General features: G+C 45.0%; 3 protein-coding genes across 10 annotated transcripts; 1 reads left to right on the top strand and 2 right to left on the bottom strand.

Annotated features, from left to right (window-relative positions):
- Positions 1 to 23,484: 23,484 nt before the first annotated feature.
- PASD1 (PAS domain containing repressor 1) lies at positions 23,485 to 74,990 on the top strand. Of its 5 annotated transcripts, XM_050974299.1 has the most exons (22): positions 23,485 to 23,621; positions 28,900 to 28,990; positions 46,530 to 46,621; positions 47,990 to 48,046; positions 49,339 to 49,493; positions 50,223 to 50,314; positions 52,113 to 52,202; positions 53,265 to 53,385; positions 54,714 to 54,827; positions 55,459 to 55,577; positions 56,929 to 57,011; positions 60,542 to 60,648; positions 63,282 to 63,429; positions 65,517 to 65,598; positions 66,990 to 67,113; positions 67,897 to 68,006; positions 69,505 to 69,663; positions 70,165 to 70,371; positions 71,168 to 71,373; positions 71,893 to 71,985; positions 72,451 to 72,658; positions 73,883 to 74,990. In XM_050974299.1, exons 4-22 carry the CDS (start codon positions 48,015 to 48,017, stop codon positions 74,051 to 74,053), a joined length of 2,421 nt encoding a protein of 806 aa, XP_050830256.1. In that variant the 5' UTR covers positions 23,485 to 23,621; positions 28,900 to 28,990; positions 46,530 to 46,621; positions 47,990 to 48,014; the 3' UTR covers positions 74,054 to 74,990. The 5 variants fall into 5 exon arrangements, with proteins under 5 accessions (XP_050830256.1, XP_050830258.1, XP_050830255.1 ...); XM_050974301.1 differs by lacking the exon at positions 28,900 to 28,990 and having other exon boundaries at positions 54,717 to 54,827; XM_050974298.1 differs by lacking the exon at positions 28,900 to 28,990.
- A 7,173-nt stretch (positions 74,991 to 82,163) lies between these two features.
- Positions 82,164 to 107,206, bottom strand: TBC1D8B (TBC1 domain family member 8B). 4 transcript variants are annotated; one of them, XM_009090328.4, is made up of 21 exons: positions 107,002 to 107,206; positions 101,445 to 101,555; positions 99,291 to 99,409; positions 98,461 to 98,686; positions 97,306 to 97,546; positions 96,053 to 96,260; positions 94,287 to 94,454; positions 93,591 to 93,740; positions 92,316 to 92,466; positions 91,870 to 92,084; positions 91,301 to 91,418; positions 90,302 to 90,587; positions 88,891 to 89,020; positions 86,921 to 87,019; positions 85,730 to 85,798; positions 85,286 to 85,526; positions 84,553 to 84,618; positions 84,354 to 84,437; positions 83,444 to 83,500; positions 83,036 to 83,133; positions 82,164 to 82,715 (listed from the first exon to the last, which is right to left on the bottom strand). In XM_009090328.4, exons 1-21 carry the CDS (start codon positions 107,129 to 107,131, stop codon positions 82,305 to 82,307), a joined length of 3,378 nt encoding a protein of 1,125 aa, XP_009088576.2. In that variant the 5' UTR covers positions 107,132 to 107,206; the 3' UTR covers positions 82,164 to 82,304. The 4 variants fall into 4 exon arrangements, 1 of the variants encoding a protein (XP_009088576.2); XR_001990524.3 differs by lacking the exons at positions 82,164 to 82,715; positions 83,036 to 83,133; positions 83,444 to 83,500; ... (2 more) ...; positions 85,286 to 85,526; positions 85,730 to 85,798 and having other exon boundaries at positions 88,891 to 88,976; XR_007777555.1 differs by lacking the exons at positions 82,164 to 82,715; positions 83,036 to 83,133; positions 83,444 to 83,500; ... (3 more) ...; positions 85,730 to 85,798; positions 86,921 to 87,019 and having other exon boundaries at positions 90,302 to 90,457.
- A 4,741-nt stretch (positions 107,207 to 111,947) lies between these two features.
- Positions 111,948 to 135,412, bottom strand: RNF128 (ring finger protein 128). The gene is made up of 7 exons (XM_030228892.2): positions 134,974 to 135,412; positions 123,171 to 123,418; positions 119,125 to 119,196; positions 118,462 to 118,544; positions 115,817 to 115,913; positions 114,838 to 115,015; positions 111,948 to 113,377 (listed from the first exon to the last, which is right to left on the bottom strand). The coding sequence occupies exons 1-7, from the start codon at positions 135,410 to 135,412 to the stop codon at positions 113,241 to 113,243; spliced, it is 1,254 nt and encodes a 417-aa protein (XP_030084752.2). The 3' UTR covers positions 111,948 to 113,240.
- Between the last annotated feature and the right edge of the window lie 7,153 nt (positions 135,413 to 142,565).

Here is a 142,565-nt window from a genome sequence, read left to right as displayed (position 1 = left end):
GCAAAAGAGGAGACAACCCATCCACTTACACCTTCCCACTGAGGGATGGATTGTCTCCTCCATTTCAAACCCAAGGCATGGCCTGGCCACATGCTGCTCACCAGCTGGACAGTCTCAGAGACAGACCCAGGTTTGGGAATGCTGCTGGAACCCATTGAGAGAACTTACAGAACAGAGTTTAAACTTCCTCAGGCACTTTATCACTTTATCACTGCAGGTTTCTCCCTGTGGTGGATGAGGCAGGTGCTGTGGCAGTGATGTTCTTGCAGGGGGCAGCTGCTCAGGGCTGTTCTTTGCAGTGCTCTGGTGTGGTACCCTCCCAGCCCTGCTTACTGAGCTGCCATTGGCAATTGGGACTGCTCCATTCTATTTTAAAAAGCTGGTTAGAGGCCTGATTTATAAAACACAAATCTGTCACACTGACAATGTCGATTTTTAATATGCTCAAGCTTTGACTTTTTCCAAAGTTTTCTTTTTGGCAGCTCAATTGCAGTGCTCCCTACTGGGGCTGACTTATGGAGAATTAAGGGCATAATGTACTCACAAGTGTAAATGGTGTATGTTTATTCCCCTGAATAGAATAAGTGGCAAACCCAGAGGCTGAATAAGATAAGTTCATCAGCTATGTACTTGTAACCTTCTTTACACCAATTATGATGAAGTTTTGTACTTTTGTGTCAGTTTTGACATAACAGTGGGTAGTCATGTAGCTTTTATACTAACTGCAGAGAGTGGGGGCACTTATCCCAGCTCTGAAATGCAGAGCTCATTTAAATGGAACTGAAGGCATTTAATATCAATTGTTGTATTTTCCATTTGTATTCAAAATGGCCAGCTTCGTTATATGGGAAAAATTCAAAATAGTTCTGCTGAAGTCACAAAGCCCAAATTTACACCCTCAGAAACACAAAATCAGTCTCTCCTAAGTGTTCTTGGGAAACTTGAGTTTCTTGTTTCTAGATGAGGTTATTTATACTATTTCAGAGGAAATTTTTTACCAATACAGAAAAAGAGAGAGAGGGAAGGAGAGTTCCTCTTTCCTACCTCATAAGCCCAAGAGACTGAGCAGGTGGGGGCCCAGGGTTGGACACAGCCCAGAGTACGTGGGATGGGTCAGGATGCAGAGAGATTTGGGGACTGGACACTGGCATGGCCCAAGGTCCCAGTGCTGGCTTGATCAGTCCCTCTGTGCTGCTCACCCATCCATCCAAGCCAGCACAGTGTCCTGCCCACTGCTGCCATCTCCAGCTCTGCAGAGAGGTTTCATGAGAAACCAGCTGTGGTTTAGCCACTGCAGGGCTGCTCTGCCTCCATCCCATCTTCCATTCATCCTGGTGCTCATCTCATTGTGGCAGAGTCTCTGTCAGCTGGAACTCTGCTTGTAGCCTTTCCCTTTTGAGCTTAGAGATCCATGTTTTGGCACGTCCTCTTGAACAGCTTTGACCAAGCATGAAGGGAGGCAGACCTTTAGAGGGAAGAATTAAGATATTACCAGTGTACTCATTTCTTGTCTCAATGACAGTGAGTACCTGGGCTATGCTGAAGCCCACACACTGCTTAATTCTTTTACCTACCTGCCTGAAGACCTGTCTCCACTCTGAAAAGACAGCCCAGAAGAGGGACACAAATTGTCCTTCTGCCACTGAAGCCCAGCAACAGTCTTATCCTCTTTGTACCTTTGAGAGGTACAAAGGTCTGCATGCAAACTCCTTTGAAATTACTGGGCTTAAAAGCTCATGAACAGGAATTCAGTTCTTTCCTCACTTTTTTATTTATATTTTCCTCACTTCATAATTTATGTTATGTGAACATAGAGAATTGTGGTTTAGAACATATCTCAAACATCAAAAATCAAATAAATGTAACCCAAGAAGGAAAGACCACAGCATTCAGCTGGGGCTGAATCATGTCCCCTTTCCTTTTCCCAGTTGCATTTTTAAGTCACCAACAAAATACTAGGCTATTCATTAGTCAGATGGCTTCTCTTTTTCTAGGAAGGCAATGCAGGAAAATAAGATGTTTCTTCCTTTTCCAAATTACAGAAGAAAAAGATGCTGTCTTTACACAAGCTGACTAGTAAAGTTTTGCAAGGCTGCTACTGCTCAAAAAGGGTACTCCCAGCTTTGGGAGTACCCCTGATATATATATATATATATATATATAAAATATGTATATAGATGTATAATGTATATATGTGTGTGTATATATATACACACACACATATATATAATATATATGTTTTATGTTCATTACCATTTAAACACACAAGTGCAACACGCATTTCAAAATAAAATCCATGGCCAAAGAACAATTTCCTGCCCATTGTGGAGGGTCTGTGAAGATAATGAAATAAACCCACTTGCAATTGTTGTTTTGCAGCAAGTGCTGGTACATTTTTTAAGCTACTGACAAGCCTGTTAAATAACTGGCCATCTTTTAAGCTCAGGCACCCTGGAGTGTAGGAGGCGAATAATTCTCAGGGGGGATTTAACACAGTTATGTAAAATAATCTGAAGCCATCCTGGTTGCTCCAGAAAGATTATAATTAAGCATGGGGTTGTTTTTTAAATGTCTGCTATCATCAGTTGATTCTCCTTTGCAACAAAGCAAAACAAAAGTCCTTTTCTCATTTGTTTGAGAAGCGGTTTCTGTTCCTCTCCTGAAGAGGAAAATGATTCGGACATGTTGCTGAATGTTCTGCTGTCAGTCTGGGTATTTATGTCACAGAATATCTTTTGAATAGTAATTTTTAACATCTGATTAATCTTCCATTCTGTTTGAGCAGAGAACACCATCATGCTGGGCTAGATGCAGAAGGCTTTCAGCTCTCACTAACCAGTGTTGTCCTCTGTAAGGGCTTGCAAGCAAAATCCCAGGGGTTGTGTTCAGCCTTGCCAGTCAGGAGCCTGGCAGCTGCTTAGCTTAAAGTTGGGGAAACAGATTTTTTTCCATAGGAGCCTATGGAAAGTAGATTTTACAGCAATCCTCTGGTATCCTAACATGTAGCTAAAATACACACAGAGAACAACTCGTGTACCCTCACGTGCTGTGTCCCTGAGCGGGGTGAGGAGGGGACCCCTGGACCAAGCTGTACCTTGTGCAGTTTGTTACCTTCTGCTTTAACCCATTTCTCTCCTGAGTCCCCTCACTATGTGTCTTCTGCTTCCTTGCCCTCCACATTACATGTTTCCTTACATCCTGGATAAAATAGCTTTTGAATTAGCCTGGACATGTAATGATTTAAAGAGAAAATCCAAAAATCCATCTCCATGCCAGCTGGTTGGGCTGGGGGTTTGGCTGTCCGTGCCATTGCATCAGCTGCCACCTGTGCCACACATCTGAGAAGGAAACCCTCAGCTTGTGTTTGATAAGCTCCTAGCCAAGGCAGATAAGCCACTGTGCTGCTGACAGTCTCCCCCAGCTGCATGGTTTAACCACAGTGGGCAGAGTGGAGGGAGAATTGTGGAAGTTATTAACTGGTACCCACTTTTTTAATGATGCTGTCATTTTTTAATTTCACTATAACTAAGGCAGAACTTCTCATAGATGACTGTGTTTAGGGTCATGTGGATGCCCTGCAATATGTTCACATATTTTCCACTGCTGAATGAAAAGGAGAAAATGAATGTGATGCTTGTTGTGGGTGTCTGTCTTGCTCAGAGATTTCTGCACAGCTCCTTTTCTGTTACATGGGGCTTTCAGATTCCACTATTGATTAGAGTGGTTGCTTTCCTAATTAAAAGAATTCCCAAGTCTAGCTATCGACTTGGACAGTAAATGTGCCGGGTTATTAAAGATAAGAGGCTTTAGTCAGAAAATATCATACCTTCTCTCACAAAAGAGGTCAGTGTAACTCGAGCAAAAGAGTGTCCTAAAAATCAGAAAACAAGCAAAGGAAAGGAGAAAGTAGGAGCCAGGCAAATGCTGCTTATGTAATCACAGCAAAGCAAGTAGGACAGAGGAGAGAGCAGGCAGCCAAGCTCAGCCTTCTCCTGCCTGCTGCTCAGGGCAAGGCACCCCTGCATGTGTGGCTGCTGTTCCTTCTGCAGGGGGCTGCTCTCACCCAGACAGCCTGCATGGCCAGAGAGTGGATGGACTTGCCCCAGGTGAAGGGACAGTGAGGGGAAATTGTCTCTTTTTGGGATGAGTTTTCACAGGCCCTCCGTGTACAGCTGCTTGTGGTAGGTTCAAGGGGTTTTGAAGGTACATTTTAACCCCTTCTGTAAAATATTCCTTCTCAGCTGTTGACACACCTCCCCAAAATATTGCAACAGCACAACCATTTCCAGAAAAGAGAATTTCCTGCAATGAGGTTGAAGTCACTGGGCAGCCTCCCACACCTTACCCAACAAACTGCAATGGCAAGAGAAGTGCATGCAATGCTCGTGCCTCTGAGTCAAAGCCTTTGAAGGAACCTTTCTCCCTCCACTGTTTCTAGAAACAAGTCAGCACAATTACCTGGGAGTAAGCATTGAGTTCAGTTTGGTTGAGATGAATCCTGCCCTGGGGAGCCTGAATTCCTTGAGGTAATGCCTGATTACCCTTGCTGGAAGTTATTCACACCTCTGGGCATAGGTCTCTGTGTGGCTCTCAGAGTGTTGGGACAGTCACAGGACTTGGAGCATTTTATTTGGATGCTCACATCCATCACCTGGGGACGTGAAATTCCTGCTTGTAAGGGTCAACAGACAGATGTTTGCTGGTGGGCAAGCAGAAATGTGTGCAGGCAGCAGTGATGATTCCAAGACCCAGCCTTGGCACTGGGGGTGTCATTTCTGCTTGGTCTCAGGCTCATGGAGAGCCTGGGTCCTTTTGGTGCTGAGCAAAGAGAAGAGAGCAGCACTCAGGACCCACAGCAGTGTGGAGTGCAGGGTGGTGCTGGGGCAGTGGTGCAGCCAGCCAGCAATGGGAGGTGGGCAGGGTGACCAGGAGGTGTTGCCAGGGAGGCTCTGAAGGCTGTCTGGGATTTTGTGATGCAGCTGCTTCTGAAATACTCTTTCACAGTAAGGTTTTAGTAAATACACACCCATACACCTAAGAACCAAACGTGGTCCTGCTCTCTTCACATTGTTAACTGGTCTTTCTTTCCATTTTCTACTTCAAATTATTCAATTTTCCTATGCTTTTAGAGAGCTTTACCTTACATCAGATGATTTTTCCCACTTTCTTGTATAAATTTTACCCTTGTCTCCAGTCCTGAAGTATTTATAGCTCAATGGCACACATAACCATTTGGTATACAGTAATTTCTCTTTGAATACTTTCCATATTTCTCCTGTGTGCTTTTCCACCCACACGTGTTCCATTGCCTCATCCCAAAGGATGTCTTTATTCCTCCTTTATGCTTCTGCTATCTATTGTTTTTTTCATGTCTTTCTTCTTGATGGGTTGAGTGTTTTTGCACATCACACAGTTTGAAAAAAAATTTCCCTTCAGACTCTTTCATTGAACCAAATCTTACTCATCTGATATGCACACAGACTGAAATTCAACCCTGAGTAAAAGAGCAACCTAGCTGCTGCTGAGAACCTGTTTTTGAAGAATTTTTGTGACAAAGGCCTCAGATTGGCCTCTGCACAGGGAGTAACTTCACCCACAAGAGTCCCACTGGCCATAGTACTGTTGTGACCTTGAGGGTGGTAATTGTACCTCAATTTTCTTGTTGGCATTTTCTTTCCTATGGTATTTTTGCACCAAAGCAGAAAAATTATATGTATTTTTTTAATGTTGACAACTTTTTTTTCTGGTGGGAAGGCAAGTGTGTAATGGTGATTCAAATTGTGCAGTTATTTTTTCCTGCTTTTATTTAGCACTGTAAGGTAATACATAGGGAATATACAGGGAATTACATAGGTAATACATAGGGAATAGCTGCCTGTGGCATGGGTGAGGGCTGATAGAGAATCAGGCATCAAAACACACAGATGGGAAGGGACACTCACAGGACTGAAAGTAATGACTCTGGATGAGACTTTAGGAGTCACAGTTAAATAGTCACAGTGCATTAGTTAGAGGACTGCAGGCAGGGATATTAAGTGATATTTCTTCTGTTCACACAAGCCTTTAGTTCAAGAAGGATGGTGAAAGTCTGCAGAGGAGCAAGAGTGACAGAGGGATTGGAAAATGCACAGGTTGGTAAAGTGTCCACAACTTCCAGCAGCTGTGCTTGCCAAAGAAGAGGGTTAGGGCTGATCTGACTGCAGAAAGGGCTGACAGTCCCTGCAAGGAACATTTCTGAGTAGGGACTCCTCCTTTAGCACATAAAGGCATTATGAGAGTCAGTGTCCAGAAGCTGGAGTTCCCAATTCACTTTGCACAGATCTTTGTGGCTCCTCAGAGATCAGATCCTCCTGTGCAGGGCAGTTCCAAGTGCAGACAGACTTTTCAATGTGCTGTGGCCAGCCCAAGTGTGCCCCAGCCAGAGACACTGGCAGCCCCTGCTCAGGTAAAGGACACTGGAGTGGCCAGCAGTCACAGGGCACACAGGCTGTGCTCCAGGCTCTGGCTGTGCTCCAGGCTCAGGGGGAGTTACTGCAGACTCTGGGTGTGCTGCATCAATGCCCAGAGCCCTGATGAGATGGCCAAGGCACATTTAGCTTGCCAGGGCAATAGTCTCTTCATAAAGAAATGCTGCTAGAAATATACCACTCCTTGGCCTTGCTTTTCAAAGATGAAGAGTGCCAAGAAGGAGTTGAAATTTCCTTAGCATTTCTGAAAATCAAGACATAGCTAATTAACCCCTGCACACCATTTGGGCTTAATTATTTTTTCCACTTGATTTAAAAGAGGAAAAGAGAAACTTTGGACTACCCAAAACTTTGCAGCAAGTTTGTGATAGATCCTGAATTACCACCCCATCACTAATTTTTTTCCCCCTTTCTATTTGAATGAGCTTTTACCATCACCAGTGCAACCTATTGTATAGCATAGACCATGCAAGCTACAGGGCAAACTCCAGGAATACCCCTGACTGCATTCCCATTCAGAGCTGGGATATGCCAGCCAGGAGCACATCCTGCCTTTAATTACACTGAAGAAGTCTTGGTGATTTGGTGTCCTACATCAGTATTAGGAAGCTTGGGCATTGAATTGCTATAAATCAGGAGCTTTGCTGCTCTCACAACAAGCCCAGTGGGAGCCTGACTTTCTCAAAGAGCTTAATTAAAGAGTGCTTATTGTCAGCTCACCCCTGCAGCCCATTAGAGCTCCACAGAGATTTCTGGTCTCCAACATCATTGTGAAAAGTGGGACAGTCCTTGCTTCTGAGGAAGCTCTGTGTTCATAATCACTTCCTAACATGTCAATACAGTCCTGGTGATCTTATAGTCATGCTGCAATTAGTTGGTGAGAGTTGTGAACAGGGCAGATCTGAATAACTGTTTGTGGAGGTCCTATTGGCCAGAAGTTATCCAACAGAGTCATAATTTTCCTTCTAGCTAGTACTTTCTCTGGCTGAATCTCAGTGTGCTTGAAAAGTGAAAGTAATGTGTGACATTTCCAAAAACCAACAATTTTCTTCCTTCAGAAGCACATACAACCCTGCCCTCTGAAGGATGCAGCCCCTTGTGATTTAGAGAGAGCCCAAGCTCCCCTGTCATTAAGGCCCTTCAAAACATTACTTACTTTTGGCTTGAAATCCATGTCAAGGTAGAGTTGCACTGTAGTCACATGAATTATTCAGTCTGTAACCTCTGCTGCTTGGTAGAACCAGCTTTATTTTTTTCTGTGTATAGGGCTAGAGTACTTGGGCCCCCATTAGTCCCACCCACCTTCAGCAGGCTACTTGCATGTGCTTTATTATTGAAGAACCAGCTGCTCTCAGACACCAGGGTGCACAGCTGCACGGAAGGGCTGAGGAGAGAGGGGTGCTCTTACCCCACCCATGCTGCCAGGCCTCCTGTGGGCCAGTTCCTTCCTGGGCTTCTCCCACAAACTCCTCCCAGGCTGAAACCATCAGGCAGAGTCATCACCATGTGTGTCCCAGGAGTGCTGAGAAAGAGTTTTTAGATTTGATTCAGAGTGGACACTTCCCCCCCATGACAGAGGCACAAACAGCCACCTCCCTGCATGCTGGACTGGGCAGTGCTGCAGCCAGGCAATCCAGGGATTGTGCAACTTCTGCCTCTGCTGGCTCACCCATCCCGAAGGAGCTGAGAGGACACATTGATTCAGGTTTGTCCATTACTAGGTATGATTTCCCAATGCATTTATGGAGCCTTCCTACCTTCAAATTTCAGCCTGGAGAGGTCAGAGATATTTGAAGGCTCCAAAAGTAATTTTGGACAGCAAAAAATGAGAGGAAATCTCATGGATCTAGACTTTGCAAGTTCTTCTTAGAACTTTCACATCCTTCATGATTGCAGCTATAAATAGATCTACTATTAATCAAAACCTAGCAAATATATGTGCCAGTAAGATTAAGGGGCAAAGTGTAGGCTGTCATCCTGCCAGTGGCCATTCCCAGTGCAAAACTGGCTTTAACAGAGCCATCTGAGAGATGGGAAGCTTTTATGCAGTGATACCACAAGGAAAAGGCTCCTCTGACTTGTGTTCTTTGTTATTACAGCAGTGTTTCAAACTTGCTGAGTTCTTGTGTCGTTCCCTCTATAAGCCATCCCTAAATTGTTTTCATTATATTGTGTCATCGTTGTCTTCCTGATGTTCTGCTTCCCCACCCAGGAAGTGTTTACAGAATCCTTATGGAGAACAGGAGTTCATCCTAGAGAATAAATAAGTGGCCCTGAGAGGGAAGCTTTGCCTGTCAGTAAGTGATATACTGTAATATGTAAAGCTGGCAGCCACTTGCTTATGGCTCATGGCTCGTGTTGTGGTTTATCCACAGTCCCTCACCCTCTGTTTCATCATGAATTCATCTGTGCAGATATAGATCTGTCCAAACACAAACTCTGCAACTGCCTTGTGGCACAGTGAAGCACTGCAAACCCACCTGCACACCATGCCTCAAATGCCTGTAAAAACAAGTGGCTTTCTGGCAGGAAGCAAACCCTTTCCCTCCTTGGCACTCTGCACGCAGCAGATGCTGTGCCACAGGCTTCAGGGGGCAGCTGCAGAGAGCCAGGTTTGGGAACCAGCCCAGGGTATGGAGCAAGGGAAGTGCTGCCCCTGTGGCAGAGGCAGGGCCTGAGCAGGGATAGCCAGGGAGGCAGGATTTTCCCATGCAGCATGATCATTTTCCTCAGTGGAACTGGGGAGCAGGTTTGACTCATCAGGCACAGGGAGATGGAGACCCCCAGAGTCCTGGAAAGGAGGAAGGAAATGCAGCTCCAGTCCTCCTGGCATGAAAGTGGTCTGGTTTTGCAGGTGGGCTCCTGGCTTTGGAGAAGGGATGTTTAGCAGCAGAAGGTCCTGAGCCCTCTAAAGCCTCTAAAATTTTGTGTATCAACTTCCACTGAAAATTAGCACCTGACAATTTTCACTGAAAATTCTGCCTGATTAATTAACTGAAGAAGTTTCAAACTCCTGGAGTTTAGCAGTTCCTTTCCCCCAGAAAGGATTAACACTGAAAGCTCTATTCATTTGATTAACCATAGAACCAGGAATTAAGATCTGAAAGTCAGAGCCCACTGCATGTCACAGGAGTTCCTATGAATGCACACTCAAAGCTACACCTCCATCCCCACTTTAAACAGATTATCTTCAACAGTAAGTAGGATAATATTTTCTTCCTTATTTACTAAAATAACACTGCCAAGGAAAATGTATTTTGCATGATCACTTCTCAGTCTGAAACACTTCTAGGCTAAATATATTCATCTAAGATTTGTGCTTTGGGCATCTGTTTTCAAGCTGCATTCTCCCTGCAAGCAGCACAGAAGATGCTGTTCTTTGCCATCACTGTGTGCAGCATGGGGAGATGTAAGAAGAGAATTCTGCCTGAAGGTTTCTGTTATCTTTTTGTTCAGGCAGAGGATATAGCTCTGCTTACTCCTCTTTTAAATTGCACATAAGATGCAGTCATACACTTACCTGGATGAAAACCTTGGTGATACCTTCCAAGTTAATCTTAAAATACAGCTCAGGACCTGCAGTCCCAAAAAATAAAATTCAGTGCTCCAACATGCAGGGGAGCCTGAGAGAGAGACTGTCCTTCACAGCACACAGTTATCTCTCCCAGAAGAGAATTGATAGTCACAAATGCTTATTTCCCTTTAAAATTTTGTCCATTATATGTTTTATGAGGACACAGAAGCAAAGGTCCCTCCTATTACCATTCTGAGAGGATTTTAAGAAAATGTGATTAAGTTCTCTCCCCACCAGACTTCATGAGTGAAGAGACACCTCACCCTCTGGGAAGTGTAAGCAATACAATTTTTTGCAATAAAAAATACTGCCTGCTTGTTCAGCCTTATTTTTACCAGTGTCAGACTTAGGCAAAGTTCATCTTTACTGGGCCACAGTACATATTACTCCAAAACACTCTCCAAGGCAGCTCTTTTCAGCTTTAGAGGTCGTGTTGAAACGAGCCACCATGACGAGGCTGAGTCCCACCCTGGCAGATTTGTTCTGTGAAAAATTCCACATTTGTTTCTAGCATTTGTGTCTGGGCTCTTGTTTGTTAGGTCGAGCAAAAGGCTCACTTGCTTACACTTGTCTGAGTGAGGAAAGGTCACAATGCAGAGACATTCAGTCACAGGATCATTGAATCATGGAATGGTTTGGGTTGGAGGAGACTTTTAAAGGTCATCTGGCCCAAGTCCCCTGTACTGAGCAGGGACATCTCCAACTGGATCAGTTTGCTCAGAGCCCAACTTGGTCTTGAATGTTCCTGGGGGCAGGGCATCCAGCATCTCTCTGGGAAACCTGTCAGTGTTTCACCCCCCTTTTGGTAAAAAAATTGTGGTCTAAATCAACATTTTTTTCATTTAAAGCCCTTATGCCTTGTTCCATCACAAGAGGCCCTGCTAAAAGGGCCATCCCTTTGTAGCTGTGAACAGCAGAAAAGCTTCATAAAGGAGGAAATTATTCTTCCAAGGATGACAAATAAGCACTATCTGGGATGCCTTGGCTCTGCCAGCCAGTCTCAGGATGAAGAATCTGTCCTGTGGATTTCCACAGGACAGATTTCCACATTTCCAGCACTCCACTGCCCACTTTACATCTCCTTTCCATTTACTGTGCAGGGTGTGATGCTGCAGCCACCGTGGGCAGGGGAAGCTGCACACCAAGCCCTGCTTGGCTCTGGGCAGAGGAAAGCTTGCATGGCTCCTGGTGAAAGGGGCAGCTTTTGAAATCCACTCTCTAGATGACTTGGAAAGACCCATGTTTGAAAGAATGGGCTCCACCTTCTGGTCCAGAAAAGCAGCCCAGCAAGAAGCAAACAGACCATCTTTCATTCTTAGCATTAATTGATGGGCAGAAGGCAGCACACGAAGGTCTCTGGGCGTGGAAATCTGAGCAACAGAAGGAAAGCTATTGCCATAGAGAGCAGTTCTCCCAGCTCCCTCTCTTCCCCAGCCTGTCAGCACAACCTTAGACTTATCTGGGCTGGGTCACAGCCAGCTTGCCCTCATTCAGGCCCTGATCCTGGCAAGACAGTGGGTAAGCTGATCAACTGCTCCAGCCAGCTCCAGCTGCTGAGACCTGAAATAGAAACACTCAGCTGAATGTTGGCCATGCACAGGGACACCTCCAGGCCTCCATGGAGGGAGGAGGAGGAGGAGATGTTCCTCAGAGATCATTTCACTGCTCCCTGGCCCCTGTGTGTTTTGACCAGTGATAGCAAAGCACCTGATGTTCGTGTGGGCAATGGGTTTTGCCTGTGACTAGCCAGAAATTGCAAAGTCAATTGGTTCAGCACCTCAAAATGCAAGTCCTTCTCTTAGAGGAAACCTGTTGAAAAGTTGAGGTTTGCCCATCTTCACCAGCAGCTGTAACTCTAACCTGTACTGAGTATGAAGATTTAAAAACCCATCTGAAGCTGTAGTCTCACAGTGACTAATCTGTGATGAAAGCTGCTTTTCAAAAAGGGCTGATCTGACTTCTGTGAGATGAAGAAATGCTCTCCCAGCTCTTAGGGGCTGTGATGAAACCCTGAGCTGTGTGCTGAGAAGTTCAGGAGCTGCATGAGACCATGTTCTGCATCTTCCCACCAGGAGGGCAGGACCTGCAGGCCTGGGTGAATCAGGAGAGCTTTTGCTCCTGTCCTGGCAGCAGCACTGAGTGCCAGGCATACACAGGCAGGAACTAAAAAGCTTGGGCTTAATCATGGCTGTGAAAAACTCCTTGTTCCCTCCTAACACAAAGGTCATGTTTTTAATCTCTCTTCTGCTTTGGTCCCATCCTTGAGGCCCCTGAGCTCTCAGCACCATCCATGCATTGAGCAGCTCCTGCAGTGCCCATGGAGCACCCACCTGGGAGCACCCAGAATCAGCAGGGTGGTGAGACACACAGAGTGTGCTTGCTGAGGGCTTTTGAAAGGCACATGCAGCAGGAACAGCCTTCTCCTTTCTCACCTTTATAGATGAAAGTGTAATCTGCCCCCGCCCCCCAGAATGAAATACTGATTTTTAGTGAAAATAATCTTAGGGGCTTTTTAGCACTTCAAGTATTTCAACTTGTCTGCAGCTTTTTTTGTACTAGTTCTCATACCTCAACCATTCTTAAGAGGCTTCTTCAATCTGCGAAGACTTTGTTCACAAGAAGCTACATATTTATTTACTGAGGAGAAGACAGCCAGAAGGGTTTCTGAGCAGATAGAAATGCATGAACAGTTAGGCAGGGGCTCTGAGAACAGCTTGTGTGACAGCATGACTGATGGACAGGTAACATTGTCAGCCACCTGCCTGGGGAGTTGGGATGGAGTTGGGGAGTTCACCCAGCACTTTCTGAGGCACGGAAATCACACAGGCTGCTCCTGCCAGGGTTTATGGGTGCCCAAAAGTACTTCTGTCATCTTTACTCTTTAGTGCAAAGCTGGTCTGTCCAGGGAATACAAGCTGAAGAAAATACACAGAGCTGGTGGCTGCCATTATGTCAAAGTGCTCCTCGTGGAGATGGAAAAAGCCCTGCCCTTCAATCTGAGCAAAGGCCTGAAGCCACTGTTAGTTCTTTGCAAAATCTTCCTCCCATGTGAGCAGGGAGGATTAAAGTCACCAATCAGGCAAAACTTTCTTGGCCATCAAGGCCACCACAACCAACTGAAATATCCAGGTGATTTATATGGTCCTGTTACTCATTCAGGGCTGCACATGAGCAGTGTTGCCTAAGATGCCATTAAAGGATATGTTGGTTCCTTGCAGGATGTATTGGAGTCCATATTTTAAGAAATAATTTCAAGTAAAATACAAAAAAATATTGGAAAGGAAACTATTGCCTCCATATGGGAATGGAAATTAATTTAATTATGAAACACAACTTCTATGTGGCACTGCCAAATGGGCAAACAACTGAGAACTTAACTAAAAGGAGAAAATTGACAGTCTTTCAGCACATAACCATTTTGATCTGAACAGCAATAATTATGAAAATGGGCAGAAGACTGTTTGACTGATGATAAATCTGCAACATGCCAAGCAATATTTGAAGATTCATATTTAATTACTGTGACTACACAAATTAAACGGTGGAAAAAAGTTGTCAGGGCTGTTTTTTAAAGCAGGCAAATGGATCCAAAGCCAAAAGCAACATCGTTAACGTCGGTAACTCAAAGAGAGAGAGTTTCCCTCTAGGCTAAATCTTGTGATAAAGGAGAGATGTCACTTGTTATGCACTTTTGAACATGTCTGGCAAGGTTAAGAGGTAAATAGCCAGAATAATTATTGTCTGGGTTGGTAATAGTTTTCTCAGTCACATATTTACTCCAAGCACATTCTTGGTGTTCCAGGTTACTCATAACTCTTGATCATAATTTGTTGTTTTCTCTTTTTATTTTTTTTTTCCATCCAGAAATTACTTTAAGGCAAATAATTTTAGAAAACTCCATGCTCCACTGGTGAACCAGGCATGGCAGGGCTTCAGTGAGCTCTCAGGACAGAGCAAGTGCAGCCTGGCCACCCAAGCTGGTGGCGTTTGCTCGCCACGTGTCACTGGCTGTGCCTGTTGGGGAGCAGCACGAGGTCTGGCATGAAGGGAATACAAGTCCCTTCTACCAAAGGGCAGTGCAGGTTTGCAGGGTGCTTGGAGCTGCAGGTTGGTCAGGATGAACTCAGCAAAGACAGTGTGTGCTTTGTTTTAGTGTGCACACCTGGGACCTGTGCAGCAGCACGCACAGCTCCGCTGTGTGGATGGGGAAAGATGTTTTCAGATGTTTGCATCTTCAGGGAGCACAGTCCTTTCTCTGCAGTGCTCTGGCAGGCACAGGGAGTGCCCTCCGTGCCCAAACTGCCCACAGTGTCCAGCAGTCATGCAGCCACCCAGGTGCACCCCAAACCAGGGCTCAAGGACATCTCTGTGGCATGTAGGTCCTGTCTGATCAGAGGCACAGATGCCCTGAAGTTTTCCCCAGCAGCTGTTCTGCCCTGATGGAGCAGATTTTGGCTGCAGAGTTCATCCACCTTTTTGCAATGCTCCTGTCCTTGGCCCAAGTGATGTGGATACAAATACCAGTCCTGATCCTGCTGTTCTGTGGGGACTCAAGTGATTTTTTTTTTTTTTTTGCCTGAATTGCTCATCTGCAAGATAAACAGAGAAGTTTTTGTAGAGATTACCTTTGCTTTCAGATGCATTACTGAAAGGGATATGTAAGAGCCAAGTAATAAATGGTATTAGACACAAGGAAATATGCCAGATTAACCACTGTGCCTGAAAAACACACACTGAATTGCTCTCAAGGTTGCAGAATTTTGTAGGATGTATGAATGGGAGCGGTTGCTTTGGAAGATGCTCTGTGTGAAGTGGATTATGTGCCACATTCTGCTGCAGTTGTCATGGCAAGTATTCCTATTTCCCATGGCAACAGAACCATCAACTTTTTATGCAGTAAATAACTGCATAAAAAGCTGCATTTAGTGACCAGGGCACAAGTGAATTCTCTCAGCAGCTTCCTTAACGTCAGCCCTTGTATGGAGATGAAACACTCCACTGAAATCAAGTGTTTCCTTCAGTTTGTGACAGGTTTCCTCTTCATAGTTTCATTATGATTCAGCCACCAGTTGCTGTGCTAGTGACACTATCTCTGCTGGGTATGTGGTGCTGCATGGTGTCTGAATTCACTGAAGGAGATGATGACAAGGCAGCAAACCCACAGGGAGTGCTGCTTTTGTAGTGCTCTGTGCCAGAGCTGTCTAATGCAGGTCACCCAAAGTGCTGCCACTGAAAGGACTGAAGCTCCAGAAGAAACAATGCACTTTTAAACATTTATTTTTGGAGTCTCTTGCTTGTGTTTTAACTCAGCTGAAATTATTTATTCTGCAAACTAGAACTACCACCAGGGTTAAGGGCAGGCATATGTGGTAAATGGACATGGGAAGGATGAAAACTCAGAGAAACTAGATGTGACAATGACAGCAATGATGGTCCTAAGAAGGACAGCCTTTTGCTTTATTGAAACAAAGTTTGTTGTAAGCTAGCATTTTCCTAAAAGTGGTTTCCAGTGCTCTGAGAACCCTCGGGCTGTGTTCTGCAGAACTGTATTGTTTGCATACTGTGCTGAAATTTAAAAAAGCCAAACCCTCCCAACCCCCACCCCCCCAAAAAACTAACCAACAAACAAACAAAAAACAACAAAAAAAAACCCACAACCGAAAAACACTAAACCCAAAATCTGAAAAAAAAAAAAACCAGATCCACACCACAAACCTCATCAGGCTCATCTGGCTGCCTGCAAATGTGCTGGGAAGGTGCCAGACAAGGAACACCAGGAGATGTGTTCATTTCCTCTTATTAGGAGATGCTCTCCTGGAATAAGAAGTGAGAGGGGGTTTCTTAATGAGGAGAGAACCTGAAGCTGTTTCTAAGACAGTCAGGGGTGCAGTGAAGGTTTGGGGTCAGGGTGAGAAGTGTGGCAGTACATAACTGCCCTCATGATCACCTCCATATCTGGGCCAAGTAAAGAGCCAAGTCCAAAGACCAAAAATGCAATCCAATTTTCACAGGTCTTACTTCTGCAAAACACTTCCTGACTTTCATGGAAACATGCTCACTAGGTAGCTCCCCTCTCCAATCACAAGCCCTGACCAAAATTGATCTTGATATTCCCATTTAGATGAGGAAATTCCAACTGTCTCATATACTCATTTTCTATAGACACACAAAAATGCCATTACTTAGAGCTGTATAATGAACCTGATTTCCCCAGGGAAAATCAGAGCCAGAGGTTCATTTCCTCTTATTAGGGATGACTTTTTGCAATGCTGCTTGTAGACAAAATCTGTCACATAATACTAGTTTCCAGTACCATAATCAATTCACTGATGATGTTCAGCACCTCCCCTGTGCCCAGAAAAACCATGTGCTTTTCTGTGAGTAGAGAGTGCAGTAACATCCCACGCAGTTCTGAATATTTTTTGGCACATTTCAGTATCGTTTTGTGGTAAAACAGTGATAAAATCTCATAGACTTGCAATTTAACTTGCTTTTGTTTAGGTATAAGCAGAGTGGCACAGCCTCAGTAACACATGAGGCTTTCAGCCCATCCTGCTCTCTGGGCAAAATCTCTGTTGAATATCAGTCCACCTGTTTTATGCATTCAGGAAATTATTTAGAAAGTTTCAGTGTTTTTAAAGAAAGGCAGAAGGAAAACAGTGGAAATTACCCAAGAATCCTGTTGACTTTGGTGCAGGGATGAACTACACTTTATTTTTCTTTTTCTGTGTATCCTAAAAGAGCAGTAAGGAAGGTTTGTGGGGAGCTCTGCCCTGGGGCTTGTGCTGGAAAGGACAGGCTTTTGTCCTTTCCAGTGTCTGGGTTGTGTTGTCAGGGGTCCCTTGAGACCCTCAGGCTGCTTAGTTCTCCTAAAGAACCACTGGCACAGTTTATGCCTAAAAAGCCCCTACTTGGCATTTATAATCTGACTGTCAGACTATGCCTGGCCTTTCCACAGTGGTTGTTTGAGGTGAGTGAGTTTGAATGGTATCAGGTGCATACACAGATATATTTGTAGTGTTTTTTCAGTGTTTTCCAATCAGGGTGTGGTAGAAGTGTCAACCCCACTGTCTTCTTGACACAAAAGCCCTGTCTGCTTTCTGCTGCATCCTTATCCATCTTAAATAATCTTGATTTTATTGTCTTCTTGTAGAGAGCTGGGAAAGGGCCACACAGGTCATTTGGTTATGAAAAGGAAGATTTTGCTATCGTTACCAAGTGAAATCAGCGGCAGCTTCTCTCAGCACCCCACTGCAGGTGGGTCTGCAGAGGGAGGGTTTTCCCAGCAGCAAGGCTGCAAAGGGGGCAAGCAGGGCCTCTGGAACTGCCTGCAAGGCACAGCCAGCCTAGTGCCACTTTCTGACCCACTTACCCAGTTTTGGGAGGAGATTAGGATGTAGCTGGGAGCCCTCTGGCCATAGCCCAGTCCAGACACAACAGAGGAGGAGAATGACAGTAGCTGTGAGAAGGATGGGGAGGTATGCACAGAGCAGCTCCTGTACAGGAGAGCCTTCCCAACAAGGGTGTCCTTTGTCACCCACAGGGACAACCTGGGTTGGAGTAGGAAGTCCAGGTGACATGGGGAACTTTCCATCTGGCACGTTTGGCCAGAAGCCCATTGGGTTTTATCTTGGAGTCAGCAGTTGCTGCTCTAATCCAATATGTTGAAAACTGTAAGATTATAATGTTACCTTTGCATGTGCCCTGAGTTAAGGCCCAAGAGGGAAAGTGGAAACCTTCAGTGCAAGGAATACTTGACCTACACAATTCCCAACTGCTGTGAATGGGATCAAGTAACTAAGAATGGACAAGTACCTGAGAGAAGCTTTAAAGTGTTACCACCTCGTATGAATAAATTTCAGCTTAACTATTAATAGGAAATATCAATGTTTATTCAAATATCAATGTGCTAAGTTGTAACCACTGATTTATTAGGAAGGATGCACTTTCAGATGATGGACAGTAATTCTGCCCTGACTTGTCTGTTCTTCCTCTGTGCTCCATCCAAGGACAATACTGCAGCTGCTGCTGTTGCCTCGTGCTCCCTCTGCTCATTTGTCCTCTGCCTGCTGAATTCAGTGGGATTTGTGCCTTTAACATAATTATTATTAAGTTTCTATTTTATGTCCCTGTTCAAGAGGCTCCTTGGTAGCTGATTATACTAATCAGAGGTGACTTAACCCATATTTAAATGCAGCAGTCTGAATTTGTCTTCAGCACAGTCTCCAGAATATATGAACCAAGCATCAAAGAAAATTAATTCATAGGTACATTATCCTGTGGGATCAAGCTAAAATGTGGTCAAAGAGCTTTAGCTTTAGCTTGTATGCTCTCATGTAAGAATATGGGCAGGAGAAGGCAGACATGCTCTTGTTTGTGCAAGTTTCCCCCCTCCCTTCTTTGAGTTAGGCAGAATAACAGATCACAAGAATACTTATCAGAGAATATTTTACTGCAGTTAAGTCAGAACACTTTATTCCTTTACAAAAATAATAATTATTTTTGGAAGTACAATCAGCCACATGAAAAGTATTCTTTAATCTTTTTCTGGGCCAAAAATATGACTTGGGCACTTCTCAGCTTTTCATATAAATACATTCATTTATCTGGCCAAGGTATTACTCCAGCACGAGGCAATACAGGGCCTTAAATACACATAAAATTTGGGTACTTCTGTTGTCTCTTTAAGAACCATCTTAAACCATTTTCTACAAAATAAGGTCCTGGATGATGGAAATGAAAATATTCCAGTTGGTTCTCCAAAGCTTAGGTGGAATTTTGTCCTAAATGGTGATTACCTTATTCATGTGTGTTCATCATCCTTTTAAGCAGTTGCATAATATTCCAAGTGGCCCTTGAAGATGCTGGGTAGGACAGTGAGTAGCTCATTTCAGCCCACAGGAATGCAAGGTCTTTGCTAGGGGGGAAATACTGTTCACACTGGAGTAAATGTGTTTTTGGTTCTGCCTTTAATGGTGTTTCTGTTCCTTTTTCTGAACTTAATTGAGAATGGGATTTTACCCATCTCCTCACATGATTCTGGCTCAAACCTGAACTCTACCTTTGAGCCTTTTTAAACGGGGACAATTAAGGTGAAACTAAATAAACCCAGTGAATAGATCCATCTCCAGGTGGAGAAGGACTCTGATAACCCTCCTGAAGCAGATGTGTGCTCTAAGCAAACAGTCCCTGCAGTGCCAGCAGTGCTCCAGCTCCTGGGGCAGCAGCTGTGCCACCTGCACTGCTCCTGGGGGTGGGCAGCGCTGTCCCTGGCCAAAGGGCCCTTCCTCCTCCCACAGCAAACTCTGGGGATGTTTGAGGTGAGGAGAAGGTCATAATGCCACAGAAGGGACAATGCTCTATTTCCAGGAACTTTCAGTGAAACTTCAGACTTGACAAAGATAAGGCTAGATAAAGAATTTCAGGGACAGAGTTCACATGGGTAAACTCTCAGGCAGTATATTTTTATGTTGCAAGTAAGTGAGATTAAAATACTCCATAAACTTTCACTATATTCTTTGCATTATATCCAATAATTAGTTATTCATCTCCCAGCTTTGATTTTGTTAAATAACCAATACCCTAATTCAGAGGCAAGAATTTAATCCATAGAAAATTCTATCCTGGGAGAAGATCAAAGTGAGTCCTGTGGTGTTAAGCACACACCTACAGCACTTGATCCTGAAAAAAAAATTAGGTGCATGTTTCAATCAGCCTATCCCTTCTTACTGGTTCCTATGCATTAACCTAAGCCTCTGCTGGAGCACTTTTGGTGCCAGGATCAAGGACCCGTGGAGATGCCCTCACCGGGAGAGCAGGGCTCTGAAAAGGTAGCAGGCAAACAGGTGAGAACCCAGCAGGCTGTGATGGCAATGCCTCCTCATTCCTCTGCATCTACCAACGCTACAGGAAGAGATTGAAAGTCTCTTGGGCGACATAAATACGCACGATAAGCTCGAACAGAAAACACAAAGGTGAAATGGCCCTGCTTATCAGGCACAATTAAAATGAATAGAGGATGACTAATAAAGAGGCAGTTTAAAATCTTTACATGACACAGTGTCAAGGCAACAGAGTTGTGCAATAGCACTGACACAATTAAGTCTGTGTCCCTGCCTTGGGCAGAGCCGGGATCGGGGCTCCCGCCGGCCTCGCCCGCACCCTCCGATGGCGAGCGCCGGGTGGGCGCTGCCGCTGCCGCTCTCCGCTCCCCGCCCGGAGCCACCGCCGAACCCGCTCACAAACAGCCGCTCCGGACCAAGGCAAGGCTGCTTCTTCCTCCTTGTCATCTCTCTTCCCCTCTTTCCTTTTCGTTTGCGTGGTCCCAAGCCTCGCGGTTACTACAGCGTGGAAAGGGGAAAGCATCACGTTGAATTTCTGGGCACACTCTGGAGGGAGACAGGGCTGAGGTGCCTGGTCCTGAACCGGGGCTGGTTGTTGACTTAGCACTGAGGAATGCAAGCATTTCCTGGGTAGGAATTTTTGCAGTGTGTAATTTACAAACTAATTTGGACAGCCCTTTGCTCGGGACGATGGATGGTGAATGGGAGTGTGATCTTCCAAAATCCAGTTCAAGGTATCCTTCTAGTTCTTCATTTAATTATGTTGCTCCTTAGACCACTAAAAATCCTGTCAGGCTGCAGGATCTCCCAGTCCACTGAGTGAATGCAGCAGGCTGGGTTTTATATTCATATATAATATGAATATACATGTATGTACATATTTGTGTATTTATTTATTTATTTATTTATTTATTTATTTATATAATTCTATTCACACACAAAAACATCTATAAAAACATACGCAAGAATATTTATAAGAACAACAGAGATAATTTTTTTTTTAATGTTCTTATTTTCTGGCCAAAACCAACTCTCTCTTGGTGTTATTGCTGCTGGCATGTCTTTGCAATGCAGCATTGTCAAAAACTAACAATATAAACAAATTTGAGGCTATGCCAACCATCGCTGAGCACAGCCAAAGCTGCCCAATGCCACAACTCGCTGAACAATGTGTGAATTTTGCAGTGGCAGAAATGTCTGTTTCCCTGTTCTCTCTTAACTTTTGGAAAGATCTTGGTGGAAAGTGTGTTATTCTAAATGAGATAATTAAAGTAATTGATATGAAAACTCCTTCACCATTGCTGCAGGAGGAGGGACCCTGTATTTGCCCAGCCTGCTAGCTCTACCTGCCAGGGGCTGCAGAGGAGTTAATTGGAACACTTCAAACAAAACCTGTTTTCTGGTCAGCAAATAATGGTTTTTTATGAGGCAAAGTGGTACTTCTGAACAGTTTGCTTTATTAGAGGGCAGTGTTGATGCCATTTCCTGTGCCTTTTAGACTTGTGGGATGGAGGATGGCCAAGGAAGTGTCCCAGGAGTGCCAGCACCCCTGGCCAGCTGGTAGCACAGCTCAGGGCAATGGCTGTGGCACTTGTACCTTGAGGGGAAACCTACCACAGCCTCTTTGGGGCCACATCCTGCCTGCCTGTGCTTCCCACCCATCTGTCTGTGGGTGCTGAATCTTCAAGTGCCTCAGACACAGAGGAGTTCGATGTTCTCATCATTCCCCATCCACTTCCCCAAATGTGTATCTGCATGTCCATGGAGGGAGGCCGTGCCATCCATCCCATTGGTGATGGTCCCTGCTGGACAGGGCTGCACTGCAGGCTGCAGAGACACACCTTAACCCAGCTAAAAGTGGAGAGAAATGCTGGATTTGATATCTGTTGGTATCTTGCCTGAAAGTGAGCAGGAAGGATTTTTACCACATGAATGAGGGAAGGGCTGCTGTGTTTCACATGAGGAGGCCGCGTGCCTCAAAAACCCACTCGAAGTGAGAAAAAGAGATTTGCCACTTGTGGCAGGCAGCACAACCAAGCTATTTTCTTTGCCTCCGATAGCAGAGTAAATAAGAAATATTAACTGCGTGCAAAGGTGCCCTTTTACTTGTCCTCATCAATAACAGCTGATGTTCCTCGGGGTTATTGCTGTAACATCACTTCTCTTTCCTCACTGGCATCAGGTTCATATTAAAAACCTCATGGCCTCACAGGAAAGTCTTTTGTCCCCTGCCCTGTTTGTGGGTTCTGCTTTCATCCCTCGTGCTGAGCTTTGGGGCACTGGCACTGTGGGGATGGGGTTGTGCAGGCTGCCTGCGTGCCTGCCCCTTTCCTCCTGCAGAACGAGGGCTGGGAGAGGAACAGGAATTTTGGCTGCGCAAAGAAAGGCAGCGGTGAGAGTGCCAGCTGTGCAAAAGGGCTACTAGGGAGTAACATACTCCCAGAGGGAGCAGATCCCCCAGCATTGCATAGGTGAAGGAGCAGCTTTCCAAGAGGAAGCTGCTTGGAGTGGAAAGGGGGGAAAAGGACCCCAATAAATTAATTTGCTGGTAAGGGAGCACACTCAGTTCTGGAAGCTGCTTGGAGAGTAGCCCGGGGCCGGAGTCAGGGACCCAGCGATGTTCTCCCAAGTCGCCCCAACTGTGGCGTCAACCAGTGATTTCCCAGCGCAGCGCTGGTCCCCACCCGGCAGTGCCTCGAGAGAGGAAGAGACTCCAGAACAGCCTTAATGCCCCAGCTTCGGTACCTACTGCTTCCAGACACAAGAGGAGCATAAACCAAACTCTGGCGATGGGCAGGACCACATGGCAAGAGCAGCGGCCCCAGCCCGACTGTCCGGCGACAACGCGTGAGCGCAGGCGGGACTCCGCTGCTCCTGCCGCCGGTTGCGGCTCCGCGCCCGCAGCCGCGCACGGCCGTAGTCACGGGCAGGGGAAAGGAGCTTCCCGCTGTCCTTGGAGAGGAGGGTAAACAGTTACACTGGAGAAAGGGAATTAAAAAACCCCAAAAAACCTATGAGGAAGGAAGCGGCAAATGTTAAATGGGTGACTCACGATACGGGATGACTAATCCCGTCAGGGCACAGCTCGTGCTGCGCAAGGAGCCGGTACCGCGCTCCTGGCGGGGAGCGCAGAACGGCTGCGGGTCCGTCGGGGCAGCCGGGGCCGCGCCTCGCTCCGCACGGAGGGAGGACGGGCCGGTCCCGGCAGGACTCCGCGGCCGGGGCCACCCCGTGGCCGGTACCCGCGCATCGGCGGCGGTGACCTACTTTCTGCCGGTTCCTCCCGGCGCACGACACCGCCGCTGCCCGCGCCACCTGCCCGGCCGCGTCCGGGTCCCGCGCCCGCGGAGGTGCGCGGCTCCTCCCGTGCGCTCCTCCCGTGCGGTGCGCTCCCTCCGCCCCGCGCTCTGCCCGCGGGTGCCGGTGGCGGCGGGGCGGGGAAGCAGCGCGCCTGTGCAGTGCCGGGGGCCGGGCCCAGCCCGCCGCGTTACACAACCGGCCGCCGCCACAGCCGAGTTTCACAAGTCCCGCCGCGGCTGCCCGCAGCCCGCGCCCCCCGTGCGCCCACCGCCCCGCCGCGCATCGCCGGCACCGCCCCCGCCCTGCCCGCGCTCATGCCATGTCACCGCCGGGCAGCGGGACCCCGCGGCCAGCGGTAACCCCTGTCGCCGGGGGGGCACCGCGCCGGGGCTGGGCATGGCATTGAGAGCGGCTCCGGGACGCGCATCTTCCTAGACGGTACGTACGGCCGCGGGGCCGCGAACCCTGCCGGGGTCAGGCGGGAGGGAGGGTCCCCGTACCTGCAGCCCGTGGGGAGCGGGAGCAGCCCGGGAAAAGCCCCCGCTGCTGGGCCGGTACGCGGCACTCGCCGCTCCGCCCTACCTTCGTCAGACACTGACAGGATGGTCCCAGGTAAGTTCTGAAAAGGAAAACTGACAGCCGCAAGTCCTCTGGTTTTTTCCTTAAAAAATCCGTGTACCGACAAGACGGGCACAGGACGCAGCGCAGGGTGTCCGGGGGGCTCTGGCTGTAGAGGGCAGGCGGGAAGGGGACCCCGGACCAGGATGCAGGAGCGCGGCGCATCCCGCAGCCGGGCACCGGCATCTCCGTCCCTCGGCGCCCACGGACCGCGGCGCTCGGACCCGCTCGGGAGTAGCCAGGGGCTGAGCGCATCTGAGAGCTGCGGTGATTTGGCATAGAGGGAAGCTGATTTTCAGGAGACTGAAATGGGTCTGATCGCAGGCTTCTCGTTCTGTCTTGAAGTTCCTCGTTCATGGAATGTATTTGACTGAAATAGGCTGGTGAGAAACCTCCGAAATGAGTCTTGCAACTAAAGATAGCATCTAAAATCCAGGTTGAAAAGTCATTCTTCCCACCAGGGTTGTTGTGTCTTTTGATTTTACAGAATGTTTACATTATAAGTGGGGAATTAAGCAGGCTTTGAAAGTCCCTCACAGGTTTCAGCCATGGATTTGTGAATGATAACTCCACGCCTTGGTCCTTAGTGGCAGAAATTGTGAAGTGATTGCTCTGGGTAGCTCGCACTGGAAGCGCAGGTCGGAGCTGAGCCCTGTGTGATTCATCAGAGAGGTGTCGCACGCGGTTTGGAGAGCTGTAGTCCTTTGGAAGTGCCACAGTCCCCGAAGGCAGGAGGCAGGTCCCTGCTCAGTGGATTTTGGAGAAGTCCAGCACATCAGTCCCCTTTCGGAGACAGAACTGGCACCCAAGTGCCAAGTACCCCTGATCCGTGGATGAAGTTGTGCCCTTCAGCAGGGGGTGGCTCTGGAAATAATGCCCCTGAAATCAAAGGTGTTGAAATGCCCCATGCCTTACCTGACTGGGGAGGGCAAGGTTATTTATTAGCTGAAGTTTATTTTGCTGTGTGCAGTGAAAGCTGTGGTGCTGATTTCACTAGAGGGATTAGACTTTCTGGTGTATACAGGAGAAAATCTTAGGAGTCACTTCCTTCATTTTTGAGCAGAATGCCGGTGTTCCCCTGTCCTTATTTTGCTGGATCACTGCTGGCTAATCCCTAGCTCTGGAAATGTGAATTTGGCTTAAGGAGACAGCTACCTCTTCATGGATTTGATGTGTAGGCTTCACAGTCCTCACAGATCTAAGGGATGTTGTTTGAAGCAGGAGACACTCTCAAGAGTACGCAGTGTGCAGCCCTGGTGCTGAATGTCTGACACTGTGGTGTTTTGGTTGGGAATTTGTGTAATTTTTATAAACTTCCTAGGCTGCAGTCCCTCACCACAGTTATTCAGTCAGAAAAATACATTTGGATTTTGGGTTTTTAGAAACTGTATTAAAAAAAAAGTAGCTCACTCTCCTGTAATGTGCTAATCAGAGTAAGCCAGAGTGTCAGTGCTGCATCAGGGAGGACCAGAACAACTGCACTCGGGACTCTGCAGCTGATGGAGCCCTGACAAGTGCAGCAGGCACTAATGAGGACAGGAAGCTCCAGGAAAAGACAGAAGTTGAAATTTGTGTGGAAAGGAGGCGTTCGTATCTCTTGGGCTAAACATGTGTAGTACCAAATCTTTAGAATTTTTCTGGAAAAGGTAATAGGAAAAATGAAAATGGCTTTAGGACTGGTTGCTTGGTGCTCACTTATCCTGGTTGTTCCAAGCTGTGCATTACAGTTACTTGATTTAGAGAAAAAAGTAAAATTGGTCTGAAATGTGTTTAAAAGCTGCAAACTTCAGTAAGATGTGTGATGGTTCCTGGGCTTTAGCCACTGACACTATATCTGAATTAAATTATTTTTCTGGTGTAAGACATACATCAAGTACACAAAAATAGCTCAGAGTTAAAGATTAAAATTAGCAAATGAGTAGTTCATAATTAAAGTCTCATGATAGAGGAAGTGGCATTACATTGCAGAGATACTGATGTCAAATCCAACTTCTGCTCATTAGTAGTATCGAAATATTGGTAGGATGTCTTTACAGTTTGGAGCCAGGGCTTGTCTATGAACAGAAGTTGCTTTGTTTTGTCCTAAATTACTCAACCTCCCAAGATTCACATGTAATGTTACAAAGGTTTTAATGCCAACATAGATCATTCTTTCAAGACTGGAGAAATAAGTTATGTGCCTATATCAGAATAACTGGATTCAGGCTTGTACTGGAACACTTACAGATCCTAGTGAAATAATATGGGTTTAAACAGTACAGTAAAACTTACAAACACCAAAATAGTATGAACCAATGCTTTCTGGTATTATTGAAATGATAGACCTCTCTACCGCTTCAGTTACAGATCCCTGTCAGGGAAGTCAGGCAGGTAAACAACTGTATTTATTTGTTAGGACCTGGATGACCCCCAAGGACTTTCAAGTGAGTCCTGGCTCAGCTGGAGCTGTGCTCTGCTGCAGCAGCAGCTCTGTGCCCACCAGAATGGCCCTGGTGATCAGCTTTCCTGGCTGTAGCTCCACCAGCTCTGTCCCATCCTCAGCCCAGGCTGAGGCCATTCTGGTTTTTTTGCCTTGTTTCGCTGCTGCTTTGGTGTGACCAAAAGTATATGGCCCAAATGCCCTGTGGTCCATAAGCTGAAGGAGCAATGTCCCTCTAGAAAAGTTCTACAAGACCCTACTTATTGTTACTCCAGTCTCACTTAAGCCCAGATTTAAGGGAGGCTGAGGTGGTGGCAGGCCCCAGCAAAAGCTCTGTGCACAGCTGGGCTTGCTGGCTGCACATCTGCCCAGCCTCAGAATCACCAGATTCAGTCAAACCACAAAGGTGTGTGCAATTAATGAGAGACTTTGACCTGTTTCATATTCCTTTATTGTCTTTGGCCTTGTCTACATGGGGGAATTACACCAATTTAGTTTGTCTGTTTTTAAAGTGATTTGATTAACCTGATGTGACCTTGTGTACGGACATTCTTATTTAGGTTCAAACGAGCTTATTTGGGTTCAGCCAAAACCTGCACTTAGTCAATTTGCACAGAACCGAAATTAGACATGCCTAAACTGGAAGGGGAACTGATGTCTCTAAATAATGACACAACTTTCTCATGAAAGCAGAACCTTCTGTAGAATCTGGAACAGAGTGTAATTACTGACAAATCTGCAGGCGAGTGAAAGCTATTCATAGCAAAGGTTTCAAAAAAACCCAGGGAAAATGGGCAAAACTTAAATATCTTGGTGAGACAAATGAGGAAGTGCCAATAATCCCAGTCCTGGAATACTGAAAGCAGTGGCACAAGGCTTGCCTAGCTTGCAGCAAGGCTCTCCCATGGCTCTTCAGATGCAGAAGAGGGCAAACATTTTATGTCCTTTACAGGGAGTCCCTAGAGACTCAGAAAAGAAAAAAGCAATGCAGGAAATGTTAGGCCAGCTGGTTTGAACACAACAGTACCCAGCATCTTATGACGTATTTTGTAGGAAAGAATAATTAGGCATGGAAATAATGAGGAAGTAGGCTAAATTACAGCGAGATTTTATCAAAGATGGATTGTGCTAGACTAATCTAACATCTTTTGTGTATAACAGATCATTTAGATGGGGTAGGGTAGGAATGTTATTTATCTAAAGCCAAGCATGTGATACCATGCCTCACAGGATGTTATGGCTTAAAATGAAGATGGTGGTTCAAGACAAGAAGTGAAAGGTAGAAAAGAACCTGGCCAAAGAGTAGATACAACCATTGCATGCAAATAAAGTTCTCTGAATGGAAAGAGGTACTCAGAGAAAGTCACCAGGATGGAGGGAGATTGGTGGTGCTGCTCCCTTGGGACCAGGCTTGGGCCTGCTGAATGGATCCCCCCTGACCTGTGTGCAGGGTGTGGGTGTGTGCCCAGGAGCTGTGTGGGATGACAAAAACTTGGGAGGAATTGTCAGTACAGAGGAGGGTCAGATTATCACATGAAAGGTATTTAGATGACTTTGTTAATTGGGAGTGATAGACATAAAATGGCATTTAATAGTGCTGAGTGCAAAGTCAAGTAAAGTCATAAGCATGGAGACCAGTAACAAGAATTTCCAGTGTGAAATAGGAGCTCATCAGTTGTCCATGACAGAAGGGAGAGATGTGGATGCAGTGGCTGCTCAGAAGATACCTGGGAGGAAGCACTGAGATGCTGCTGGGAAGGGGCCCACTGATGTCCTTGGATAGCAAAGGAAAATAATGGGAGAAATTCAGGGAAATGTGATAACGATCATTGTACAGGGTGTTTATCCAAGAGCTCCAGGATGTTTTTGGAGTGGTTTACCAATGTTTTGCATAGTTCCAGACCCCCCTGCCAAGAGAACGTTAAATTCCAGTGGCAGGAGGGCTAGAGATGTGGTTACACAAACACATCTGTTCTACAAAGTGAGGTTGGAGAGCATCATCTCCTTAGCTCTGGCCAGGTGAACCAGTGAAGGGACAGACTACACTGGGGTATTTTACACACAATTGGCACTATGTAGCAAGAGGGCATTAAAAAGTAAGCTAAAAGATAGCATCTGCACTAGGTCAAATTTTCTAAATTGGTCATGAATAAATTTGGGTGGAGAATTAGAAGAAAGCTAGTATCTACCCAAGGACTGAAGTTGCACAAGAGTCTTTCAATTAGGGTAGTTTTGAGATAGATCTTGATAATCTTATGAAAGAGGTTATACAATTAAATTAGAGTGTTCCTGGAGATAGGAAATTGTATTTGCAGAATTAGTTCTTTGCTCTGCAGTGTAGTCATATTTTTAATGTATGCTTGAAAGGAGAATGGATCTTGTTTGTTTACATTTTTAACCCCATGTATCTAGTCTTCTGCTGTTTTCTTGGGAGATGAGGCAAGAAATATTATTCTCTGTTGCTGCAGGTTTGAATCTTTTTTCTCCCACATCTGAGTTCCTCTCAACACTAGACATTGAAAATGTACATTGCAAATTCCTTGTAGCACTAGACAGGCACAATTGCCTTCAGATTTTTCTGGTGTGGTACAACCTGTTCATCAGATTTTGGGCCAGAGACATTTTTCCTTCAAACGGTGTTGCCAGTAGCTGTATTATACTTCATGGTGTATTTTCTAGGATCTGTTGCTGGCATAAATGGACTCTGTGTGGCTCCATGGGCTTGCAATACTGGCAGTGATCTTCACCTGCCCTTTGCTGTGTCACAAATGTAAGTTTAATCTTACATGCTTCTCATGTGAATCATAAGTTTACTGTATGACGTGAGGATGTGGTTTTGGGATTCTGGTGCCTCTTGGCAGGTTGAAGAGATGTTGTTGTTTTCCAGCATTGTTTTCCAAGACTGGAGTGCTGGGTTGGGGTTCCCTTTTAACCTGATATTCCCAAAGTAGTTGGGAACCTGGAGTTAGTATCAGCTTTGCTCTGGTGTTGATCAGAGCAAAATTCTCTAAATCATGCAGGATAAAATCTAGAAGGAAGAAGTGACTGCTGACCATTAGTGATGAATTAGTAACTCTAAATACAGAGTGTGGTTAGTGTAGAGTTGAATGTATGATGTCCATCTTATTACAAGATACAGAGAAGGAAGTAGATAAAACAAGACAGAAATGAAGCAGGCAAGGAAGAAGGAGAACAGCTCAACTTAGCCTGCAGCAGAGATCACCTACCTGCCAGTGTGGCTGTAAAGGGAAATTGAAATACTGAAAAACGTCAGCACCGATGAGGGTAACACCGAGGTGGTAGAAAATGAAGTATGTTAACCAAACTCCATGGAGCTGTTGAAATGCATTGAATCATCTGACTGACTTGTATTCTTAGGCAAACACAATTATACAATTGATTAATTTGTCGACATTCCTTCAGTGCATAACGCTATGGTAACCGAGAGGCTCGCTAAACATTGCACCAAGAGCACTGCAAAACATCTTTGTTTGGGGGAGAGGGAGGGGGCAGAGCCAGGCCCTGGAGCCCTGGAGCTTTGGAGGACTGCTGCACACACAAACACACACACACACACACCTGTGCATTGGAGTTGGGCTCCTGCTGCAGGTGGTGGAAGGTGAACATGGGGTGGTTTGTGGGTCACACGCGTGTTCTGGGGATGATCAGAGAGGTGACCCTGGCTAACAACTGCCTTCAGCACCTTTGCCACCTGATCCTTGCAGAGCTGACAGACTGGGGTGACTGTACCACCCTCCTGTCACCTGGTGTGACAGCAGGCAGGGACAGCAAAGGATTTGGTCTTTCCTGCACCACTCTCCCATGGCATGCAGGGCTCTGCCACTCTGCACATCACCTTCCATCAGCTGCTGGGACCTCAGTTCTTCAGGGCTGCTCTGCAGGGGCCTGTTGTGTAAAATAGAAATGTGTTTTCAGTTTTACACTGAGTTCCCAGGTTTTGGCTGGCTGCTGTGTGATACCTGCTCTTGTACCTGCACTGTTCTCTGTGCCCTGGCTCTGGGCGGAGGCTTCACCTCTCTTTATCCAGCGGCAGCAGAGACTGCACTGGGCCTCTGCCTCCCCACGATTGTGGAATATTCTGAGTTGGAAGGATCATCGAGGTGTTCCCCCCACCTATAAGTAAATGTGAGGTGCTTTGCTGGGTGTCAGTTACAGGCAGATTAACCGATTGACTAATAGATAAATACAAAGATATTTGCAGGTGTGTTTATTCTTGTTTACAAAGTGCCAAAGCCTAGGCAAGATTTTCGAGTATGTAGCAATGGCAGGAATCATATCAATAAAAATGCTAATCTCCTCTCTTGCTTCATCTGTTCAGCCCACAAACACATGCATACACACATGCTTAAAAGAAATTAATAAAAGGTTTGTTGGTTCTTTTCTAGGCTCAGCCTACTTTAATCTTGGTTTAATGCAGAGCACAATGCGGTGCATTGCTTCCGGACAATAAAGTTTTGATCATAAACAACATACTAAGTAAACCATTTTTTTGAGTAATTAATGAGCAATAGATGAGCTGCTAAGAGCTCCCATTGCTGATAGGTATTTTGCATAGATATGGCAGCATTATAGGAAGATTTTTAAGCCAATGCAGAGGCTTTATCTGAAGGGGATGAGATAAACCCCTGATGAAGACAAAGGCTGAGCTTCTACCAGCTTCTTTGTGGGGATCTCTCCCAGAGTATCAGCTGAAGAGAAAAACAGGAGTCAGTCCTTGGTTTTAGGCTGTTCAAAGCTCTGCTGCACAAACTGCAAATAGGTGTTTATGTATAGAGGAGGATGCTGTGTGTTTGGTCCACTGATGGCTTGTCACAGCAAAGGCAGCAATTAGGGAGGCTCTAATAGCTGGGGAGGGTTACACCCCTTGCTGAGGAAGTTTGACCATAAACCTGTTTGTCCTGTCTCTAAGTGCAATGTACACTGGCTCAATTTACAGTAACTTGAACACATTCACTCTGATCAAACTGCTTCCAATCAAATTGTATTAAGTGATGTGTTAAGTGTGTGTGTGTTAAATGACTCACATGAGACAAAAAGGTGGGACTTGGGTTGGCTCCGCTACTGATGTATATATTAAAGATGAGTATTAATAGTTTGCTTTTACTCTTGAATAATTGTAATGGCTTCCTTTTGGGGCTGGCTTTCTGTCCAAAGGGCACAGCAGGAAGTATTAATAAAATAAACTCTTTGTGCTAATCTTGACACCTGCATTTTCTGTTTAATTTTGCTTATGCAGAGGGCTGAGCCTTCTCATTAGTGGAGACAATGTGTCAACAGAGGAAAAGTGAGTTACTGTATTTTCTTTCCTTCATAGAGGCTGGGGTTAACCTCCCACACTGAGCAGTGATGTGCAGCTGTGTCATTGCACAGGGAGGTTACGCTGGCCTTGGGTGCCAGTCCTGGGGCTGACAATTCTCATTCTGCTGCAGCACGGGCTTCTGAGGAAGCACTTTCTTATCTGATCCATCTTCACATCTCATGGGACTGGGCCTTTCAACAGCAAGTGTCTGTGTCTCACTGGACTGGGGCTGAAGTCCATTATTTGGGGAAGGTTGCACAACTCAGGAAGCCTTGCTGAAAATTATTTTGCATGGGAAAATTGTCTGCAATTCTGTTTTTCAGCTTTCTGGAAATAATTCAGAGCATGGAAGGAGAGGCTCCCAGAAGAAGGTGGTTAGCAGGAAAGTGTATGATTCTGCAATAATCCTGGTGTATTGTCTGGAAAGGGCAAAAATCCATTGCCTAAAATGGGAGAAGAATAATTGCAAAAAAAAAAAAAATGGACTAAAATTGCCACTAAGCCATTTGTAAACCTGAAATGGGGCTGAGTCAGAGTTTTGTCTTATCCAGGGTACATGTTTTGAATCTGGAGCTGAATTCCTTATATTGGATATATTCATAGTTAAAAGGGCATGAGTGTTCAAATGGAGTGTTAGAATGATGAGTTTGTTGGTAGTATGCTGTTGTGACTAGAGCAGAATTTCTGTTTTCACTTGGGGGATGAAAAAAAGACTAATGCCAACAAGAACAGCTTCTGTGTTGAGATTTTTTTTTTGAAGGAAAGCATGTGAATATTAATAAATGATCCAGCTGGGATAGCATCTTTCTTTAAAATTGTCCTTAGAGATAGTGTATTATATTAACAAACATGAATTTAGTTGTACAGTAAGTAAAATTTTATAAATATAAATCATCAACTTATTTCAAAAGTTGCAGTGCTAAGGAAATTTTTCTGGGATTTTCTAATATAGTCTGCTTTGAATTGTTTGAATAAGAAGAGATATTGGTGAATAAATCAGATAATGGGCTGCTTTACATAGAAGGCATAATGCCTATTTATGATGTATAGAAGTCCTAAGAGAGATGAATTGCCAGTTTAATCTTCTTTGGATTGTGTTTGAAATCTACTTTTATGCAGCATTTCTGACTGCTTTAGAGATTACTCCTCAGACACTTACATAGACTTCATTTATATTTGAATTACAGTGCTACAAGGTCACTGGCAGGCCAGTGTTCATTTATTTCAATTGGGTTTTAGTCCCTTGACCTTCAGGTAATACTTGAGAAGTGTTGCCAAAAATTTTCTTCTGGCCTAGTTGCTCTGGTCAGAACTTATGAAGCTGAGTTATCACCCTTACCAGAAGGAGTAATAGAGACCAACTCTTCTGTCATTGGAGTCTTTGCTTTTATTTGAAAAAAAATTTGGAATTAATTTTTGTCTTTCCTGACATGAATATCATGCTTTGTGAGGGTATAATGTCAACCAGTTTTATTAGCAGCTGATTTTTCTCTCAACCTTGCAACACTTGCAGCAGCTTCCATCAAAAGGCCATGATGGGGCAACGTTGGTGAAAGGATGACATGCAGTGCTGAAAAGGGGAGGAGCAGGATTGCTACTCTGCATAAAGGAAGCAAGCATCTGGGAGATATTAAAAACTTCTGACAGGGATAGGAAGATAATTCTCAAGATAATTCTGCATTGAGCTCTACTCCAGCTTCTGTCTCCTGCCAGGCTTCCCAAGGCCTGGGTGGCAGGGTTAGAGAAAACTGTGGGCTGGTTGTGTCACCCTTCAACTGCAGATGCAGCAGAACTTCCCCATTGCAGTACACCACCAGCAGACCCAGAGAGTCTGTTATCACCCTCCTATTGAGGATGGTGGTTTCTAAAACATTAACATTCATGTCAGGTCTAGACAGGGATCAGCAGAGGCTTAAATCATTGTCAGGAACAGATGTGAGACACCTAATCAGTTATTTCCTAAGGAAAATGAGTTTGATTGCATGAATAGTTGTAAATATTTCATTCAGCAGTTCAGCTACTACAGCAATGGTAAACAAGCTTCTGAGGCTGAAGAGAAGCATTTTGTGGCACTGTACTTGATTTCTTATTCATTTTAACTTCAGTGTAGAAGAAATAAGTTTAAGTACTTAGGATTACATTTTGTGACAGCGCTGATCGTAACCAGGGGCTCGCTTTGAAGACAGCCAAAAGAAGCATTGAAAGGTTTGGGTTGGAAGGGACCTTAAAGACCATCTGATTCCAACCCCTCTGCCATGGCAGGGACATCTTCCACCAGACCAGGTGCTCAGGGCCACACCCAACCTGGCCTTGAACACTTCCAGGATGGGTATCCACAGCCTCCCTGGGCAACCTGTGCCAGGGCTTCACCACCCTCACTGTGAAGGATTCCCTCCTAATATCTAATCCAATATCCAAAATCTAATCTCATTTAGTTTAAAACCATTCCTCCTTTTCCTATAAATATCTACTTATGTCAAAAGTAGCTCTCCCTCTTTTTTATAAGCTCCCTTTAGTCTTTGAATGCCACAGTGAGGTCTCCCCAGAGGCATCTCTTCTCCAGGCTGAAGAACCCCAGCGCTGTCAGCCTGTCTCCACAGCAGAGGTGCCCCAGCCCTCTCATCATTTTTGTGGCCCTTTCTCTGGACTTCCTGCAGCAGGTCCACATCTTTCTTGTGCTGAAGACCCCAGAGCTGGATGCAGAACTCCAGGTGGGCTCTCATGAGGGCAGAGTGGAGAGGGAGAAGCACAATCCTTAACATCCCTAACGCTGATAACCATGCAGTGCTTGTCCTCGGGATGAGCGCAAAGCTGGAGATCCTGCCACTGGGAGATGTTCATGGCACCAGAGTAAATTCTGGCTTTCAGAGGAAGATGACAGCCTGAGCACCCATCCTCTGCCTCAGCTTTTACAATTGGTGCCAAGCTGTGGGGGTGAGCACAGCCAGTGTGGTGGCTGAGGCAGGATCGGGTGCTCTGTGCCCCTTCGGGCAGCGGCTGCCTCAAATCTCTGCTGGCTCTTTGGAGTGTTTGCTCTACATTAGCAATAATGAGGGACACAGCTTTAATTTCTTGTTTGTTTTGCACTTCTCACTTGTTAAAACCAAATTAAGTTGGAAGAAACTTTGACATTAAATCAGGGCAGGTGTAATACCAGTTTCAAAGTAGATAAGAGTTTCAGTACTGATCTCTTGCAGAAAGGCTGCTGAGAGGAAGGAAAGGAAGGAGGAAGTTAGCTTTTCTCTCTGCCTAATTGAATGTTTTCCGTGTTTGAGTTTCAGTTAAACTACTGTGTAGTTTGCTTGTGATTTTTAGCAGATGTGCACGTCAGCAGTGCACTAAGGAAGGAGCCTGGGAGTACAGATGATGTTTACCTCTCAAACGTGGTGTGGAATTCTGGGGAAATTGGGACTGCCAGCTAAAGGTCATGGGCATTTTTAACTGCTGCTGCTGGCTTCATGCTCCTGTGTAGATGTTTGTCAGGAATCTTGCTGGTCTTGGTGGTCTTCTGTAGTCAGATTATCACAGAAATAAGCTCCATGTGCTTTTTATGCATGTACATTACAATGTGATTCCTTTCATCAGCTGATTTTAATGTGGATTTTCTCAGCCAGACTAATTTTGTTCTGTTAAATACAGTAACAGACATTATTTGTATATGGTTATGCAATTTAAGGTGCTTTAGTCAGGAAAGGCCTAGGTAAAAATTCATGTTTACCCTAATTCTGGAAAACACAAATATATCCTGCTTCTTTCACCCAAGAATTACACAGATGGTTAAAAATAAAGACATGTGCCAGTGGATCTGGCTGAATGGAGGGCCAAGCTCTGAATGCTGTTTTCACTCTGTCCCAGGTGAAATATGTTCTCACACTGCAGCCTTTTCTGCTGGGCTCGTCTCTTACTTGAAATCCAGAAACCAGAGGTGTCAAACATTCAGATTCAGCATCTTTGTCAGCCACACTCCTGCAGCCAGGATTGCTCAGCAGGATGGCAGTGCCCACTGCTACTGCCATGGACTTGCTTAAGTAGAGGAGAGTTGTCCTTTGAGAGAGAGGGACCCACATATTTCACTTAGTGGCCATACTGGAGTGTTGATTTTGACTGATACTAGGAGGATTCTTAGTACTGGACTATTGCAGATGTGAAATAAATCATATTTTAAAATATTCTCTGTGCTTACACAATTGTAATAACCCACAGATGGAATTTAGACAACCAGAAAAGCACACATGTCCTTAATATCAAGGATGCCCATGCTTGAGGAACGTGACCAGTTCTCTGTCCTGCATCCTCCCTCCACCCTGAGGAGGGGATTTTGGGACAAATCCCCCTGTCCATGCTGCACTGGGGGACAAGAGACCCTGCACCCTCCAGCATGGTCAGAGCTGCTGAAGAGGCCAGAGCCTCTTTGAGGGCATGGCAGTAGAAATGTTGCTGTTTGATCCATTCCCCTTCCCCTGACCTCTGTGTTTAATCAAATCTTTTTTACATTAACATTATCTGGGAGGGACAGATCTCTTCTGGTCTTCAATAGTTAAAAAAAAAAAAAAACCTCCAAGAAAAGCCCCAAAGTGAATTGGACATTCAGCCATGCTGAGTCATATTTTGTTATTATGACTGATTATCCAGCCAGCCATGCGAATAAACTGTAAGGGGAAAAAAAAAGGATGTGTGTGAATAGCTTATCTATGACAGAATGAGGCCTTGGGTCTTTGTGCATAATATGTGTAACAATAATGACCTAGTATGAAAGTGTTCCAGTGACTGACATATTTGCAGTCTAAAAAAGATAAGAAAGTAATGAGAGAGAGATCTGTGGATGTTTATCTTCTCTTTTCTTCTTCCTGAAGGAAAGTTTTACTTTCTCATTATATTTCTAGTGCATATCCATGGTGGATGATGAATATGATTGCAGTTAATTGTTTAAATATTTCTTTATTCCTGAAGCTTTCAAAACAAGTATCCGTCTTTTGAGGAGCTCGTTGAGAAGTGATGTGGGCAAGACAGTGCCAAGGAGAATATTGGATGTGAAGTTAAAAGTGCCTCAGAGAAGAGAAAAAGAAGCATGTGGGGGTGTTTTAATAAAAGGAAAAAATACTCCAGTTATATTATTATCAAGATCAGTTATATTATTAGCAATACCAGCAAAAGTGGCAACAATTCTTCTTGAAAAACACTTGTAATCTTCAATAGTTCATCCTTGCTGTACCAGAGAAGGAATTACAGTTGGGCCAACATCTTTTCTGTTGCTTAAGTCTACTAGTGTTACTTAATGCAAATACTACAGATGAGTACGACTTTGTCCAAAATACATTTGCTGACTATATTTATCAACTGCCTTCTTCATAGTAAACAAGAAGAAACATCTGTGGAGAAGGTCTGGTAGCCACAGAAAATATTTTGCATCATAGTCTCTAAGTGGTGCCATTATGAGCTATTCTCAGCTCAGAGAGCCATTCTCCAGGGCAGCTGAAACACAGGTGGATATTTGGTGTTTGTGCCCCTTTGTGACTGTATTACATATTTGTCATGCAAGGAGTAAAACACTGATGGAAAGTGCCACTTCAAGACACCTGAGAGTGTGATTTTGGGAATTGCAAGTAATGTAGTAGGTTTTCCCACAATAATGCTCGAGTCTAGCCCTTAATCATGCACTTGAAAGAAGTGGGCTCAGGCCTTATGAAAGGTGTTTACTTACTCAGCTTTAAGGCACAGGCCAAGAAATAACTTGATCGGATTAGCTGAGTTTGAACAGGAGCAGCAGCAAATGGAATCAGATGAGTGTGAACGATGTTGCTGTGCTCTCTGTTAGAAAAATATCTGCCAGCTGCCATTGCAGAGAGTAATCCTGCAAGGTGCTGACACCTCTGGTCCCCATTGCCCAGGGGAACTGGACCCCAGGGCACTGCAGGCCTGCAGCTCCCATTACTCACCTCAGCTGAACAATGTTTTTTCTGTGAAATCCTACTTTCCCCTGTTATATAAAGGCTGGCTCTTCTCTGCCTCCTCCTTCTTGACAGGCTCTTGATGCTCACAGGGACTGAGTGCATTGCTGGTTATTCTCAGCTGCAAGATTACAGAGATGGCAGTGGTCAGGTCAGTGGGGCATGAACGTGGCTCAGCTGGAGCGCAGATGTGAGCAGAGCATTGAAGGAAAGCGGCTGAAATTCTGGGAGCCAAATGAGGATAAGACAAATTTTGAAATCTAAGGGCTTTGTTTAAATGCCTTTTGACTTAGGTGCAGATTATACCTGAAATGCTCTAGAATTAAACACACCAAGAGGGTAAGGATGTTTCTTATGCTTGAACTTGAATGCATGAAGCCGAAGATGGAAAATGAGGTCACTTGGCTCAGCTGCAGTGAATCCTTTGATATTCATTTAATGGATAAGTAGATATAACTGAGCTTGCAGGGAAGACTTTGAATTTTAGCTACTAAAGCTCCTTATAATTTTCTCACAGGTCTTTTACATAAACTGGACATTGGTAAGCCTTTCTTTAAGGAGAGGGTGGTCAAAAACTGAAACAGGCTTCCTAGAGAGGAATTGTCAATTTCCCAAGCCTGACAGCATTCAGGAGGCATTTGGACAATGCCCATGATACCATATTTTAACTTTTGGTCAGCCCTGAAGTGGTCAGGCAGATGGACTAGCTGGTCATTCTAGGTCCCTTCCAACTGAAATATTCTGTTTTGTTCTATTCTGCCAAGCAGTTAAGCTGTACAGACAGGTAGTGCTGTTCCACTTCTGCTGCAATACCACACAGGTCTGCTCACCTTGTTCCCTCTTTTCTTCTGCCCCTGAACCAGAGGTGAGAGGTGGTCTGGTTCTGGGAGATCCATTGTTTTTGCAGTGTTTGGTTTGAGGTACTGGTCAAAATTGAAAAGTGAACACTGGATAAGGAATTGGATTATCCTCAGATATAGGGAGTCTTTCAGTCTGGTTCAGACCTATCTCTAATCCTTTTGTCATATTATTTCCTTTTATTGAATAGCTTCCTTATGTATTGAGTTCCAGAAATTCCAGGTTGGTGATACACATGGGAAACAGATTGCATCAGAGAGCAGATTTAATTACTCAGGTCTAGAATTAATGAGGCAGAACATTTTTTCTTCATGCTGTTTGAAAAGGGAGAAGAATCTTCCTTTTTTTATTTATAGGAAGAAGTTTGAGATCAAATGACTCTGAGCTGCCCTTTGATTGGTCATTCAGTGATCACTTGAGGAGAAAATAATGAACTGGGTTTTTCCCCTCCTTCTGCATTTGAAAATCAGGTCTTACCAGTGCTGGGTGTTCAGGGGAGTTCTAAGACTATAGTCTTAGATGCTTCAGGAAGCTTATTTTAGGAGGGAAGACTTGACTGAATGCCAGTAGACAGAGCTAATCATGGGGACATCTGGATTCACTTCTTAACTCTGCTGCATGACCTTGGGTCAATGATCTAGGTCGAGTTTTTCCAAAATGTTCAGTGTTTGTAGGTGCATATGCAGGATTTCAGCATTACTGAAAATTAGGCTGTAACTGCATTCACTGGTTCAAATTCAGCTTCCCAAAACTGGGACACTTGTATAAAGGAGACAGAAGTAAAATGTGTGCCCCTGTTTCATTTGTACAACAAGGGTGGGTAACTTTTTTTGTAGTGTGCTGAGACTTCCTGAGGTAAAAGCACTAGACAGGAGAAAGGATGGCAGCAAGCTGCTTGCAAGGAGTCAGAAAAGTAGACATTGTTCAGTAGAAATCAAAGGATGCTGAACAAGAACCAAACTTCCCAGAGTTCTCCAGCTGAAGGGCTCCCTAGAGTGTGCAGAGGACCAAGCAGATCTAAGGAAGGGCAGAAATGATGGGGCCAAAGGTTGCTGGCTGTCTGCAGACTGACTGGGCAGCATCCAGCCCATCCAGCTGCCTTCCCACCTGCTCCCCACAGCAGCAGAGGAGCAGCTGAATTGTCCTTTCTTGGAAGGGGCATCCAGAGCCATAGGACTGGTCACAGTCAGGATGATGCAGGTTAGCAAGCTGTGTGCTTCTAACAGGCTCTGACACAGTCAGTCCAAGCATGCCAGAGAGGGGCAGACCTGGTGTGCAGGTGTGGAGCAGTTCTGCTAAACATCTGCTCAGACAGTGGGAGAGCCCTGGTGGTGTCCAGCTCCTCTCCTGAGCAGGGCTGGGAGCTGCTGGACTCTTCCTGCTTCCAGGGGTGCTGAGTGCATCCCTTCCATGGCTGCATCCTGACTCCTGCCAGCCTTTAAAATGAGCTGAGGCACACCTGTAGAGCAATGGCCAGGGAGCAGTGCTTGTAGACAGAAGACACTTTTGAAGGAAAACCCTTCAGCCCACAAATAGCTCCGACCATCTGCTGGTCCTGCAGGCTGGGAGTAGATGCATCATGAAGCCAAGTCACACACAGTGGTTTTGACCCTCTGGAGCAGACACTTCTGCAGTGTGGCCCTGAAACCACCTGGTTTCAGGATAACCACAGGTATCCACCCAAGACTGCAGAAGAAATATTGTTTTGCTTGTGCTAAAAGTACAGTTTTGTGTTTCTTAGGGCTATGAATCAGCATTCTGCTTTTTGCCATGTTTTGGGAATTTTAAGGGGCCATTAGACAAATTGGTAGAATTAATTGGTAGGACCCACTTCTGACACAGTTGCAGGCTGCTTGCTCTGCTTCCACTGTGCAGAGCAAGCAGCCCCTTGGGCCTTACATTTTATTTTTGCAATATGAGTTCAACCTCCAGCACAAGCAAACACCAAGCACAAGTGCTCATCTCCTTATCTGTACCATCCTCGAGCATCTGAAATGCATTTTATATGCAAGATAGAGGAAGGCAAAGAAGAAACAATGCAAAAAATGTTTTTGTTTTTTTTTTTTTTGAGGAGAAAAAGAGAACAGCTAAGGACACGAATGCTATTATTGCCTCTTTCAATGAACTGGTAGTTGCTGGGAGTGTTCTCTTACTCAGAAAAGTAGAGGAGAAGGTATTTAGTTTAATTAGATCACTGATTTTCTTTGCTGTCTAATGCTTACATTTATTCTGTGGACTGGGAGAGCTCAAGGCACAAAGGTAGGCAGTTTAATGACACACAGACTTCGTGTAGCTCTCTGCTTAGGGTAAGTTTCACCCATAGTAAATGGAAGAGGAATTACAAGAGGATTTCAGGGTGATGCATCCAAACAGGCAGCTTTGACATGTTTGTCCTTGTACCTACCTTGTTGCCAAAACAAAATCCAAAACTGAAAAAGGACCCAAGGACCTCAGTTAATGCCCCCAGTGCAGGTGATGTGAGCTGTGTCCTCTTGGTGGGAGTAATGCACAGCACCTCCAGGGAGTCTGGTGATCCCTGCTCCCTGCTCCAGCTGGCACTCCCTGAAAATGGAGCAGGAGGGGTCAGGGTGCCCAGCAGCAGCTTGGCAGGCAGTCCTGCAGAAGATAACCCTGCCAACAGAGCAGAGTGCTGCCTTCTTTTAAACTGACCTTGCTGGTTGGCTCTGATAGTGTTAAAGCTCTTCTGAATGAAACCCTGAAATGAGCCAGAGTTTCAACACCAGGTTTATGATCAGATGGTGGGATTTTTTTAAGCTGGAGAATCAATAGCTTTGGGAGGAATTATTTTAGCTGGTTAAGTCACTGTTTTCATTGCTGAAATTTATTGGGTTAACCTCCCCACACCCCCCACGCCTTTGTGATTTGCCAGGAGAGTGAATCTGATAGGAAGTGACCTCAGGCAGGAGAAAGGGCTCTCTGCTCACCTCCCCTCCCATGCACCCAGCAGCAATGGTGACTTAACTCCCAGCATCAGGAGGTGAGCACTGCAGGAGTCACCCTGAATGTCACCACTGCTCTCCTGGCTAGAAATGGCTCTCGGTATTTTCTTGCAAATTGCCCTGAAGTAAAAGATGTGTTTATGCACTCACCCCCACACACATGCATTTGCATCATTTGGATCCCCCAGAAACAGAGCTTTAAGAGCTTTAAGTGTTGGAGAACATTCTGTTCAAAAGACTTTTGACCATTCACTTTCAATATTCTTGCCCTGAAAATACACAATCTCAACTGCTGCTGAAGGACTGACTGTGAACAGCTACCTTTGCTCTCATCCCACATGAGGGAGGGTCATGTTATTACTTGAGGATTATTTGGCTCTTTGTCTGAGTCAGGCACAGTAAATAATTGTTTATAGGTTGGATATCATCATTTCATATCACAACACACATTTATTTACCTTTCCTGTAGTAACTGAATGGCAACAAATGAACACAGGTATCCACCCAAGACTGCAGAAGAAATATTGTTTTGCTTGTGCTAAAAGTACAGTTTTGTGTTTCTTAGGGCTGTGAATCAGCATTCTGCTTTTTGCCATGTTTTGGGAATTTTAAGGGGCCATTAGACAAATTGGTAGAATTAATTAGATGCATGTTCTTCTTGTTACAGAAACCCCAGAGACATTTTGAATAATATTCTACAATGTTGTATCTTTACCCTGCAAGGTTCAGCAATTTGCTAGAAGAGAGCAAACTTGGGCAGCTATTTTCTCCAGGATTTGACAGAAATCCTAGAGAACAAAATGTTCCAGTAATCATCTTTTCTTTTCAAGTATCTGTTAGTTTTTAATCCTTTTCTGCCTTTCGTTTTGCAGAAGCACCATATATTGCTTAAAAACAAAACCAAAATAAAACAAAAAACAACAACAAAACAAAACCAAACAAAAAAACCCAACACACCACCATTGTTCCTGCCTGTATATTTCATTTCACTTCTGTGCTGAATCACAGTGTTCCATTACAGCCTTTTTTATGGTGTAATTGTTTGGTATAATCCATTTTCTTTGGACACTTTTTAGCTTCTGTCTGAAGCTGTTACTGCTGTAATGAATGTTGTCATAAATCTGTCACAGGTAACAAGCTAAATTTAGAGCTCAATAAACCAGGGGAGAGTATGCTGTAGACAAGTGCATTGGGATGCAAAAGTTACAGTGGTAGCACAAAAAGTCCACTTCTGGCAGGTAACAAAGGGGAAACGCAGAACTTTTGGTTCCCTCCCCCACTGACCACCATCACCCACGCTGCAGCAAACAAAGGTGCTGTGAGGGTTCAGGTGCAGTCAGAGCAGCCCCAGAGAGCTGCAGGGTGTGCTGCTGCTGCTGTGGAGGGCTGTGCTGCCCTTCCCTCAGCCACCCTGTGCATCCAGGGTGCTGCTTGTGTCCAGCTTGGAGCTGCACAGCTCTACCACTGACCTGGGGCAGATCCCAGTTCCTCCAAAGAGGGTCTGAAACTGGGACTGGGAGCTGTCAGGCAGGACAGGACCCAGTGCTCCTGAGCTGGACATTGGAGGCAAAGCCCATCAGATGGGTGGATTTGCTTTGATTTGCCTTGATTCCTCAGGCAGTGTGTCCCTAAAGAGAACCTGTCAGGCATGTGTGCCTCAGAGCTGGCCCAGCCAAGTCCCCACAGTGAAATGGCTGGGTGATTGTCAAAACTCAGATCATTGTACAGTTTTTCTCTCTTGAGAAGAAGAAAGCGAGGAACATGGAGGAGAAAGAGCAATGGAAAGATGAAGACAGGTGATATAAGAAAGAGCAAGATGGAGAGAAACCATATTCAAAAGAGACCCAATTCTCTGAATTGTGATCCAATGGATGTTGGGTACAGGGGATAAGTGAGGGAAGGGCAGAAAAGAGTGAAGAACAGCAGAAGGCAAGGCATGGCAAGGAAAGGAGAGGGTGAAGTAGAGGCAGAAATAAGCAATAAGAAAAAGCAAGCAGATCAAATAACAGAGACAGGCAACTCCTTTGCCACACCTGGTTTAGTCTCTGTGTTTCTGTGTGATGCCTTCATGCTGGGCTGGGGCTCAGCAGAGGTGAGGCCGTGCCCTGTGGGGTGCTCTGGCACATGGGGATGGCACAGCTCGCTGTGACACTGGGGCAAACATCTGTCCCTGTGTGACAGAGGATGGCTGGAGCAGGGCTGGGTGGCACAGCACTGGCAGCAGGGCCAGGCCTTCAGGGCTGCTGGGCATCAGCAGAGATGCTGATCCTCCCTGTGCTAAACAGCCAGAGGGACTCAGCCACCCTGCTTGGCTTTTCAAATGCCATCTACATAAGCATCTCACAGTTGAGCCAGCACTTTACTGAAGAGGTTAAATTCTGCCTTTTAAAAATGAAATCAGCTGTTTTGCTGCCAGGGAGTTGTGCCCTCCTGTTGCCTCAAGAGTAATGAAACATTGGCATGCTGACACGTAAATCACATTGCTGCAGAATGTGTTATCTCTCTTATTTGTGACTGCATCGTGCCACAAAGTGCTGCCTCTTGTAATTGAGGGCTCTCTGATGAATTCATTGCATACAAAGTCTGTGAAAATTATTAGCACAGCACATTCCCATAATTAAAGTGTTTCCTATGGTATAGATTTGAAGACTCCCTAACTGCTGTATGTTACTTTCTTGCAAAATGCTATGAAAACTCAAATACAAGCAGAACAAAGCTTCTATGCATAGAGAACGTTTTTCATTAGAACAGTTGTTATAGCTGGGAAAAGCAATCAAATCATCCGGGTTCAGGGACACTTTTAGGTGATGGATGAAAGCTTTATTCACTGCTGATCACAAAGAAATGGGCAGCATCTCTCAGAGAAATATCTTTGCCTTGCCATGAGTGACATAACCAAATAACTAAAATTTAACCTGTAATGAAACATTCATAGGAGCTGCTGGTTTCAGGACACAAGTCTGACTGTTCCATTAAGAATTACTCTAAGGCAATGTTAATATTTTGATGGTTTGCAGCAAGTCAATAAATAAACATTTTCTTTACTCACAGGTTTGCAGTTTTAGATAGTTCCTGGAGTCAGATAGTTCTGTGACACAGAAAATTCCCTCTGTCCTCCTCTCTTCAGTAAAAAATGTGCCAGAATATAGCAGATAGCATGGAATAATGCTTTAGCTAGTTGATGATTGCAAAGTCCATTTGTCTTGTTAAGGCTGTCATTTGGCTGCATTACCCTTTCTGTAACCCTGGAAACAACTTCAAATACTGTGATATTTGAAAAGTCTGAAATATAATGTACCCTTAAAATGCTATGAGTGGTTTTTGAGACTCCTTTTACAAAGGAAGGAAAAAATCATTCCCTTTTACAGGGGGCCTTAAGCAGTGCTGGGTGTGCATTGCTTTGTGAGGAAGCTGATCCTCACCTGTTGTAGGTGGGGTGAGAAACAATGCCAGCAGCACTGACCAGTTTCCTCTTTACCTGCCCACAGAGTTCAGGAATCCCTCTCTCAAAGTGGTACAGAAGGCGATTTTCAGCAGGCAATAAATAAATTTTGATCCCTCTGGTTAATGCAGTTAAGGTCAAAGAGATTCTATCTGGATCTATTTAAAATACTCTTAACCTGCAGACATACTGCTGTCAGTGGTGCTAAGTGTCTTAGCTGGCTGAGGAATGTATACCACCCTTATGAAACTATTCTTAAGTATTCTGGTTACTATATTTAGCTCTGTCTTATAACAAGACAAAAAGCACTTAGCTAAATGCAGTCCTGAAGTGCTTAATCCACTTAAGATTATTTTGTCCTTAGGTGTCTTCTGCTAAGACTTTTTCTTGCTCACTGTCCTGCTGCATCATGCAAAAAGCTGCTCTGTGTGGCTGGGCCTGTGAATTCTTTCATGGACATTTACTCTGTGAGCTCCTCCAAGTCTGGTGATGGCTGAGAGCATTGCTCACTTTCATTAGGAAGCCTCATTCCTCTGGCAGCCCACATCTGCTGTACTGCAGCAGAGTGACAGCTCCTCCTGGAGAGTGCAGAGCCCAGGCTTCATTTCCCAGTTTGGGCTCAGTGAGCATCAGCTGTACTGTTGGCACTCTTGGGGACCAAGACTTCCCTCACCTTGCTGCTGTTCCAGCTGGGTGGGAGGCCAACCATTCTGATGAGGCAGAAAACCCACCAGGCTTCCTGGGAGCTTTCAGTTGTTAGACAACCTGTGGGCAAAGCTTCCATAAAATACAGTTTCCATAAAATAATGCTTTGCACTCCAAGCTTGGGAAAAATCCCTTTCTTTAGCTGAAGTTTTGCATGGTCAAGTCTGCACAAAAAGAACGTTCCCTGAAAATTTTTGATAGATCTTTCTGTGTATCCACAAGCATTTTTTCATAATTTAACCCATTGCTTTAAAAAGACTTTTCTTTATACCTGGGTATCTCTGAACTTATCCCCAGTCACCAAATCTGTAGGGGACATTCTTCTAGAGAAGAAACAACTGAGTGATTTTGATAGAACAGCACTGAGGGATGAGCAGTGGGGATAAGAGCCTCAGCTCAATGGGGTAACAAATAACATGCTCCTTTTGAACTGGAATAAAGCATGCCTGGGGTAGCACTGCTGTGAGAACAGAGACACAGCAGATCCACTGAGTTTAAGTTTGCTCTGCAGGTGCTATTTCCAGTTGCAGCTTCTCTGGGGTGGCAGGAGTTACATGATATTTCCCCTAGATTTTGTGTGTCCCATCAGTAGCAAGTATTAAGGGGAGGCCTTGGGTCCATTCACAGCTGGGTGGTTGTGGCTTGTGCTGACTTTGCTGATCATGTTTGTCTTGAAGGAGGTTTTGGTTGCAAGATTTGATAGATGAGGTGCAGGTCATAGTTCTGTTTTCAGAGCTCACCAGGTAAAATGTCATACTTTGGAAGAACTCCAGCTGATCCTCAGTGGCTCCAAGCCAGTAGGGCCATTCTCCCACCCTGCTGGGTCAACACAGCTTTTTGGACATGAGAGGTCACATTGGCCTTCCCAGGTGGCTTCTGTGGCAGCAGGTGGTGCCCACAGAGCCAGGAGCCCAAGAACTTGGTCCGACTCCCATTGCTTTGCTGAGCTTTCATTAGTCATACCTGAGCATGGTTCTAATTTGTGGTGGTAGACTTTTCTCAGCTTGAAGTGATTGCAGCTGTCTAGGCTGTCTTACCTGCAACTGTGTTTTAACTGGACTTGCTTTTCCTTCCAGGATTAATTTTTCTCCATCTCTATTTACATGGTGATAAGAAGTGCTAATCCCACTCTGTCACTCTGGACTGATGAATCTGAGGAATAGAACAGGTAATTTCTAATTTGGCTTGTAGCTTTTGGTGACTCAGGCAGTGAGAACCACTCCCTCTCTATGGAGTGCATTCATAACAAATAATTCATGCAGTATCTTCTGCCCAGGTCATCTGCAGGGAGGGAGATCCTTGCCCTGGAGCAGGGAAGGAAGGATAAAATTTTGTAGCTGTTGCTGTGAGCATCATCCTTGACTTCCTGACAGTTGTGGGTGGTTCTGTTTTGTGTTATTTTTATAGCTACCAACTTGTTTGAGCTTGGAGTAGTCTCTAAACAGAGCAAATCTTTTGGATGTACCTATTGAAAAATGCCCCTTGAGTTCTGGGCAGCATGGGGTGTTTTGCAGGGAAAGTGCTCAGTGGAGATGGGGGCAGATTGGTTCTGAGGGTGGGGATGGGTGTGATTTCCTCTTTGGAGGTGTCTGAAGGGGTGCAGTCCAGCAGAGCTGACCTGGGCAGCGTGGTGTGGAGTGACAGCAGCTGCCTCACCTGCACCTCCCTGGCTCTCTGTCCCTCAGACTCAGCCCATCTGAGTCACAGAAAGCAAGTCACCAGGGAAGAAGTTACCTTTGTGTTGAATTTTCCATCATTTAATGGAGCTTGAGAGTACTGTGTCCTTAGTGGGAGTTGTTGCCACTTTTCTCCATCCCTGGTGAGTGCCAGGTGAGGAGGATATTTTAAATTGAAGCCTTGGGTATGAATCCCAGGACACAGCTCAGATGATGTGGGAGAAGTCCACCAGGGCGAGCAGCAGTCGTTGGCTGCAGGATGCTCTGGATTAACCTGTCTGTCATGTCATCTCTTAGATATCCTGATAACATGCCTAATGCCAGTCCTTTAGGGGATTAGCACAGTTTCTTTCTCCTGTGTCTTTCCACTGGAAAAGAAATCTCAGACATTTTTCAAGCAGGGTGGGCAGTGATTGAAACCAACCAGTAACTGATGTGATTTCCCAGAACAGGCCCAGCTGAGGTGCTGCCTGCTGCAAACACCAGGGCAGATTTCTCTCTTTTTTGCTCTTGCATTTGCCAGGAAGATGCTGATTCCTGTGCAGAGATGGGTGCTTCAGCAGGATTCCCTACCCTGGCTCAGAGGGCAGGACAAAGGCAGGCTGAGGGGCTGCTAGCTGTTAGATCTTTCCCTTTCAGGTCCTTGTAGGTGGATGTTTGGGCATGTAGCAGCAGTCTCACTTCTCATGCCTCAGTAGCTGAGTGAACAAGCAAGGAAAGACATGCCAAGAGTGGAATTTAGGAAAGGGAAGATTGAAACATCCAGGAGGTCTTTAAGTACAAACCACTACACCACGTTTTGACATTCTGAGCAAGACAGGGAATGTGTCTCAGTAAGTGCTTCTGTCTTCTCCTTGCAGAGCCCTGTGTTGTGTAAACGAACTGATGGATGAAGATGAGAAGGACAGGGCAAAGAGGTATGACAGCATGCACTCCTGGAGGAGAACTGTAAATGCTGTGTTGTCCAGTGCTTGACAATGAACTTGACCCCACTGGTGTCAGAGGCAAAGCTCCCACACAGTTTACAGGCTGTGGATAGCTGACCATAAGCAGCATCATTTAAGTCACCATTCAGGCTTCTCACAGAGTCTGGCCACCCCTGCAATGGCTTATCTGGCTGAGTGGGCCTTCAATTACACTGCTGAGCCCCCAGGAGCTCGTGCCATCCCATCAGGATTCCTGACCTGTGATTTTATTGGCATCAAGCAGTACTGCCCACCTGGGGCAGAGTTCCCTCAGCACTCCTGCTTTAGCACAGGCCTGAGTTAGTCTCCTGTCAGAGAAGCACTTGGCTCAGTTCTGTTTAGTCATTGTACACTAGTGCCAAAGCAGAGATGGCTGGGAATGCTGAATCTGAGAACATCCAAATGCCAACCTGAATATGAATGGAAATGCTTTCTGCATAGCACCCTCAGTCTAGATCACAGCAAGTATGTATCATCATGAATACGGTTGTAAAGCAAATTAATACTGCTGGAAGAGGTTGTATGAAAATGTTATCTCAGATATGAGCACTGGAAAGAAAACTTTGGAAGGAACTAAATGGATTTGCTTTCTCCTTTTTTGTTTTTAATGAAGGGTGAAAGCCTAATGAATATTCTTGATTTGTGAACTGAAAACCAGTTGTAGTTCTGCAGCCAGACCTGTAACATTCCCAGTTTCATACATCACAGCAGTAGATTTTCAAGACCACACACAAGATTTCATTCTGCAGTTCAGTTGCCTCTGCACAGTGTTGTCTCTTGATAAGCTCCTTTTGCAAGTGCAAATCAGAGAAATCCTTCACATTTTGACTTTTATCTGTGTGTGTACTAACTGCAAAACAAAAGTTCATAAAAATTAGGTAAGCAAAACATGAATATGCATGAACATACTTTTCTCCTACTGGAGGAATTTGTCCCATAACACCTTCACTATCACTGCTTTTGAAACAGAGGGAAATGAAATGTATGAAATGTATACCAGGTTATGATCTTTCCCAAATGAACCCAAATATGTGTTACCTCCAGGTGTTCCTTGCTGCTGGTGAGTTCAGTCTTGCAACCAGCAAAACCTTTGTGTGCAAGCCCAATTTTAAGCAAATAAACATTCCCAGCAGAGTTTAGATTCCTGTATTTAAGTGCTTTGCTGGGGCAGGGTAGATGCCTCACCCTGGTTTGTGCTGTAGGTCCTTCACTCTGCTTAGTGGCATTTGTGGTTTTGTCCCCAGGGCATCACGCAACAAATCTGAGAAGAAGAGGAGAGACCAGTTCAATGTCCTCATTAAGGAGCTCTGCACCATGCTGCAGGGCCATGGCCACCCTCTCAAGATGGACAAGTCCACAATACTGCAGAGGACCATCGACTTCCTACAGAAACAGAAAGGTACTGGGGGTGCTGGCCCTGCAGCTGCTTCCACCAAAAATTGCAAACTGCTTTTCCCAAGAACCTCAGATGGCACCCAGAGGGGACATGAGCCTGAGTGAGGGGCAGAATAAGGGTCTCAGGACATGGCTAGAGCTGAATACATTGCTGACCAGTTAAACACAGACAGATTTGAAAAGATGCAATGCTGTGTGCCTCTTACTGTGGCTTCATCATTACCCTCACTGACCTCCACATCCCCTGGCCTGCTTTGTGCACTCTCAAACAGACAAGCTGAGGAGCAGTGCCCATTACAAAAGTCAGGGGAGAGATTGTTCTGTGCCATCTTCCCAGGTCTCTTGGGTTAGGAGATAATAAGCCTGTCCTGCTGCCTGGGCACTCACAAAAGCAGCTTGTGAAACAGCTCCAGAGTTGAAAGAAACAGATCCAGAATTTCAGAGACCCTTTGCTCACAGGGATGCTCTACTACTCTAAAATTAGCCCACTGATCTTAATTTTTTAAGGTTATCTTCAGGCCACCTAAAATGTCTCCATTTCCCTTTCTTGATTTCTAATGCATTTGTATTATGATAGCATGGCAAATGACTGTTGCATGCAAGAAGGCTTTGTGTGAAGACTGATATAAGGATTATTCCTCTAACAGCCTCTTTAAAGAAATCTTACTTGAAAATGGAAAAAAAAATCCAAGTGGCATGAGTCATGATGCTTTTTTGATATTTTCTCTTTAAGAAATCACAGCACAGACAGAAGCCTGTCAGATTAGACAAGACTGGAAGCCTTCATTTCTTAGCAACGAGGAGTTCACCCAGTTGATGTTAGAGGTAAGAAGAAATTAAATAGATTAGTGAGAAATAATCAGTTCAGTGGAGTAGTTCAGGGACATACAGTTCTTTTGCACCTGTAGGTCCCAATGTTAATGATTTCTACTCTGCTGGTACATACAATGCAAACCTGACAGAGGACCAATGTTGTACTAAATGCTTTGCAGACACAGAATTAAAAATAAGATTGCTTCCCCTTGAAGAGAAATGGCTTTTTGTTTGGGAATCAAGGCTGATTTGGCCCAGATTTGGCCTGGTGAGAGAGGAAAAAGAGAATTTCCTTTTCTCAGAAGAGCCACTAGAGCTGGCAGTTTTAAGAAAGAAAAACTTGAAAGGGCCTGAAGAAAGCAGAGCAGCTCTGTTCCTCCCACATGCCATTAGGCAGGCAGCACTGCCTGTGCTGCCTCTGCAGCTGCTGCCTGGGCGCTGCTGTCCTCTCCATGGGAGTGCTGCCTCTTCTGCTTGAATTGCCTTCAAGTGCATTCAGGAAAACAGCTCTTCTACTCCCACCTCTGAAATGCTGTGCTGATCTAGAAACAGCCCCCAAACCTCCATTTCTCCCCTGGGTCTGTGCTGCACTCTCCTCTGGCAGGGACATCTCCTGCCCTGCGTGGGCAGCTGCTGCTCCTTGCCCCACCAAAAGAAGGGTGGATGCTGGGCTGAGCTGGGAGGTGCTGCTGTGTCTTAGCTATTCCTTTTCATCAGGATGTCATGACTCACCTCTCTGGAAAAGTCTGTTCATTCTTTCTGGGGATCTCTCTTGCCAAACAAGCCAGCTTGTTCCAGCTGAATCAAAACAAATTCCCCCCTTAGATTGGAAGTGGTGGGGGAGAACAAGCCCTGTAATAACTGCTGGCTTGCTGGACTCTGGACAGTTGAACAGTTTGCTTCAAATCAGTGGTCTTTTTCCAGAGAGGACTGAATGAGAGCAAAGGCAGAGTGGGGCAGTGAGGGGGGGGCATGGGGAACGCTGCATCTTTGGCTCCCTGTAGGTAAGCTGCAGAGAAGCCTAACAGTGTCTTTAGAAGAGCTGGCTTTGTGCACAGTGCTGACCAGCTATTAAACCTCCCAGATCTTGATGTTAGGGAAGAATAAGGACAGACACTGCATAAATGGTACAAGGAGATATTGTGAAGAATAGAGAGAACACAATATCCAAGGAGAAGAGCACAGGCAGTGACTTAGAAGGGACAGACAGCTTTAACTCTGGGACAGAAACCACTGTGAATGAGAAAGGGCAAACAAAACAAGCCTAAAAATTGTTTTGTCACTAACCTTACAAATCAGTGCTTTAAGCAAAATAAATAAGGCTTTAGATCCTTTTCATATTGTCCATAAACTGCTAAAAATACATAATTGTATAATTTTTCTGTCTCTGCTTATCCATCCACAAAGCTGGATTTGCCATGATGATATCTGACATCTCCTTACGCACTGAGTTTGTTAACTATTGTGTAATTCAGAACACATAATGAAGTGACTGAAGTCAGCAGGATTGTGTGGGTGTTGAAATTCTAAGCATCACTGTCTCACTTCATGTTAAATAAATACTCACTGGGTGAAAAATACAAGTCAATTTAATAATAATGAGAATGAGAAAATAAGAATATAAAAAGAATGTTGAATTAGACAGCATGTGTAATTTTTGTTTTTCCACGTTGAGCTGTCATTTCTTTGATTAATTTCTGCGAGGTTTAAGCTGTTAGAAGCATCACTAAAGAATCTAAAATATTTTAAATTTTTCCATTGCATAATTCTGTGTTTCTTTTTTTTTTTTTTTCCTGCCTATTATCATTAGGCACTAGATGGCTTTCTCATTGCTCTTACCACTGATGGGATTATTATTTATGTGTCTGACAGTGTTTCATCTCTGCTCGGACACTTACCGGTAAGTTCTGACCATGCAGAACCCTGAGGCTCATCCCCTCCTTAGACAGATCAGTCAGTGCAGGGCTGGGGATTGCTTTTGTCCAGCCAAAAAGGGAACTGGCTCTGGGTGGGAGGTCAACCAACCAACTCTTGTGGAGTTTCTCAAGTTCCTGTGAATAGCAGATTCTCTCCCAGGGTCTGTGAGTTAGCTTAAAATAAACCAGCTATGCAAAATCACTGTACTCATAGCTCATCACTTGGCTATCCATCTAAAGGTCTGGGAGGTGTTTGACCCACCAGGTTAATGGAAAATCTTATGATTGTGAAATGAGTGCTGGAGCTCTTCTTAGATAATGTAAATATTATTTCAGAATTGAATCTATGCTCTTTGAATGACATTGGATTTTTCTACTTTGAACCCATAGTCTTTAGTAACAAATGTGTGGCCTCAGAGTTTTCTGGGAGAACTTCTAGAAACTAGTTAGTTGTTAGATGCAGAAATTTCAGCTTGGCCCCTCAAAAACATTTTTCTCTTTATCTGGTGCCAAGCATGAAGCAGCAAGGATGCCCTATATGAGCCAAAATTGGAGCACGCAGTTACCTGAATGTCATGTGTGCAAAGAACAAATCTGTGCTGACATTTTGGTAGAACCCCTTTAATCAGGATGTGTGGGTTGATGAGCACTGAATCACTTGCAGGTCAAGCTGATTTTGCCAGATGTTCAGCCCAGAAGACAAATGGAGGATGTAGGGAGGAGCTCTCCTCCTTCTGTGTCATGCTTTCAAAGAAAAACGTTTCACCTCTCATCATGTTATATTCCTGTGGTACCAGGGTTTCTTCTCCAGCCTGTATCTGCTGAACTGAAGGGCAGCCTCTGGGACTCATTCAACCTTTTGCAAATAGATAGTAATCCTGGGGTAAAATAGTCTAGGGGTTACATTCTGCCCTAGATTGACTGGGCTTCCTTGTCTTAGGCATCTGCACCAGACCAGCAGTGTCTGTGCTCTGCTGAGGGGTGAAAAGACGTGTGGCTGTGTCAGGCTGAACTGCTGAACATGACAAAGCATTCTTTTGTATCAGTCAGATTTGGTGGACCAAAATATATTAAACTTTCTGCCTGAGGGGGAGCAGAGCGAGGTGTACAAGCTGCTTTCTCCACACGTGCTCATGACAGATCCTGTTGCAGCTGATTTTCTGAATGGTAAGCTCTGCTCTTGTCTGTCGGTCAGAGAAGTTTGCCAGAGGTAAACAGCTCCCAGGGAAGTCTGCACAGAGCTCTCCAGCTGGCTCTTGCCTGCCACTTCTGTTTTGCTGCCTTTGTGGGTTTTAGTGCATCACATCTCTGATGTTCCCATGTGCCCCCAGTACTTGCTCTTTGATTAGGACAAGTCTTTGTTTTACCATCTGCTTTGCCCCTTGGATGGTAGATCCTTTTCCCCAGATGGGATGCTAGACTAACCCTGAGAAAGGAGTGAGGGCTCAAAGGAAAAAAATTTGAAGAAATCCCAAATAGTTTTGGCAGAGCCATTATTCCTCAGGTAGCTTGCATGTCTCAGGACACAAGAGAAGCCCTAAGGTAACTTAAGCAGCTTCCTATCTGAACAGTCCTTCTGGATCTGTGCTGCTGGCTGCTGTCCCGTGTCCCTTCCCCTCAGAAAATGTCCCCAGGACCAGAGCAGGCAGCAGCATCTTCCCAACATCTGTGTTTCATAAATTAATGTGTCAACCTGTGCTGAGCCCCCACCCATTTCCCAGTGGGTTTGGCAAGGCCACTGAGCAGCACTGGGCTCCCATCCCTGCTGCCCCGTGAGCACCAGTGGGAGCTGAGCACCCTGATGGTGCTCTGAGCACCCTGATGGTGCTCTGAGCAGCCTCTTGATGCTCTGAGCAGCCTGATGGTGCTCTGAGCACCCTAATGATGCTCTGAGCAACCTCCTGATGCTCTGAGCAACCTCCTGATGCTCTGAGCACCCTGATGGTGTTCTGAGCAGCCTCTTGATGCTCTGAGCAGCCTGATGGTGCTCTGAGCAACCTCCTGATGCTCTGCCTGGGGGTGGTTTCCCTCAGGCTGAAGGCCGTGTGGTCTAATCCATAGAGTTCAGACTTGGGGCAGAAAACTGGATTAGAGCTTGGCACAGTGCCCTGCACTGCTAATGGAAGGGCTTAGGGTGAGTTCAGTGCCCTTTGGTCCTACTGAGCAGTGCCAGAGCAGAGCACTGCAATACCATGACCTGCCCTGTATGAAATCCTACATCCATGAAATCAGGGGGAAATCCAGTGCAGCCAGGCCTTCACACTCAGCTGACTGGGGTGACTGCAAAGACAAGAAAAAAGGGTGAGAATACATTTCCTTAAGCAGAAACAGATGATAATTACTCCTAGTAGTTATATATTTACTTCTGGGCATCAGAAGCTTCCCAGCAGGGTGTGCTCAGATACCACTTGGTAGATAAATTAAATATGTGAGCGAGCTAAAGTGCAGACTTCTAGTAACATTGTCTGTGTCTCCCTCTCTCTCTCTCATTTCAGCAGAAAAACAAATAGAGTTTTGTTGCCATTTAGCAAGAGGCAGCTTAGATCCAAACGAACCCCTGATGTATGAATATGTGAAATTTGTAGTGGATTTTAAATATTTTACTCATGGTAAGTTACTGTTCCAGCCTAGCTTTGTCTCTCCAACTCTCTCCTTTAAATTGTCTTGATCTATCACATCTTAAAGGCTCTATTTCTGCTGAAAATGCCCCATAACTGTCAGGGATGGAATGAGCTGTGCATACATTGGGTATATTTTTCATACAAAAGTGGTGGGGAGTCTCTTGATCAGAAGAGTGCACTGTCCTGCATATTGTGCCTAAAGCTGATACCCACTGCCAATTGTAAAGCAGCCTGCTTATTCAAATAGCCAGTAAAATTTGGTATTCTGTTTCACTTGTGGCAGTGTAATGTCACTTTACAGAGATTAAGTACTTTGAGATGCCTGTAAAATCCTGAATCTTGAAAATGTTGGCCTGGAGAAAGACTGGCAAGGAGACTGCAGCTGCACACTGTGAGCTGTTCCAAGCTGTCTCACAAAGCTGCCCTGGGTGGGTGGATGCAGCTGTGTACCTTGGAGCCTACAGGGTCATGCTTTCAATAACACCAGCGTGGATCAGGGTGGCATCACCCTGTGGGCAGCAGGAGCTGGTTGCTGGGTTTCTCCAGTCACTGTACCTGTCTTGACACGAGAAGAAACCTCCCCTTCCTCTTCTTAAATAAATTGTCTGGTTGTTTCTAGTGCCTACACCCTCCTGTAATGGCTTTGAGTCAGCTATTGCACGGGCTTTCAGGTCAGCCCCGGAGGAGCAGATCTGCCTGGTAGCCACCGTTCGCCTGGTGACGCCGCAGTTCCTCAAGGTGAGCCCGAGCTGCGGCACCGCCGGGAGCAGGGGCTGCTGCAGAGGGGACGTGGCTCTGGATGGGTGTTGGATGTTACCAATATTGCAGAGCTTCTCTGGCCCTTGGTGCTGAACCAAACAGTGGCACTGTGGTGTTTCACCCCAGAGACACTTCTGGCCGGCTGGGTGCTGCAGCTGGGCACGTGGAGACAAGTCCAGGCGTGCAGGAGCTCTGGTGGTGGCAGGATGGAGCTTCCCCCCATCACAGGGTCTGCTCCTTGGGTTTCCCTCTGGTGGAGAAGCTTTAGGGCAATGGTGAAGGAAAGGAGTTGGTTCTGATGGAGGGTTTGGATCCAGAGCTTTATTCTGGCCCACAGCCTCTGAACCCAGCACCAGCTCCAACAGAACTCCTGACCCCGTGGGTGCTGCTCCTTTTAACCCTGGGAGAGGGGGAGGGAAGGGGTAGGGAGCCACCAACCAGTACATGGCAGGAGGTCTCAAGGGACAAAGGATATCTGGATGGCCCAATGCCCCCCCAGGGGGTAGAGGGCATCCTTTGAATCTGCCAATCACTCAATGCCCTTCTGGAATGCCGGGATTGACAGTGCTTGGCAGGGGGCAAGGGAGGGGAGGGAGAGGTGACTGACACACCTGGCAGGGAATTATCAGGGAGGGATCCGGGGTTCTGGAGTAAACCCTGAAATCACAACACAAGAGCTGGGAGTGGGACATGACATAAATATGTATTTTGGAAAGATAAGGGATGAAGCAGAAGCTGCTTTTGAGAAGAGGTGGGTTTGTGATGGCGTGTCTCGGAGGGAAGCTCCTGGACAAGGTGACCAGGTACTCCACTTGGGAATTTGCAGCCTTCAAAGATGTGCATCCACCACTCCTTTGTGTAAGGATCTGTGTCTTGAAACATTGAAAATGTGTGTTGTGGCCTCTTGCTGCTGGTCTGTAAATGTCCCGTGGCACTGATGGCAGGGATAACAGCCCTAGGTGCTGCTTGCTCAAGAGAGCATTAGCCAGCTCAGTTAGAGGCTGGACCTGGAGCTGCCATCCCTATTCAAATACCAGTATTTGCAAAAAGCTGGGGAATTTTGCCTAGAGAGTGCAAGATGAGACTTTTTGACTATTTATCCTAGCTCTGAAATTCAGCTCAAGGTAAACTATTCAGCCATTTTTCATCAGTTCATGCATCTATAAAACAAGTCTTACACATTCCTTAGAGGAAAATAAGTCAAGTGCTTTAAAAGCACTGTATTCTGCTATGGTTTATTACATCAACAAGATGCAGGCTAGGTTTTGATAGCAGGCTCCTTTTGCCATTTCACAGAATTAAATGTCTGAATGTACCCACTCTTTTGCAGGAGCTCTGCAATGTTGAAGAGCCATGTGAAGAATTTACATCGAGGCATAGTTTAGAATGGAAGTTTTTATTCTTGGACCACAGGTAAGAGATTTGGGTTTAGTCACTGAAGAATAAATAAACTGTAGTTTAAAAATAGAAAACTTTGTATACCTATTGCCTGAGATCCCAAATGGAATATTTCTAATTACATGCAACTTAGTGAGTAGCAGTACCCTGAACTTAGCTATTAGGCATCCTTAAATTCACTATTTTCTATATTTTAGGCAAGTAAGAAACCATGGAAAATGTCTAGAAGAATGTTTTATCTCCTAACCAAGATAATAAGTCATTGAAAGTGAGCAGTGTGGATCCCAATATGTTCTCCATATTGGTTTAGCTCCTCTGTTCTACAACTACAGCTTCCAGGATTCCAACTAAATCTTTTACTGTGTCAATAAACTTTTGACTTTTCAGCTGAGAAGTGATAGGATTTCTAAAATCAAAATAAAAACCAGTGGATTTTATTATTTAATTGTAGATTAGTTTTTGACAATGCAATATGGTGGACTAGAATTCATCTTGGTGAATGAAACAGAGTGGAACCAGTTTATTAAGCTGCTTAATTTAGGATTAATTTTCTTCAAAAGAAGCTGGAGGGTTTTATTCACTCTCTTACTTCTCTGTATTTGACATTTGTGCATAAGCACATTGCAAAATCCTACTCTCTTCATTATTCCTCCCTTTGTGAGCTCTGCAAAGGTAGTCATTACTAAAAACAGTAAATAAGGCTGTAAGGAAAAAAAAAAATTAGTGAGGAAAAAATCTAAATACCATCTCCACATTTAGAGCAAGAAAGAGAGAGAGCAAATAAAAATGAGTAATAACTTTCATTTCTATAGAACAGAAGGTGTGTGCCTCACATCATACCTTGGAGCATGGAGGAACTGACCCTGTAACACCTCTGCAGTTGATTGTGTGTGGTTTGGGACAGTCAGATAATTATTAATTCAGATGAGATCTTGCTGGAGTAGATTTGTTAGACTTTAATTGGCCTGTCTGCACATTTTTAGAATCAGCTGATTGATGTTAAGATTTGTAAAAGAGCCCTGAGCCCCTCACGTCACTGATGAAGTGAGCTGCTTCTCCACAGGGCTGTGTCCCAGCAGCTCCTTGAAAAAACTGAGTAGGAGCTACTTTGAAACTTGTCAAAGAGTCTTTTGATGAATGTGGGTTATGACTCAGAGAGGAATCTCTGTGCTGGGTGCTTGCAGACACTCCAGTCCCACTGACATCCCCAGAGAGGAGGCCATTGCTACTGAGAGGAAATTAGGATGATGCAGATGCTGAGGCAGAGTTTGTGACAGATCCAGATGCCAGCAATGAGCTCAGACCCAAGAGTGAGCAGGAGATTGTGGGAGTTGTCTCATTTAATCACTGGTTCCAAGCTCTCTCCAGGACAATCTGCAGGACACTGGGAATGTTGCTGTTTCTTGCTGATGTGCATCACCACAGGCTGCCTGACACTGAGGTGTGCCATCAGCAGGGCAGAGGGTACCCAGCAGAAGCTGTAATCAGGACCTCTGCTGTCATGATCACAATTCAAATCAGAGTAAAGACAGATGCAATAAAACCATTCCTAAAAACATTCCAGAGATGTGGATAAACATGAGAAAGAAAGGAAAAATCTGTATTCTGGGTCTCTGTGTAAATATGTATAGAGGAAACCTGTCAACTTTGATAATGATTTGTTTCTCTTCTGCACTGTGGTACTGTTCTCATTTCCCCCTCATTTATTAAAAGACTGCACCCAAAAGACTCTCTAAAGACTGTGCATTCCCATTTGCACAGCAAGCTGCAGATCTCACACTGGAACTTGAGCTAACAAGACACTTTTAAATTGCTCCACAAGGCATCTCCTTGCTAAATGACAGATGAAGAGCATTTTGTGGTTTCTTTCTTTTATATCAGGGAAGCATAATACTTTCCTGGTCAGCTTAAATGTTTATCTGATGTGCATCTGAAAGACACTATTGTCTTGAATATAAGCATGTTATTAAAAGTAGGAGAAAAGTGATGCATTCTGCCAAAGAGACAGCAAGGACACTTTAATAAATACACATATTATCATCATTACCAGAAATCTGGGTCACATCAGGAAAAGGAACAGAGTGCTATGAAAAGTTACTTAAATAAATAAAGCTGTATTGTGGCAGAGACCACATGTGTGCTCAGCACATTCTGTTCCAGGGGATTTGCTGTCAAGGGGAGGCCTGGCTCTCCTAGCTAACCCCTCGTGCTGGGACTCAGGAGCTCCTGCTCACACCTTGCTCCTCCTGGGACTGCTGTTAGGCAAATTGTCCTTCTCCCCCCATTTCCTGGTGCCAGGCTGCCCACAGCTGTGGGGAGGAGAGAAGTTATGGACCTGCCTGGGCTCTCTGTGGCTGAATAACCTATTCCCACTGTGTCTCTCAAGGGGAAAAATGTGGAGCTGGGTGGCTCAGCCAAGAGAGCATTTCACACAGTAATAACCAAGAAACTCAGGACTGATCCATCCAAACACGTGTCAAACACTGAAATAGCTTTTTCCTCATAGTCTTGGCCACTTTATGGCCTTCTTCCTTAGGATCACTCAGCTGACCAGGAGAGGGGCAGCAGGAGAGGCAGGTTTGATAGGCACCATCACCATTTTGAGTTATTTACCATTTTGCCCTATTCCTGAGAAACACACTGAACTTGGCAGTGAGCACCATCAGCACATCCTGCAGCCACGCTAGCACAGGTCCTGCCTCACTGAGTGCTTGAGTTGGTGCAGGCAGGGTTGGACCTGAGCTCTGGAAGATGGAGTGATGTGCTGATACAGCGAGCAGAGACAAAACCAGTGGTTTTCTCCCCACATTTCAGTGTTATTTCATAATCATAAGCTATCAGGCTCTGGTGAAGGCTGTGTTAGGATACTTGCTTTAAAAAAATCTCATGTTTTGCCTAGAAAAATCTAGAATTGATAGCAGAATAGTAAGTCATTGCAATGTGCCTATCTAAATACTTCATCAATTCCTTCTCTACCAACCAAAGCACAAACAGCCCTAAATCAGCCCCATGCCTATTGCTATCTGCACTACCAGCACAGAAAGTTTTGTTGGCTGTAGTTTCCCAAGCTTTTCCAGGGGAGCAATTACTTTTTCCCAAGCTGATCCTGACACACACTGCAGCTTCCCACTTATTCTCTCTTCTCCAGTTACTAACCCAGATGACACTTACATCCAACCTACTGGATAATTTTACTCTGGCTCCAAGTTGTTATGTGCAGGATCAGCCATAGCATTTCTCAAGCTGTGTCTCACAAGCATCCTTAATGAATTGAGTCACTCACATATGTACATGCCTTTCTCTACACCCACATAATGAATAGGCTGTGAAACAGTAAACACACACCTTTTCATTTTCTCAATTTGTACCTCTCCCTCGCTGTCAGTTTTTTGGTTTGTGTATGAAAATCCATCACTGCCTGTATGAAAACCCACTCCAGCTTTCCCTGCCAAGTGAAGCATGGTCTTGCTGTATCACAGCTTATCTGCCAGGATGTCAAAGAGTCAAGCTTTGTGCTCACTCCCTGCCCTTTGCTTCCTTCCTAGGGCTCCACCTATTATAGGATATTTACCCTTTGAGGTTCTGGGAACGTCAGGCTATGATTACTACCACGCAGATGACCTGGAGCTTCTTGCTAGGTGCCATGAACACTGTAAGTTGCCCTGCCTCTGCAATGTGTCTGTCTCTGATCTCCTTTGTCACTTGTGCAAAACCTTTTACTGTCCTTGCAAAAGGCTTCTTCTTCAGGAACATGTGGGAACTCTCCATGACAGACTGTCACAGCTGACAGCTGACTTACCTGGCAGGTTGGAATCTGCAGAATTCCCTCAGATCAGGAGCTGCTGGTGCAGGTTTCCTAAATTGACAGATACCTTGTTTGAGCACAGGCTGTCTCAGAGTGAAATGAGATAAGAATACTGGGAGTCAGAACTATGCCCCCCCTGCCCTGTGAGTTTTGTTGAGTTGTCACAGTTCATGGGGGCTTGCCATTCCCCTGGGCTCTGGAGTTAACCAGGAGGCTCAGCTCACCAAAACACCTTTTGAGAGCTTCATTTGGATCACCTCCCTGTGCAATTAGGTGCTGTGAACCTCACTTACTCATTAGTAAAATGCTTCTGGAGATTCAGAGTTATTTTACATACAAAAGTACTGAACACAGTTTCCCTGTGGGTGAAGATGGCTCATGTTTGGTCAACCTGTAAGGAAAATAACAAAGCAGAAGAGTCAAGTTCGGGCTAATGTGTGAGCACCAAAGAAGGTCCATGAAGTTTATTTTCATGCAAGGAGAAATAGTGTGGCCTGTCAGAGGCAGGGCAGAAGGAGAACTCTCCTGGTTTCCACAGCAGTGCAGCCCAGTGCTGCAGAACCGTGTCCTGCTGGGGGCTGGAGCTAACGTGAGGAAGGGCAGAAGGTGTCAGCAGCTGGGGTCTGCTCTGAGTCAGTGTGCAGTTCCTACCAGATGTGGGATGCTTTATCCCCAGGACCCAGATTTTTCAATTTCATTGGGTGCATTTCAGACTGAGATGTTGAGCCAGAGTTATGTGTGTCCTGTGGTGGTTTTGCATTGCCAAGCACTGCAATGAAAAATAACTACATACTTTGTAAAATGCATCTAGGTAATCAGGTATTCTGCTAAGAAATATTACTCACAGGTTTTTTGTGGGGGAGACTGTCTGTCTCTCTGCTATCTCCACTTGAGAGTGTTTTGTTCAAAGGAAACAAGGACACCCCAGAGAGTGGAGCAAGAGGGATGCTGTAATTGCTCTGAGATGCAGAGCAGCACGAGGCTGGGACCAAGAAACTCCACCAAGAAGCCCCACAGCCCACTGGAGAAAAGCTGCAAACCACCCTCATCTCTACCACAAACCCTCTACCACTTACATTTGTGAGGAGCTGAGGGACCTAGAAAAGAATGGGGAAAATGCTTCCCTGCATGTCAGGTTTCCCTGCTCCACTGCCCCGTCCAGGCAAAGCACTGGTGCAGCACTGCCAGGGAACTGGGTTGCCTGGCTGAGCACACAGAGGAAGCTGGGACAGGGGGACATAAAGTTGTGTCAAATGCAGCAAAAGTCAGTATTGGTGGAGAATTTTAACTGCTCTCAAGTACAGCACTTCTTAGTGCTGTTTGCTTAAAAGACAAGTCAGATACAAGTGAGAGCCTTTTGGTAATGCATGTGCAGTTTGGTATGGACACAAACTGTACTGAGAGTGGGTCAGAGCATTCAGCAGAGAATCAATCTGATGATTTAAATTCTACATCTCTATCATCCAGGCATTGCTCTTACCTATTAGAAGAATATTTTCATGACACACCTGTAGGAAAGGATCTTTTCATTTTATTGCACAGGGAAACCAAGTAAAGTGCTGGCAAAATGACTTAGAGAAGTTGCTTCAGGACATGTCTGCCAGGAGTAGGAACTGAGGGATCCCCAGCATGTCACGTTAGCCAGAAAATCTCTGCTAAGTGCTTCATCTAAAGCCCATCACTGTTAATGGGCTCGTTAAAGCAGTCAGTCCTGATATTTTAACAAAATAGATGTGTTCAGGTGAGAAAAAAAACACTTGGGTTAGTGTGGCTTGCTAGGTTCCTGTTTGTCATGTTGACACTGGGCAGATATCTTGCCTGCTGTCGAGTGAAATGGGTTTGTTTAAACCATGTTTGTATTTTACTTTGCATCAATTGTGGGTACTTTAATTGAGCATGTTTCATTTTGTACTCCCAGCAGTCTGGACCAATTAGTGTGGCTATTTAATGTAGTTCCCCTCACTATTTTCCAGTTGTGTTACAGCACCTGAGATTCTTCTGGACATAGCCTGATAATACATACCAGGTTGGAGTAGGCCAGGTCTTAGAAGAAGAAAATTCTCAATTAAAACTCCACTATCTTGTTGTTTTGTGCCATTATTAGGATTCTTATTTCACGTCTTCAGTCCTTGAAATGTATTCTCATGTACTTATGAAAGGCAAAGAATTTGTTTAATTAATGTTATTTATGCTTATTTCAGGGAACCCATAAGTTATAAGAATGTAGCTAGTTATATAGTTATACCAGTTATAAGAGAAATCTCAAAATAGCAAGGGGCACTCCTGAAAGTCAGCAGGAATGACCCCAAGCAAGAGCTGAGTACATGGTTATGTATCTTCTCTCTTGCTGATAAAGCTCAAGAACCATTTTAGCACTGCCCCAGTCTGGGAGAGGGATGTGAGGCTGAATGGTGATTAGATCACCTTTGCACCATAAAATCCCCTTTTGCTATAAATTGTTTTCTTTTTCTGTTGAACAGTGATGCAGTTTGGAAAAGGCAAATCCTGTTACTATCGGTTCCTGACCAAAGGGCAGCAGTGGATATGGCTGCAGACTCACTACTACATCACCTACCACCAGTGGAACTCCAAGCCTGAGTTCATTGTTTGCACTCATCTGGTCGTTAGGTAGGAGCAAGCACCAAACTCTTCACAGTGTGTTAAGTCTCAGTGTTCAGCCACTGCTTTTTCTGGTTCTGTTTCATGTTAACCAACATGCTTAGTGTGCCCTGCTGTGCCTTCTGACACATAAAATGATATGTATTTCCATGAAACTATTCTGACAGGGAATATGGGTTCTTTTTTTTTTTTTTTTTTATTTTTTTGCAACTGAGCCAAACGCCTGGAAGCCAGCTCTGGCCAAATCTATCAAGTGTGTTACATTCCCCTTTTGTCTCTAGTGATGATATGGCCACAGAAAGAATTAAAGCTGTTGGGAATCAGACATATCTTTCTGGGCATGAATGAGATCATATAACTCCTACAAAACCTTTTGATCAGAGCTTTAAATATTTATGACTTGAAGTTAGCTGCTGGCTTGCTGGCCTTATTCCTCACCCAAATCCAGCCCTGGATCCCCCCCTAGTGGGAAGCTGCTCGTGCTGAGCTGCAGCCCGTGCTGGAAGGCAGTGCATGTGTAGGATGCTCTGTGAATGCACCTTTTGGAGGGGAATCTGCTGAATTACCACAGCCATCTCAAAAAAACTATGTGAAGAGTAAGAATGTATTTTCTGAAGGGCTTGAAAAAATAGTGACACATTGGTTTGCTCTATTAACTTGAGTAAACTTATTGCTCACTGTATTTTTGTAGTGTCAAGAATCTTTTTTTTTTTCCTGGCCCCCCTCTTTTCCTGTCCAACATCTGGAAGAGCAAACACTAGTAAATATGAAATATATGGGTCTGTTGGAGTGAGCCAGAGGAGGGCCATGAAGATGCTCAGAGGGCTGGAGCACCTCTCCTGTGAAAACAGGAAGAGAGAGCTGGGGTTGTTCAGCCTGGAGGAGAAAAGGCTCCAGAGGGACCTTAGAGCCTCTTCCAGTGCCTAAGGGAGCTCCAAGACGGCTGGAGAAAGAGTTATGGAGTCGTAGAACAAGGTGGAGTGGCTTTAAACTGTCAGAGAAAGGTTTAGATTAGCTCTTAGGTAGAAATCCTTCCCTGTGAGAATGGTGAGGCACTGGAAGCCCAGAGAAGCTGTGGCTGCCCCATCCCTGGAAGTTTGAAAGGCCAGGTTGGCTGAGGCCCTGAACAGCCTGGTCTAGGGGAAGGTGTTCTGCCCACAGTAGAGGGCCTGGAACTAGATAATTTTTAAGGTCCCTTTCAACCCAAATTCTATTGATTCTGATTCTGTGGTCTGTGGTATAGACTGCATATGAAGTGCTAACATAAGCAAATGTTACACAGAGAGATTACTTCTCAGTTGTCTTACTTCTGTCATCCTTCAGGGAATTCAGCTTCACTTTAAGGGCTGAATTTATTGTGCATGAACTTGCTTCTTCTTTCTGCTTCCAGTGCCTCTTAAACCTAATGATGTAGTCCTAAATAGATTTTGAAGTTCAATTCTGTCTCAGATAGTTAAGGCTTAAAATATCTTACTGAAGCACACAAGTTAAAATGTTCTTTCAGGAAAACTCATTGCCACAATGATCTAAGTGAGGTCGGTTCAGCAGCTTCTCTTGCCTCCCACAAAGGTTGCAGCTCATTAATATTTCATCACCCTAAAGTCTGGCACCTCTCAGTGCCCACGATGCATGAGCACTCAGAGAGTCTCTGAAACATCCTCTCCAATTTGTCCCAGTGGTGAATCATGGGGCACTCGTTATGTAATCGTTTCATTATTTCAGAGGGAAAAAAGTAAGGAAAGAAAATCTACAGTTCCAGAGGCACCTTGTAGGGGTTCCTGCACTTCACATTGCACTTGTGTAGCTGTCTGTATTTGGAGCTTCCACTGGAGTGCAGGATGTTAATTCTGATGCATGCACAGTTCTGTGCACCCTCAGACAGAGGGACCTGCCCAAGGCACTGTCACAGGGATCACTGAACTACCATGCAAAAAAGGGATGCTTGTTCATCATCATCAGGTTAGAAAATGAATGTACACTTGTTGTGGTAGGATACCTGCACAGAAGCTGTAAAATAAATTTTGTTGTTTTTTGGGGGGTTCGTTTGGGGTTTATTTTTTGGTTTTTTTGGTTTTTTTATTTTTGGGTTTTTTTAGTTATGCAGAAGTTCGGGCTGAGAGAAGACGAGATCTTGGCCTCGAAGAGTCATCAATTGAACTGGCATCCTCTTCTCTAAAGGTACCTTGTTCTTCACAGCTTAATGAGGAGATGTTTAAACCAAACTGAGTCACAGTTTACCAGTCTGAGGGAAATATCTGTTCTTCTCCATTTTCTTTACTCCCATCTCATTCCAAGCCTTGAACTGGGTCATGATTCAGGCAGGCCCTAAGAAGCTTTCTAGTGGCTCCAAATTATCCATGTTGGTTTAGGACAGGCTGGATGAGCTTTGAACTGCCTGATCTAGTGGCATGGCAGAGGGATTGGAACTAGATGGTCTGTAACAGCAAGTATTTTCTGATTCCACAATAGCTGTGAATTCAGCAGTTGCATTGCTCTGTTCTGGTCCCTGTAATCTTTCTGAGACCAGGACACAAACCTCAGCTCAGAAACAGAGAAGCAGAGCTGGAGCTGGAGGCCAGATTGCTGTACCTGTCCCCCTTTGTAAGGCACAGAGGATCCAAGGGTAGGGCAGTACCACAGGGTACCTGTTTTGCTTGTGCCTGCTCATCACTGATACTCAGATGAAGATGAGAAGACAAGGGAAAACACTTACCTAAAATTCAGCTCAGTTGATGGATCACATCAAGTGTAGGATTGTGACCTAAAATTTCCATTAGCAATAATTTCCATGGCTTGAGTCAGGGTCATTTTAACTACTTTTAAGTTTCTCCTCTTGGTAGTTTACAAATAAGACCAGCAATCAAAGTAATTTCAAGTGGGCTGTTGTGTAGTTGTTCATTCCATCAGCCTCACTGCCTTTCAGACATTATTTTATGGGAGCTCAGGCTGTTCCCCTCTGCTGCCCAGGTCCTTCCCAGAACAGGCTGCTGGAGCCACTGCTCCCCAGGGAACAATGAGCGGGATTGCAGCTCTCAGCACTGCCCAGTACCTGTCCCCCTCAGGTGACATTTGCTGTAGATCCTCTTGGGGCTCTAGCTGGTCCCTGTCCCTTCCCAGTCATCTCTCTCCATCTCTTCGATGGACAAAACTATTCTCCAGGTAGCACCTCCTGCCACCTTCATTCATTCCCCCTGCCACCACCCCCGTGCACCACAGCCAAGCAGCTGTCACATCCCTGAAGAGATCGGGCAGAAGGAGGCTGACAAAAGCAATTTCCTGTTGCCCACAGCTCTGTGAGCAGGGGAGAAGGAGGCTGGCACAGCAGAGTGCGGGCCATGGGCAGCAGTCCCCGGGAGGAGCAATCCTCCAGTGTTCTCGCTGCCATCGGGTGGGTGCCCGGGCATGAGCGAGGCTCCGTGTGCCCGCGGGCTTTGGGGCGAGCGCAGCGGGGCAGGGCGAACAGGGTTTGCTGGCTTTGTCTGCAGACAAGGGCTGGAGGAGGCAGAGGTCCCTTCCAGGGCCATTCCCTCCTGCTGACGGTCTCACCACTCGTGTTTCTCTCCCCGCAGAGCCACAGCAGCTACCTGGACGTGGGGCAGTGCGGCAGCAGCCAGGAGGCCAGCCGGGAGGGAGTGTCGCTGTCCTCGCACAGCTCCCGGCGCTCCTCGCACACCACCCTGTCCGACTCCACCTGTAGGTGCCGGGGCAGCCCAGCTTGGGTGGGTTGGAGGGCGGAGCAGCCTCCCCGATCCTGGGCTTCGGCTGGGAGTGACCAAGTCGGGGTGGGAGAGGAATGCTCAGCGCCGGGGCCGACACAGCGTGTCATGACGAGTCACAGAGCAGCCACAGAGCCACGGCCACCTGCCCCCTCCTCCCTCTAACCCACCCCCTGTGTGTGTGAGAGCCGATTTCCCCGGGCTTGTCACCAGCCCAGGGCCATGGCTGTTTGCTGTGCTTCTGGGGACAAGAGGTGACTCGCTAGCTTGATTAAGCCAAGCTCACTGACAAAAGTTTTATGTTGGGATAAGATCATTTTATGATGGGGTTTCTCATGTGAAATTCCTGCAGAAGGAGCACAGAAGGATGCCTACCTTGCTGGCAGCTTCATCCCAGCTCCCATCAGTGCCCTCTTCCCCCTGGGGGAGGCTGCAAGGTGGCTGCAGTGCTCTGTGTGGGACCGTGGGTAGGAAACTCAGGGCTCTTGCTCTGGGGAGAGCGATCTCATCTGGGTACACCCATGGGGGGCAGGCTGAATAGGGGGGGCATCAGGAGGGAGCCCAGCAAGTGAGGTGGGCAGCCAGAGGGACCATGGAGGGGCAGAGAGCCAAACTGCCCGTAGAGGGGCAGGTTGAGGACCCACTTCGGCACTGTTTGGGTCACTGCCCACCCGCATAGGTGGATTTCAGGTTCAGGCAGGGTACCCGGGCAGGGCTCTGCTGTATCTCAGGAATGTCTCAGTGAATGTCTCTTTCGCAGCCACGTCGTCCATGCGGCGCACGGACACCAGCACCCCCACCCGGCCGGCGGGGCCGGGCGCTCCGGGGGACAAGGCGGCCCTGCGGCTGGCAGCGCCCGGCAGCGCCCAGGTCAGTGCTCCCCGAGCAGGAGCCCTTTGAGGCTGCAGGGAAAGGAGCACAGCAAGCACTGATCGCACCCTCAGAGATGCTGGATCCCGCACTCTGAGTGTGCTGGGGCTTCCTGGGGAGTGCCGCTGGCAGGCAGAGCCAGTGGAGACACACTAGAGGCTCCTCTGCTGCCTTTTTTCAGGATTCAGTTTGCTCCTCCAGGCTAAATGCCTTTTCACACCACCAACCCTCTTCTCTTGGGCTTTGTACACATGAGGTGGCCTTTATCCAAAATGGGAGCTGACACCAAGGACTTGAAATTATCAGGGGCATGCAGGAACCCAAATTCTCCCTTCAGACTTATCCTCAGATCTCCAGTCTCAGTTGTCCAATTCCCTGCACTTGTTCCTCCCTGGTATGAGCTGTTAAAGCACCAGCTCTGCACTAGAGGTGCTATGGCCCTACAGTAAGGCAAAGTTTTCATTTCTAGGCCATAGCCACTCGTCAAGCCCGTGGTGAGCACCTCTCTCAGCCCCCCGCGGCTCAGCTGGCAGTGCCCTCCCAGCACCCTGTGATGGTGTGTGGTTTGTTTTTGTTAAGTGCACTGCTGTGTCCTGTCAGCAGAGCAGCCTAGGTGGCTTTGGTTCACTGCCCTCACTTCCTTGCTGGCTCATCCCAGAGTGGGGACAAGGTTTCTGTGCCCTTTCTGTTGCTGAGATTTACCTGCAACAACCTTATTGCAGCCACTTATTTCAGCGAGCAGAGAGAGCAGGTGGGGCACCCAAAGAAATAGCATAGGAGAAGGTTTACACTTGTAAAAAGTGTTGTGGGCTGCTGAAGGCTTCTCCCTAAATCTCTAGCAGCTACCTACAGGCTGATACAATGCTGAAGAGTTTTAGTAGAGGAAGGGGATGTCATGGAAGGTTTGAGTTGGGCCAGGAAAAGAAAAAAAAAAAAAACAAAAATCCCAAGAAAAATGAGTCATAAACCATAATGACAAGGTCTGTCCTTACAGGGCTTTGATATCAGTGAGGTAATTGTTCAGACTATAAAACAGAGATTGAAAATGGCCGCTGTAGGTGTGAAGGATGGATGCCCAGGTGGATTGCAGCCCATCTTGGGCCTGGCATCTGCCAAATATCATGAGCAGCACAACTGAAAGCCCAGTCAGGATGTGTGGCAAGAGTTTGGATGCAGTGTCTGCCCAAAAACAAATGTGGGACCAAGCCAGCAGGGTGTCATCCTGAGGGGACAGGAGAGTGCCATGTATAGACACTTCATCTATGCAGAAACCACAGAGACCAACACCTGGAGGGAGGCACTGCATGTAAGCCAGATGTGCTGCTGCTCTGGAACTACAGTGGCACTTTGGTTAAATATGCAATTGCCATTTTTTGTCAGCATCATATTTTTTATGGCATAAGCTGAAAAGCAGTCATTTTTCTGAATCTAGCATTGCTGTAGATGTGAGTAGCAGGACTGGTCCTACTGTGTGGTCCCTTTTCTCTGTTCTGTGCAGCCAGTGTACCATTTCCCCACCCAGCTGGGGATGATGCACCAGCTGAAAGAGCAGCTGGAGGAGAGGACTCGCATCCTGCAAGCTGACATCAAAACACAGCAAGAGGAACTCCATGTCATCAAGGAGCAGCTCCAACTCGTGCAGGACTCCAACCTGCAGGTACCTGCTGCCCCTGGTGCTCCCAGACTCACCAGCAGCCATTTGCTTTTCCTTTGAGCACACAGAGCAGTAACGAAATTGTCTGTGGCAAAAGCTTTTGGGAATGAACTCTTGACAAATTGGTAACTTGGTTTCAGCTATGGGAGTCGTGTTTCCCAAGAGATGAGTGATGTCAATATCTGGCTGAGTATTGAATCAGTAATTTCTGTGCTTTAAAAAAAGCAATCCCAAATTAATCCAGAGTCTCCCATGCACAAAAAAGCTTGGTGATTCCATGTCTGGTTAGTGCTGCTGGATCCCACTGCCACTCCTGCAAAACACAGTAGGCACAATGGAGCTGGAAGGTTCCTGGCTCTGAATAAATATTTGACACAAGCTAACATTTGATTTTCTGTTACTCATGGTTCATTTTGCCCCTGGATTTAGAGATACTGCTGCTGCTGCAGTGTTATTTCTGCCAGGCAGCACAACCAACCCCTCCTGTGCCTCTCTCACCTACAGATGCTGATGCAGCAGCCGATCCCGGTCATCTTTAACGCCGTGCAGCAGCCCAGCCCCCGGAGGCCGCCGCCGCAGGGCACGCCCAGCCACAGCACGGCCAAGAAGTCACAGCAGCCAGCCCTGACGGGGACAAAGCACCACTGCAGCACCACCCACCTGCTGTCACCGCACCCATTCCTCAGGGACCCCTGTGGCACAGCCCCCCAGGTCACTGGCTGCTTCATTGTCTTCGTCACCCGCTTGTCCAGCTCTGTCTGCCATGGTCCCGTGCATCCCCTCTGGGCTGGTTTTACTGAACAGCTGGCATTGAGGAGTTTGTGTCAGGGGTCACTTGTGAACAAGTGTCTCCTGACACAAATGTCACTCGACTGTAAAAATAAAAACCAGGTAGCCAAAAAGGACTTAAACCCCAGAGACTGCTGGAGCTCTCCTGGTGCCTGGGGAGGATGTGAGTGGGAGGGCTGGGCTCTCATCAACACCATGCCCGTTATTCATAGCCAGTGAGATTGTGGTAGCATAACACAGGAGTAGGTATCATTTTAAAAGATTACTTTTGCTCTGCCTGAGGAGTCTTGGAAGGCGGCTTTGAAAAAACAATTTTGTCACCACTAGACCTAAATCCACTATTTAGATGGGAAAGACTTGAGTGTTCAAAAACAAAAAAGCCAACACTCCTGCTTTAAAGGACCAATGAGATGCTTTCCTTGGAGACTTCAGATTTGCACTTCCCCTCTTAAGCTTCTTACTCCTCAAGCCTTTTGTGCCCTTACCCTTGTACTCTAATTTATCAAAAGACTGTCTGGGAATGCCAACACCTGCCCTGCAGGGACAATAAATGCTAATGGGTTGGTGGTCTTGGATAGGTATATTGTTCCTACTGCAGTGTTCACGGACATATCCTATTGTTCCTTCTCCTTTTCCCATCTGCCCGCTGTAAGTGGTTATTTCATCCTTCCATTAGGGAGCTTTAAAACTTAGGTGGGTACCTATGTCTTCATTCCAGGTACAGCAGAAGAAGCAGCAGCACCCAGTGAGAGGAAGCCAAGGCCAGCAAACGTGTGTGCCAGGGCAGGGGAGCATTCCAGTGCCCTTCTACAACAGCCCTATGGTGCTCTCCCAAGCACACCCCATCGCCGTGGCTGCACAGGTGCCCACTGACAGCAGTGAGAGGCAGCCACCAGCTGACTACAGCCAGGACAGGAGCCTCAGGTACCAGAGCCCAGCTGGGACCATCCTGGGGGCAGTGACAGAAGCAGCAGATCTTGGGCAGCAAGGAGGGCAGGCGTGGCTGTGCTCAGGGCAGTGGGCCTGGGATGCCACAGCCAGCCTGAGGATGTTCCCTCTGCAGGGGTGAGCCCAGGGTGCAGGCAGGCAGGGGGCTGTGCACATCCTGCTGTGTCATCAGGGGCCTTAATCCTTAAGTCAGTCCCCCATGCCCTTGCCTAAAGTCCCTCTCGCTCTCTTTTAGCCCCTTTAGGTACTAGAAGGTGCTATAAGATGTCCCTGGAGCCTTCTCTCCTCCAGTCTCAACAATCCTAATTTTCTCAGGATGTATTCAAAGGAGAGATGTGAGGTGATAAGAAGCATCCTATTTCATTAATTTGTTTTCTAGGTAGTGCTTTCCTGCTTTCATGGAGGATTTTCAAGGAGGTATTTCTAGAGACTGACAGGACCTTGGATCCTGGACCTCCCCTTCCCTGACCATCCTCTGTTTTCCTTTCACCACAGGATGCTGTTGGATCAGTCCATCCAAGCCATGATGCCCACAGCCAACAGCAGTGTCCAGCCCGTGCAGAGCAGTGCCAGCAGGCAGCAAGGAAAGTGAGTCTCTGCTGGCCCTTATTTTCCTGCAGTGTCTTAGCAGGACACTTTATGGCACTGAAAAAGACATGAAAAAACTTGTTCCTGGTCGTGTAAACACAAACAGTCCCAGTCTGAATTGAAACAAAAGTTTAACCAGCTAGGAAAAAAATGAGAACATTTTTTAATTACAAAGACCTTTATGATAAATAAAGTGCATTTAAAAAATTAACCATTTCCTGCCTTTTGCAAAGCATAAAATGCTTGACCAAGACATGGAGAAAATGTACAACCTTATAAAACTCAATTTAGTTCCAGTCTGTGCTTTGTGGGCAGAGGGGAATCAGGGACCTCCTGTCAGCAAGGTCTGCACGGTGTGACAGCCCTGCTCCAGGCTGGTTCCTGCAGCAGCTGGGCTCTCCAGTGCCCATTCTGGGGGTGGGTCTGGGTGTGGGTTCTCATGCCTGCTTTTCCTCCTTGTGGCAGGTTTGTTGCAGAGCAGCAGAGCCTGGCTCCCCCAGCACAGGTGCAGCCAGCCACCTGCAGCCCTGCCCGGCCTCCAGCCCCGCCGCCCATCTTCTCCCCATCCCTGGTGATCCCACACACCAGCTTCCCTTCCCACCAGGCCAGCACACCACTTCATCTGCACCAGTGGCCACAGCAGCAGGTTCAGCAGCACCGCCTCTACCTTCAGGTATTGGAGCAGGAGCAGCTTTCTGGGGAGGCACAGGGATGGCTTAGGGATGGGTTGGGGCTTTTGGAAGAATTAGGGCTTATCTGGCTGATCAGACCTGGGCAGGGCCTTTGCACATCCTCTGTTCCCATTGTATCTCCACATAGCCTGGTGCCCAGCCTTTCCAGGCTGACTCTGCCCCTGCTCAAGGCCATATTCTCCAACAAACTCTGTTATCACACAGTGCACAGAAGAAATACCCAGTTTTTCAAACACAGCTTTTCATCCAGAGGAGCTCTGGTGGGAAGCTTGCTGTAGTCATGAAAAATGATAAAAGAGGAGGTCTTTGGAAAACATACCTCCTGCTGTTATAGCTCATCAGAGCAAGGTTTTTATCAGCTGCCATCACAGCTTTCCTTTTAAAAAAGGGTATTTCACAACACACATCTCTGGACAAGCTGATTTTGGTTTTTTAGCACACAGTTTACATCTGTACATGCTGAACTAGTGACACCACCAAGGAAAGGGGTTGTTGAAACTAATAATTCATCAGTAACACACTCTCCAAGCCTTGCCTGGATGGCAGAGGTTAAGTTACAGTCCTCCAGGCAAAGATAGAAAAGAAAGCAAGAGGAGGAAGTTCAGCTGAAAGCAGCCACACAGCAGGACTGGATTTAAAGTGAGAAATTAATCACTCTTGTTGGGAAATGTGGGCAGGAGCTGTCCCTGTGTCCTCATGGGCTGCATTGCTGTCCTGAGGACCGGCAGTGTGGACACCAGAACAATGATGCTGGAACAGGTAAATATCTCCAGGGCCACAGCAAACCAGAGTTTGATGACACAGTGCCTTAACAGGGGGTGAAACAGCAAGTCCAGGTCTTTGAGGTACCAGCCATGGTGGGTACATGGTTACTCTAGGACCTCTTCCTTGGTTGTCTGAAGATCTTTCCTGTGAAAGATTAAAGTTGCACATCCTGCAGATTGTACCTCCAAGCAGCTTTTGGAGGTCTCCATGCCTGCTGGGCTCCCCGGGAGCCTGTTAGGACAGATGGGTCTGTGCTCTGCAGGCATTGTTGGTTTTGCTGACAGCAGCAGCAGCATCCTGAGGGGCACAGCTCATACTCTCAAGTTTAGGACTTGGTGCACACACTCTGGGGCATGGGTCTCAGCATCAGCCCTGCAGCAAGAGAGGGACAGCTGGGCGATGGGGCAGGTCTGACTGCTCAGGTTTGTGTCTCCCAACAGATGCAGGGTCCTGAGCTGGTGCCTGGGGCTCCGACGCAGCGCATTTTCCAGCCGCCCCACGCCCCGCAGCAGAACCCCTTGAGCTACTTCCTGCACCCACAGCAGCAGAGCCACCACACACAGGGCCAGCCCTGCAACCTGCCTGACCTGCCCGAGATGCAGCTGCCCTGAGAGTCACTTCTGGGGACAAGGAGCACACGGCTGCAGCCGCTGCGCCCGGCGCGCGCAGGAGAGCACGGCGCCATCAGAGCACGGCACAGAAGAGGTTGGGCTCCGTGGGGAGGTGGTGCCTGCAGGGATTGATGGTCTCTGACAGGGATGCATGGCTGCAGGGGCCTGGTTTGGTGGGATTGCCATGCAGCCAAATGCGTGGAATGTATTCCGTGATGCTGTTCCAGCAGCAGGTGCGCCCTGGCCCAGCATCATGGTGCCACTGGAAGTGGTGCCTTCTTGCTGCAGGGAGGGGAGGTATCAGGCTGTCATGAAGCTTGGTTTGCAATGGAAAAAAACCTTTTTCCATTCAGGACTTCAATGCTGAAAGTCACTGTGAATTTAAGCCCAGCATTTGGAGCACATAGACTGTACCAGTCCGCAGGACACCATTGGATTACCGTGTACATAACTCGTTTTGCTGTAGTAGGTCCATTGTGAATTCTTTTTCCTTTTTCTATACCTCAGTCCCGCAGGTTTTTTTCCAGGAGTTTGGATAATGCTGCTAATTTACATAACACCACTTTTGCCTGAATTTCTTACTGTTGTTATACCAGCTCACATCGCAGCTAGTTCAATATTTGTCGTGTTTTATTTTTGGTTAACAAGTGAAGATAAATTTGTATGGTTTTTACTCCCTGTAGCCAAATATTTTTCAGGTTACAGACAAAGAATCTTTACTCCTTTTTTTTGTTTTTGTTTCAAGTGATGTAGTTGTAAATGTTTCTGTTCATAAAAACAAACAAACATGCATAGAACAGCATATGACAGCAAACTTTGTGGTTTTGCTAGGTCATATTTCAATTTGGCAAACCCAAAATGTATAATCACAACACACGATGTTACAAGCCCATAGGGTCAGCAATAAATTGTATTTTTGTAAATTGTCACTTTTTAACTGTAAGTTTATATTTATGAATTGAAAAGCCAGTTAATTCCTCAGTGGGTGTATAGTTAAGTGTCCCTACTGTTTGTGTCTTTCCAAAGGAAAAATTTAAAAGTACATTTTTGGAGTGTTAGTAGCTGAGTACTAACTTTGGGCATTGTTAAGGCCCAAATGTAGATGAGTTTGGCCATTACTGTAAACTTTGCAAGGCAGTGAAGGCAGTGGTTAGTTAGGACCAGTCCATCTAGCAGTAAAGCTCTAGCTGGCAGACACAGCAAGGTTTAGAGAGGAGTTAGTTCCTAATGTCTGTTGAAACCAAGTGAAGAATGCTTGGTTTTGCCTTTTTTTTTTTTTTTTTTTTTAATATGGTGTTTTGGGCGTTTTTTTGTTTCCTTCTTTTCCTTCAGCAAGCCTCTTTCTGGGCCCTTGCAGCACTGCAGCAGCTGGTGTTCCTGATGTTACTGGTGGGGCAGCTTTTGGCACTAGCAGCTGCCAGTAGCCCTGTGTTTAAGAAAAGGGCACAGCAGGGCTCCCCTGGTGCTCCAGGGGCTGTTCCCAGCAGTTCCTCCTGGGGAAGGGGATGGGGTTTTGCTGTGCCACATTTCCTGGGGGAGTGACAGTGGGAGGACAGGCTGCTGGAGCTGGGGTCAGCCAGGAGCTTTCAGGGACTGGTGCAAGGCCCTAGGGTGCTTTGGTGTTTTGGCCAGGGCAGAGGTGGATTTGTGAACAAAAGCTGTGCCAACCCCTGGTTATTCATGGGTCCCCTCCCTTGAGCAAAAGCAGCTGCACGGGTTGGCTTTGACAGGGACAGTGAGTGCACAACTCCCAGGGCTACCAGACACCGTGGATCCTGGGTTCAGGGCTGGCCACATGCAGCATGCTGGGGAATGTGGCTGGCCACAGAATGGAGGCAATGAGATGCCCAACAGCCTGTGTCCAGTATCAGGGCTCGTGCCTTGTCAGCACAGACCCTGGCTGGGCCCCTGCCCACACAGCACATGCAGCCCCTGGGTGCTGGGCAGCCAAGCAGCTGCTCTTGGACACAGTCTGAGCCAGCCCCTCCATTTCAATCCAGGACAAGAAATCGTGGCTACAGCAGATCCACGGGCCAGGGCCACCTCACTGCTGGTACTGGGATTTGGAACACCTGGCTTTGTGGGGCAGTCTGGGGCTGAAATATTAGCACCTGGGGCTTTCCTGCTCTGCAGGTTTGTTCTGCAGGAAGGGCCAGCACAGAGCCTTCAGGGCAGGAAACAGTTGTTTTTTAAAGCACTCTTAGTTTTAGGGTACCCCTTTCCCCATTCTAAGGCAGCTGGGTTGCTCATGAGGATGCATTAGGAGGGGGTTGTATTTTTTGGATTTGTTTGTGGGATTTTTTTTCCACCATAGCCTTGGCACATAACATTAGAGGGGAGGCAAACATATGTATCTGTGTCAGGGCTCCAGCATTGCACAGTTTGTGGCACAGGGAGGCTGGCTGGAGGGAAAGGCTGTGATTTCCCTGGCTTCCCCATTAAACCTGCAACACCCCAGTGCATCCCCATGGCTGGTCTGCAGTGTCCCACCCCCACACAGCCCAGCCATGGCAGGTGGCAATCCCATAGATTCAGAGGTGGGGGTGGTTGGGGTCAGGGCCTTGAGGGGTGTATTTTTTAACAGGGCTTGGTAGGGAGATAGTTAAGGCAGAGCAGTTTTCTGGCATTGCTGTGGCTTTGACAGCAAGTCCAAAAAAAAACAAAAATAGGGTTGGGAAGGGGTTCTGGGGGAGGTGGGGGGTGGTGGGTGTGCCAGACAGGGCCGTGCCCTGGGCACAGCCCTGCTGATGGCAGCCCTGGGCTGCAGGGACAGAGGGCTGGGGCACAGCCCCTGCTCACAGCTCCCAGCGAGGAGCGCAGGAGCTTGGTGAGGATGTTTACACGTTAGACCAGCCTTGCTAAAACCAGAGACCTAAAAATGCACTTTATCACGTGCCCCCCTTATTCTCAGAGCCCCCCCAGCCACTGGCCTCGCTGCTGGTGGGTGGGGGCTGCACAGTCCCAGGCACTGCCTCAGGGTAGGGCCTTGATTCCTCAACATGTTCCAAAGGACAAAATCCCACTGACCCTTTCTGGGGCTTGCTTGGTCTTTGCTCAGTCTGCCTCCAGCCAAGGGCAAGGCTGAGTCAGGGCCAGGGGGGTTTTGCCTTATATTGTCACTCTCAAAACACAGATGGATAAAAGATCTCTTTATTCAGGTTGATTTGTATGTGTTTACCTCGGTGTTAGCTATGACCTGTGCTTTTAAGACTCATTTGGAATTGAGGGTTGCTGGTGGGTTTGGCTCATGCCCCCCCAGCCTCCTACAAGAAAACAGAAGTGTGACTTGTTGGTGATGAGCAGAGGGCAGGGACGTGACTGATGGCAGCAGGGTTGGCCTCCAGTGTTGGTGTTGACCTATCAGTCATAAATGTTCTGAGGTTTTCTAGTACACAAGTACCTATATACCATAGCTATATATAGATATACGTATTTTTAATGTACATTTATATGTATGCAGATGTATATCTATATATAAATATATATAGGCCACACAATTCCAGACCTCTGAAAACACAGGCAGCTTTAAATAATAAAGTCTTGCACTTTTAGCATATTTGTACATATAAGCTAAAGCCTGGTGGGTATAATCAGGCTGATTTGACAAACACAATGAGGAGTTACTGTATATACTGTATATAGTCCATGCAAGACAAAAAACAATAAGAAAAACTCTAGAATTGAGTATAAATCTTGGTTTATTTTATATGATGTTGAATATAAATACATTTATAAATGTTACTATTCTTAAAAGTATTTTGTAATGGGAAAAAGTAAGTGTCTTATGAAGATGAACAGTAAAGATTTTATTCTTGTTTTGAATCTATGTCCCTGCACAGCTCCATTGAATGGGAGCCCATGCATTTTGACAAGCTTTAAACAGATTGTACATAGTATTTAAAAAAAAATTAAGAAGAAATAAAATAATACTTGTAGGACTTACACACTATGTACTCTTGTTATTCCCTGGGTGGTGTGGGTCTGTTAGGGATCAGGATCTGATCCCTGCTCTCCAGGAGAGACAAGAGCAGCATCCATTGTGTCCATGTGCATGGACAGCTGAAGGGATGGGGCTCAGCACAGGGACTGGGATTTCTGTGACCAGTGCCAGAGGCAATAGGAGCAACACATAAATTAGAAAGGGTCTGAACACTGTCTTTGAATTTGGATGGATAAAGCAAGAGCCAGTACTCAGCAGCTCAGCACTGAAGCCAGATCCGGCTTCAAAATCCAGGTCTCCCTTTTTCCTCCTCTTCTGGGAGGCTGCTGTCCCAGCAGGGGCTTTGGCTTGCTCCTTGTTTTGCAAAGCACTGACTAAGAGTGCTTTAACATGACCAACACTGTTCCATTGAAGGAACTTCCACAGCAGGCCATCACAGGAAATAATAATGCCTCAAACACAGGGGTTCTTTACTTATGGGAAACAATATTTTATTTAACACCCCATTTGTCTTACAGTACCTCTGCATACAATACATTGTATAAAAGCCAATCTGTCAACACAAACATGTGCTGCCGTCTTGGTAAAGTGACAAAGCTATAGCAAATAAGACAAAATGCCTATTTTTCTGGAAACAAATCAGAGTATTTCCTTCTGTTTTAGTCCAGATAACAACAGCAATCACAATCAAGAACCTTGTATGGTACAATTGGATGAGAAACTTCTGATAAAATCAACACACAGCAATTTCTTAGTCACTACGGTAGCAAACTCTTCTAAAGTTACATTATTATTTAGCCATTAGAGTGATGAACAAGTGGCTTGTTTTAGAAATGGATGGAAACAGAAAGTGATTATTCTGTATCACATGGCAGCAGCCACTTCCATGTCCTGGAAAATGCTACCGGTTTAATTACCATCAGTTGTCTCCCATGGTGGAAAGAGCTGGTATTTTTATTATTTGAGCTATTTCCTCCCCTCACCTGGCCAAGCTCTGAGCTGGGCACACAGAGGCCAAACAGCCAGTTCCTTGTGGGGGTCAGGGCTGTCACTGGTCACCCAGAGCACAGGGAGCAGTCAGGCTCCAAAGCAGTACATTCCATATGGCAAGACCAGGAACATCCCAGCTCTGCTGGCTGTCCCCAGGCTACTGGTTAGCTCTGACAAAAGGCATCTGAGCACACAGCAACAATGGCCCAGCCACAGGCAGGGACTATGCAGTTTCCCCCACAGCAGGGGTGACCATGACACAGCTGCCAAGTCACACTGCAGCAGGCACTGCAATTGTCAAGCTGGACAAACAGCACCAGTAGTTGTAGCAATCTACAGCTGTCTATTTTGTACTGAATGATGCACCTTCATTTATTTCCTATGAACAAACCTGAAATTAAACGTGGAAAACTTCATGGAAACTTACAGAAAAAAATTAACACAGGTGAGTGAAATGACACAACAGAATTAATTAACCAAGCTGCCTCCTGTTCATGTGCACACCCAGCACCCTCAGGTGATGTGATGGGAGTCTGGGGCCATCTCTGTAGCACCAATTTCACCTGGCCAAGAAGCAGAACAGCACAGGGATCTCTGTCTCTGACTGTGCAGGGCTTTGATGTCAAGGCATCACTCTCCAGGAGTGAAGGAAGGGAACGAGCTGCTGTTGCTCTAGCTCCACCAGTCCCAGCTAAACCTGCATCTATTTGTTAGCCAGCCTGCCTGGAATAGGGATGGAAGGAGCTGGAATAGGAAAGGGAAGGAAAGAAGCTAGACACTAACTCCAGAGTTCTCTGTCACAAGCAGAGCTCAGCTTATGGTGCAGAGGAAGTAGCTCAGCAAATACACCTCTGGGTTACACTCCTTGGAAATCATTGGCACTTGCTACATGTACCTCTTCCCAAACAATGAGCCCATGATCCAGAGGTTCCAAAAGGAAGAACCTGCCAGCTGGGCCATTGCCTGAGTGCTGCCAGCCTATTGGAAGTGACCTCACTCCATCCTCCACCCTGCTGAGACTGGATGCCTGGTCACTGTGACTAGTATTCCTGGATCAGCCTGCAGCTGTATTACAGGAACAATTTAAAGACACCATCCCTTTTGGGAAAAAATATAAATAAATTTAACAAAAAAAATCCATGCAGTTAATAAAAGTTAGTGTCCCCCCCTACATCATTACCTTAAATCTATTTTGATATATATGCTCTTCATACATGGATATGACAGCTGACAAGAGCTACTACCCAGCTGCCAAAGGCTCTACAGTCTCTTGGGTGGGCACTAATAGAAAAGGGCATTGTACAGACTAAGCACCTTTCTACAACCAGGTAACAACAGAAGGTTGTTGTACTTTGCAAGTTCCTTCACCTTCTTCTGCACTTAGATCTTCACATCTTGTCTCCCAATCAAAAAAGTCCTTGAGTTTTATGAGACTTTCATATCTCTGTTACTTTCATTAGCAAATAGTTTACAGCTTTGACTACTTGTTGACATAAACAGTTTCTCTCATGAACCTACAAAAGCTTTTGGTATGGGCAGCTGTATCTGGTCTCATGAGGCTCCATTAATTTCATCATGGCTATTTGCAAAATTACTCACTGATAAAACCTTAACTGGGTATATCCTGGACTAGAAAAACATCATCTGCTTTGTATTTCTGAACAACTTTGTGAAAACATTTTTTAAAAGTGTGGCCCTATCCATATCCACATAAATGGATAAATTCAGTTTTTTTTATTCTATACATAAAAATACAAATCAGCAGTATATTGTATCAACTGCAATTACTTTGTGAAGGCTTCTGAAAAAAGCTTCCTCATGCTCCACATATATGATACAGCTTTTGGACTTCTTCAGTAAAACTTTATTTTACATTAATACCTGAGAGTATTGAGGAGAGTGTAAGACATAATTAATAAATTTAACACCAACTGCAATGATGGCATTTCACAAAGTGCCTGTAACACAAATCAGAAATTTGTTTTATTCTTCATTCACACTAGTATTGCACAAAAAGCCTCTGAAATATACCATCATCCTCATTCTGCTTCTTTAAAAAACATGCACAGTATAAAAATAATGCTGCTCTGCAGAGAAAGACTGTCATACAGGCTTTGGAAACAGATGTTTTCAACTAGTTTAGCAAGACTCCCACTTACTTTGCTGTTGTTAAAATACAAGCTCTTACCCTCCTTCTCTAAATTCCTTCCAGCACCAGCTACCAAAGATTCAAGGTCAACATTTCTCAGCTTTTACAGTGGCAGAGCTTTCCTCCACAGGATGTCTACTATATCATATTTTATATATTAAAAATTTCAAGTCAGATTCAAGGGGATTTTCTTGTTGCCTTCAATCCTGACAGAGGGAAAATATTACAGCAGCAACAATCCAGAGTGCTATAGAAAAGCAATAGTAATTGCTGGGTTGAGATATGGACTCAGGGTAGGCAAAGAAGCAACTGCAATCTGTCCCTAAGCAGCTCAATAGTCAACACTCAGCTACATATGGCCTGTGTTTGGGTTTTCCAAACACCAGCAAAACTCCACATTTCATCAACATGCTCCTAAGAAGCCAACAATGGTTCCTCTTGCCAGATAAACTACAACCACCATGTGGTCAGACAGATTTAGCCACTGCTTTCCCTTGATTTTAAACCATCAGTAGTAGTTTCTGCATCCTTGTGCAGCCTGGATGACCAAATAAGCTTTCATCCTTTTCACCTTTTCATTGTAGGAGGATTGGTATGAAAATGGGAAAGAGGGGCTGGAATCTACTAGAGTCCAGACCCATGGGTAACATCAAAGCAGAGGAAATGTGAGCAGAGCAACTTCCTTTTCTAATCTCATGGTCCTGTCATGCTACCACAGCCTCTGTTCTTAGTCTTCACCCTCCTTTGGCCCCAGTCCACAAGCAATTTGGAAATAACTAATTAATGTGGAAGATAACTTCCAAGCTGTTGACACTCCTTTAAAGTGAAAATGGGAAAAAGTAATTCCTTTTATCAGAGTAATAAAAAAGAACCTGGAGAACACCTACTGTAACAGTGATTCAGACAGGTTTGCAACAGGTACACATCCAGTATCTCCAAGCAATGCTGCATGTTTTAATAACATGGTAAAGGCAGTTCATTATTCAGTCCCTATTTTGGAGTGAAACTTATGAACAATGCAAGAAAGTGACTGTGCTTCAAACTATTTTTATTTACATTAGATACCAGTAATCTGATACTTTCCTATGTCAACACCAGACTTGATTTCCATAGTTACAGCCTTCATTTGTAAGCACTTTATGTGATTAATTCAGAGTCAAATGTAAAGAAAATTACACTCTAGTTCTTGCTTTAAGTTGTAAATTTTTAGCACTCTCTATTTTAGCTTTTATGTCTTGAGGTTTTTCAAAAAATCTTACAAAGGCTGGCTCATTTAATAAGGATGCCAGAATCTGTTCAAAGGCAAAAGACCATTCATGGTTCCCTTCCAAACCCTGTGCTCTACTGCCTTCAGTCTGCTCAGAGCTGCTTTCCTCCTGCCTCTCTCTGGGCACTTCAGCAGCCACTTCTGTGACAGCAGCTGGACTTGTGACAGGTGACATGGGACTCTGCAGCCTTCTGCCAACTTCTTCCATTTTCAGCAGGAGGCTGGTCACCACTGCGATAGCCCGATACAAGAGCTCCTCCTCAGGATCCCCATGGAACAGATTGTAGAGAGTTTTTGAGAACTGGATGAACTGAGACTACAGAGAGAGACAGAGGAGACTGCTCAAAGAAGAACAACACAGCTGTTCTGTTTCACTGCCTGTTGTATTCTCAGTCCAGTGTCCGGGGCTGCCTGGCACCTGGTGCAGCTGCTCTAATGACAGCCTGGACTAGCCCTGAGAAACCTGTGTGTGTCTCACAGTCCCTCTCTTGGTACATTACAGCAGTTTTAAAAAGCCACACTCTGATGACTGATATGAAGATTTGAAATTAAAGGGATCCTACAAATCCTTCAGAAATATTGTAATAGGACTTAAAGGGTTCTAAAATAGAATTAAATAAGACTCAAACAGTTTACCTGATTCATTCTTGGCAAATCCTTTACATTTTCTTCTTTTTTAAGAAGTTCATCTTGCCATTGCTTCAGATATGCTTGAATATCAACCTTCCCCTTCCCTTTTTGAAGTGGAAGAAGTGGGGGGGAAAAAAAGTGAACAAACAAGAACTGAGATATTCCCACGAGGGATGATAAGCAAAAGAACTGGCATCTTCAATGTCATTCCTTCTCAACAGAGTGGTGGGGCCAAGGGCTTACAGAGGACCAATACTTTTGCCCTTTTGCTCCCATGACTACACTTACATAAGAGGACAGAACATTAGCAGCACGCTAAGGTTGATGTTACTTAACATATTCTGTCACCACACACTTTCCCAGCTCTACTCCCCCAAAAGACAGTTACCAAATGTGCCACCAGGATTCTTTTACCTTTTTCTGGGCTGCTCTTCAGAGAACCACTTTCAAGATTATCCCCAACAGATGAAACTACAGTTTAGGGGGAAAAGAAATTAAGTTACTTATTTCAGAAAAGAGGACCAATGTTTCATTTCCCTTATCAAAAATTCCTTCCTTAAGGCACAAGACCCTCAATGTTCTCAGCATAGATTAGGTCAAGAAGAAACCACATGGTATACAGAAACCATCTGCATACTTTCTATAAAAATAGAAGCCACTGTGAGGCAGAAGATCAGCAATGAAACTGCTATAACATATAAATAATCTTTATATATTCACGGTGCATGACTTGAAGAGCAGCAGGAACAGCACCTATATATTGTCCACTTTAGGCAGATTTTAAAAACAAAAAGGGATCTGTCTTCCCTATAAAAATTCCACAGGCTTCAAAAGTATTTGAAACAGATTATTTTATCAACCCCATAAATTTACTACAGCTTTTTCAGCTCACTTGGTCTAAAATGAAAGCAAAGAATTTTGAAACACTTACGGACCTCAAAGTAAGCGTGGATTTGGTATTTTAATTCTTGAGGCAGAAATTACCATTCCTTTATGCTCAGGATGCAGAAATGAAACAGCCATCACTTCAACACTGCAACAGGCTGCCCACAATGCTGACAAATGCTGACCAAATACACTCCCCTATTTCCATGTAAACACCCAGGGGCCTTTGAATTCAACAATCAGATGAGCTATCCACAACTTCTGCACAAGTTTATTAAATTGTAACTATCTACAGATGATCTTCACAAGGGATTCTGTTAACAGGGATATGATTTACTGGATTTACTCATTTTCAGAATAAAGCTCCCCATTTTTCACAGGATAATTAATATATTCCTTCTAGTATTCTGCAGGCAAAACCTCACACTCTGGAGCTTACCACTGAGCTGGCTGAAGTGCATCAGTTCTTCTTTTGAAAGATCATCCCCTTTGGAAGGGCTTAGAGATTCTACTTCAGTAAAAGCTGCAATAAATGATTAAATAAAGTGGGTTCATGGTGCCCAGGCATTACCAAAGCAGTAATAATGATGACAAAAACTAAAGACAGCTTTCCCCAAATGCCACTTCTTTTCACTTACCTGGAGGGATGTGCAACTTAAAAAGAAACTTGAGTTTGTCAGTGAAGCTTCCATTATACATCGTATCTGTTAGGGGAAAGGACAGTCTATTCAACTGGACCAAACTTTAAAACACCCTCTTAACTTAAACAAATACAACCCAGAGAGATTGGAACTGGACATGTGCCCTACCTTACAGGGAGTATAATTAGATATGAAGCTCAAAGAAAGCTCTATCATCTGTGGCTAAGCCTGGGGTTAGCCTACACTGATGAAAGAACACTAATAATGTCTATGACTTACTAAAATAAAACGACAGCACCAAAAGAAATAAAGCACTAATGTCTCAGCATTTCCCTTAAATTTTTGTTTCCTGAACATACCGCTTTGAAAACAAGATGAAAGAAAGAGAGCAGTGAGCCAAGAATACTTTCCGTTTCCCAGAGGAATAAGGCATTGGTCATCCTGCACAATCAGTGTAAAAGATTACTTAGTATGAAGATTTATCATAAACCAAACAGGCTGGGCATGAGATCAGACCATTCTTCATTTGTGGATATATTGATGGTCAAGCCACATTTAAATTTAATCTCCAAGAGGAAACTATTCTGCCTGTAATAAAAATCACATTATTTGACCCTGTGTTAAGAGACTAAATCTCCTCAGCTTTTTGTACAGAGTATGGAAGGTGATACACCCCAGGACTGCTCCCAGGAGCCTTGTGAATGTGCTCATGTATGTTGTGCTGCCATACCAAGAACACAGGCAAACTGTTTGAAGTTTATAAGGCAGTTGGAACTCTCATCCATCAGTCGGAATGTCCAGAGAGCCAGAGAGTCTCTGTTGGCACAGTGTGACCAGGGGCTCAGCAGGTGGCAGAGAACCCTGAACTGCTGGCAATCAATCCGGTACTGCTCAAGGTAGGGCAGGCTGGCATCATGGTGCTGCAGCACAGGACTATTTACACTCCAGTAACAGGAAAGAAAATGCTCCTTCTGCAAAGCAAAGATAAAACATTAGGTTTCAGGAAACAACAAGTCTCTCTGGGGGAAAGATGAGAGGAGTTAACTATATAACGAGTAGTACAGGTGGCATGTAAAACATATATTGAGTCCAACCTTTATCTCCATTCACTAAAACCATTTCAAAGTCTACTGTTAAGAGGCCTGTTTAGTAAGTGAGGAAAATGGCACATTACCTTGAATAATTCATAAAGCTCTTCCAGATCACTAGGACTGAATTTTACTTCTTGAGACACAACACGTAGCTGAAACAAAGTCCAGAAAAAATTAATTAATGTGTTTTCCCTCTTTGGAACAAGATTGTGTTAACTTAACATTACATTCAGAGACACTGTTTGCATATTCCAGGCTTTGGCATGTTACAATTAGAACAGCACTTCTTTTAAAAAGTAATCAGAAGATTATAGATTAAAATAAATAATTTCTCAAAAGAAAAAAGACAAGCTTAAGGTTAGTCACGTTACTAACATACATGGAGCCTACACTATGAAACCCAGGAGACAAAACTCAATTACTTATAATGACATAACATATAGCTTCCTTTGAATGGGCAAATGCACGTTCAGCTCCCAGCAGTAAAGCTGAATCCTCATTTTTTTTAAATTAAAAAAAAATCGTTCATGCTTTTAAAAAACAAAGTTTGCTGTAAGACCAGCTTCTAACTTCACATTATGTATGTTTTGTGAAATTAAATACAACAATACCATCTTAGCATAACCACCAGCATTTAGTTTCAGTTGCTACAAGCCACATTTACTACAGAAAGCAGCACTATGTGGTGGACAGACTAGTATTATCATCAGGTATTGGAAATGAGCCACTGCAGAAAACAGGCAAACAAAGGAAGCTCGTCCCAACCTCCACCTTCACTGTGCAGTCTGAATTGAAAGGATGAGATAGGCAGATAGAGAGCTGCCACATTACCAGACATTCACACACAACACAGACAAAAAGCAACCCCTGTTGAATGCACTACAATAACCTCTTCAGTGCTGCTTCCTGGAGTAAAAATGCAGGTGCTTAATTGTTTTACTCTATGGTGCTCTATGCCTCTAAGAGAACAGTATTAACATCAGCAGATAGAAATATAGGTCAGCCTGTTCCAATCCACACAAAGTGTGAGAGATGCACCAGCCTTTTGAAGTGGTTGGCAATGGTGCTACTTGTAAGGACACCAGAAGGTCATGCTGTGATTTACAGCCTGAAAACATCACAGGCCAAGCCTCAGTTAACAGACACCCTGCAGACATGAGGGGGTTCAGTATAAAATCATCTATTTGGCCTGGAAACTGCAGCTCTTCTCAGAACCTTCTAAAAGGGAATGGATTTTATCAGGGAGAAGGCTGAAACTCTTGCAAGTCACTCACCACATTCTGCTTGGTGGTAGCTTCCAAGGTCTGGATCACATAAAGCCTGTTCCTGCAGCGCAAGCTCTCCACGTCCTCATAGCGAATATCTCCATATCTCTGGGGAGAAAAGCACCAGCCCATGCAGTCAGCTGCTGGGAGACACATCTAAACAAGTACCTTTGTCCCTCTTGCATCTAATAAGCACAATATAGACATGGACACAAAGGAAGATCACAGAAAATCTGAGGAAAAAATAATTTATTAGAGCGCTAACATTCTCCTTAACCAGTGTAACTTTTAAAAAGGTGTTTAAAAGTGTTTCAGAGAGCAATGGACAAAGAAACTGGAGTAGTTCCCTGTGTGGGAAGAAAAAAGAAGGGATTTTACTGTGTGTTGGCTCTATACCCAACTCTGTTATCACATGGTGAATACTGCAAGGCAGCAAAGTCTAAGATGTGCATGTTTTCAGGGACTGAAGTTCACTCTAGTGAAATTAAGAAATCAGCTAAGTAATTTCTGAATCATTTCTGGCTACCTCTGTAATATCTGAAGGACATGAAAGGTGTCTGAGCACTGGAGTGAATAAATGCATTTATCTTTAAGGAATAGTGGGATAGGAGGCAAGAACTAGAAACAGATTACCAGATAAATCATGGAACAAATTATTAAACAATTAAAATCTAAACAGAAACCAGTTGATCAAAACAGGACATTCTTCATCAAGACCATGTCAAATCAATTAAATTTCCTTTTATGAGGAAATTCAATAGATTCAACTTCTCTTCTGTAAGTTTTTTGACACTTTTCAGCAGCATGGGCAATCAGGAAGACATGGTCTAACCATGACCACAATGCACCATGGGCAAAACTGCTTCTAATACCAAACTTTGAGAACAAATGAGTTATAAACAACCAATTAGGCAGGACTTCCAGAAGCCTTTCCCCCTGCAGTGTTTTTGACCCCTTATCAGCAATACCCTTTAAACAAGATATGAAAAATTGCAACACAGACAAAAGAGTCTGAGCACATTAACTTTGATGAAAGGTTAAAGGAACTGGTTGTATTAAACCTAGCAAAAGAACAGATCTCCCTTTTAGGAGAGCAATCTGTTAAAACTCATTCTTCTCACTTAGAGTCATGATGAGGCTGGACTCCAACTGAGCAGCCTGATCTAGTTGTCTTTTGCTCACTTCAGGGAGGTTGGATTAGGTGGTCTTTAAAGACCCCTGTCAACCAGAACTATTCTATATCTTATTCTATGACCAGACTTGAAAGGGTAAATGATAAACAACACCTAACAGCAACAAGGCGCTATGGAGAAAACCACAGCCAACTCTCCTCAATAGTGCTTTATGAACATCCGAGAGAAATTAACTCGCTATTTTCCCACATGAGCAGACAAACCCTATGATGGACTAGAGTTTTTGCAGATTTTCTTTTATGGAACTGTTTTAACAACACTAGACTTTTTAAAGGATGATCTGGGGGGATGCTGGACAGGAAGCTGAACTGGATAAGCTGTTGAGTTTTCTTCCAGAACTGTCTTTCTATGTTCCTGTGGAGACCACTACCAGCATCCCTCTGGTTTGAAACAACATGGAAGCAGAGAGAAATTGCATCTCTGAATTGTAACTCATTCACTGGTCTGGCATCTGAGCACTGGTATTGGGCAATGGCCTTAGTAAGAATATACATACAATATATAATGAAAATCTGAATTAATTTAATATGATAAAATGTTATACAGTCTTCCATTCTCTAGGTAAACATGACTTCTTCATGCCTGATTAGACTGCCAAAAAATCTGCATTTGTGCATGAGTTAAAGGAATTAAACTGAATTACATTTTAAAATTCAACAAAGTAAAGAGCCAAATTTCTACCAATCCAGACAGATTTTCTACCCTAGTTTGTACAATGCAACTGCATTGTTTCAAAGTAGCCCATGAAACATTAACACTGCACAGGATGCCCACAAGAACACATACTTCATTTGACTCTCGGATCAGATCAGTGATGTCCACTTTTGGATGGTCACTCTTTGTGTCACTGAGGTTGGAGCCCTGCTGCACAGCTGGAGGTAAAGGACTGTCTTTGTTAGTGACACTGTCAAAAAATCTGCACAAAGCAAACACATGAGAAATCAGCAGGAACCAGTTTATCACAACAAAACAATAACATTGGCATCTACTGAAGAAAAAGTGAGTAGAGAAAGGGAAAAACAAAGAATATCAGAGTCAGTAGCACAAATGTGCTATAATAGTAACAAAGATATACAAACATTGGAACTGCCCACCCAGAGAAGGCTGTAGAACTTCTAGCCTTGGGAGTTTTTAGGACTGAGCTTATGTGATCTAGTGCTAGCAGCAATCCCCTTTTGAGTGGGAAGTCAAACTAGACTCTTTCCAAGGTCCCTTCCACTTGTCAATCCCCTGGTTTTCTAATTCATTTAGCAAGGTTGTACTAACTGGGGCAGAGAAAAAGGTTTGTCCTGAACTGTGAACAAGATAATCCTAATTCCTCCAGATGTATAAGACAAAAACATACCTGATCTGCACCTGCTTAGCTCACCCACATAGCCAGCCTAAATAGATCCAGTGGGGAAGCCAGATTTTACAATAATCCCCAGACTGCATGGTCTCATATCAAAAACTGCATTTTCTTCAATAATTCTGTAGTTCCTACCCCATTCAAACATGCAACATGTAAAAGCCTCACTAAACAGAAATTCTTATTTTCAGTTGTTAACAGTCATAACTTGTTAACTGCTATAACACAGTAATTTTGCTGTTCTAATACTCTATGATACACAACCACAGCACCAACAAGAGAATTTAGTTAGTGAAGAAAAAACAGTACAAGTTTTGTTTGCAGTACAGTTTAAAGTCAGTTAAAAGCACACTTCACGTTGCTAACACAGAACAAACATCTCAACATGACTGATGAGCTCGTCACATTTTTTTGGTCTTATTTCTGTTTTAAGCCATTAACAGCAGAGGATTCAGCAGCCTAAACTACAAGAACTAAGCTGAAGAACTTGCTGCTGTAAGCTGATGCCTGAACTGATGTCTGGAACAGCCATAATGGGCTTTAGATGTTCTCATCAAGGCAATCTGCCTTCTATACATGGTACAAATTCAAGGTTAAAAGCACATAGCTTTTTCTTTAAAATTCACAAAATAGTAATGGTTTTAGTAGAACTTTAGGGTGGCAAGTTCAGAGGATCCAGCCTCACTTTCCAGCCACCTCTCCAAAATTTCAGCCAGAGATCAGCACTAATTCCTTTGAAGCCTTTGGAAGTCTTGGCTAGATGTCTTCTCAGCTACCTCAGAATGACTTATCTATGTGCAATTACAGCAGCTGCTAAGTAGCCTGAATGAGTAACAGTTACACTGATACCTGTTGAGAACAGTGACTGCTTCTGCATCATCCTTACAAGTGAGTAACTTCTCCATGTTGTATTCCAGCACTGCAAGACCCAGCTGCAAGATTGCCTTTATTCCATCATAGAAGAAACAGTCCACCACATTGACTGCACATTCAATTGGCAGCACACTGATAAAAAGGGTAAGGAACCAGGAGAGAGAGACCGAGGAGAAAAAAGTCATGTCCGTCATGTGGTCTGTCAACTGAGGCAGGTGAACCCTGATGAGCTCCTCAAACACTGCCTGATCTACCAAGGCACCTGCAGGGAAAGGATAACAAAACCACCACCCAAATCTTAACATAGAGAAGCACACTTCTCAGAGCACCAGCCAGAAACAAAGTTCCTGTCCTAGCGCAGCACTGTTGCGCAAGCATACACACACGCCCAGCTGTATGGAGCCATTGGCTCCTTCCCCATGCTGGAAGCTGTGCTCTCCATGCCTGGGGGCAGAGCCTTGGGCATGCTTGAAGTGTATTGGCACTGTGGTGAGTGCATGGCTGCTTCCAATGACTCTCCTGACAGCCAGTACAATCCTCTCTGAAGAGAGAAACTTCACACCCCGTTTTCTTCTAACATATGAACCTCTAAGAACTGCATATGAGATCAAAGTCCAAGTCTGGACCTGAAGTAACTCCTTTTTCTGTATCTAAACTGGCTAAGTTTCAAATAAATAGTATGAATTGCACTTATAATTCCAAAAAAAAACCAGTATAATAGTCTAACTGACTATTTCCTGAATAGCAATGCCTAGAATGCTGACAATATCTGAAAATCACATCCACGCCTATTTAAGGAGGAGTCACGGGATGTTCTCCATTTTCTATTTCACAATACTGGAACAAATGCAATGGTTTCTCTCCACTGGTCAGTCTTCAGCTCATTCCTTACGTTTGTTCTTAATGAATAACCATTGACATTCAATATAGGCAGACATTCAGTTCAAGACAGATAAAAAAGCAGATGGATGTTACCAATGATTCGGCGATTGAAATAATCAGGGAGCATCCTTTCACACACAACAACCAAAAGCCAGAATGCTTCCTCCTCTTTAGCATACAGCAGAAGCACTGATGTCAGAATATTCATTGCCTGCAACATTCAAACAAGAAAGGAAAGATTTAAGAGAAAAGATGGTGAAAACATAACTGGTATTATTTCTTAGAATTTATATTTCTGAAAGCACTTTACAGCACATTTTTAAGGTGCTGGGATAACCTACAGCCATATCCAGGACAAGAGTTTTACTTCTATGTTATTAAATACAGAAAAGAGTATCTAAAGTACATAAAAATATTTTTAAGTGCTATATGTCTTGTTAGAATGCAAATGCATATATGAAGTGGACATGACAGCATTTATAAACTAATCCAAGTACAATGTAAAACTCATTTTACACAATGGCATGAAATAAGCAAAGTGAGTGAACCACTAAGCAAGAAACCATTCCACATTTCTGTGACAGATTTTATAGGTGCTACCATACTGCCATCATGAGCTAATATTTCAACCACCAACACTAAGACTCGCAAAACTGCTATACCTGACAATATCCAATCTGTGGATTCCTGAATGCATAAGCTGTAAGAACTCTCCTGAGGGCAGAAATTCCTGTGTCACTTTGAAAAGCAGGATGCTCAGGCAAGGAGCGACGTAAATCTCGTTCAATTTCATCAGTAGCCAAAGTGCAGGTTCCTAAGGACTGTTCCACCAGCTCAGTGTAATAACCAGGGTTGGATGCCATATCATTTACAGCACCTGCCAATACATATCGCATTGCACAGTATTACAGGACAACAGTAAAGCAGCAATCTGATTGTTTGCAATTTGTATAAAAATTTTGGTGACTCCTGAGGTATCTCATGAATCTCCAGATATTACTGAAGTAATGTGTCAGAATAATTCTACTGGAATAAATGGAAACACTCAGCAATGAAAATTGCCAATGATGGCTCCCAAAATGAACCAATGATACTTGTTATGCAATACCTGAGAAGAGTAGCCAGAGTTCTCCTCTTAGAGACTCTGGGATGCCTCTTACAACCAGGTCTCGAGTCTTCTTTGTTCGAAACATACTGACCCCATGGCCCCGTTCTGCAAACAGGATGTTCCATGACTGTTCCTTCATTTTTTCTTTCAACTACCAAAAGCAGAAGATAATAAGCATTGAGTATATTGGTAGATTCTCCTCAAGTGTCAGAGAACAGAAGTAAATTTTGCTCCCAGTTATATTCATATAAACTGGAAACTGCAGCGTTGGCATTCATATGGATGTGTCAAACGAGTGCTGAAGCAAATCAGAGCAAAATCCAGCCCATGCAGAGCACAAATTTAGCATAAAATGCCATCTCATACATGACCTACGATTCTTTAAAGTATGTTTATATAAGAAGAGACAGAAGGTAGATCTAATTCAGCATCCCATCTGACAGAAACCAACAAGTGCCACAGCACAGGAGGTGAGACATTTCTCTGAAGCAAAGCAATTGTTGATTGGGTGCTCCAGCTCATGGGAGGCTCCAGGGCTAAGGCAGGGTGAATGTCATCACTACAATTTCTGTGCATGCAGCACTGAGATTTAACATTGTTAAAGAAATTAAAGGTACTGAAAGGAAAAGTAGATTTTGTTCTCTTTTGTTCACCATACTATAAAAAGCAGCATTTAAAAAACTGGACTCCCTTTTGTCCTGCCCAAAGGGTATTTGTTTTCTGGTATTTCTAATATAAAAATTTCATATCATAATTTACTCAGTTCTGCTGAAAGATTTATTTTGAAATAAAACCTGTCTTTCACACACTATGGAGAAGCAAAAACAACTACATATTCTCCAGAGCCTAACTCTGTTAGACAGTGGTGCAGAAGAAAGAAACAAGGAAGAAGTTAAATCAATTTCTTAGACATTCTCCTTGCTCCCACAGAGTTTATAGTGACTTTGTATATCTTGAAAATTCAGACAGAAATGCAACATGTTCAATATCATAAAACAAACAGCCAACTCTTCCCTGAGGGGTAGAGGAGCAGGAGAAACTAACGCCATGAAGATAAGGCATATCATTATTAAACAAGATGAGCAGAAAATTAAATGGAGCTATGAAGAAGCACCCTGTGGACTCCAAATACAGAAAATGCAGATGAAAGAATACTGGCAAAGCTCCTGAGGAAATCAGAAGCCTGGCTGGAATTCATTTTGATATTTTCCAATTCAATTCATTTTGATATTTTCCAATTCAATTCCAAAAACTGTTGGCCATTTTATCCCTTACCATTTTAGAGTCAAGGTTCTCAGCATCCTGAGGATGGTAGACAGTCATAAGTGCTTCTGTACTGACAGTTTTGCTGTTATCTCTCTGGCCCATCTTTGACTGTCCTGCACCAAAATCCTTTGGACTGTCAGTGGCAGAACCAGCTGCAACCTTGAAAAAAATTTAACAGTGGTACTTGTAAATAACAAACAATCCTCCAAGAAGCAGCACTGATACCAGACCATTATTGCTCATTATATTCAGTTACAGGTGCCAGCTACAGACTTCTAAAATAAATGATAAACAGCAGTCCCTGCTCTACACAGCCACGCTTTCAGGCAGCTGCACTTGGGAAGAAAAAGGCATCTCTCAAGCGAAAAAACTAAATTATGAAAGGACAAATATTCATAATGAGAACTGGGAATAGGAGGATAAGGAGGTCTGGCCATTCATCACCACCAAAAAAACCTATTCATACCGTGAACTATATAGAAAACCTGAGAGCACTTAAAAACCAGCATTACAGCTGGAGTTGTTTTTCAAAACCTGATGAAAAACAAGGCAAAGGAACCCAAATGCATTCACAGTAGCACCATTGTCCAATTCATTCTCTTTCACATGGGCAGAGTTATTTCTTTTTCTAAACCTTAAAATCAGAGGTTCATGACTTATTCCTATGAGCAAATTCTAATAAATTAAAATTGCCAGAGCAGTTACCTCAGTACTTATGATGTGTTGTGGACTTGCAGTTGCATTGCATTTCATCCTGAGCTTTGCCACAAGCAGTCCAAAATCTCTCACCTCTGTGAAACGAAAAGCTGTTTTCCCTTTGGTACTAATGCTGATTCCTCTGTTGGCTGGATCTCCTTTATCCACCCCTGTAACCTATGGAACCAAGGACACATAAATTAAGCAAGGAATTTTACCTGATTACTTATAAAAGAGAAAACCTGTTAGGAATAGATGTGTAAATGGAACAGTGGATGAAGCATACAAGCAGACTAGGTAACACAAGTCACAAGTTGAAAGCTCAACTGCCTGTAGCTATTTTAGCAAAAGGCACTAAGTATTATGCAACAGATTTTTGACAGAGTACCAGAAATCATCAAAAAGGTTTCCCAGCTGTGAGTGCTCAGCTTCTTTGAAAACCTTGTCACCTTCTACCCACCAAAGCAGTTGTTTTTTTCTTACCATCCAAAAGCAGAGAAAACATGACTTTTGTAAGTAATCAAATAAAACAAGTTTTACAAGACTGAATTTCCACTGAGAATACCCTGTCAAAACAGCTGTCATAACACATGACAGCTAGAGCTGACTTTAATTGCCATGATGGAACAGTCACAGACTAGAGCAGTTCAAACAGTTTAATCATGCAAGTTCAAGTTGACAATCAGGAGAATCTACACTGGCTGGCATTGCTGATGTATTCATGTTGTTAAAGGTAAAGAATGGAAAACCACTGAGCACATTATTATAGCTAAAGAAGAAAAGACCACTGAAATGAGGTAACTGCAGTCCTGCAGAACAGAGAGTGAAGGTCTGACAGTCCACAAGAATAAATTTACAGACAGCTCCTTTAACACAGCCTCTTATGTTATGGAAGTCTCTATTGTTTGCAGCACTATTTATAGGTAATATAAATTGTTTTATGTAGGTGGGGAACACCAAATTTACTGCTGAGATTAGTACAGCTCACCCCCTATATCAGGTGTCTTATGTTAGTGCATACACAGAGCATGTAAAGCAATTACAGAGCAATTACAGAACCTGGCTAATTTGTAAAATGTGCCTGGTGTTGATGAAAAGCTCTTAACACTGGACAACTGAAATGTGGCAATGTCCCAGACCACATGAAGTCAAGACAGAAATGAAGAGGGTTGGCTGTTTAGAAGTTATTCTGCAGTACACTGTAGTACTCTATTGAAATTCCAAAGCTGTGCCCTTTGCTAAATGGTCTTTATTCTGTCCTTACAGTCTGTTGAGATTATCAGCTGTAATGGCATTGCTACTTGCTCAACACCTGGATTTTCCTAGACTTTTGAACAGACAGCACTGCTCAACTGCTGCAAAAACTGCATTATTGAGCTAAGAAACACAGCAGCATGATTACTGATCTTCAAAGTTCTCCACCCACTACAATTCTTTACTTCTTACCTTGAGAATGTCTCATTAACTCACCTACAAGTACTAAGAAAAAGATTTTTCATTTAATAAAAAAAAATAATTTAAAAATGTGGATTCTGTACCAAGCTACAGAAATCATAGTAAATAGAAAAAGGAAAGAAGACAGAGAAACAAGTCTGAAACATGAAAGCAGTTCCAGAAATCTACAAACAGAATTCCTACATGTGGTATCCAGGGTAGGGGGAAACACATGACATCACATAAAATAAGGAGATTCTAATGAAAATCTGCTAAAGTGGCATTAAACTACACAAATGCAAAACTGCTGGTAGAAGTGACTGATTTGTAGTTTGCATTACCTCTCTCAATGGAATGATTACACTGCACAGGCTGCCATCCTGGCTAGCAAAGCAGATGTAGTTTTCTGAAATGCACATTTTCCCATGGGTGTTATAATGACTGAAAGGAATCCATAAGAAGCACTCATGAACTTCCTTCAAGGACTCTTCTTTAGGTAGCCTGAAGAATGCACTAAAATGCTTACTGTGGGCATAGCTCTCCAAGCCTCTGGATTTAAAACATAACATATTGGTAGGAAAGAGAGAAGAAAAATTAATAAGTTTTAAATGTCTTTACAAATACAAAAGTCAAAAATATCATGCTCTCCTCTCCCATAATCCATGGCATCAGTTTGGAGGGTTCAATGTTTTTCTTGAGGCAACAACAAGGTTTTTTTGAGAGGCAACAAAGGGCAAGACCACAGCAACCTGTACATTCACTAAACAAAATATTTAAATATGTCACTAAACAAGACCAGATTCAATAATGTTCTTACCACAGTAGAGCACTACAGGGCTACAGGTAGTGCAGAAAAGATACTAATAGTATTATGTGCTCTGTTTCCCCACACACGAGAATAATCCATTTAAAACTAGAACAAGTTTTGGCTTGATGGAGGTTAATTAGCTAGAAATGTAGCACATGTTGGAAACATCTGCCAGGGGCTAATTTTTCACAGATAACTGCAGCCAGAAACAGTATTTTGGTTGTAGAGCAGCATCTCTCTCCAGCATTGCTACCAAACTGAGGAATCAAAGGAAAAGGAAGGACCTTAACCATTAAATTACTGGTATTCATCTCTTTCCCATCACCCAAAATAATGCTGTACCTCAGGAAAGCCATGCACCCATCAGTTAACATTTATCATATAACCCTTGCAGTTATCATTTACACATGTCTATTAAATTATTTCTTCCCCACCTTATCCTTCATCATCAGGTATCTCTGGAGACACTGTAGCTCTAATCTGAATTTTCTAATTCTAAATGCTGCAAGAACCCTCTCAAAATTCAAACTAATATAAACCTTTTAGTTGGAAGACCAGCACTGAAGATTTGATCACCTCCTGCCTTCACACAGACTTTGGATCCTGACAAGTAACAACAAATTACAATGCCTCAGATGGCTTTGGTCCAACATTTTAATGATTCACTTGGTTAAGAAAATATCAGCTTTGCTAATATTTACAATCTCCTTGAGACAAGGATTTTCTTCCTCTTTTGCCTAAACAAATACTGGGCCCAGAACAGATGAACTATAAGCAATGCATTACCTCTTGGTGATCTGCAGAGGGTCATGAAGGACTGGATCATTCTCAAATGTCTCCTTGTCAAAAAGTCTTCTAACTGCATAATTTGCCAGCTGCTCCATGAGCAGGAATGTTTCACTAATGTGCAAAAACATGGAAAAATAATGATCTTCCCCATGGGAGCACACATGAATGCTTTCTGTCAGAATCACATTGGAAGTTTTCTCAAGTTTTGATATTTCATCCCAGGAGATAATAAGTTTTACTGAAAATAAAAATGTAAGGACATATGAGTCAGTTCCCAATATCTGCCTGCATTAAAAAAGAAATACAGTAGCAGCAGCTCTAATAAAATATAATTAAACAACACAGTCAAATGATAACACACTTGGAAAGGACTACAAACTAATAAGCACAAAATGCATTCTCTTCATATTTCCTAAAAATTAATTCCATTGGGAAGAATTTCATAGAAAAAGCATTAGAACACAGACCATGTATGATAACCCAAGTTTCCATCACCTTTTCCTTGCTCTTATGTGAAACTACAAACAGCAAATAAATACCATCATATAAGCCAACCCCCTTCAACAGCTCACTGTTAAATTAAATTATGTGTTGGCAAGTAGAGGAACTGTGCCTTTTAGCTATGGTATTTCTCAATACAGATCAAAATCAGCTTTGAGAGGATCCTATTTTCTGTATGTTTTCCATTTTTCACATAAATACGGTTATAGTACACACTATTAAGAGGCATTTGTTTGGGCATTTCAAACTTATGTTACACAGGGAAAAAAAGAGTTATATGCAATGATCACCAGTGTGTAGTGCAGCCATGTGAAATATTAAGCCTGTGTGTGAAGAAATAACTGTAATCCTCATAGAGTTAATACTGCAGCATGAACTAAAGGTGATGGACAACTTTTTGCTACAGTTAACTTCTGGAAGTCTGCCTTCTCTCTGAAGCTTGAATTAAGGAAGCATAATAATGGATACTGGGTAGTATGTTACACAAATGCATGCATTTCCATAAATTATGTAGGCATTTTCTGCTCATCTCTGTAGACATCTGCTGACATGCCAAAATAGCTCCCTTAGCACACAGGAAGAATTCCTCCTAATATGAAAGATGAGCAGTGCAGCATGAAGGGACACAGCTCAGCATCAAGGCTTACTTACTTTCTGCTCCAAGCAAAAAGGAGTAGAAGCTAAGGAAGTTGGTACTGAGATAGAGCCATCCTTGACAGGGCACTCTGCCCTTCCAGTAACTGCATGAGTAGTAGGTAATCAACTTCTCCTGCTCTGGTAATCCAAAGCACTTCTCAAACTTCATAAGACCTTCACGAAACTTCTCAGGATCATCTTCTCTTACGAAAGAATGTTTTCCCTCTTCAGCAATCAAACCCTACAACAAAAAAATCACATGACTCTATCCATGTGGGTTGTTGTCATATATGCACCTGCATGCACACAGCACAGCATTTTTTCAACAGGAGAGCAAGTTTTAGAAGGGGAAGAAGAGCCTGAGGATCAAATCACAGGTCACAAATAAAATGTGCTATTTCAGACTCATCCACCAAGTCTCTGACACAGCTTAAGCAAGACACACATTCCTGTGTCTCCTCCTCTGAAACAGACATACTTCCCTCACTTATCCCAAGAGTTCCTGGGCTAAATATTTAGCATATATGGAGAAAAAAAAATAGACCATATGCTTCCCAGCCACTGTTAAAATTACAGTGAAATAATTTATCAACAGTTTTAGACCACTATCTGAAGGCATTTGATGTGTCATTTACTAAGTGGAGTTTACGTCCAACAATCTTACTTAGTTGTGGGGCAGAGACATAGGAACAATAGCACATGTTAAAGTGAACAGTCACATACTACTCAATCAGAATAGGCAACATTACTATGCTGTCCTTGAATATTCTATAGAGAACATATTATTTGTGTACAGTTAAAGGAAAAAGAATACTTAGCCTTTCCCAATTATGCCTGTTACTTACTCTTATCTTTCCCTGGACAAAGCTTGTAATGTCTTCATTTGAATCAAACACTGATAAAGTCTTCATAACATTGTGTTCTAGCCACTCCCAGTGTTCTGTTATTTCTTCTCTGCTGGATCCTATTGAAAAAGAAAGTATTGCTTTAAATTAGGACAGACTTTAATCATTTCACCAAAACTATTCATCAAGAGAATACTTGGCAAATTCCTGAGTCACAGGGCAATTTAGAAACACAAGTCAAAATCACAAGTCTTAAATTTCTTGTTACCTCTTGTGAACACTGAAAATGTATTCAGTGTACATGAAACATATGCACTGGTGTGTTTTTATTTTTCAAGTCCTTTATGCAGCTCTATTTCTGGCCATTAAATCCAAAAGCATCTCAGCTTTGTCAACATTATGTAGCTCAGTGCTGAAGCCTGAGTTGGACTGACAGTTCCTTCATGTCAGCAGCACCTCCCCAACATGGACAGCACAGCACCATTGCAACACTCCCAGTTTAACAGGCCAGAATGTGGGAAATGTGAGACCAAACCCATGAGGCTCAGCAGGAAATTAAATCTGTGCCTTTGATATTCTCAGCTTTGATCACTGGCCCACAACAGTTTCCAGAACAGAACTTCAAGACTAAGGCCTGCTGTGCAAAATCCCTTACACGTGTGAGGATGTAAGGAAACACCACTGGAACCCAGGGAGGCAGCAAGGACTGAGACGAGTGAAACTGCAGGGTTTCAGCAAATTCAAAACAGAGTCAGTGCTTTAAAGACAGTGACTCCCCATCAGATGCTGGGGGACAGGGAGACTGAAAGAACCTACACAGGTTTGAATAAAGGCATTCTAGAACATAAATTAATTGCCAGCTCAGAGCAGGCAGTGTCATCACATACTGTTGATACCCTCAAGCAAGAACACAACTTGAACAATTGCTTTTTTCTCAGCTTACTTTGTAAAGGGTAATTAACCAACTTTCAACAGACTCCACAGAATTACAGTGGCCCTGTGAATGAATAAAAATTGCTCTAAATACAGTTAAATAGTCAGACTGTATTACACTGGGTGGATTTGCAGCTACACTTAACAAATTATATGAAGAGTAATTAACATAGCAATTACATCTCAAAAGTAATTCTTTTTCTCAGACTACACATGTAGGCCAATTATTTGAGTCACAATGTGAATCAGAGGCACAGAGGTGACCTAGAAATAATGACATTTTTTTATTAATTGTTTAAATGGTTTAAGAGCACTGTTTCAGACCCTTAACATGTAATAGTAGGAACAAAGTGTCAACCCTTGAATTTCTTCAGTGAAGAAACAATCTCACACAATTAGGACAACTATATTATGTAGCTTTCTGTTGTAAAGCATATCTATGCAGCACAAAATCTATATAAATTCAGTCCTAAAATGAAGATTACCATTTGTATTTTCTCAAGGGCTGACCTGATGGCAGCAGAATTCCCCAGAGTACACTTCCAACATACAGAATAAAGCACTTTTTTGATAGCCTAAGACCAGGTCTGACTTCTTCAGAAATGGCCCTGAAATATTATTTATTGTCAATTCACAAACTGTTCAAATTCTTTAAGGCTGCTCTTTTAAAGTGACATGCAATTACATTAAATTAAAGCTACAAGAACAAACCCGTATTTACTTTTCCACTCCCTGTTGATTAGTAACACAACGTGAGAAAGAGACAGAACTTATACTACAAGAGCAACAGATACAAGGAAGAATTCAACTCTGACCGTGACTGTGAACATATTTTAACATGCAGAGACAAAGCAAACAAAAATATTAGGATAAGCATCTACTGTTATTCCTACCTACAGCACACTTTGGAATAAGCTGATCCTGGGACCCCATCCTGAACTGTGTCAAGCTATCCTTGCATCTTTCAAAAGAAAAAATTGTGCTTCTGTCACTGTAACAGTGACCAAAGGCTTTGGTACCTGAAGGGCTCCTGCAGAAAGCAGGCAATCAGAAGATGTAATAGGAAGAGTCCATAGATCCATTCTGAAAAACTGGAACCTCACTCTGCTGTCAAGCTCAAGCTTGCAAATGCTTTTCATGAGAATGAGTGACAACGTGAGAGGACTAAGCCAAAGCTGAGTGCCGCAGTTTGCAGCCCCCCTCCCGGCGCGCTGTACGTACCGCACGCGATGGACCAGTACACCTGCGAGTCGGGCGTCTGGTGCAGGATGCGGAACGGGGCCACTTTCGACGTGGAGTCCAGCACTGCGTCCAATGTTCCCACAAGGAGACCTGGTGTGTCCAAGAAAATGCACACAGCACAGTGAAACTCAAGGTCTGAAATGAACACTCCCCTCTGATTCGTTCCTTGGGGAATAGGAACACTGCCCAAGTAAGCACTAATAAACTCTGAGAAAATAAGAAGCACAGTTGAGAAGAACACAAAGTATTCCCAGAGGAACTTCTTTGGGATGTGATATTTTGATCCAGTAAAAGCCACAAGGCATAAATGAGGGTGAAGAACTTTCTTGAGATGGCCCCTGTGGAAGTGACAGCCATGCAGTATGTGAAACCAGAGCACAACCAGAAATGTAACAGGGCAGGCCCAGCCTTCAGTGAGCAAAACCAGTAACTGAACTACCTCTTAATTAGTCATTCACTGGTGTTCTGTTTTCCAGGCACAGGAAAGAGCCCTTCAAGACCATAATTGGCTGTCACCTCCCTGCCACTAAGTACTGAATTAGCTCCCATTAAATAGAGCTCAGATTAAAATATACTAATTTCACTAAAAAGACAACTTCATCTCTCCAGAACCAGGGCAAAGACATTGTCTGGGAAAATGAGGGTGCATTTCATAATGACTCAAAATCATTCTCTCTCACTCTTCAGTAATTAAGATATTAGCCCAGATATCTTAACCGATCCTTTAAAATCTAAAAATCAGGAAATTCTAAAAGAAAAAAAAAATCAATACTGAAGAAACAATTGAAACTTTTGGTTCCTGACGCACCATAAAATCTTTTCTAGTTACAACAGAAACAAAAATACAATCAATAGGATCTTAAGCTTCTTTCCTGCATGTCCTATGTTTGCACTCTTCTAGCATGGCCACAGAAACAGAAAACTCAATAGAAGCAAAGTTACCAAAGCAATCACACTGGTCTCTTAGTCTCCTACAGAAGAACAGAAAAATAAGACATGAGATTACCCAAAAACTCATGAAACAATTACTCAAAGTGCTGCTGTAAATTCTGCTTCAGAAACCTGTTGAGATCATGGAGGCAAAATATTCTCAATAAATGCCAGCAGAGAGATGGAATACAAAACTAACATAGCCCTTACAGAACATTTATATCTTTAAATACCCTTCCCTGTTTAACAGAAAATGTTTTTTGATTTTGGTTTGTAACATTCTGTAGAAGCACTAGGTTTAGACAACTTCAAATGCATCTCTTAAAAATTATTTTGGAATTTTCAGGTTGGCTACTTTGGTACTTTGGGTTGCACTTTTTTCCCATTAACCCCCTCCCAAATTATGAAAAATATAAATTGTGAAAGAATACAAGGAAACAAAATAAAGCAGAATTTATAAGTCTAGACCCTCATCCTCAGAGCATGGTTTTCCTGAGGATACACTTTCAGCATGGAGCCTGTGGGACTACCTCACTGTGGCTATTCAAGTTTCAAATGTTTTTGCTTCTCCTCAAAAACATGGAAGTAAATAATTACAACAAACCACAAAAACAAACCCCAAAAACCAACAAGAAGAAAAACAAAACAAAACAAAACAAAACAAAAAAAAAAAAACAAACAAAAACAAAACAAAACAAAAAAAAAAACCACAAAAAAAACAAACAAAAAAAAAAAAAACAAATGCCCACAACCAGAGCAGCACATTACATCTCTGGTCTTGTCTGCAATTAACAGATTGTAAATTGCTATTGGAAAGTAGAATTAGTTTGTAGTTTGTAGTCAGTTCCTGACTGAAGACAGACATTGAATAAGTAACAACATTTATGTCTGTTTAAGCAGCTTTTGCTTACTGAATGAGTCATGACACTGAGCTGATCTCAAAGATGGCTTTGCTTCAGCAAACACTGCATTATTTCACTCACAAATCTCCTAATAACATTTTCTGTTATACAGTACAAGGATATTATTCACCATTTATAAGGCTAACTCAGCTTGAGCCAATGGTTAGCACAGTGCACTAGAAAGGAGCACTCCTCAAAATGCCATCACAGCTCCTGTCTCCTTGGAAGGCCATCAGATTTTAGACACAATGAACTGTACCAGGTGAGTATCCATCACCTGAGCATTGCCACAAGTCATGAATGGGATCCAGACTACAGGTTTGAGCCTAAGGCAATCACCAGCCCCTCAGTATAGTACACACTAATTCCATGGCTATGGACCGTGGCATAACTGTGAGGAACAAGCAGAGGCTCACTCATCTTCTCATCCTAGTCCTGAAAGTCCTCCTAGAGCTGCCAGTGTTTGGAATTCTGCATTATTGGTCAGGGTTGTTAAACCCTCAAGCTCTTGTGTGTTTCTCCCCAGGCACTCCTTTGGATTGCTATTTCCCAGTGGGGACCAAGGGACAATTTACAGAGGGTCCCCCACTTTCATCTCTGCTTAAAACTAGAGTTTTTCCTGGGGATTCCACCTAATCATCCTCCTGCTTCGCTCAGAGAATGACTTCAGCTGTATCTATAAAAAGTGACGAACATTTATTTGGAAAAAAGGCTCTGCTTTTAGAAAACATTTCCAGTTTCATAGCTGCCTGAGTAAAACTACTGGGAAATACCCTAGATGTTTCACTAAATAGGGTAAAATACTCTAGAAACCAAAATAAAGGACAAGGATCCAGAACAGCTTTGAAATACAGATGTGTCATTCTCAAGATGTCTCTAAAAGACTTGGTTAGAAAAATATCAACACTAGCTCAGAGACATTCCACAAAAAAAACAGCACTGAAATTTCAGTGAAAGGTTGGAACTTTATGACACCAAATACTCATGTGCATCACTACTCCCAGCATACCCAACTACTAATCAAGGTCCTTCCTAAACTAGAACCCAAGATAGAGCTCTGAGACCAGCATGCTTAATTTCACTAGACCTTAGTTACAGCACATCTATTCACAACTATATTCTTATACATCCACTCTGGAAAACATGATCAGCTCTCCCAGAGTGGCTCTGCAGGAGCCAGAACAGGCAGAGGACATGGTCACACGGTTGCATTGTCAGACAGCACACTTTGGGACAGCCCACTGCATGATGAATTACCCAAGGGAGAACCACTCAGACAGGCCACAGCATCTGGAGCTCTAAAACAGAGAATGAAGTGTAAAGCTAAGCAGGGAGGGATGCAAGGCTGAGCACAGCCAGCACAAGGCTGTTGAACCTGCTCACAAGTCAACCACACAAACAAACTCAGAAGGGTGGTGTGTGTGCACACAAGCCACAACAGCTCCCTGTGTCGTCTACAAACTGGTCCTACCCCTGTCAGTCCAGAGGGGTCATACAAACAAATCCAACTGCAGACTGCATTCTATTCCTAGGACAGCACCAGAATTCTCAGCCTTCCTCCAGGTAAAGCACCTCTGTTGACATCTATCTTTTCTCCTTTGTCTGTACCTTTCTCCAGGTACTGGCTGCTTCCTCAAAACTTCCCTCCTTAGAGCCTTTCTTACCAACTGTACTCCTGTATTTTTGGGAATCCTTTGCCACGTCCCCATTAGTGCTATTCACACCCTGCAGCACCGCCCATCTTTGTTTCCACTCCTGTCCTGAGGCTTTGTCCCCTCTTCCCTTGTGACTCCCGCTCTACTGCCTCCCTCTTTTCACTCCTCAGTGCTGCCAGTCACCTCGGGCCTTGTCTCACCAGCTGTAAAATGCTCTTCAGGAGAACAGGATTGTACATTTGGGATGATTTCATAACACAGCAGCTGTGCTTTGCTTTTTTCCTAAAGAAGTGCTAATTTTCTCAAGTGACATGCAGCAATATCAAATTAATGCTGGCTTATACCTAGGAGGTTTGAATATTTCCAAACCTGCAAACACAAATGTAATTGCAGTTTTATGCAACTGTCTTGTTAACCTTTCTTAATCACAATTTTAATTCAAGAACATCTCACTCCTTTTGTTTCTGTCCAGGGAAAAAGGTAATTGGCACAGAAGAATCTGTAAGAATTTACAAGAAAAGTTACAGAAATAAAATGTGCAATGCCACATCAAAAAAAAAAAAACAAAAACAAAAACCACAAAAACATACTACAGCAACTATCCCATCCAAGTGTTTTTCCCACACTGTCAACAGCCACCAAGAACAGGAGAGCAGTTACAGAAGCCTCACCTTCACCAAAACCCAAAGGGAACTTGCAGGGCCAGCTGTCTACCCAGCTGTAAGCCTATGAGGAGGTTTTCAGAAGAATAACTTATTCCAGTTCTCATTGTTCCACTTTAATCACAGTCCTTAAATTAATTTTATCATGCAGAAAGTCAACCTTCATAGCAACTTGGTTTCCTTGGCTTCCAAATATATCAAGGTAGAGAACAGGCCATCAAGCCTGATCCCCACAAGACTTCCAAGCTCACAATATATCACCCTTACTTCTAAGCCAAGGCCTGACATCACCTATCTGCTTATAATACTATGATATGCATAGCAATCTGGGATTCTGGGATGCTTTCTTTCACATTTTTCATGTGCCCTGCCATTGGTTCAGGTGCCAGTGAAGAGCGACCCACCTAGAGCTGCAAGGGCCATTTCTATATCTGAAATTCACCAGCCAGAAGTTTGAACCTTGTGGTTTTATTCAATAGAATTAATAAATGTTCCCACACAACAATTATGCCTTATGTTTAACATAGCTTGCATTAGGATGACACAAATTAGAGAAAGCCTAGAAAAGCTACAGAAATGCAAAACACTCGAGAACCACATCCCACTGAGGAATGATTTCATGCTGATTCCCTGTAGCATTTCTCCTTGACAGGGTCAATGACAGATGCCACCAATCTATAAAGGAGTCAGTTCTAGTCAGAATAGCTGCCACCATCACAGAAGTCTCATCAGCAGCTGGGGCCCCTGCAGTGCCTGATGATATAAACAGGCAAGAATTATAAATAGAAACTCAGCTCCATACCTTGAAGTTCTCATGGAATAAACTTTATTATACGATGATCAATTTCCTGGCCCACCCCTCTGTCACTTTCCTGACCCCCCACTGCTGACAAGCCCCATCAAATCATACGCTTGCTTTTAAAACAAGCAATCCGAAATGCCTGAGCAGGAGTTTCATCTCAAGCAGCCCCAGACGCACGCAGAAAAAGGGATTTGGAAATGAGCATCTTGCCAACAAAGCAAGACAGATCAGTCCTTCTTCAGACGCGTCCACTTCCACCAAGCTGCCCATGAGCTGTGCGGGGCTCCGCCGAGCAGAGGCTCCTCAGCCGGTGCCGGGGCGGGGCTGCGCTGCCCACGGTGACCCGGGCATGCGGAGCGCCAGCCGCCCCAGCCCTGCCGGTTGCCCTCCCCGCCGGACCCTGCTGCCCTGGCGCCGCGCTACCCAGGGAAAAGAAGGCGGGAAGAGCCCCATGAGAAAGCCAGGAAGGTCCGAGACTCCAGAACTCGAGCGGGTCCCCTTCCTGCCCCTCTGGCTGAGAGTCCCGGGGCTGACAGACCCCCGTCTTCCCGCTCCAGCCCTGCCCCGGCCCCACGGGGGCAGTACCTGCCAGCCCGCCTCCGCCCTCCTCGCCATAGCCCCGCCGCCTCTGCAGCACGAAGTACTGGTTGGAGCGCTCCTGCACCCACAGCTTGAGGGCATTTTTCAGCAGCACCTCCTCGGGCTTCAGCCACATCGCGCGGCCCCTCACGGCGCAGCGCTTCCAGCGCCGTGCCCGCTCCGCGCTCGCAGCTGCGGCGCCAGGCAGGGGAGGGCGGGGATTCCAAGGCATGCTGGGAGCTGTAGTCCTTGCCTCCTAAGGGCCGCGCTGCGCTGCTGTAATACGACTACAACTCCCGTCGGCTGTGCGCTCCCCTGCCTCGGGACTACAGCTCCCGTCGGGCCATGCGCGCTCAGTGCCGCGTGGCGGGGCGGGGCTGTCCCGTTAGCCGGGCGGCCTGTTCCGGAGCGGGGCCGGGCTGTGCGGTGCCCCGGAGCAGGGCTGTGTGTGCCCGGGGAGGGGATCGGGGTGCCGAGCCCCGGCTGCGTGTGCCCGGGGAGGGGATCGGGGTGCCCAGCCCCGGCTGTGTGTGCCCCGGGACGCTCCTCTGCACTCCCGCACTCAGCCCTGCTCCTCTACCCATCCCCTGGCCCCCGCACGGCCGGAGCCGCCGTGCCCGCTCAGGCCATGGCGCGAGTCCCGTTCTCAGGTCTGGCCAAGCCTGACCCCATTCTCAGCCCACGGGACAGACAGACGTCACGGGGGACGGGGTTTGGCGCCCAGGTGTGTTTTCCACTGCAGGCGGGGTTTGGTGTGCAGGGAGAGGCTGACAGAAAGCACAAACACAGCTTCGGAGGGCTGGATACCCCACTGCCTGCTCTGCTCCAGTCTCTGGGGCCGAGCACTTCGCACAATTGCCATCTTTTCCCACCTCCATGTAAGAATCGCTCCTGCTCCTAACACAATCTGTCACTCACTACAAATTGAGTGAGCAGGTCTTCCTGTTTCCCAGAAACTTCTGTGCACTTTCCTTAACACTGTTTGCAGCATAATTGACTGCAAATAAAAATCCTAAGATTTTTAAGGATAATGCTTTATTGATTGTGTGTCATACAAAAAAATTCAGCAGACAGATGTTTAAATTCAGCCTCTCCTTTGAGCTCTTCCTAAAAAAAAATTATGCCCATTATGCACTAATTGTACATTGCAACCTTGGCACTTTTGCTTTACATTGCCTTCCTTCATGCTTTTCAATAGTGCTTCACTACCAAAAATGCTGCTGCTAGCACTGGGCTATTTGTGAGCACAGGCACAGTGAGGTTTTGCCAAGCAGTCACAGAAATTATTTGGCAATGCCCATCTGCTTCCAGCTGCACAAGCAATCACCTACGAAAGGACCAGTGTGAAAGCAGACCCAAGTGTGCAATCACATTTAACTCACAGGAAGCTTCAAAACTGGGTGAGTTTTTCCCTTTTCAGTCACTCATTGCACCACAGCAATGGAAGCTGTAGAATTGAAGAGCTGTACTTTGGGAACTGGATATAGATTTAACTATGACAATTCTTTTACTTTTTTTTATAACAGAAGAGGAAGCAACAAATTTCTGGTGGTCTACCTTTACTAGAAGGTAAAAAATAATATAAAAGTCATTAGCTAGCACATGGTAACTAACACAGATCTAACATTAATGAGAGTCCCTGATATCCTGGCACCCAGCTCTTGTTGAGGCAGTGTTTCAATCCCCCACCTGGAGCCACAGGAACAGACTTTGCTGGGGATTTACCAGCTGAACTGATGGAGTGGTTCCTGCATGGATCCTGCTCCTCTAAGAGCAATCCCAGAGAGAGTGTTTACCATTTAATTTTCTCCATTTAGACAAGCCTCTGGATACAGGAAATTAAGGACCTAACACAGAACTTCTAATTCTGATGATAATTTTAAGGAGAGATGCCCTTGGGATTTCCTAGCTTGCCTTTTGGTGACTCACACACACACTGGACACATTAGGACATGTGTTACTTGCTTATATAACATTCCAACTTTGTTAATTGGTTAATATTTAACAGCAAAATGCTACTGCTTGGAAAATGTCTGGTTTGTATTTCTCACCATGTTTCAAAGTCTTGAATGTCTTTTCCTTTTCCAGTTCCCTCAGGCACTGGATTCTTAATCAAATACTGTTCAGATGGAAAGAGTGCTCATCTATGGGCATGGAGGAATTTATTTATAGCCACTTGAAAACCTTCTTAATCAGTGCACAATTGTGCTACAGTGTAATCAATGCCTTCTACAGCAACACAGATCTATTTTGTGCTGCAGATTTTTTCTTTCACTTATTCTAGACTTATCCTAGAAATAATAAATTACTTCCCTCAAATAGCCATGTCAAGATTACATAAATAAAATAAAATAAATAATTAAATAAATAAATGTTGGATTCACTCTGTATAACCAGCAGCTGAACAACCAGTGCAGAGTTACTCTAGGAGTATTACATAATTTTTTAGTTCACACTGCATGAACACTGCAATTTGATTTCAATTTTCTCTTGAAACCAAAATTAATTGCTGAAGCAAGTAGATTTCCTTTGATCTTTTCCAAACTGTAGACATGACACCCCTGCAGGAGAGGAGTCCCATTCACACCTGCACAGGAAAGGCATCAGTCTAAACCAGAGGGAAAAGGCAGGGCTACCTTCTGTGCTGGTGTGTCAAACATGGAAATAAATTACATTAAATCACACAGGCAAGGTAGATGTCTTTATTTATTATGTTCAACTGTAAGGTCACTTGAGAAGGGCAGAATTTTCCCTCTGAAGACTGAGATGGACTAAATCTCTCCATTTTATGAAGAGTCCAACTGCCCTGATGACTCAAACTGCTTTATATGTTTGCAGCCCTCATCACAAGTCCTGCTTTTCCCCTTTAAACAAAATTCTCATCTGAAAGTATATTTCCATAGGGACGTCTGAAAATTTTACTGAAGTTGAGAAAATTGTATTCTTTTGATTTGAAATTTAGAATGAAGCCCTTCTGTTGTACAGCCTGAATTACAAGAGAGCACAGTCATCCAGCACCAAGGCTTTCTGTCCTGCAGGGATAAAAAAACTTTCCCAGTCCTCCTCTGAGAGCACACAAGTGTTTGACTGAAGTGTCTAGATCAGAGCATTCCTGAGGGGCAGGGTAACTCCCTCCCTTTCCCTAAGGGAGTGAGCAAACACTTGGAGCCATGCCAGAGCCTGTTGAGTTTGCTCTTCGGGGACAGAAGCATTGACATGTCTGTGTGACTCAGAGGGAATATTAACACAGTCAACAGGCAGACATTTTAGCAACTGCATCACTTGTGGGCTCATTATGTCCATTTTCTTACACATGAGCAATAGCATATCTATAGAAAACCCCAAAACTATTGCACAAGAACAGCAGGTTTTTATTGCTTTTCAGGAACAACCCTAGCCCCAGGCACACTCCTGTTGGCTTCTTGCTTAGAGGAAAGAGTCTGTCATGCCACCCAACACACACAAACATATATACACATGACCCAGAGACATTCTAACCTGTGGCATCACCAAAAAAGTGACCATTTTGCTGCACAGTCCCCTAAGTGGGGTTGGTAAAGACAGCTGCTACCCATAGAAACTCAGAAATACAAAAAAAACAATCGTGGACTTTGAAATTTCTTTAAGGCAGTCTGGCAGCAACAGACTCAAGTTTAGTACCAAGATGGTGTTCACAAAATTTACACTTTCATTTTTTAACGAAATCCTCATTTTTAAACAAAATCCCTTGCACAGATACAAATTACAAACAAATCTGCACAGGTAAGAACACGGCAGACTTGCAGTAGCTCACACACTGCTCAGGTACTGACCCTGCATGTGTTCCTATAGCAGTGGTCACATTTGATATTAGAACCCTCTAAAAATTTCCTTCTGAAATAAATCTCTCTGAAAATCAGCATAAGTACCCTGAGCAAGCAAGCCTGCCTAGAGAGATCACATAGACATCATCTGATCCTGGAAGGTTCATCAATGGGAGCTTCTGCAACCCCCCAGTTCTCCACTGGTGCATCCCTTGAGAAAGGGCTGTGCATTCACCTTACCCTTAGAAGTACAAGTCCTGGGGGAAAGGCAGTGTGCTGCTCTCAAAAGGCAGTAAATCTAGAAACAAAGCAACCCAAAAGGTGCCTTTCAATGTACTGAATTCATCTGAATCCCTTCCCTTTTTTCCCTTGAACATCAGATTTTGCTCCTTTTGCATACTAACCTGGTAGATGATTTCCTGAGTCTGTATCCTCGTAAGATTCTACTACATTGCAGCTTACACACCACAATAAATTTATACCAACTTTGTGAAATAGAAATGGAATTAAGTAATCAGGGGCTGCATATTTACTGATCAGCTATCCCTTTAACTGCTCTGCACTTCAGAGGTAGAATAAAAAGGCAATCACAGCAAATGACAGCTTCAGAGTGGAGTCTGATTATAGTCAGCTTTGCAACTGGAGCTCAGAACCAACTGGTATCTTCTAGACTAGACTTGGAACTGAGCTATAAGGAATCACAAGACTTAACTGTTCCCAAACCAGCCAGAACAGAACAAAGGACAAGAAATAATTTTTTAAATGTTTTTTCCTCAAAGCAAATGTAGACTTTGGAGTAAGGAAGGGATGCTGAGCAACCTGACACAGGAAAAGTGAGATGCAGCCTCTGGTCTTAAGTTCATATGGCAGACTGCCTTGTGCTGAACATGCCTACAAGCACAACTCACTGAACACATCCTAGGGTGGCTGGGTTTTCCTTACAACTACTCGGTTTCAGCATCTCAGCACAATTTCAATCCATGTAACAGTAGCATCCTGCACATAACTAGCTCTCCTTATTCCAATTACTTGGAGCAAACACTGCTTCTTTTTGGCCTCCCAAAAGAAGGATGTGTTTCAAGGTTGTGGGACAGGGCAAATTCAGCATCTGCTTCCATGAGAGCTGATAATATTTTATGTCAGTCAGGATCATCAAAAATAGTGTTTTATTTACATTTACATTTTCATATTCAAATTCAATACAAATTACGAAATATTTACAACCATTTCATTTGTACTATAGCTAAGAAAATTCATTGCTTTCCCCCCCCCAGACTCTTAAGTTATTTATTGGAGGCTCTAAGACAAAATCCTACTAAACAATAGAAACTAGTCAAAGAGGCAGAGGTAAAAAAATAAAGTGCATTTAGAAGATGTCCTTAGTTACCTTTCCTGGACAAGGCCAAGTCACTTACAATTGAGGCACCCAGTGTTCCTACTTGACCCCATCTCAACTCCACACAGAGGACAGACAGCTTCTCCAACCCTCTGTTACACTCACAGGACATCAGCCCTCCCTGCAGCTTATGCACTTGAGCAAAACAATGTACAGCAACAGTCAGCATTTTTCAGAGATTGGATGATTTCTGAGCAAAACACAGCAGATCCTTTTATAAGAACCTATCTTTTCATCTTCAGCTGACTCTTTCCTGAAGTCATCCCAGACTCCCACAAAGCCAGGACTCTGGCACATTGCTGGTGCTAGAGATGGTCACAGCTCCTCAAATCACTTGAGGATCTTTCAGTTAACTAATGTTAACGAGGTTTGAAAAGTTCCTGCAGTTGTTCCCTTTACAGTAAGTGAGATTTGGCCTGTCAGCTTGCAGCTCTCTTTTCTTCCCCTTTAGGAATGTGTGGTTGGCAGGCTGGAGTTGAGAGGTAGAGAATCAGTTGGTTTCTAGAGAACCAAAGACACTATGGACAAAATCCAGTTTGACAAGCATTAGTTTGCACTTTCTCCTATCAAAATAGTGCACTGAAGCATTAAATACCATGTTGCTTTAAACAAAACTGTCTCATAAATAAGTATCAGAACAGATCAAAATAAATTTGTTGACAATGAAAATCCACTTGAATGAAAAAAAACCAAAAAACCCCAATTCAAAACAATTGAGACAGTGGAGACAACTATGAAACGTGAAAAATCTTCTCACTTAACTCAAACATGGTAGAGAAGCTTTGCTGAAGATGGAATTTTTGTTTTAGTTAAAATCTGCTGGTTTTCTTTATATTTAAGACAGCTTTATCTGGAGAATGTTAAGACTCCTGCAGGAAATACAGTTTTAAGAAAGGCAAACCATACAATTATGATTTGGACAAGTCTCTTTATCTAAACATTGCCAATGCAGTATTTTCTGCAACAGTCTTGCAACTTTTGGTTTATATGGAATGGCAGTAGGCAGCTCCTTGCAGAAGGCTTGCACCACGTGGCTGGGCATGTTCTTAGGATGTGACTTCACAAACAATTTTGCTTTCACACACTTGTGTTTCATCTCCCTCAAAACCTGGGTTGTCACCATGTGAAAGGACAGTCACAGTGGAGGGCTGGGATTCTTCACTCACAGGATGTGTGTTGTCACCTGTCCAGAAGAAAACCAAGTCAAGATGAGTTAAAAAGTGCTGCGGCCAAGTGTTACCATCCTAAAGCAAACCACACAAACCTGATTTGCACAAGCTCAAAAACCTGCATTTTCCTGCAGAGATGGAAATCCAAGGCCATACCTCTCTCCTGCTGCCCCTTGTTAGTTTGGGAGCCCATTCTTGCCACTGCCTGTCCTTTCTGGAGATGCCTGCTCAGCTCAGGAGTGCTGAGCAAGCTGAAGTCGTGTGCATAAGCCACAGAATCCAGCTAGGAGGATATTAGCAGGTCTTGGATCCTAAGGCTGCTGAAGGCAGGCACCAAGAGCAACTCAGGATAAATAGAGACCAGGCTCAGGATAAATTGAGGGCGGCTGTGCTGATTTGGAGAAGGCCTTCTCCCTACAGACTAACCTTGTCTGGCTGATGTCCCTGTGTGTCCTTCCCCCCTCAAGTGAGAATACACAACAATGGCCCCTGTAATGTAAAGGCCCAGCATGCCCTGAGTTATTTAGAGGGATGCAATCTCAGCTCCTGATGTTTAGCTCACAGGAAGTGTCCTCTTCCCTACTGGGGTGCTTCAACAGGGCACTCCCAAACACACACCACTTGCTGTAGCAACATGTCCTGCAGGAGACAGGCAGCAAATCCCAAATTTTCCCATCAGCTAGGCTTCCCTAGCTAGGGAAATGGAGCATCCCCTTCCCAAGGCCATGCCACAATTCAGGGGATAGTTACTTTCATTTCTTTACCTGCAACCTTTTAATTTTTAAAGCCAACAGCAACACTGAGTACATGTGTGTGTGTCTGTGTGTGTGTGTCTGTGTGTGTGTGTCTGTGTGTGTGTGTCTGTGTGTGTGTGTCTGTGTGTGTGTGTCTGTGTAAAGCTGAGCACTAAAAAGACATTTTTGATTTGTTTGCTCTTGTTCGAGAAGATAAAGTATTTGGAAAATCTGATATTCTTTACAAATTAACACTCTCTAAAGCCAAGGATGACTCAGCCTTGGCAAGTCTGAAATTCTGTTAAGTATCTGTCTTCTTTATCTTCCACCATCTAAGTTAGAGCAAGACTGACTCCCCACAAGTTTTTTGTAAGTAACTACTTAAAGCAGACAGATCTAGTAGCAAAGCAACACTCACTCATCCAAATGAAATCTCCAAAGAGACAAAGGGACAAGGGACATCTTTGGAAAAATCTCTTTGCTCTTGAAGTAGTAAGCCTCTGACTTTGAACTATTCTTTCATAGACTTTGGCTTTTAATTCACATTAAGGTTGTGTTTCATTTGAAAAGGAAGACCAAGTGTCAGAGCTAAGAGCTAAAACAGAAGGGAAGATTAAGATAACCCTGAAAAACAAAGTATTCAAGCCCTGTGAGATGCTATGAAGGCAACTCCCCCTAATTCACAGCCTAAGCAGCCAAGTGCAAATGATCTAGCAAGGCAGATGAAAGAGCAGACATACTTTCTGATGGTGCCTGTGCCTCCTGAGCAGATTCATCTGGTCCCTGTACAGAATCATATCCAGATGATGCTGTTTCACTAAGATTGTCCTCTTCATTAACTATAGTGACAGTGGATAGAGGTCTTTGGCCACTGGATCCTGGGGCTTGCACAGGCTCAGAACGTGGTTCTACATCCATCTATGTGAACAAAAGAGAAAGTGGTTAAATTACAACTTGGCAGGAGGGTGCATCTTTCTGGGAGAACAATGCCTGCAAGGACTGAGTCCGGAGCACTTTTACACAGAGGGAAAAACATGAAATGGAATAAAAGCTCTGCTGTTATCAGAGGTGCATCAGAGGTGCCTAATTGAGTGGGAAGCTCAGACACAGCTTCTGCATTTTTGCCCAGTATCAGGAAAAGTCTTCCTTCCACTTAGTGCAGATCTGCCCCACCAGGCAAACACTGGCTCACAGTTTAGCTGGTCCAGGCAGCATCAGGCACTGGCAACAGCATCTTCCTCTGGCACTTGCAACAACGAGCAATTACAGAACACACCAGAAACTCCTGATGTATCCCAGGAAGTCATGCAGTTCCAGAAATGTCATCTCTGCTCACATATTCACTTTTCAAGGGCTCCAGGTGCCGGTCAACTAAGACAAGCTGGTTTCAGGGACAGTATGAGTTGTCAAAGTCTGCCTGAAGATTTGAGAAAAACCCTTAGCTGTGAGCACAAGAGTTAAGAGTGATTCTTCTGTCAGGCATGAGTCAGCTCTGGCTGACATTCTGCCCAAGCCTTTAGGTGATACCAACTCACAGGTCAGCTGCAGGCTTCCCCAAAAGGGACACCACAATTATTCCTACAGCATCTGGCCACAGGCATGGCACACCTGTGTTATCACCTGAGCTCTAGAGGCAGCATGAGAAAGCTGAAGGAGTGGCCACACCACCAGTGTTACAGTGTGACTGGCAGCTGCCACCAGGGCAGGCTGCTGGCTTACCTCAACACCCAACACTTTGAGGATGTCACATTTGCACAGAGGACACGTCCCATGTTCCAGAAGCCAGGGGTCAATACAGGTCTTGTGGAAGACATGGCTGGTGAAAGAAGGTAGCCAACAGGTTAGGTTTCATACTAGGAGATTGCTCATGTGCCAGCTATGAAGGACCCTTTTGTAACACCAAGAATTTATTCCTTCTAGAATGGATGACCTTATTTTGCCACAAGTTTCAGCTGAAAGTTATAGGTAGTTGATCTTTCAACCTGTAGCTGGTTTGTGCTTATTAGTACCCCAATACAACTTGTTATAATTCAGCAGTAACATTTTTGCTACACCTCAACAGTCTAAAGCTGTTTCCCCAAAACTGTGTACAATATATTCCCAGCTGATAATTTAAATGATACAACTATGGACATCTCAGCCTTAGCTTTAAAGGTAACTTCTGTCATCCAGATGTATATTAAATAGCATTTGTTTCTGTTGTAATTACATAGGCAAATCATCTCACAGAGTTATGTCCTCAAGATAAACTGTACTCCCACCCATTTACTGTGTCTGTGCAACCACTGAGTATTCCAAGTGGATATTTGGCAGGCTGTACACTCAAGAAAGTAAATATAGCTCAGCCATCACAGATGCAAATGTGTGCTTCTATTAAGACACTCAATTCCACAATGGGTTTAAATTAGGCCACAGATTTAGGAGGAGGACTTGAAATCCTGTGATCTGCCTGTTCCCTCAGCCTGAACAGAAACAGCAAGGCAAACAAGCACTGCTCGGTATTAATCAACTCTATTATGAGGTAAGTGCAAAGATCACACATCCAGTGCTCAGCAGCCCACACTCCAGCAGGAGCCAAGGATTCTCCAATTCAGCTCACATCATGGGCACTTCCTTCCAGCTGCACCCACGTCATGTTTGGTATAAAACCTGAAACTTTCTTAATGCCTGATTATTTTAAGTCCTTGAACTTAATACTGGACTTGTGAATGTCTGCAACTATAAATGCCTTCAGTTTGACTCCCTGGGCAAGAATGCCCTTGGCAAATACCCACACCCCAGGGACTCAGATACCATCAATGTGAATCATAGCAACATTCCTTTGATTGGTTCTTTCACAGATACAGTTAAATGCTTTCAGCAAGCAGGGTCTCAGTGTTGAGGTCAACCACCAAAATCAAGCACGTTCTTGCAGTAAATATTAGTTTATAACTCACATGAGGGAAAATATAATATGGTTAATACTGGCAGATATCACCACTCATGAAGATTATCAAGTCCATGAGTCATTTTAAGCTAGCATGCCTCTGAGAGCTGTATTTGGGCCACAGAGGAAGAAAACATCACAAGTGCATGTAAAAGCAGCAAAGGCAGCAAATTTGTGTAAAAGAACACAATCAAAAGTTGTTACTCCACTCTTACCCAAATAAGTCATGCTTTGCTTGCAGGTTCATATCAAGATTAGAAGGGTTTATAGGGAAATAATGAGAAGTCATGTCTCCTATCAGGCAAAGTGTCTGGAGCCTGTCTACAAGTTTCTGGACTCATGGCACTTTAGTCCATTACTAAACAAAACTACCTACGAGCATAAACATGACAAGACAACTGGATAATCATTAACGTACATGCCTGAAACATTATTCAGTGTTGGGGTTTTTTTAAAGTATTAAGCATTAGATCAAAGGAGTTGGTTGATAACACCTTAGCAGACCAACTCTCTATTACCAAAACAGCTTAGAGGTCCTACTGCTTGGGGGCAGAGAAAGCCTTTGCAAAGCTGTAACCTGGTGCACAGGTAACTCCAGCTGAGATTTGCCAGTGTTTGACAGCACTGCTCAGCACACAACAGAAGCTACCCATTTTTCTATTCTTCAGAACTTCATTTTCCTACGTCAAAATGTTTCCAAAATGTTACTTTCTGTAACCCACCCTGAGGGTCAGGACACCTCTTCCTTGGCACAATTCGGGTGGTTCATGTGGCAGCCCTCTGATTTTAGAAGCTTGGCCAGAGCAGTCCCAGCCAGCAGGCACAGGGGGAAATCCCACAGAACAAGTTTCCTTCAGCCCTGAGGCAGCTTCACTGCTCACCTTAGGAGCAATCACATGAAAGCCTTAGTGCTTCACTACTGGGCTTCCACAGCAGCGAGATACAGCAGGAGAGAACTGTAGAAAAATAAACTGCTACAGCAGCTCCATCTTGGTCTCTGTTTCAGAGGATGCATACAAGAATAGAAATGCTTTCTTCTAAACAGCAAAAGCCAGCATGTTTTAACAAATTTATCAGAAATACAACCCTCGTAGTAAACAGTAATGTAAGGGACAGGAAACAGGCAACATTATGCCAATTACCTGCAAGTTAGTGGTAACATTCTGAAACACCAGCAAAGGAAGAAATCCTCACCAAGTCCTGGCATCCCAGTGAGGGTCACTGTGGCCTGCCAAGTTGTGTGTCAACCCACTCACAGGGGAAGTGATGAACAAAGGCCATTGGGGCACACTACAATTGTGTAATCACACTGTTTCTGTTGTTCAAAACATTGTTTTGATAGACATTCAAGAATTCTTGCTGCAGAACTACTTGAGGAAAGTTTGTTAACTAACATGGCAGAATTTTGGATAAGGGGCCAGCCTGGAAGACAACTTACTTGCAAGTCAGAACACGCATGACATCATTGGGCTTGTACTGCTCAAAGCACACAACACAGGAATCTCCATCTGGACCAGTTTCCTAAAACAGTGAAATGAAGTTACAGCTTTAACACACTTTGAAAGCTTCCTATGAACTCCAGTCAGATTTACTTTATGAAGGGGTCTAGCTAGAGTCATCCACGATGCTCCCAAATATAATCTTATTTAAACACACTTCATGGATTACTCAGAGTCAAGCTGACACTACAAAAGAAGCATTGAAAGTTTAAACCCATGGTTTAGAATTCCAGCTGAAACTGTTATTGGATTACTGGAGGCACCAGTGTAGAGGTTTAGAAACTGCTGCCTCCAGTTTTAGTTACAAGAGCAGCTAGGGAAGCTGATTAGATACTAGCTTATGTTTAAGCCTTCATGCCAGCAAATTTGGTCCTCTCACACCAGCAAGACTAGAAGCAAGCAGCTAACAAAATGAACTGGTTTATACTGAATAGAAGTCTTGAGGCCTGGAAAAGGACCTGGTCTGAAAGAGGAGCTGTCTCTGCCACCAAGAGTTACAGGCTCAGGGAGGCTCCTGCCTCCTGCTCCAGTCCTAGGGAGCTGCCCAGGTTTCATGCCAAGGCTGTGCTGCAATGCAGGGGAGATGACAGGGTCAGTCCTACCTTGTCCCCTTCCTTCAGGGTGCGCAGCTGCATCTGCTCAATGGCCTTCTTGGCCCTGGCCCTCAGCCGCCTCTGTGACACAAAGCAGTCCTGGTCAGACACTGCCATTTCACTGTTCATTTACTAATACTTACCCAGGTGCCTACTGCAAGCAAGCAACAGTTTTAAAACCCAGATGTTATCAGAATAAGCCAAGTAAGCATGACCATGCTATTTGGAGCCAACATGAAGTGGAGTTTCGGGACATACTGATGCAGTTCCTGACTGGAGGACACACCAGACACACATTTATGTCTGCTTTGGTTGTAGCTAACCTTCTCACAAAGCACAGGAATTATGTGGTTTTTAGTTTGAGAAGATGAAAGATAATACCCTGATCACATTAGACCCAGCTAAAACAAACTGAAGCTTTCAAGCTGACTTGGAACAGAAGACTGAACACGGAGTTCAACAATCAATTGGTTTATGTTATACTCACTTTAGGACACCTTCCTGCCACAAACATTCTGATGAAAGGTGAAATATTCTTTGCCAATCAGCCCACTTAGCACCCATACACCCTGAACTACTCCTCTGCTTCCACTGCTTTACAGCTTGCCTGGCAACTGTTGCTGTCCAGCTGTCACTGCAGCTCCTGGGATTATCCCAGGAGCCAAGCTCTGTGTAAAGGTCACAGGTTGGTGCTATTGCACTGACTCAAAGAATGGGACTGTCCTCTCCTACCAGGTGCACTTCAGGCAGTTCTGGCAGTGCCATCCCCAACACAACACTAACCTCAGGGACAGACCAGACTCGAGTTTTGCAGCTAACCAAAAAGCCTCTTTCCCACTCCACTGCTCCGTGCAGGAGCCCCACATGTTGCCTTTCCAGCATTCCATCTCCTTAGGCATTTTAGCTCAGTTAGATGGAAGTTTTCCAAGTGCAGTACTGGTGGCACAAGCACAGAAGGACAAGTGGGACGAGGGCTTTGGCTGACACCTAACAATCTTGCAAGGACTGGCCATTCAAGTCTGCACAACATTCCTTGTGCTAAAGCAGTTAATAGCAAACAGGTTGATTTATACATCCCCCTGGGACCCTGTCAAATAATCCTAGCACAAAATGAGCCATTTTTGTATTAGTATTGGGTTTGTGCCCTAAGATAAGTGTATCCATGTGCATGCTTTAGGAGTTCAATAGCTGACAGCTACTAACAACTATCAAGGAAGAGACACACACAATCCAAAGGTGAGGGATGCAGACATGCGCATTTGTTTAGAAACAAGAATTACTGAGGTTTTCTTGCAAGTTTGTGAAGTTCTGCTGAAGGCCTCAATATATGTTTCTGTATGTCACTTATGGCTAACTTTGAAATGATGTTGCCCTTGTCAAGGTTTGAGGCTGAAGCCACAGGGCAGCAGCCACAATCCTGCTGCTTGCTGAGGCCCCCAAAAGTCTGAGCAGCAAACGTGGTAACATCAGCTGAGCAGGAATGCAGCAATACAAGCACTTCTCACACATGGCCAGAACTGTCACCACTACTGGTTATTAACTGAAATCTAAACTTTCTAGGAATGTACTCCCTCATACAATATCTCATCTACACATCTAATGTCAGGCCAAGCATATTAGACAGGGCCCAACTGGCTGCACTGTTAATAATTTACTTGAAACAATATTTTAAGTTTTGCATGGGCACCACTTTAATTGCTCCTCGTTAAATGCATCAATGACAAAGTCACCTTTAACATTGATTTTGGCAAGTACAGCAGAACACCCTCCAGGGGATGGAGAAAGGTTGCAGAAGAAGCTTTATGTTGAATAGTCTACCAGGATACTCGAGCTTGGAATGTCAAAGCATTTTGTGAAGCCAGGTTTTTCAAGAGAATGTGAAACATGGATGATATTAGAACTAAAAAATCCCCAACACAGAAAAAGCTAGGAAAAAAAAAAAAGGCTAAGTTGAGGAAATAGAATCAAGATATTACAAAACAGGTCAGGTCCCAACTCCTATCCAGGCTCTGGCAGGTAAAAGTAGTGAGGTATCTACATGGGAAAATTAGGTTTGGAGTCACTCAGTCCTAAATCTTCCTCGTTCAAAGCTGCCAATTTTACTTCCAGCCCTTTCTGCACAGGGGTGCCTTCCTGGCACCCTGGGAGCACGGCCATGGCAGTGCAGAGCAGACAGCTCTGAGGAGGCTGGGAACTCCTGCTTTTCTCCTGTAAGATAAGTTCTTCCCCACAGGTAGCTATTGCCATTGAAGCAGTTTTGAATTGTTGAAAGTTGAGCAATTTGCCTCCTCCAAAGCCATTAATTAGGTAATTTCTCAGCTGCAACATCTAATCTTTATGAAATCAAAGGAAGCAAAGACTTGAGCCAAAATTAGAAACCAGGCCACAGATAACATCAAGGGTCATTTTGCTCCATTAAGAAAGGTTACTATATTGAGAACTGAATTTGTCAGTACTACACTGACTAGAAAAGTAGAAAGCCACCTACCACACTTGCCTCAATTCTCCACCTTCCTGCTCACTGACCTCCCAATGCAGGAAGAAACTGCAGAGGTGGAGACTTGAATTTCAGGCCCAGAAGAGAAGAGGCATTCAAGAAGGAACTAGCAGATTGCACAGTGTAGCTTGCTCAAGAGGAAAGAACTGCTCTGGTTTAACTGTTAGGTTAGGACAGATGTGCTACCAAACTTCTCTTCTCACTTGGATCAGAAGCTGATTTGACTGGCTTTTCTCAATACTCACTCAAGTTCAAGCAAAGGGCTGATGGTGACAGGAAAGCCACCAAGATGTACCATACAAGCCAGGAAGGTGTTTGACTAATATTCAGTACTTCCTGGAGCCAAAGCACTTAGAACTCTCAGACTCTGGAGCTACACTAAAATCCAATCAGCAGCTAACAGGGCACATGGCAGCATCACCTTTTACTGGTTCACCTGAACTAACAAGAATTTTCTTGTTATTCTTTACTTACCTAATCACTAAGAGGTCAGTCTGAGATGCCAGGGTATAAAAACAATTGAAAACAATTCTGGATTGTCTTTGAGTTTCACTTTGACAGAATAGTATATTTTTATGCCCTGACAGCAGAGAGAAGCTTTCTTGTATTCTTATATTCCACAAAGCAGTTCTTGGAGCTCCTTGATTTCAGTTCTGCTGAAATCCTGTGGAACTGGCATGTCATTTATCAATGCTATTTTTTCAATCTGCAGCAAGCTCCTTGTGCACATGGAACCCAAGACTTCTAGCCAAGCAGACTGAATTTTCCCAGTACCAGCTATCACTGAGGCATTAATAACACCTGCAGTTTCTTGAAAGCCTTATAGCTCACGATTGCACTCTTAAATACCTTCAAAGGAGGAAATATTTAAATTTGATTTAATGAACAGTGCATAGGGCACCCAGATTTTCCTGCTCAGATTTATTTAGCATTGTTAAACAGAGCTGTGAGACTAAGGTAGATGGCAGGGCATTGAAGGAGGAGATTGATCAGCAGGAGACTTCATCTCTGTCCACAAATGTCAGCAAGAGAACAGCATCAGCTTAGAGACAACTCCACTTTTCATCCAGGACTGGCAATGCTACATCTCACAGGCAGATGGCAACTTCCAATATTTCCAACCCTGAGTCTGTCACTATAATTCTCAGAGAGCTTTCAGTCAGAAAGCAGCTTTCAACAAGCAGCAGCCTCCCAGCCTGTAGCTAAAGTCAAGCCCTGTTTTGCAGACACACTTCCAGTCGTGTCTCCTGTTATGGCAAGCACATAGGCAGTGCTATGTGGGAAGGATGAGGGTCAGCTAAAAGCACTTTAGCTCTCTCTTTAGGGAATATTTGTAGGAAACACAGTTAGCTGAGCACAGTCAACTTTTCTCCATGCAGTTTACTCTTGTAAACTCTGTTCTTTTGGAAAGTTTTAAGCTGCACAAAGATGTATGTATCTCTTAGCATTTTAAAGATCAAACAAATTGAGTAATTTTGGTACTTAACCCAAACCTACAAACCTCAAGATCCACACCGTGGAGGGTTGGGGGTATAAAGACACAACAGCACAAACTCACCTGCTCCCTGGACTGGGCCCTTGCCATGATGAGTCTCCGAGCAGAGTAAGAGACATAGCAGCCCACAGTTGCTGCTGCCACCACAAAAAAGGACACGGAGATGAAGAGGATGGTGAAGATATTCATGGAGAGACTGCGCTTTTTGCCCACTTCGATGACCATGGTGACTTTCAGGCCGCTCTGGATCCGGTGCAGGATCTCCATGCCCTTCAGGTTGCCAATCATAATTGCAACAATCTTTTCTGCACCTGCAAAGAAGAGGAAGCCGTGCCCAGTTCCCAGGTGTTGTATCAGAGGCATTGTCCTAGATGCCCTGCTTCAAGTGATAAAGAAATGGCTGTGAGAAGTTTCTAAATAGTATTTATAGATTCAACATGAACCAATGAAACAAGTGTCACCACTGTGTGCTTGTCCAGCTGAAAGTGTGTCCCATTACCTGTGAGAGGCATTGAGTGAACCATGTTTCATTCCTCTCCACAGCATTCCTCACTCCTATATAGGGCACAGACTGTCCTATTTTAGACACAACACTTTGGTGATTTACATTTTAACATGCCTTTGAACTACATGAAGTTAAAAATAAATCCTCTACAGAGTAAGGTCACTGGGGATTGTGATATCTATGTAGGGATTGCTTCCTGTAATGGATCCAACTCCCTCCCTGCTGCTTCTTAGCACCTCTTTTCTAAATTTGACAGTACTTCTGAGTACTTCCCCAGACACTGAGCAATCAAAGCCATAGATCACCCTTCACTTCTGTATTTTCAGCAGCAGTAGAGAAATTATTGAGGGAAATTGCATTGTGAAGTCTAAGTGGTTTTATGAGTTTCTACTGCAGATTCAGAGGGAAGCAAATATGAAGGGAGATGTGCTCCACTTTTAAACAGTTGGGGGCAATATGCCAAAGGCTATCCTGATTTTAACAACAGGTTTTATTGGCTTAATTGAGCACCACAAGTTACAGGAACCAAGGTGCTTACGGTAGGAAGAAATTTCAAGCAACTCCAGTCAAGCACAGACCAGAGCAAACTGGTTTCCTTTCAGTGACATGCAAAGGCTTGAGGACACTTGATACCCTTTGTAGAAACATTAGAAAGTCCCAATATAACAGAGAGGCTCTTAAGAGGGGAAAAAGGGGAGATGACTAAATTATCACTGCTCTCTCTAAACTAAATACAAGAAAAGCAGATTTGAGAGCAGCTAATCAGGAGTCTCACGACATTAAACCATCACCTGCAAAACATTCATAATAGACATTGCATGGGGGAAGAATAAAGAGTGTTACAAAGTGCTATTTTTAGCTAACCCGCTGGCCAAACACTCTTTAATGAGAAGACCAATTGTTTTTCCCTCTGCTGAGTTACTCAAGTTATTTCCCTCTGCTGAAAGTTATTCAATTTTCAGCTACCAAAAAACCCCAGGATTGGTGTTAAACCACAAAGGCTGTCATTGGAGAAGTGTTTATTAGTGTTCCAGCTTGTTCACATAATGCTTGTGATCCAACACAGCAAGCAACTTTCCTCAGTGGGACAAAACTCATATTTTATTCAGAAAGCTCCTCGTAAAGACAACAACATCACACAGAGAAGAGGAAAAAAAAAAAGTCTCCCAGACTGCAACTACTCTTAAGGATGAACTAGGGCTTATACATCACATATAAAATGAGCTGGAGTCAGGTGTTAGCAGGAAGCAAGGAAGTCAGAAGCTGAGACTTGCTTTCATAAGCAGGGAAGAAAGCGTGGAAGAACAGGCTGCAACAATGAGAAAATAAAAAGCCTGCCAAAAAAAACCAAAAAAACCCCTATTCCCCTACAGAGGGGATTTCACAGTAAATCTGTCTTGTAACCACACATGCACAGCATAATAGAATAGCAATTCCTATTAATGAAATATCCCCATCAGCCTGCAAAACCAAGGAAACATATTCCATTTAAGTTTCAGACTCCATAGTTAGAATGCCATCAGATGACAGCTTCAGTCCTCACTGACTCTTCTCAACCCCAGGGATTCCTGCTGCAATTTCAGCTCTGCTGTAGATGAACAAATGTGAGTGGGCAGCTGGTGGCCTCAACTCTGGCACAAGGGCAGAAGTGAGTGGCCACTTCCATCAGCACCTTTGTGACAACTTCTGTGCTTCCATAACAAAAGCAAGAGAATCACCCCCACCCAAGACTTCTTGAGCTGCAACTTGGGTCCCATTATGACAGGTACTGACACACGTTATGGTGGCCATGAGACCACCAGCCTAGACAGAGGTCCTGACAGGGCTTGGCCATCAGGCTGGAAACAAGGTATTTGAGAGGTGTCTTAGGTGGCAATGGGAGATGTAACCAAAAGTATGTATTCTATTACCAGCTGTTAAAACCAGGTGGGGCAGTGTTCTTCATCTCCTCCAAGACCCACCTTCCCTCCAGGGATAGCTTCTATTAATGGGCCATTGGATCTCACTGCATGACTGATAAAGTTACATCATCCCAGTGAGAGATGTTCCACCTGGGGGAGGAGCCAAGCATTCCTACCTGGATATAATCTGACATTTGGAACACCAGAGCAGCCTTTTCCCACTGGATTCCCTAAGGAAGACCAGACCCATCTACATCACCTGGACCTTCAGAGGAAAACACACCCTTGTACAGCACCACTGCTTCAAGAGAACCACACCTGTCACTGCAGGAACACTGCAGCCACCATTAATTGCACTGCTACCAACACCCTGACCCACAGGGTGTCAGGTTGTATCCTGACTCTGTCAGTGTTTTTGTACTACTGCATTTATTTTAATTTTCCTGTTAAATTGTAGTTCTGACTTGGGATCTCTCACTGGTTTGCTTTCAAACCAGCACAAGGGACATCTGCAGAGGTACCTCCAGCACAGCAGCTGCTCTCAACCGCCAGCTTCTTGCCCACCCCGACCCCAGCAAAGCAGAGGGAAGTCAGCTGTGCACAGCAAAAACCTCACAGAAACCCAAGTTCTTTGCCCAGGTGTCAGCTTTCGTGGTTCAGCTGAAGCTTCTAGGACAGTTTTTAAGGGACACTAGAAGGTGAAATGATTCTGCTGCCTGTTTAGCTGATGATGGGCTCATTGCTAAACAGAACCAAGACCTGTTCAGTTAAACATTGCCCAGCCTCTTTCCTTTCCTTTCCCATTTCCTGTGAAACGGGAGAGGGAAAGTTACTCAGCTCTTTAGGGAAACACAACCTGCCTCTTTGGGCACCTCCCAAACTGTAAGGCAGCAGCAGGTCAGAATCTGAAGGAAATGGGTTGATGAAGCACACAAACCCCATGGTTTGGGGCAGGAAAGTGCTGGGGCACAGCACATTGGGCCCACAAGGAGATGCTTGACTGGGATCAAAGTTTGACTTTCCTGGATCAGTTTGACTTAGATGTGGAGTGCTGTTGCATCTATTTATAGCAGTATCAACATCTACCTATACAAAACTCTGCCCTGCAAAGATTTCACTTGTTCTGCCAGTACACTTCTGGTCCCAAACATGAAGTTACAGTTTGACAGTTCAGTAGAGAAATGAGATATACCAGGGGGACATAGAGCAGGGAGCATTAACTTTTGCCTAGTACACACCTGCCTTTTCACATTCATTTAAGGTGATTATTGTAATCCAGTGCTACGCTTTTGTGTGCTACAGATAAATCTATCCTGCACCAAGCAAGCTGTAGGGCCTGGAGAGCACTTGCCCCACACTATTTAGAATGCAATGGTACCTAATCTGTGCCTTAAAAATGCTCACTTTTAGCAATAAAATCGCAATCTATTCATGCATTAAAACACATCAAGGCAAGGTACAGAACCTCAAGGCCAAACAAATCCACTGACCAAAGCCAACTCAAGAGCTCCAAGTCACTTCCTCTATCCTCACTCAAAACCAATTTCTCAGCTCATTGAGGCATTGCAACCATTTTTCATTGTTTAAACCAAACACATTCAGCTTCAATTAAGTTATGAAAGACCCCTTCATTTTGGTTTAAAGGCCTCAGTGTAACTTTGGGCAAATTCCATAGATCTTTCTCTTCTTGGACAGTGGGAGCCAAACCTCTCTAATGTCTCTATCACCATTTACCAAGGACAGGATTTAAAACTGATGGACCCTTTTTGTCTTTGGAACAGGCTGAGCTACAAAACAATTTAGTGAAATAGTTTTAAGGGCAGTTTTAAGAAAAAAGGTATAAAACATACTAAGTAGGCAAGTTGTTTCAGAACAAGGAAGAAGCTAGCATGCCACACACAGCCTCCAACATTTTGGATCCCATCATTTTTTTCCCCCCAGCTTTCTCAGAGTCTGAAGTTTTGCCTCATCTTTAATCAGACTAAAATTAGGTGCCCACAGTACTCCTGCACTCTGTCCAGAGAGCAGCACCTTGTGCAACCAGTGCCTCTGCTCTGGCACAGCCACGCTGCTTCTCCCCAGGAGCAGCGCAGCTCACCCCAGTGTGCCCAGCACTCCGCTTGGGAATATCCCCACCCCATCCTTGCTGCTGGTGGAATCACCAATCCATTTCAACAGCCCAGCTGGCAACCACATAAGCCACCCACTCAGAAAAAGCAGAATGGAAAAAATTACTTTTGATTTTGAATGCTTCATATATTTTAAAAAAAGAAAAAATAAAAAAGAGAAGTGAAGACTTTGGTGGTTGAATTCTCAAAGAATGAACAGGTTCTCCTTCACCAGAGCAGAAATGCTATCTGAAGGTTCTTTCAGGAGATCAAATACAACTCCAGCCTTGGTGCCTGGATCATTTTTATCTACAAGATATGGTGCTTGTAGCCCAGAGCAGTAATAGCTGTGCCTTATGCCAAAGGAGCTAGAGGTATTCCCCTGGCACCCCTCCAACCTCACCATCAGCAAAAAAGGCATTAGGAGATCAAGCTATCTCCTGTTCTTTAACATGAAAGACACTGTCAGTTTACAGTGCAACCATTCTGTACCAGTTTGGCACACCTGGCTCCTCAGGCATGTAAGAGGAGTATCTGATAGCCTATCTTCCATGCCCAGAAAAAACAAAACCACTACGTCTTGAACACTGCTTATCTCACTGCACTTGAATAGTAAGAAACGGGATTTCTGGTGGTTATCGAGCAGGCTGGTACAAGCTCACTGTTATCTGTTACAGTAGGAGGAAAAATAAACTAACAGTGTACACAGGCTGAGCTGGTATTACCAGCCTTACGTAATTCACCTCAGATGACAGCCAGCACTGCACATAAAAGGCATCGAGTCTCAGCAGCACTCCCCACTCTGGGACAGGAGGGCTCTCCCTGGCCTCAGACACTACAAAACCAGACCCTGCAGGCCAGCTCTGCTCTCATCCACGGTACAGTGTGGATAAAAAATAAAGTGCTGGCTGCTGTCATCCACAGGAACAAGGCAAAAACCTCATCAGGAATGTGCCCATGCCCACAATCATCCTCCATCCCAGACACTGTCAGAAGAAACACTTTTATTGCCCTGTGATAAGCTCTCCCCTTTGCAAGAGGGGAAGGTGATTACACTCCTAGTTCAGGAGCAATATAAGCCTGGATAAGCCGACATCGTAGGCTTGTTCCTTCTTCCCTTGCTTTGCATGTTCTGCACAAACATTACCTGTCACCAAGATAAAAGAACAATTTACATTCATGTTATTTTGCAGTTATTTAAAGCTATAGCCCCTTATGATCTAAATTGTTTGACTGAAATGCCTTTTTCCTCACACTATTACCTAAGCTTAATTAAATCTACTTTCAGCTTTCTTTACTTGGCATATGGCACTATGTCTGGTCTCTTCCTCCTAAGCCTTTCCACATCCAGGAGCAAGCATTCACACAAATCATGGAATGGCTGGGGTGGGAAGGTACCTCTGGAGATCACCCAGTTCAACACCCTGCCAAAGCAGGGTCTCCCAGAGCAGGCTGCACAGGATCACATCCAGGCAGGTTCTGAATATCTCCATCAGGGAGACTCCACAACCTCTCTGGGCAGGCTGTTCCAGGGCTCAGCCACCTTCACACTAAAGAAGTTTCTCCTCCTATTCAGATGGAACTTTCTCTGTTTCAGTTTGTGCCCACTGTCCCTTGTCCTGCTCTGGACACCAATGAAAAGAGTCTGGTCCCATCCTCCTGACACCCACTCTTAGCACATTTGTGTGCCCTGATGAGGTCCCCTCTTAATCTTCTCACCTCCAGCCTAAACAGGCCCAGCTCACTCAACCTTTGGTTGTATGACAGATGCTCCAGTCCCTCATCATCTTCACAGGCCTTCTCTGGACTCACTGCAGGTGTTCCATGAGCCAAGGAGCCCAGAGAACTGCACACAGAATCCCACATGAGGCCTCACCAGGGCAAATTAGAGGGGCAGGACCACCTCTCTTACCTGTTCCTAATGCACCCCAGGATCCCATTGGCCTTCTTGGCCACAAGAACACACTGCTGGCCATGGACAGGAGTCCACCAGGGTAGGTGGGGTCTTCTTCACAGCAGCTGCTTTCCAGCAGATCAGCCCCAGCCTGTATGGGGGTATTCCTCCCCAGATGCAGACACTTGCTAAACTTCATTAGATTCCTCTCTGCCCAGCTCTCCAGCCTGTCCAGACCTCCCTGAATGGCACCACAGTGGAATACTGGAGGTGGAAATCAACCTGCACTCTATTCGGTTTAAATAGTCTTATTATTTGTCAAATGAATCCAACAGTTACCAACCCCTCCACTCCCCCTTTTGAGCCTTAAAGTGCTACATAAATGTTCCTGTCCCCTGAATCTTAGAACATTTACAACATGAAATCATGCTCTAAAACAGCAGCCAGGACAGTAACATTTTTCAAGGGCACAGAAATGAATGAGATCTTGTAGGACAGCTCTCTTCACATGCTGTTTGGTCAGTGGCACCTGCAAGACTAAAGTACCACCTTTCAATCTAGCAAACAGCACCTAAAACCTCCTGGAGAAACAGCAAGCAAAATTCCTAATGAAAATTCTTTGGTGAGTTTACTCCACAGCTTTCAGCAGTTTTGATTTAGTAGATACATTGCCCACCCCCTCTGGATGAGAGTGAGCTCACCACCAAAATCCCTTGCTCCCCACATGCTGGTGGCAGCTAAGTGCTCACTGGGAAGAAGTGAGTCTCAGAAAGCTAATGGTAAAATGATGCAAATGGGCCCAGCCTCAGCCAGAAAGCATCTGTCTGTGAAAAGATGACAGGTCACAGTGGACACAGGGGAACTGTGCTGAGCTGACTGCTGTGTGCTCACCAGCACATTCAAGGCTGGAGGCAAACAAGCACTGCCATTGTTTTAGCATCATGATGTCCCTCACAATGAAGCCTCTGCTACCACAGCTGTCTCTTTGGATTTTAACTCATCCCTTCACATTTCAGCAGCCCAGTAAGCCCAAAGTGCAAGGGCACTTCACAGACCTATTTCAGGCTACCTAAGGGATGCTGCCTACCCTACAGTTTTCCATGGCACAGAGGTACCTAAATGATATCAAAAAGAGCAAGAGCAGGGATCAGAAGCTGTCAATAGCACCAGTTAGTCTGATCCAGTTTCTCAATGCCCCTCTGTTTGCTCACAGACTGCAGTGCTGGGGCAGCCCCAGTCACTGTCACACCCCACCATCCTCTGAAGGTGGGAGATCAGTCACCAGCCAGACCCATGTGCTACAGCTCCTTTTCTGAATGCCACTCCAGCTGTGACATTAATTTATTCTAAACCAAGCAGCCAGGAGAACCAAACTGAATTTGAGCACATAAAGACAAAGCTCAGCACATACACATCAAAAAGCTATTCTCAGATGCAGAGAACTCCAAACCCCAAACACTACAGACTGCAAATTCCAGCCAGGCACAGCAGATGCATGCAAGGTCCTTCTCAAAAAGGAACTGCAGGAAGGGCTTAATGATCTGCAGAGGCTCATCTGGCCATAGCCAAGGAACATGAGAGAGGAAGTGTCATTAATTCGATCCTCCATCCTCATCCTCTCCGCAGATGTTCTCAGCACAAGTCTTCTCTCACTATTTGTTTACACAAGGCTTACAAAGTCTCAGCACAGCCTGCCTTGGGATTACAATTCTGACTCTAACGGTTCTACAGCTCCCATCAGCCTTTCAACACCTTGGCAAAGTTTTAGCTTGTTTCTGAAGATCAAACCTCACAAAAAGCAGTGGAGCACAGCCAGACACTTCTGCCATACACGGTTTTCTCTAAGCATGTGGAGGTAAGGCTTCACCTCAGTGAAACTCCTGCAGAATAAGTTAAGTAGCAGTGCTACATATTTAACCTTTCCTTCCCCTTTCACCCACTGATGCATGTTTACACTTGAACTAGATCTTGTTAGCCTGATTCACGCTGTTACTGCTTGAGGCAGAACCATTCAGTTGTGTTCCCTGAGAAGAAGCCCTCTGCAGATCAGGTGATGTGCTCCTCAAGTCTAGAGTTACACCATAGGACAGAAACCAAAGAAAATTATCACAGTTGCTTTCTGACCTGCAAAGAATCCTCCTTCACCAGCTGTAAGGAAATACTGAACAGCAAAGAATGCTTCCCACAGGCACCACCATGCCCTCAAGCCAAAGCCACCTGACAGCCTGGTTCTGGCTTAAGGCAAGGTCCACCTTTAACACAAACCAGCTCTTGCCCTGCACTTTTTTTTCCCCACATGCTGCTGGTTTTCTCCAATCAAATGTCTTTTCCAGAAGGTCAACAGAGATTACAGAGAGGTGCAATTATGAGCACACAGAACTGTACTTTGAAACCCTGCTCAGCCCGACACAGAGCGGTACCATCTTAAAATGTGCACAGTTAAAACTCAAGTTTGCTAATTGATATGGGTTTGTGCTTACAAACCACAAAGTAAATTTTACTTTGGACTCCATTAAATTCTTCACATTCTACCTGTTAGAAATGATTAGGCAGGATTTGATCATATCTGATTTGGCTATTCACTACATTCTGTTGTTTTAATTGCCAGAGCGGTTTGCTTTTTTTGGGTAGCTTTTGCTGTTTCTTTTTTTTTTTTTAAGTTGGCACACCAAAAGGTTATATGGAGAACTAATGCAATGAAGAATTCATCAGACTAAACATGATGATTATAAGAAAAAAGTCTCTGGAAGCAGGATGACTAGGACAAACACTGCTGCAAATACGGGCCCATTTAAGTCTCTAAACAAGAAAGTTGCTTCAAAAGCCAAATCTGAAGGCCCCAGAAAAAGGCCCACTACACTTTTAGGAAAGCTTCTGTTAATAACTGTGTGTTTTGTTGCTACCAAAGTTCTTGGAAGAAAAGTGTATTGTGCCATGCAGAGCCCTCCCAGAGAGATCTTCCTTCTCTGCTCCATGCCCCACAGGTGAGAGGAGAGCACTAGGTACTGCTGGTTTAATTCCCCCCCACCCCAGCAAAGCCATCTCCTGCTACTTCCCACTGCCTCAGCTTGGAGGAAGCATCTGGCCTTGCTTGGTTTCTCTTGATGGCCCCAGTCAGAGCAGAAATGCAGCCAAAGAGGAAACCCATACTGCAGAGTCACCACCAGCACAGCTACAGCCATTGCAGACATGGTGGGAGGTACAGTTGCACAAAGCCCATTCTTTAAGGGGCATGGCCACCTTCCCCCTGGCTCCAGGAGAGTCAGAGCACCCAGTGCCACCAAGGAGGCCAGGAGAGGGGAGCCATCCCAAGGCACAGCTCAGCAAAGGGCACTATGACCAGCTCTTACCTCCCAAGTTTGAGGGGCAGTGCTGTAGGCTGAGCTCATCAGCACTACACAGGGGATGCCCTGCACCTGGCAAACAGAAAGAGGCTGATGACTTGCAGCCAGCTCCATCCTGGCTGTGCTGTGTTCAAAGCCTGCAGTGTCTGTCCAGTTTGACCAGAGAGCACTGACCCCCAGCAGGGGCAGGAGGCAGGGTGGCCCAAGTACAGCGTGTCACCAAAGCCCCATGAGAGAAGGAAGAGCATGGCTGTGGGAGAGCCAAGAACAGGGACTGGCAGACAGACACAAGGATGGAAAAAGAACTCAAGTCCAGAGAATAACAAAAGGGAGGGTGGAACAGGAAAGAAAGTGAGGGACTAAAACAAGGACAAGCAGTAAAAGCAACAGCAGCAACAAGCTTAGTCCAAGCTTAGCTTAGCAATTGTGCTACGACATGGCATGGAGGAGTCAGGCAGATTAAATAAGTGGTTTGACAGAAGCTCTCTTCTCCAAGGAGCCCATCCTATTTGTCTGCAGTTCAGCTAGGAAGTTTCAACATGCCCTCGAGTATCCATCCCATCATGCAGGATAATCAGCACAGTTAGAGCCACTCTGACATAAATGCCTCAGCAGAAAGCTTAAGGACAGCATAGGAAAGGAGGGAGCTCCTCTCGGAGCAAACCCTGCCAAGAGCCCCTGGCTCATTTCAAGAGGCAGCTCCCAGCAAGGTTAAGATGCTGTAAGTCTCCCAGCAGCCAGGATGGAGGAGGGGCACAGGGTCCTTCCCCTCAGGAACAGGTTCAGCAGTGACCTACCAAGGCCAGCAGTGCCAAGGGAGCTCCTCCAAGAGCTGCAGGATTAGGCAGGCACAGTGAACAGGGCTCAGGGCAGGGACGCTCTGTCAGTTCAGCAGGAGGAACTCGCCCAGCAATAGTCAGATCTCAATAGCATTTGTCAGCTGATGATTTGATTACATAAGAAAGCCTTGCCTCAGAAAGGCCAGAGCCTAGCCAGACTGTATGCTTTGAATTCTTAAAGCAGAGTAGCAACAGTCCTACAGCTCTTTAAGATTGCAAGCTCATTAAGACAGCAAACCTCCAGAGGCAGCTACTGTTTTCTTGTCTCACCAGAACACTTGCCTCCACTGCTAACAGAAATCCTCTCCAAACCTTCTAAGAGGATTGCTGCAGGGACATAATTATTTTTAAAACCACTCAGAGCTTTAAGACACAGTACTCATTTTCATTGTTCAATTTCTCTCCAGAAGATGGGGCTTCCCAAAGCAGTGTCATTTCACAGAACTCCAACATACCCAGGAGGAAGCATTTCTGTCCAACAGCTGGACAGAGCCACCAAAGCCACTCATCCTGTCACATACAGGGCACCTGCCTGGACTGTGACCAGAAGGCATTTACACAGCTTTCAGCCTGGGTCTGTTCCTCAGGTAACATTAGTCTAAAATAGAGCCAAATCTCACTCTTCCTTTGAAAGATGGGCAAGTCAGGAAAAACCTTCCACTAAGTAGGAGACTTTCTATAGCAAGAGAAGAGGAGCTCTGTTATCAGCCTGTGCAAAATGGAAAACAACCTTTAAAGACCTTCAGCCGCTTGCATTAGAAGAGGCATTTTGCTGCTGAAAAGTGACCTAAAGAAGAGTCTTGTACTTCGCTTATGTCTGAGCTGGTTACTGCGCAGGGTACAGGGAGAAACAGCACCTGAGTGTGGAAACCCAGCCTCCTTTACAGCCCCAATCAACTCCACAGGCTCAAGAAGCATTAAAAACCTCAGCATCCATCACCTGTGGCAACTACAGGCTCAGGCCAGAAACCCAGGGCCCGGTCAGAGCCCACTCGTCCTCAGCCCCAGCAGCAGCCGCACATTTCGGACACGGTTACTCATTAATAGGAGAAAAAACAACATCATCAGCTCCTGAAACAGCACTGGCCAGTCCGGGCAGAAACTCCTGTGGTGCGGGGAGGCAGCGACATTCCCGGCTGCTACCGAGGAGCCGCGGATGTGCGGCGGGGCCGGGCCCCGTTCCCGCAGCCCCCGAGGAAGGGAGGGAGGGAAGGGGCCGTTCCCAGCGCGGGGACCCCTCTGTTTGCGAGCCCCCCGCCGTTCCCCGGCGCTCACCGTGATGGGACATGGGCAGCACCTCGTTGCCGGTGCCGCGGTAGTTGTAGATGACGGCTGCGGCGGCGCCGCGCTCGGCGGCCAGGCGGATCTTGTGGGCGAAGGAGCAGCCGCCGCCGCGCTCGATGAGGGCGAGCCAGCCCGGGGAGCGGCCGGCCGGGGGGGCCCCGCTGAAGTTGGTGAGCGCGCTGCAGGCATTGAAGGCGTCGGGTCTGTCGGGCAGCACCAGCAGCCCCTCGGCCGACTGCAGCGGCGAGTCCAGCCCATACAGGCCGCTCTCGCTCGCCTCCCAGCCGCTCCGGTTGCGGTCCACGCCGTTCTCCCACGACACGTTCAGCCAGGCGGTCCACGCCGCTGCCGCCGCCGCCCCGCGGGGACCGGGCGGCGGGACGGCGCAAAGCAACGCGGCCAGCGCCAGCAGCGCGGCCCCCGACGGCATCCCAGCACGGCCCGGCCCGGCCGCCCCGCCGCCTAAAGCCGCGCCGCGGCTACCGGGGGAGGAGCGGGGCCGCCCCCGCCGCGGCACGCCCCCAGCACCGCGCGGCACCGAACAGCCGCACCGCAGGACCGCACCTCACGGCACGGCATGGCATGGCATGGCACCGCACCGCACCGCACTACCGCACCGGACCGCACCATCGCACCGCACGGCACCGCGCACCACCGCACCTCACCGCCCGCCGCCGCGGGAACCCCGCCGGGATGGGCCCCCACCGCTGCCCGGGGATTGGGGACCCCGGGCGCTGCGATGCTGCGGGGTGCGCATCCGGGCGTCCCCCTCGCTGTATTTTCCCGGGCGCAGTGCGCCACCAACCCACGTTTCACCCGAGGGGATGCGGACAGTCACCTGCCCAGCCCTCCTCTCAAAAGTGCTGGCTCCTCCTGACATCACCTCTCGGGGTGATGGGTGATCCCGGCGTGCCCCCAGGAAGGGTGGCTCACCTGTTCCATCACGCCCCGGCACAGCGGCCTCCTCCCCCAGCCCCCCCGGTGCCCGCAGTGGGCAGAGCACGGGGGGCGGGCAGCGGGACTCCGGGAGATGCCGATCTCCTGACACTCCACAGCGGCACCAGCACTGAGCCAGCCTGCTTCCAATAGCTGAATTCATGTTTGCTGAACACTCAGCAGCACGGTGTCTGTCCTGACTGATGTTATCTTACAAAATACTGGGTTAGCACTGTACCCTCACTGGACTGGCCACTGCTGTCTCAATCATTTGACAGATGCTACAAACCTGCCACTTCAACCAGCAACCCCTTTTTCTAGTTATATATTTGCTGTGTTTGCATCATTAATCATTATTTGATCTATGGAACTCACAACAAAAAGTCCTGTTTCTCAAGGGCCCTGCTGTTATTTTTGGGGCAGCCAGTTTGCATGCACCAGTCCCTTGCTCCAGCACTTACACACTTTTGCCAAGTTGTCCTGCATCAAACAGTGCAATCAGAGTGCTGGCAGAGTCATTGCAACCAGGAGAGTGAAATACTATAGAGCCGTGCCAGGGAATTAACAAAGGAAAATAACATGAGAAAGAACATTTAAAGCTCCTCTTCTCCAGAGAGCCACTCTTGAGGAGGCCTTGCCTCTTATCAGCTGCTCTGTGGGAATCGCCCCCAGCCCCTTTCAAACACAGCCCCAACAGCCACAGCACTATGCACAGGCTGGAGCTCTGGGTGAGAGCCCATCACTGAGAAAGGAATATTCCTGGGCACTGATTACATGGCCCAGCATCAGCTGCTGCCTATGCAAGCACCAACAAAACTAGTGTAAACACAGAGTTCAACCCTCTCTCATACGAGTCAGCACCATTCAGTTTTTACCCCAGGCTTTGGGCTGATTCTGAGCCTGTGTGACTGATAACCAGTAATAACCAGTCATGTGTCATCTGTCTGTGGTGCCCATTGCCCTTCCCTCCCCTGTGCTAAGAGCAGCACACTGAGCATTACACAGCCTAACCCAGCTCAGGTTTGAATCCCCCTGGGACAGGGGCTTCAGAACCAGCCCACTCCCCCTGCCAGCCACAGGTGCTTCAAAACCAACCCCTCCACCAGCATCTACCCTGCCAGCACAGCAGCTACTGGTTTTGGCAGCCCAGTAGCACAGGGAGATTGGTTTGGTTTTGCTACTGAAATAGCAGCGTGCAGAGCAAGTAATGAAGAGCAGATTAAGGAATTTGCTCAAGATCAATATTGCTTACTAAGTGAACACTTTTGTCCTAACCCAAACAAACCTTCATTTTCCTATTCCACATCTAAGTAGACAACTTATGTCAACAGCAATGGCTCCAGCTATAATGAGAAGTAAATCCATAAGCAATCAGAGAAACGTGCTTTTGTTTTGAAACCTGTTCCATGCAGGGGAAGAGAAAAACTTAACACACCTCTGAAAACACAACCAGGCTTTATGCAATCAACAGCAGCCCATCTGCTCAGACTCAAAGGCCTACCAAACTTTAAGGATGTTTAACTCTAGCATTTTCACTCAGACAAAATTGAACCAAAGCCAAAGGTTGGAACCTTTTCAGAATACAAAATTTCCTATAGATCTGGGGATTTTGAGCATAAAGCTTAGCCGCAGTCTCTTACACATGCATGCATTCCAGTACATAATATGATTAAAAAGCACAAATGAAGAAATGTGAAGAATGCATTGAGAGCAGCCCTGACAAGGATTGGTGATGGAAGGAAGGGTGGTGATTTAGGAGAAGCTCAACCAGCCTTGCTTGGCTTGGCAGGGAAGCCAGCTGCAAGGGGCCAGCAGTCCCTGTGCATCCCAGCCTGGTCAGTGACTCCTCTGGGCCAGCAAGGAGTGGGTCAGGTGGTTGGGATTCCCAGCAGAGCTGATATGTTTTAAAACCCACATGCCAGTTGTACCTATTTAAAGCCACATAACTCACACTGAGAACTTCCTGGCTCTCAGAATTAGGAAAATTCAGAGAAAAAAAAAAGGCAAGATCTATCTTGCAATCTGCAAAGCACATACCTATGCTGGAGACACCTGTAGGTTCATTTGTGTCCTCTCACCTCAAAAAACACACTGGTGCCTTCAAAACAAGCACTAAGAGTTGCTCCACATCACTGTCTAAATTAATTTGCAACTTGTACAGGTAAAAAACAGGACTAACTTCAGACACTCAGCCCTTTGCCTGTCCTCTACCAATCAGAAGGTAACAGCAGGGTCTTGCTGACTCAGCACTGAAGTCGAGACTCAAATTGCATAACATGTTACTTTTCTAATTGAATCTCTTGATCAGAACAACAATCACCCACAAACACCCCTGATTCTTCAGAGCCTGGCTGTGCTGCCCTGACCCCAGCTTCAGAGAAAGAAACGACCGGGTGCCTGCAGCCCTTCACTCACCTGGATGTGCCATCAGGAGGGTGTTGTTGCCTCTGCCTCGTGAGTTGTAGATCACGGCTGCTGTTGCTCCCTTTCTGGTCGCCACCTGAATTTTTTCAGCAAAACTGCAATTGCCTCTTTCAATCAGGGCTATCCACGGCGCTTCCCTGACAGTGAATTCAGTATTTATGTCGCAGGCATAACGATCGGCAGCAGACACTGGAATGCCCACCACCCCCCGAGCACGAATGTAAGGAGAATTAAAGCCATACAGGCCACATTCACAGTGCTCAAACACAGTCCTGTTGCTGGTGCTGTTGAAATAGAATAAACTGAGAGAGGCCAGCACAGAAATTGCCTCTGTAGCATGGAATGAAATTAAAAAATCCATCAGGAGAAAGAGAAACCAGAACTTCTTGACTCGCTCCATTGCTTCTTCCCAGCAGCAGGAAACGGAGATGTCCAGAGGTATTTTCCGCTGCTGGTGAGCCCAGCGCGGGCCCGGAATGCTGCCGGGTCCCAGCGGGAACCTGACACCAGCCAGGTGAGCTGTGCAGTGCCGGCAGCTCAGCCGTGCCAGGTGAGCCCCGGGGACAGGCCCGCCGATCGCGGGGCAGCGGCGCAGGAGGAATGTCCTGCGGCCCAAACTTCCTGCTCCTGCTGCTGCTGCTGCTGCTGCCACACAACGCCCATCCTTCTCCTCCTCCTCCTCCTCCTCCTCCTCTCCCAGCACGGCACAAATCCCACCTGGCGTGATGCTCCCCCAGAGAGCGCCCCGCTCCTGTTTCCACCGGGTGTCACTGCAGAGGAGCAGGTCGTCTTTCACGCAGTTACATAAGCCCGCGGTTCTCGCTTCACGGGCAATCTGGGATGCAAATGGCCTTGTTAAGAAGGTCAAAAGCAAAGGGAATGCATTAGTAATTATTAGAAAAATTACTCTTCTTCCAGGCAAGGTTAACCAAGTAATTCCCTGCATTTCTCATTCCCAGATTCTTTCAGTTGTCTACCCGGAGAGGTCCAGCTTGTTCTGGTGCTTCAGATGAGCTGGTTGTACTCTTGATTGATGCACCAACGCATGAGATGTGGAATCATCTACACTGAGCTCAGAAACAAACCGCTTCTGTCAGAGCATTCACATTCCACATGACTTCAAAGATGTCCACTGAGAGGTTGGAATGATTATCACTTAACTCTCCACTTCTGGCTGCAGGCTCTGGAGATTCCAGGCTTGTTTTCCCTAACAATTCCTGGTTTCCCTTCATGTTTTCTTAGCCTAGGACAGTAACAATGAAAACCTTACCCACAGCACAACTCCCCAGTCCTCCAGGAAAATAAAGAACAAGTTGTGAAGTTCTCAAAACCTTTGTCCAGGTTTGCTGTAAGAGTCCTGCTGCAGGCAGTGTGGAAAGCCAAGAGAAGCTGCAATTTTGGGGGCACATCTTGTGACAGGAGCTCGAGCTAGTTCTCCAGAAAAGGGTCTTGAAAAGAGCAAACATCACTGTGGAGAAGATTCTTGGAAAAGCCAAACAGCTTTCCAGAAGTGAAATGAAAATGGAAAGAATCCAAGATGTTCACATCTACTATTAATTCCCTTCCTTATATGCTCCCCTTTTCTGTGTTGCACTAGTTCTACATCACAGTAATTCCAAATTATTACCTCAAAGACCTAGGACTTAGCAGTTTTCTACACTCTACAGGATCATTAGCTACACACAGTTTGCCTTCTCCCTGTTTTGCTTTGAAAGCAATGCTGGAGACATCAGAAACCAGCAAATGCAAGACTTCAGAGCACAGTGCTTTGGTCAGCTGTGGGTTCTAGAGACAGGACATGTGCTCCCCCAGTATTTCACCCTCAGCAGGGACAATCCACAGCAGCAACAAAGGTGATTCCTGGCTCATTGTGCAGGGGTCAAGACTCCACATCTGGGCTTAACATGGCAAAGTTCACCTGTTCTGACAGACCTGGGATCCAAACTAGTTGGCTTTTCTAGCTGTGTCAATGAGCAGCAGGAGAAATAAAGCAGCCAGCAGAGAGGGCCTTTGCTCCAGGCTGAAAGTGCTGCTGCATTGGCAGGGAGAAGGCAGACAGGCAGAGTGGTGAGATCACAACTAACACTGCAGCACTTCATGAACTGAAGTCATCATATCATATCATATCATATCAAGTCCAGCATAAATTTGGGTGGTGGTGCCTCCACAGATTGATTGGAGTAGTAAAATGTCAAGTTAACTACAAGGATTGGATATTGTCCATCTACATACTGCAGGAGTAATTATCTCTCCTTCCCAGCTTTCACCATGAATATTTCAAATAACATTTGAGCAAAATAAAATTAAATCCTTTAATGTCTTTAGCAGATGGTCTATATTCCACACCATTCTGATATTTCTTTTAGAGTTAGGATGTCCTAACATGTAGGATGAAATGTTCAGTGCTACATATTTTAAATGTACTAAGTAGTGCAATGTAGTAACAGCCTTTGCTGCATTTGTATGACATCTGCCCAGGAGAGGTCTACTCACAAATCAGCTTCTTTTCTTTAGGTACTTGCTGTCCTGCTTTTACCTGTGCACCAGTCTGGGAAGGTCCAGCACTTGGCTCTGCTTTCCTGCCATGCCACGAGCACAAAAGGCATCTTGCACACCAGCATGGACTGAAGCTCAGGGATTTTCAAAGAAGTGAAAAAAAGTTATTTTTTATATAATTCCTTGTCTGTGCCCTCTGTTGATTTCACTAGACACCACTGAAAGAAGTCTGCTTCCATCATATTTACCCTCCCTGGCCCCCTGGGGGATTTGTATAATGGATGAGAACCCCTCAAGCCCTCTCCAGCTGGTCCCTGTCTCCAGTGCTCCCAAGCTCTCCCAGCAGTGACACTCCTGCAGCTGCAGGGCTGTGGGCTCTGCCCTTCCAGCTCTGCCCTCCCTGCAGCCACACCTTTCCCTGCACCAAAGGTGTGGAGACAAGTGGGTAATTCTCTTGGGCAATAAATGGAAGAATTTAAATTACACTATGAGAACATTGAGTTCATGGAGGCATCTGGATGACTGTTAGCCAGGTCACTGACTACACAAGGAAGTTCATGGCACCTGCTTTTACATGGATGTTCTTGGAAGTCAGTTTGTTTTCACAGGCAGGTCCTACAGACTGAGCTCGAACAAAGAGTCCAGCTCTTTCTATAGGAAATAGAGAAGTTGATGCAAAATGTCCTCTAAAACCAAAATTACTCTGAAGATGTCCTAAACAGTATTTTAGAGAGGTAAGATGGGGAACCTGACCAAAATTTTATACCAGCTTTCAAAACCAAATATAAACTCATAAATTGTCAGGCATTCAGCCCACAATTTTAAAACAAATATTGCATGAATAGTTAATAAGATCTTAACTCAAAATGCTTCTGAGATAACAAAAGTTAGACTTGGAGGACATAGAATATCCCGGAAACAAGTTGGAAGGAAATGCAGATCCACAACCATTTCTTTTAGGTATTGTTAGGCTTGCCAATGACTCCTGTCAAACAGGTCTCAGCCTGTCCCGGCTGCAGCAGAGTCCTGCCGGGCACTGCTTCTCCCGAGCCGCGCTGGCTGGAGCCAGGAGAGCGTTCCCTTCCACCGCAAATCCCTGGGAGAAAACCCCGCAGGACACACGGGGCATCTCGGCGGAACTGCTCTTTGCCCCGGCAGCCGCAGGGACAGCGGGCTCATCCCACGGGGACAGCGGGTTCATCCCGCAGGGACAGCGGGCTCATCCCACGGGGACAGTGGGTTCATCCCGCAGGGACAGCGGGCTCATCCCGCAGGGACAGCGGGCTCATCCCACGGGGACAGTGGGTTCATCCCGCAGGGACAGCGGGCTCATCCCGCGGGGACAGCGGGCTCGTTCCCAGCGGGCCCGTTCCCAGCGGGCTCTCTCCCGGTTCCATCCGGGCCCGTTCCCAGCGGGCCCGTTCCCAGCGGGCTCTCTCCCGGTTCCATCCGGGCCCGTTCCCAGCGGGCTCTCTCCCGGTTCCATCCGGGCCCGTTCCCAGCGGGCTCTCTCCCGGTTCCATCCAGGCCCGCTCCCCGCGGCACAGCGCCCCCTGGCGGCCCCGCTGCCGCTGCCAGGAGCGCGCTGGGAGAAGGTGAAAGGCGCGCTTTCATTCCGTCCTTCCCAGAGAAAATCCAGCGCTGCCGTCGCTGAAAAGAGATGTTGTTCTCCTTCTCGCACGAGCTCAGTCTCTGCAGCATTGGGTCAATCTAACTCCACGCAAATA

The sequence above is a fragment of the Serinus canaria genome, chromosome 4A (assembly GCF_022539315.1).
Source record: "Serinus canaria isolate serCan28SL12 chromosome 4A, serCan2020, whole genome shotgun sequence".
NCBI lineage: Eukaryota > Metazoa > Chordata > Aves > Passeriformes > Fringillidae > Serinus > Serinus canaria.
The sequence above is the reverse complement of the archived record's forward strand: the minus strand, read 5'-3'. Positions and strand labels throughout refer to the sequence as shown.

What these genes read in the sequence shown, in the direction of transcription:
- PASD1 (XM_050974300.1), top strand. Translation starts at nt 48,015, where the DNA reads ATGGATGAAGATGAGAAGGACAGGGCAAAGAG. An exon ending in CACCCTGTCCGACTCCACCT is followed by an intron (nt 67,114 to 67,896) that starts GTAGGTGCCGGG and finishes TCTCTTTCGCAG; the next exon opens with CCACGTCGTCCATGCGGCGC. An exon ending in CAGCGCCCGGCAGCGCCCAG is followed by an intron (nt 68,007 to 69,504) that starts GTCAGTGCTCCC and finishes TGTTCTGTGCAG; the next exon opens with CCAGTGTACCATTTCCCCAC.
- TBC1D8B (XM_009090328.4), bottom strand. Translation starts at nt 107,131, where the DNA reads ATGTGGCTGAAGCCCGAGGAGGTGCTGCTGAAAAATGCCCTCAAGCTG. An exon ending in CTTTTTGCTTGGAGCAGAAA is followed by an intron (nt 97,547 to 98,460) that starts GTAAGTAAGCCT and finishes TTTTATTTTCAG; the next exon opens with TAAAACTTATTATCTCCTGG. An exon ending in TAAGTTGCACATCCCTCCAG is followed by an intron (nt 84,438 to 84,552) that starts GTAAGTGAAAAG and finishes CATTTATTGCAG; the next exon opens with CTTTTACTGAAGTAGAATCT.
- RNF128 (XM_030228892.2), bottom strand. Translation starts at nt 135,412, where the DNA reads ATGCCGTCGGGGGCCGCGCTGCTGGCGCTGGCCGCGTTGCTTTGCGCC. An exon ending in CCCTGAAGGAAGGGGACAAG is followed by an intron (nt 118,545 to 119,124) that starts GTAGGACTGACC and finishes TCACTGTTTTAG; the next exon opens with GAAACTGGTCCAGATGGAGA. An exon ending in GGCACAGGCACCATCAGAAA is followed by an intron (nt 113,378 to 114,837) that starts GTATGTCTGCTC and finishes TCTTCTGGACAG; the next exon opens with GTGACAACACACATCCTGTG.